This window comes from Dromaius novaehollandiae, chromosome 4 (genome assembly GCF_036370855.1).
Source record: "Dromaius novaehollandiae isolate bDroNov1 chromosome 4, bDroNov1.hap1, whole genome shotgun sequence".
Classification (NCBI taxonomy): Eukaryota; Metazoa; Chordata; class Aves; order Casuariiformes; family Dromaiidae; genus Dromaius; species Dromaius novaehollandiae.
Genome location: NC_088101.1, coordinates 82,049,180 through 82,192,346, shown reverse-complemented (window position 1 = coordinate 82,192,346; position 143,167 = coordinate 82,049,180). Strand labels below are relative to the sequence as shown.

At 43.5% G+C, this 143,167-nt stretch overlaps 4 protein-coding genes and 1 long non-coding RNA gene across 6 annotated transcripts in view; 2 read left to right on the top strand and 3 right to left on the bottom strand.

The window, feature by feature from the left end:
• The window catches only part of SUCLG1 (succinate-CoA ligase GDP/ADP-forming subunit alpha), a 14,157-nt gene extending 3,602 nt beyond the window's left edge, over positions 1 to 10,555 (bottom strand). The window contains exons 1-5 of the mRNA XM_026112683.2: positions 10,389 to 10,555; positions 4,015 to 4,118; positions 2,627 to 2,743; positions 1,849 to 2,061; positions 1,703 to 1,760 (exon numbers count right to left, since the gene is read on the bottom strand). Of these exons, the coding sequence (XP_025968468.1) occupies positions 1,703 to 1,760; positions 1,849 to 2,061; positions 2,627 to 2,743; positions 4,015 to 4,118; positions 10,389 to 10,440 (544 nt within the window). The 5' untranslated portion in view covers positions 10,441 to 10,555. The remainder of the gene's footprint in view (positions 1 to 1,702; positions 1,761 to 1,848; positions 2,062 to 2,626; positions 2,744 to 4,014; positions 4,119 to 10,388) is intronic.
• A 29,022-nt stretch (positions 10,556 to 39,577) lies between these two features.
• Positions 39,578 to 56,755, bottom strand: RPIA (ribose 5-phosphate isomerase A). The gene is made up of 9 exons (XM_026112765.2): positions 56,446 to 56,755; positions 52,529 to 52,589; positions 50,488 to 50,543; positions 47,188 to 47,247; positions 46,274 to 46,338; positions 45,898 to 45,966; positions 45,221 to 45,362; positions 43,648 to 43,747; positions 39,578 to 40,794 (listed from the first exon to the last, which is right to left on the bottom strand). The coding sequence occupies exons 1-9, from the start codon at positions 56,638 to 56,640 to the stop codon at positions 40,697 to 40,699; spliced, it is 846 nt and encodes a 281-aa protein (XP_025968550.2). The 5' UTR covers positions 56,641 to 56,755; the 3' UTR covers positions 39,578 to 40,696.
• Positions 56,756 to 63,590: 6,835 nt separating this feature from the next.
• On the top strand, positions 63,591 to 109,819 carry EIF2AK3 (eukaryotic translation initiation factor 2 alpha kinase 3). The gene is made up of 17 exons (XM_026112686.2): positions 63,591 to 64,042; positions 70,451 to 70,580; positions 86,931 to 87,125; positions 89,102 to 89,232; positions 91,179 to 91,413; positions 91,666 to 91,828; positions 93,703 to 93,840; positions 94,384 to 94,506; positions 95,104 to 95,324; positions 95,652 to 95,764; positions 96,786 to 96,908; positions 98,166 to 98,315; positions 99,226 to 100,000; positions 104,393 to 104,560; positions 105,118 to 105,219; positions 107,423 to 107,485; positions 108,610 to 109,819. Exons 1-17 carry the CDS (start codon positions 63,771 to 63,773, stop codon positions 108,784 to 108,786), a joined length of 3,279 nt encoding a protein of 1,092 aa, XP_025968471.2. The 5' UTR covers positions 63,591 to 63,770; the 3' UTR covers positions 108,787 to 109,819.
• LOC112990752 (octopamine receptor-like) lies at positions 92,343 to 126,451 on the bottom strand. 2 transcript variants are annotated; one of them, XM_026112687.2, is made up of 6 exons: positions 126,331 to 126,451; positions 121,299 to 121,419; positions 120,873 to 121,161; positions 115,437 to 115,613; positions 111,188 to 113,857; positions 92,343 to 93,239 (listed from the first exon to the last, which is right to left on the bottom strand). In XM_026112687.2, exons 2-5 carry the CDS (start codon positions 121,315 to 121,317, stop codon positions 113,185 to 113,187), a joined length of 1,158 nt encoding a protein of 385 aa, XP_025968472.2. In that variant the 5' UTR covers positions 121,318 to 121,419; positions 126,331 to 126,451; the 3' UTR covers positions 92,343 to 93,239; positions 111,188 to 113,184. The 2 variants fall into 2 exon arrangements, with proteins under 2 accessions (XP_025968472.2, XP_025968476.2); XM_026112691.2 differs by lacking the exon at positions 92,343 to 93,239 and having other exon boundaries at positions 112,943 to 113,857; positions 121,326 to 121,419.
• A 3-nt stretch (positions 126,452 to 126,454) lies between these two features.
• On the top strand, positions 126,455 to 126,791 carry LOC112990753 (uncharacterized). Its single transcript, XR_003261145.1, has 2 exons — positions 126,455 to 126,489; positions 126,718 to 126,791. It is a non-coding gene; the product is annotated as an uncharacterized LOC112990753 (long non-coding RNA).
• Positions 126,792 to 143,167: the final 16,376 nt, after the last annotated feature.

Sequence of the window (143,167 nt, the reverse complement as noted above, 5' to 3'; positions counted from 1 at the left end):
CTACTGGAAGGAAGTTTCCTAGAAAAAAGGCGCTTCTACATTTACCTGTTTCAATCCATCTAACATACAATGCAATTAATACATTGCATGAACAGAGGAAAAAAATGCACAAGTGTACTAACAAGTTTAGTTCTATCAAGGCTACGCATCGCTGAATAGCACAGCTGTCTAGTAGCAAATACTTTTTTTTTTTTTGCTACATTTGCAAGGGACTTCCTGTTTCCCATTAACATCAGATTGCCTGACAGAAGCTACAGATAAAGGTCCAAAGACTGTAGCAATTTTAAAGCTTACATCCCAAGATTATCAGATGACGCTTGGATGCCTCACAGCAACAGAAAGCAGAGGAACATATCACCAAAGGTCACAGCCTTAGAGGAAGCTGGGAGGATGGCAAAGTTCATATTTTTACTTCGTGATACTCGGACCATCACTGAAAATGTTTCCAGCAGTAGTGGAGCAAGTGGATTCAGGATTTAAAATATTCTCTTGCACTTCATGTGCCTTGCATTTGGATTCTAATATGTTGCAACTACAAGACATTTCTTCCAGACATTTAGAAAGTCTTCTTAACAGAATTTTGATTCAGAAGGGAGCTCAAGGCAGCACCAGTTGACGCTATCTTTTACAGTCATAGAGCACTGGCTTGATGGTATCTACAAAAGGCATAATTGCAGTCGTGTCTGATTTTTCAATTTCAGGTTTATAGGTACTTTTGAAAGCTGTAAGTGTGATCTGAGTGCTAATGTTTTGTCTAGCATTCAGTAGGTACAGCTTATTCTCAAGTCAGAAGTGGCCAAGTAGCAAAGACCGTTTCTGTTGTTAGAAAAACTGCACTGAATCCCCTTAGTTCTAGTGCACTGAACAGCTTTCTCCACAGCAAATCTGCTTTGCAACATTATCATTTTCTCAGTGAAAAGAGTACTATGTTTAAGTTAAACTGGGCGTGCTGCTGAGAGATACTGGCAGAGTACTCTGTCGACAACAATATTTCTGAAGTGCTATTTATTAAATTACCAAGACACATTTTGGAATCATTTTCTTTACAGTTCCTATACTGCATTATTTTAAAAATAAAGAAGTTGTTCTTTCTACGGTTTAGAACAAATAACCAATAGAAGTCAGGACTCAAGGCTTACATGCAACAGGGTGTGTAATTAACATCTGATCACGGACACATCACTGCCTTTCCGATCTAATTCTCACTCTGTAAGAAGCAGGTGTAAAATTTGTCACTGCCATTCACCGTGGTATAATTGCCTAAGTTCTCACGTTATAAACTTGTCTGTAATCTCTTTTCTTCGTTGTAACACTAAGCTCATCATAGATGTAGGATCCCAGTTCTTAGCAGCCAAGCTGTCAGAAGGATTAGCATTTGGAAACTTAGCGCTCTCAGATCCTAAGATAAAAAGACGTATGCTCAAACAAGAGCGTCAGGGAAACTAAGCCCATCATGTTGACCAAGGAATCCTTTCCAGTACCTGTGCTTTCACCATTAACATTCAGTACCTGCTACAGTAGACTGACAGACTTCGGCCTTCAGGATTGATAATGGCTAAGTTCACTTACGAACCGAACGACAGATAAGCTGTTACACAGCATATTAACCGTCTCCAGGGTAGGATGTGACTAGACTGCTGAGTAAGAACAACAGGGTATGAAACCTGAGTTTTAGATGACGCGTAAGTATTCAACAACTCACCAATTCTTCCCTTCTTGTGAATGTGACCAGGCATGATACCAATTTTACATTCTCCAGGCTAAAGAAAGAGTGGGAGAAGTCAGATGGAACATTGAAACTGTCACTAAGAATGGTTAAGCCTCAGAGAAAATCCAGAAGCTACTTACATTGATGACTCCAGGGCAATTTGGGCCCACTAGTCGAGTCTTATCTTGTCGAAGCAGTCTATGCTTAACCCGAACCATGTCCTGCTGGGGAATACCTTCAGTAATGCATACGACTAATGACATTTCTGCATCGATTGCTTCATTAATCGCAGCAGCAGCAAATGGAGGAGGTACATATATAACTGTGGCAGAAGCACCGGTTTGTTCTTTGGCCTAAAACAGGCAATAACAAAAAGGTATCAAGCACTTAGTGGGCCCAAAGAGAACACGTGACAAGTAGCCACCCAAAATACGTCCATCTATAGCCATAAATGAAGTAAATTGATATGCATTCATTTACTATAAACAAAGCAAGTATTAAGTGTCTGAAGATGGATATACACAGTACAACTAGGGAACTGAGGACCTAACCACTCTCTAGAAGGGATTCTCCCTCTTCGAGACACCTTTAGATAATAATTTGCTAAAAATTCATCATACACACCAGAATCAGTCAGAAGCTAGTTGCATATATAACATAAGGATATTCGGGGCGGGGGAATCATTTTTGTTACTGAGTATCCAGACTCTGCATAGACTCTACAGTGGAAGCGAAGCTCACGCTTAACCATAGTGAATGTTCACTGTATTACAGAGCCTCCATTCTATTTCTTACATAGTGATATTCATATTTTGAATATTTGTTTCTTAAGTGTGAGCAGTGAAAAAAGGAGCCCCTCTGCAGCATTAGTTCTTGCAATAAACTGTGTCTGCCCCTCCAGTCACTGCTGCAAATTACCTCCTTCACAGAATTAAAGACAGGCAGACCCAGATGAGTTTTCCCTCCTTTTCCTGGAGAAGTTCCTCCAACTAGGTTGGTGCCATACTCCAATGCCTGCTGGCTGTGAAAGGTGCCCTGTGAAAGAGGATAAGTAAAAAAGTTAAAAGATGTGCAATAGCAAATAAAGTATATCAAAAGTTTTGATGACATCTATAATTCGGAAGGCAATTTATGGCAGTTAAATTTACAATGAAAAGACATGATTTTACTGTAGATATGCAATCAGCTATTTCACAGAGTAAATCAACAAGTTTTAAATGGATTCAGAATATGCTAGGCCTTTTTCTTTTAAATCAGAGCACTGTGGCTGCACACTAAAGCATGATAGTTTGTTCTGTGTTGCTGATACACCTCCAGATATAGCAGTCATTTTATTTTCCACATCAGTTCTGGCAGATGACAAACATGAAAATGAAGCAGAAGAAATCAGCATTCTCACCCACGACTAGTTGATACTTACAGCAAAAGCAGTCTTATCTCCATGCAAATGGGTAAATGAGTGAGTGTGAGAAAACAGTTAAATGTACTGAAATAAAAACAGAAATTATAAATCTAGATTTTTTTCAAAGGCAATCTGTAACAGCAACACATTATTGCAATGATAGCAGCACTTCAGTGAGCAAAATACTAAAGAAGCTAAAAAGCCTGTTGACAGAATACAAACATGAACTTTACTAGTAAATGGGGGATTCCAAATTGCCACAGAACATTGAAAATACAAAGAATAGGGAATGACTGCAGGTGGCAGCCTCTTCCTTAGAGGACAAAGCTCAAATTAATATTTACATCACTGAACAAAATGAAAATATATTAAACAAAATAGGAATGCTAACCAACAACACCAGTCAAGCACATGAGTCTACAAGGTAGCCTCAGCATCATCCATCTGCTTCAGTAACAAAGGACATTCATTCCTTTTTTATTCAAAGGCATTTGTGAAAAAGGTGCATCTAAAATCGAAAGGTTTTTGTAGTTTTTTTTTTTTAAACGGATCTTCATTTACAAAGAAATGCTTTTAGTCATATATTGTTAAAAAGCTAAAGACCAAAAACAACAAAAACCAGTAATATAATAGAGACAATGCAAAAACAAGTTTTCAGCTGGAGCACAGGGGGAGGGGTGGGAAAGTTACGTGGTTAACTGAATCTAAGGAAAGAAAGAAAAAATCTATTTGGACCAAAGAACAGAAAACCACAGAGCTGAAGCGATCTTCCTGGTTCCAGAGTCCAGTTTCCTATCATCGCAGGCAAGAACAGCCCATAATCTCTTCCACTGGTTATTATATCTTTTGGCTAGTTAACCTTCTACACCAAGAGGGCGATAGAAGAAATAATTCTTATACATACCTGTTTGCCTGTAAAACCCTGACACATAACCTTTGTGTTTTTGTTAATATACAGGTTTTTCCTTGATGCTGAGTAGGAGCAGTGTCGTACTCCATTCTGGTGCACTACAGAGAGAAAGAGACCAAACTATTAGTGCCTTATGAAATAAGCCCACACATATTTACAATTACATCAAAAGATTAACTGAACCAGGATTTCATATTTTCAAAAGCAGCTCTGAAATTTTTAAGTATTTATAACTTGTCATTCTGAGGTATTAAACGTCTTTAGTTCACTTTGTCTATCACTGTGATTATTCAGATTGCTAGGAACCAGACTGTGTACTTCTCATATGGGATACTTAATATCAGAACCATTTTTAAGTGGGTTTTTGGACCAGTTGCAGCTTCATTTGCTGAAGAGCTGTAGTTGAAGATGCTGTCATTCCTAACTGGGATAGAGGAAACTACCTATGAACATTCCTGGTCTATTTTAGCTAGTAAACAGATTAGCTCACAATACAGCCTGAAGCCTTCTGAAAAGGGGTTAAGCTATTTTGTTTCATTCTGCCCAGAAACAAACTTTCTCAGACCATGGTTTATGCTTTACTTCTATTCAAAGAAAGCAAAGAGGAAAATAAAGTTATGCCAGAAGAAGCCTATGGACATCACTGGTGTTCGTAAACCTAAGGTCCTGACAAGGAAAGTGCCAACAGAAACACAGAGCTTCAACTCCCACCACCACCCGCTGTGGTTCTCTAAGGAGCTGTGGTGGCAACTGATGTTCAAACCAACACGCGATAATTCAACTACATTTTAAAATAAGAAATTTACAGAACAGCACACAGTAAACTATAATAAAACTGCTGAAAGGACCTGCATGGTTTTAACTTAGATCACATCTTTATCTATTTGACTGGTATCTACTGAAGTCATATACAACATGCATTATTACAAATACTGTTACAGAACTTGTTAAGCAAAGGGGAAAAAAAGAGCAGTAACGGACAAATTCTAAGATTTAATTAACGCAATTATGAGGCTGCCTGTGGATGGTTAAAGAGACCTAGCACCAGTGATACCTTGCACAGAAGAGCTTAGGGTCTGAACTTTGAGAAGTCCTATATGTTTCAAAAGGCCTGTGATGGGCCTTCAAGAGCAAAGAATAAACAGACTAAATTAAACTAATTCCAATCTAAGTTTCACATATATAGTCTCTGTTCCAGCACTGACCTGCAAAAATACGAGAGCACCATTTGCCAGGCACACAGGTTGCCTATCTCAGAGCTACTCAGTAACTTTATTATTTTGAAAAAGAAGAAAACTTTGACAAATAGTCACTTATATCTCCATATCACAAAAGCAATTCTACAGTCCGAGTTCAGCTGTCCATTCCACATCTATTTTCAGATACTTATAAGCTTTCACAAAAATGTTTTTGAAAGCTTAAGTTTCTCAATTCTCAGTTTTATTGAGAAGAATATATATATTCTTAAAAGAAAAGAGGCTTTTGAGCCTTTTTAAAGCTATCCAAGTACAAAAAAAAAGATTTATTTTTATGCACTGATAACTAAGAAAAAAGACCTTAAATTCCAAGCTTTTTAAGGATTTACTCCTGAAAAACTGCATGTTCTTTTTACACAGCTGAAGAACCCTGGTTCAGAGAAAATGCAGTTGGTTCAAAAAAGCCCATCTGTAGGCTTGAGCACTTTGCTATCTTCATGCAAGCTGCTTGGCACGGGCACGTGTGGAGGGAGCTATACATTTCGGAAGAAATGAAGAAAGTCACCTTGCATTTTCTAAGCTGGATTAGTACAACAGAGATTAAAAAAAAAAAAAAAAAAGACATGATACAGCTCTGTATTTATCTCCAGAGCCTTGTCTGAAGTAGAAAAGTTTGCTCCTGGTTATCAGCAGTCAGAGCAGTAGAGGCATTGGTCAAGACGAGGTTTTGCTACATGTGGCACAAACAGCAAGTCCCCGGTGCAAACAGCCGGCAATTTAAGTAGTAAGACAGATATGAGATGAGAGGGAGACAGGTGGAGGACTGGAACGGCACGCCTAAGTCCACAGCAAGCAGGAGTCAGAAATAGAACCCAAGTTTTGATTTCCAGCTAGGATCTTCATTCACGAGCTCACACTGCTTCAAAGTTAGGGTGTCTGAGTGTAAATGCACGTCCCTGTTGGAAGGCAGGACAATAATTATTTGCCCTTCTTGTTACTAACCTTCAATCACAAGCCAGCAAAGGCCAAACTCGCAGCTGATGTGAATGTGCACCTGTAACTCACAGGCAAAGTTACAAAGGTGCAGGCTCCAGATGAAGCCCTAGAGTAAAAGAACAAGTCTTACCAATTCCAAGTCTTATCAAAAACACAGTGGAAATGCTGTGTTTTGTCAAATCAGAGGTCTAACATAACATTATGGTGTCCAACAAAGGCCTGTAATAAAACTTGAGAAAAGAGTATTAAAAAATAAGACTAAGGACTGGATAGTCTTTTCCAGGAAATCCCTTTTGCTTCTGCCACATCCCTTTTCTGGTTTGCATAGTTTGTGTTTAAAAAAAAAAAAAATTATGCAAATAACAAGATGCATTTATTTTGGCTTGTACTTCAGCTTCGACATAGCTAGAAAGATGCATATTGTGGCAAGAAGCTACGTACAGGACAATGAAGTATGAAAAACACTCAACTACTAAAACCTTGTTGCTGCAGGATAGATTTGAAAAGCGACACCTAAATTTAGCAGAGGGACGTATATAAAACATTAGTCATTTTACAGTAAAGAAACCTGACGAGGAACAGAAACTAAGAGACAGAACTACCTCCAGCATGTTCCCTGCTGGTAGTTACTCTTGGATCTGCAGAACAGGGCCCCAACTGAGCCCCAGAAGTCTCTGCAGTTCAAGTAATAGGAAAGCCCAGCTACATTTCCTAAGAAAAAACAAAAGTTGCAAGAGTAACATCTAGCCTTGAACAGGGCTTTAAGCTCATTTGTTTATTACAAGAGGAGAAAAAAAAAAACTTTCTAGAAAAATTCATTATTGCTTTTCATGAAGTCGAAACTTTAATTTATCTGGTAAAAGTAAAGTTAACTCATTTGGAAGATATTTTAAAGCACATATAAGATGCAGACCATGTTTACACTGAGTTTTCAGGCACTCTTGTAGCATCAACACTTCCATAGCACAAATCTCATTTAAGCTGATACAACCCAAGTTACATTTGCCCGGCTTATTTGGGTTGTAAGAGCCACTGGACAGTACAGATACTAGGACTAAATCTCTTCCATATTCTGATTTTACAGAGTTGAAAACTTGTCATTTTCAGAATTTCTTGCATGATTTCTCATACCTATGGACAGGAATCCAGTCAAAGTGCCTCCCTCTTGCCCGCTTTTATCCTCGACGAATTAAAAAAAAAAGTTTGGAAGCTGAGGTAGCAACTGAAGGCAGTCACTACATAATGAGCACAATACAGAAGAAAGGTAAAATAGCAGCAATTCCTTTCTAGCTGGTTTGAGCAGATACCCACACTGCCAGGAGACTGACAAGTAATAGAATTCTCCTTCTATTACTCCTTGAAACATCCAAACAGCTTGGAGATAAAGGAAGATATTCCTTCTCCTGTCCACTACCTACCTAAGGAAAGAAGGATCTTCAGAAGACACAGGGGCTCCAATACAAAGGATAAGAATGGAGCTCAGTGAAGGGGATAGACAAGGAGGGATTCAGATGCAAAGGCAGTCAAAAATGCTTTAAAAAAAAAAAATTCTTCAGTGCCCTTATTTTCTGTCAGTTATGGGCCTTCAGCTGAGAAGCCCCTTCAATACTTTGTACATGCTGTTTAATTTGCATTTTTAATTACCCAACTTCTTTCCCCTTTCTCTCTCTACAAACGCATGGCCTGCAGAGGACAAAACAGAAACTGTTCTGGACAGCTTCTTACATTACAGAAGAGAACGAACATTTAAAAAAAAAAAAAAAAAAGTATAGCAAAGACCAAAGTGCTGCAGCAAATTTCAAAGTTTACTGACTTAGAGGCTTGACATTACAAGACTATTCAGCATCCAGTTTCTGATCCCATTCCTTTATTATTTGTGGGTCTTAGTTACCAGGTTATACATATACTCACATACACAATAACATTTTGGATAACTCCCTCTTTCCCCCTAAATCTGCCTATAGAATTTACCTTTAAAGATACAATTTGTGCTATTAGAAAGCTGTTCTTATTGACTAAAAAGTTGTCATGCTATTGAGGGATTACTCAAGGTATCTTACTCCTGGTCTTAAAGAGGATTATCTGCTCAGAAAAGGATTTCTAGCTATCAGCCTCCAACCTCTTCTCTCACCCTTCCCTTGCCAAACAAATTCCAGTTAATCACAGAGAGTTCAAGCTATGAACATGGCATAGAGTTCAGGAATTAAGCAAACTAACCAATACGCACAGATGCAACTACTACGCTATGCCTATCACATTAAACAGAACAGGCAAAACAACAACTAGAAAAAATTCAGTTCTTTCGAAACAGATCTCTTTCCTAATCAAAAATCCCCACTCATAGCAATATACATTACTAGCTATATGGGGTCACAGGAGAGACAACGGCATTTGAAAGAAAAGCTTTCTCCCAAGTCCGTTAAGTTTAAACAGCTTTGAGCATTTCGGAGAAATGGCCAGCTCTTGAGGAAATGGGTACATTTTCCTCCACACACACCAGCTATTTCTTCTAGGATAACCAGCTGTTCTCCCCAGGCACCCTCCACACAGCTAAAGGCCTGGAAGCTTTCCTCTCCTCAACACCGTTTGCATAAAAAGAAATAACCAATTGTTCAGTTTGGATTATTATTTGTGTAGCAATTTTTTGGCACAGTTATTCACATAATTTACTGGAATCATTTAACGTAGGAGCTCTCCAAAACCTTCTAGCAAGCCTGAAACACAAGAGTCCTGACCCTGACTCTCTGATCCCTGGTGAGGTGCCTAAAGAGACTCTCTCTTCAAAGTGCAGAGCAGACCTGCATAGCTCTTTCTTGTCTCAGTCCACATGCAGACACTGCTTTGATCTGACCCTTGAGCAAGCACTTACCATTCACTAACGTACTTAGTATTGTTTCACAACTTCCTGAGTGTATTGACTTCGAGTAATGCCCACCCTGCATGCTTCTTTTTGCAATGCACCAACAAAAACAGATCTTGCATCTCTTTTGCAACAGAAACCATTAGAAACTTGTGATTTTGAATCATCACTGGAAGAAGCAGATGTTAACTATCTGTGATTCAGTGTTGTACATACAAAGTTCAAATTTAAGGTCTCTGCAATTGTTTAGCATTCTGCAAAGAGTATTAAACAAGACAAAGAAATTTTTCAGATGAAGGAATATTTTGTCTTGCAAAAGTTTCTCAAAAAGACTTTATACACTGTTGCAAAACAGAGCACCTCTTGAATCACTTAGCTTATCTCTTCCCCCTCCATCCTAAAAGCATCTTCAGCACCCTTGCATCTCTTCTGAATCTCTTACTCATATTTCTAAAGAGAAAAAAAGTGTTTTTTTAATGTGTGAAACTGCACCCAAGATTAGCATTCCTGGTAGTATAGATTAACCTAACCTGGAGATGCCACATTCCCACCTGCTCTCCTCCACCAGACCCAATTCTCAACTGACCAACAGGAGCCAGTTCAAAGGGCTAAACTGGCAAAAACAAACACAACAGTACAAAAGTATAGTTTCCTACTCGTGCTTATAGAGGACAAATAAAGAGGAGGGAATGCATAGCTGGGGGGACGGCAGGACTGTCTCACGAACAGCTTCACCAGCTTAAACTGCTGTGGGGTCCCCCCACGAGGCCCTGAGCTGCAAGGTACCGCTCCGAGGCCCAGGTCTTCGCCTGCACAGAGATCTGGTGAAATCAGCCGGGTTTAAGGCAGTCCGCTCAACGCCACCTGCTCAGCTAACGTGCCGGGAAATGGCCTAGAAATACCCGCACTGATTTCAGCAGCGGATACGGCAAAACAAGCCCGCTGGAGGGAGGAAAAATTAATAAACACTTTATTTTTATTTATCGTGGTCTTCAAAACAACGCATGAAAGACTGCAGGCCGAAGCACTAGCCGCGGATCGCTCGCGGCCTCGCTAATTAAAAGGGGCATCCTTATCCCCGACCTCCCGAGGCACCGGGGCAGCAGGAGGCAGAGCGGGCCGGGGGGGAGCGGGGGGCGGCACCGGGGCACCGCGGCTGGCGGCCCGCCGGGCCCGCGCCCCCCGCCCGGCCCGGGTGACCTTGCTGGGCGCGGGGGGAGCAGGCCGCGGCGGAGCGCCGTTGCCAGGCAGCGCGGAGGGAGGGCCCCGCGGCGGCGGCGGCCGGGCGCAGGCGGCGGCGGCGGCCCGGTACTCACGGCGGAGGAAGCGGCCCAGGAGGCGGGCGGCGGCGCCGCGGCAGTGCGACATCGTCCCCGGCGGCAATGACACGGGCCCGGCGGATCGCGGCAGGCGGGCGGGCGGGCGGCCCTGCGCGGCGCCTGAGCCCTGCCCACTACCGGCGCGGCGACGGGCAGCCCCGCGCGCCGATTGGCCCGCCTGGGAAGCCCCCCAGTGGCGGCAGCCAATCAAAAGCTCCCCCGCGGGGCATGGCCGCGGGGTATTGTGGGAGTTGTAGTGCGCGGCCAGCTGCGGGGCGGGAGGCGGCGTAGGCCGCGCTGTGGCAGCCGCCAACTGCCGCCACCCGCTGTGGGGAAGAGGGTGAAACCCCGCCTCGATAACGCCTAACTTCTGCAAAAATCACGCCACAAATAATATTTTCGATGGCTGCCTGCTGGGAGCAGCTGCGGCCCCCCATTGACCATCATACCCGTAATAGGTTGTCAGGAAAAGTGAAAAAAGGCTTGGCCTAACGAGCCAAAAGGCAGTTTTAAGCAGGGATTGTGCTTTATTTGTTGTGGTTGCAGCTGCGATAGTGTAAAGGTGCAAGAAAAGCAGCATTTTTAGGTGGTATCTTTGAGCAGCTGACGCATAAACCCACATGTGCTTTAGTCGGTTGATCAGAACAAATCAAAACGTTTTATTTCTCTCTCCGTACTTGTTTATTATTAACTTGTAATAATATTATTTAGTAATAGCCCTGTTTCTTATTAATTTTTATTGTAATGTCCCACAGTGCAAAGCGTTGAAAGAGAGGAAAAAAAAAAAAAAAGCTTAATAAACCACAAGAAAGGCTCAGCCCCTGTTTTTTGACAAGGGAATTGAGGCCAGCATTCAAAGGTGACAACATGTCAGGAACAGCGATTACAAGATAGACATGTCCAGAGCAAATAGAGGGTATGTCTACACCCAGGACTTGTAGGCAAGTTAGAAAAATCAGGGAATGCTTTGAGGTCAATTAATTTGTTAAAGAACATGCAGTTCTTGCAGCCAAGAGTAAATTGACCTTCGGTCACAGTCACCAGAAACCAAAGAAATCTCCAACCACTTAACTCTACAATGAGATTTCCCACAGTGGGTGTTAAAGTGCTTTAACTTGCATTAGTTTCATGTATGGGTCGGTTTGGTACGTCATGAGCTGCCCTCAGAAACAATGTGTGCATGTATTTGTGTGTCTGTGGGCATATGCATGTGTGACGGGAGGCATGAAGGGAGAAAACATTCTTTCAGGATAAGAATAAACATATGCAGTTTTACTCTGATTTCACCTTATTTCTTTCACTTCATGTCCATGTAACGGAGGCCAGAATAAGGCCATAAATAATAAATGAAGCAGCCAAATGCTCAAATTCTTATGAAGTATAAATGATGCCCTTAGATCGTACATGCACACTGGTTTTGTAAGAAATCCACTCACTACTAAAAATATTATACCAGGATCCGTTTCCAAATCAATCTATCCTTGACTTGGGGCTTTCACTTAGATTCTTGCAGAGATTATTGATTTTGAGTTAGATGCCATTGTATTATCGTTCTGTATAGAAGAAGCTTTCAATGCTAGCAGTTTCTGTACAAACTATTTCCATGAGAGAGAGAGAAGCTGATCTACTGAATAACACAGTAAGAAAATGTCGTATAGACAAGAGAAATGCATGAGACTGGAGAGCAGAAAAATGAACAGAAAAATGAGAACCCCGACTGTTTCTAAGTTGTCCCCTTCATTTTGGTGCATAGGTAGCTGTCACATTCAGAACTGTCCCACTTCCAAGGGTCAGATAACAGTCCAAGTCCTGGAAACAATGAAATCAGGAGCATTTGACCCCAGCTAAATTATAATAGTGGGTCATTCTTTTTTTCATGTTGAGCTATGTAGTATCAGAAGGAAGTCCACCTGTAGTGTATGAAATGCCTTTTAAATGACACTCAGGCATGAAGTCCAGCAATAAAAATAAGGACAACTGCAATTTTTGAGTGGTTTTAGTGGGAGTATGGAAGACTGGGGTTTGGGTATTTTTTCAAACCACCAGAGCAGAAACTTCTCTTTAGTCATTTGCATTCAAAAGCTGAATGCGTATATAGTCTTTTGAATCACTTAATATTCATGCAAGTTGTTATCAGCCTAAGAGTAAAAGTTTTAGGGTACAGGAACCAGGCTGCATTCAGCTGCACAATATATAACTGGCCACATGTACCTGGAGGTGAGAAAAATAAACCTGTTTTCCTTTGTTTTAACACAGTGGTTTCGCTCCTGTCAGAGAGCACTTTGCCCACCAACATTCATTTAGCTGATTTAATAAACCACCTAAAATAATCCCATTCAGTCTAGGGAGAAACAATACAGCAATTAGGTAGCAATTACAGGGACTTCCTTAGAAAGTTTAGGAGAGACCCAGTTCAATTCAGAGACATGCAACAGGATCATTTGGGAGTGAATAGTCAAAGGATTAAGAAAGACTGTGGGGTTTAATCTGAGAACAATATTTTTCAACCGTTGGGGAAAGCCCAAATGTCAGCTAAGGGATGGGGTCTCTCCTTAATGCATTTTTAAGTAAGGGACTTCATTTTAAACGCAAGGCGGATCTTGGAAAATCACACACCCAGAGACAAGCTGAATCCTACTGCAAATCTTCTTGCTCTCTTACTGATAGTTTGGCTTTAATCTTCTTTGAAAGCAGATCTTCCTGATTCTAAGCACAGGACTTTCTGCCTGGCAGTAGTTGACAGAGAACTTGACCTTCAGATAGCTGAAAGCCCAAAGGAGCCTTATGTTAATGTTTCTGTACTTGGGAACTCCATGGTAGCATAAGGTAAAAGCAGCACTGTCTACTAACATTTTCCCTTTACTAGATCTTTTGATGAAAAGGAGACTCACTGCATGCACCAAATGCAACTCCTTAGATACTTCCTTGAAACTAATGGCAAAATGTTTTTCTTGCCAACTGTTACACACCAGCTGGGCAGTTGAGGGGCCTGGGTGGTGCCTGGCCCTGCTACACACTTCCGCTGAGGCATCAGATAAGTCACTCAATCTCCCACAGCTTTGGTTTCCTCTCTACAAGAGGAGGCAACAATAATGCTGTGTCTCCTTGCATCATGAGCCAAAAGCGTGCAATGCAAGTAAATCACCAGCCCGTTAAACATCTGGATTTACCAGCATTAAGAGTAACAAAAATGTAAAACAATCATTTTTTTCCAGGTATCCTATCTTTGCCCCAGGACCCACGTTTGATCTCATTCCACAGTGCAGCTTCAGTCGCCCTACAACACCCCATCCAGCTTCCAGCTGCCTCTCCAGAAAGCACAGGTTTCCCTGGAGTTGTGTATCCTATTAGCCAGTCCTCTGCAGCTGTCTCAGACACCCCAGGGTATCCCAGCTGACAACTGCATTTAAGCAACCAAAATGAGCCTTTGCTGTCTGAACAACATGCAGCTAAGGGTGAAATTCAGGTCCGGATTCAGTCACCTGAAGACGTCTGTGTGGTAGCTGTGCACGTACGTGTGGGGTGTCTCCATCGTTACCAGTGGAGATCTAGTCAATACATTCAGCAGAGCATAGAAAGTGATTCCTGGGACGTATATAGGTGTCTGCTGTAAGGAGAGAACTGAATTGCACTCTTGCTGCACTGCACTTTTGGGACGATCTCCACTGGTTGAGACAGCAGCTTAGCCACCCGGCCACGTGGAGGGAGGCATCCATGCAGTGGATGGAGCAACTGGAGGGATTCGAAGCTGCACCTGACTCCCACCCGAAAGTATTTCGATGTCAGCGAAAGGGGCACATCTGTGTTGCTAAATAAAGGGAGACAGGGACAGGTGCCACCCCAAGGCTCACATCTGCACTGCTCAGGGCTTAATGCAGTGGTGCGGGAGAGGTTCAGTTCAAAGCTTTTGAAATAATATGAAGGCTCTGTTGCACACCATGCAAAGTGGGTTTTGTAGCATGAAACTTAAAGCATTTATTGCATTTCCCAAAAAAAACTTTAATGCTTTTCGCTAGCCCGCAATAATGACAAATGACTTGGAGCCCTGTAGGCTATTTGCTGTTCACGTTTAAATTTGCACAGAATTTGCACAGAGGTTAAAGGCTGCCACTGGTTTCTTAGGGATATGAGTCTTGCAGCTGACTGACTGCTTCAGTAGATGGTGCTTCCTTAGCTGGCACATCAATGCATTCATGTCTCTGTTGAATGTTATCATATGAGATCAGTAGAAAGCAGGATGCCTTTTTCTTTGCTCTAGCCCAGAAGTTCCTCCTCCCATCTTTTTCTATAATATTGATTTGTAGGGATGTTTGTAAGACCCTGTCAGCCTGTAGCCACTTCCCAGAAAGGAAGCTCAAAAGGGGGACAAGCCTCTTGTACCCAAGTAGTTCAACGTTCACGGCAGCACAGCTCCCTGAGAATATGAAGTGTCAGGATTGTAAACATTCATCTCCAAGCTAAAGAGTATGCTGTCAGGAACTTCTCACTCCTACAGACTCTTCCTTTAACACACCTGCCTGTAAAATCTGGCCCTGAGCTCAGCATAAACCACAGAAGAAGTGAGCGATTTGAAGAGGATAAAGCCCAGAATTAAGAAGAGTTGCTGACCCCTTTGAAAACAGGCTTATTTGTGGGTTTCTGTGTTTTTGCAAGCAAAACACAGACACAACATCTCAGCCCCGCAGGAATCACCAGGAACAGCTGGACCATTCCCCTGTTATCCACAAATAAGACAGAGAAAATCAGAGGTGAAGATTCTTTCTGAAAGGATTAGCCACACTTGTGCTTTAATGGGCTGGATTTTTTTCCCTGCAGGCTGTGATGCTGCAATGACAGAGCTACGGTTGAGAGCATCTGCTAAGGAATTAGCTAGAAATTGATTTACTGTAACTTCTGATGTAACTCCAGATAGCAGAGATAAGAGAGACTAGGACCGTTTGAGGGTTTATACTGAGAGAGGGAGAGGTTGGTAGTGCTAGTGTCATGTCACTCACTCCTTTTCTATGTAATCCACGTGGAGCTCTCAGCAAACTTTGAAACTTACTTTGGTATCCAGTTCTTTGCTTCTGAAACATCTTCCCAGCTTCCCTGGTATTGCTATTAGTATTGTTATTTCAACACTGTTTATTTTTCAATTTAGTAGTGCCAAATGAAAATAAGCGCACAAACGATACCCCCTTCTTTCATAAGTAGTGTCATGGCTTGGTATTTCTACAAAGCCTGACATTTCTTTGGGGGCTTCACAAGCATTGGGTCAGATTTCAGCATGACACAAATCAGAGTCACAGCACTGACATCAGAAGTGCCTTAGGGTGAAGTCCCCAGTTGGGACACCAGGTCCATACCCACAGCTGGCTGATTTTACCTTCTGGCCTACCCAGGACTGGCCCTTTCAGATCTATCGGAGCTTGCTCTTCTCCAGGAAGGCAGATGCTCCTGACAGGCTGTGATCACCAGCTATTTTCCTTCCAGAGATGTTTTTTTTTCCCCCTAGGCTGTGTGACCTGAAGCAAGTCTGGCTCTATCACTTATCGGGGGCTTATCAAAGCTTTCTCGTTTTATTCGGTAAATTTTGCCAGAGATGATTCAGCAACTCAGGCTATAAAGAAAAGCTTGACATTTGATGGGCTTTTGTAGCAGTTCACTGGGCTGCAGCTAGAGCAGCTGTACACATGCCACAGCCTCTCTGCCTCCTGGAGAAGGCTTGGCCGAGCACAGCGATCCAGTTTATTAAAAACACAGGTGTCAGGCCGGGGCTGCCCCCAGCACTGGGAAACGTTTGCTTGCACAGTTTTGGGGACCTGCTCTTCCAGATGATTAAGTTGCCCTGCTGGTGAGAGGGTCACAAGCAGATCTGGAAATGGGGCAGGTTCACGAAAGAAAACAGCAGTTTGGGGCAAATTCTGCCCTGAACGATGCTGCATGGTGTCCTCATGCTGTTAGAGCAGGTCCCCTTTAACCTCCACCTTTTTCTAGGCTGAGGTTTTTATTCCAGGCTTTGACTCACATCAAGATGGCAACACAGCAAGTGAAAGCTTATTCTCAAGCAGGGAAGAGAAATGCGTACACAGAGAAAAGCCTCCCTTCTCGGTTTGTCCACCTCACTTTTGCAGAAGTAGAAGAGTTTAGTCTGACTCTTAGATCTTTGCCCTGCAAAGAGACTGCCACTGAATAATGATCAATCCCTGTATGATAAATCAATGTAGCACTCTTTCCCGGCAGGCCAAGCTGGTTTTTCAGGATGCTGGCATGCAGCTCAGCTTTGGCCAAGCTGAAAGCCAACACAACCCTGATGTCGAAGGGCCAGAGCTGCAGTGGTGGAAAACAGCATAGTCCCTTTGACCTCAGCAGCCCCAAAACACTTTGGTTCCTCTGTCTCTGCGCAATTGGGCATGGAACAATTTTATTTCTTATCTCTCTGGGGTTTTAGAAATCTTACTTCTGAAATTCAGCATTACAAAACAAGGGAGTAGAAAGGAAGGGTAGCAACCTGCCTGCCTACCCAAAAACCACACCAAAGAAGAAGGTCTCAACCTAGTTAAATCTAACTCTGCCTATAAGTATTATAGATTGGGTCCTGCCCTGCTCCCCAGGGATTGCAGTATCCACAGAAAGATCTCCTTCACTGGGCACAGCAGATCCAGGTACTTCGATCTTCTCTTATTCCCAAATCACTTTCATCATCTGCTCTTATAGAGTCCTTGTTATAGAGTCCAGTGAGTCTCAGAAGTGGAAGGGCAGGAGGAAGGGGACAATAGAAGGAGAGACCTGTGTTCACTCCTCAGGTTACTAATCGTTGTCTAAAGAGCATTTTGACTGCTTTCTGTGTGGGGCACTGGAATCATTTTGACTAGCTCCCATCTCCACATGGGCATTTCCACACAGATCTCCAGCCAACAGTAGCTTCACCTGCACAGCCGAGGAGCTCTAGGAGGTTGAAATCCCCCGTGGTCAAGCAAGCTCTTTCCTACATACACACACACACACACACTCATACACACACTGCTCCGTGACTGTGTGCCTGGCTTTCTTCAGATCAACAGGACGTTGCGTGCAGTTGCTAGCACAGAAGGATCACTTGGCTGGGCTGCGTGGTCCTGGCCGCGTGACTTGGCTGGTCTTCCTCTGATTCCTCGCAGAGGAGGTAAACGAGCTCGTTTAGTGTGTTACCTTTGAAATAAATGACGCCACGCTTGGTGGGACCAGAACAAAGCGCCTTGGCGGTGCAAAGCAGCTTGGTGGCAGGGAGTCCAGCACGTGCAGGTGTGGAGGGAGAGCAGAGTCCAGGCGGGCAGCACAGAGCGCACCACTGTCCCCAGCAAGAAGTGAGCTCATGCAGTTCTCCCCAGGCCAAAAATCAAAAGTGAGGCAAGGCTTGCAGCAGGAGCGGGAGCTGGTAGCTTTTGTTGGGACCAGCTGATAAACCTGGAGGGCACCAAACAGCATGTGGACATGCAGACTCTTACACAGACTCTAAAACAGCAGCTGAAGACTGGAGGCACAGAACAGCTTGCTGCATCGTGACAGCGGGGTTTCCACCTTCCCCCTCCGCTCTGCCCTGCCGTGGACGTAGCCTGCGACGGTCGGGGCTCAGCGGCAATGAAAAGCGGCTCTGCAGTGTCTGTGGCTGGGTCCCACACATGCGTGTCAGATGGGGAAAGGAGCAAACAGAGCTTATAATTTGAGAAGAAATATTTTAATTACCATGTGCTGAGAACTGTAGATAGCTGGAACAGCAGTTATTAGTAAGATAACCAATGGGAACTTATTACTGCTCCCCTCTTCTGCTGCCTCCTTGTTACTTTGAAGAGGTCCCTGTCACGCTGCTCTGCTGGTACATTTACATCCTCTTAAAATCCCACAGACACCACTTGAGTGGCCAGAAAATGGCCACGGATATCTTAACAGCACCAAAAAAAGTCTGCTCTGTGTTTGTGTGGCACTCTGCACAACAGGTTTTAGCTGCTGTTTACAGCTGTGATTGTAACCGAGGACCTCAGCTGTAACCATGCTGCAAATCCAAAATACGAGTACGAGGAGAACTGGAAGAAAGGAGTCTGAGCATCCAGTGCAGGCTGATCAGGAACAGACCAAGGAGCCCACAGGCACGGGCCAGAGAGTCCACGTGCAAAGCATTCGCTTGATACCTTAGCCAGACATTTGCCAACGTGGTGTGACAAAGCTCACTGCCTTGACCATGCAAGTCCCTGTGTCCAGTCTGTGGCTTCAGTAGTGATCTGCTGGAACTGGAAAAAAGCCCCAGGAGGCACCTGGGTCCCTGCTGTGACTGCTTTTATCCCAGCTTTAGGTAGTATCTGCTGGTGAAGCAGCCTCGGAGCCTGTTACCCGATTACTTGGGTCTGAGCAGTCCCAAGCTCTCGCCTCTCTCCTGCTTTAGCAGTCCTGGGCTGACCAGGCTTGAAGAACTGGCTTTGGCTAGAAAGCAACCCAGCCTGCACTAAGCTCCCTGGTTTGGTCCACAGCCAAGGATGCTGCATTTCCAGGGACCCAGCAGTGGACAGTTCTCAAAACAGAAACACAGAGGTTTGATGGTCCTACCGCAAGGCTGCCACGCTTTCCAAACTCTGTTTCGCCAGTGAGAAACCTCCAGTCTCAGGGTCCTTTCCCTGAGACGTTTCCAGGTACCCAGGTAACATTTGCTAGAGCTTCAGCTTCTTCAAAAGTTTGTCCAAGCCAAAAGGGCTGAACGAAAAATGTCAAACTCAAGGATTCAGCACTCCCCATCAAAAGGCAAGGAGATTTCCCATCCCTCTGGTGCTAGGCAATGAGGGGCAAGCCACAGAGGAAGAAATTTAGGGGGTTTTTTATGCCTTCTGTATCTTTATCAAACTTCATCTTTTTAATATGACTATTTTCTGGTGCCATCTCTGTGGAAATAACACTGAGATTGCGCAGGGAGAGAACGCAAGCAGCAAATATCCTATGCTGTGTTGAGTGCATTGCTTTCTCTCTGGCAGTCTCATTCTTACTAGTTTCAATTAACTTCACCTGGGGACACACCTTCGTTATGGAAGCACAGAGCGAAACTCAGTTGAAAATCTTATTTAATTCTGAATTTATGTTGAAGCATTAAGAAATGGTGGACTGAAATCAGGAAATTCCACTGCTGGCTACAGCAACCTTGCAAATGCGCCTGTTGAACATCTTTGTGCCAAAGTCACTTTTGTTTTCAGGCGCTGGGCAGTTGATGAAAAGTAGAAGTTCTGTCTACTATTTTTGTGGAGGCCTAACAACCACAGAATAAAACATAAACAGAGATTTGTGCTGTGGGAGAATTTGTCCAGGTTTTGTGTCCTGAAGCCACTTTTGCCTTTGCGAAAATAACTGAGAACATAAGATGTACGCTGCTTGTTTGTAAGGTGAGGGATTTCTTTGAGATTTTTTCTTTTTGCTTTAATATTCCAGACTCAGCGATGTGACTGTGCAGCGCTCTGCACGACTAAGCTGATGTTCCTTTGAAATCCCTGGCTGCAGGATGAGTTCTTCAAATTGAATGTCCACAAAATGTCTCTAAATGAAATACGCAGGGCCTAATCCTCATTTCTCATGCTAACAGTCAAATTCAGAGCACTTGCAGGGAAGCACTGAAGTTTCGGCACTTCAGACCTTGGGGCTTCTCTGAGATTCCCCTGGCTCTATCTCCTTAAAATCCTCAAATTCTCATTTATTATTTGAGACACACACGCACACAAAATCAGATTTCACTAAATGTGCCTATCCCAACATTTTTAACGTTGTTTAATATATGTTTTTCTATTAATTCCTGAAATTGCTTTAGCACTGGTGGTTGTCAGCAAGGCTTATCTGTTTTTTTTCTGGAGTCTAAAACGACTTGCCGTATATAATTTCCTCCGTACTGAAACAGCCACAAGTACCGCTAGATGTCACAGCTGCTTCACTGTTTGCCTTTTCTCCCAGGGCTGTTTTTACTGAGCAGCCTTCATGTGGGGCATTTACCTTTACGGTATTAGCTAGAAAGGAAAGGAAGGATCCTGTAACTAGGCAAAACCAGGTTTCTGTTCTCAGGCTCTATCTGAAAGAGGCTTTAGGATGGATTTTTGTTAGCAAATGATTCATGCACTTCTGAAATCATCCAGCTGAACAGAGCAGGCACAGAAATACTCTGGAGCTTGTTTAATCTGAATCAAGTCCTGCCGGACTTCACTGTTTGAACCTACAGCAGAAAACCAGGGAGGAGAAGGGGTTGGAGAAGGTCCACAAAGAAACACTGATAAAGGAGGAAAAACAACCTAACCACAAGGATTTGCTCTTCTCCTTTATTCTGATTATTTCAGTGTTGGACAAAAGTAACTTTTCTACACTTCTCTAGCGTTAGTTTTTGCTGGCATTTGCTGTGTTTCCGTGGTTATTGATGCTTGCTGGTACTGGAACACAGGACCACCTGCTTCCTCCTGCTAAAATAGCTGAGAAATAACAAAAACATCAGCAGAACATAGCTAGGCCAGACTCAGAGCGTTTTCTGTTGGCTGTGTCTTTCCTCTGTTTTGGTAACTCGTGGCAGAGAGGCAAATGATTGCAACGTGGAGGAGCAAGCGTGATTGCTCAAGGCAGTGTGAACATCAGTGGGATATTCTCTCTGTCCTCAGGATATTCTGATTTATGTCTCATAAAAACACTAGTACTCGTAAACTTCCTTCTGTGCAACCTCCTTTAGAAACCCAGGCCCCAGCTGCTGCGACAATGCCTCCAGGAGAAATGGGCACTATGAGCTGTCGGCTCTGTGGGTGAGGATAGGAATGAGATCAGCTTAAATAAGGACAGATCCCCAAAGTCCTCATTTATAATGGAAACAACCTTTTTTATGGAAGCTCTTGTTGATTTATTGGATTCAGTGTCACTGAATTAAACATTCAACATCAAGTAAATGCTGGAAAGAAAGGGTCAGTTGGTGAGTATCAGGGACTGTGGTTTCACTCTCAGAATTATAACAGGGAATTAAAAAAAAAAAAGCTTCCCATAGACCTTTCAGGTTTGCAGAGAGGACAGCAGTTCCCTTCCCAGCAGTGCAAAAACCCACCAGTCTGCTGCACAGTTCTTAGCAGGAAACCTAGAAAGCTCCTATAGCAGCGTGAGGTAAACTTCAGCTGAGAGCAATACACCCTAAATTTGCGGTTTCATCTTCATATGCCATGAAACTAGTAGCCTTTCAATTGTAAAAGCTTCTAGTTCTGTCCTCTCTGCTAGAAAGTTGCAAAGATTAGGTGGAGATGCTTTTGCATCTCTGCTACCTGCAAACATCCTGATACTGTTGTTTTTGCAGCCTGATGTGGCAGACCCAGGGCTTGCTGAGTCCCAAAACAAAGCAGGGAGGTATTCACACCTTGAGCATCATCAGCCATAGTGTCACATCAACTATGCTACACCAAATCAAATGCCTAAAAAGGCAAAGAGATGAAATCATCACCCAAATTCTCAAGTTTTACTCCTCCTGAGTTTTTTGCCCTGATTTGCCCCATGCAATTCTGAATTCCGCTTATTCAACTGGTATTTCTGGTTCAACAAGGTTTTGCTCACAGGCAATACCAAAGGAATTGCCTAAGAGTAGGTAGAAATTGCTCTGAGACCATTCTTTGGCCTCAGAGCATACACCGAGTCCGTCTAGACATTGGTGTTATGTACGGTTTCCCAGATGTCTATACAAATTGAATATATCTTGTCTAATTGTGTCTCTTATTTCAGATCAAGAAATTCTACAGCTTCATCATCTGGATCAGGAGCTTTGCTATCCTTGATCCTTTTAATTTCATCTTCCTTGAGTCACCCTTTTAGGTGCCGTGTTCTAGTTCCTGGTATACCCTGTTGACCTTCATTTCTCTGTCAGTCGTACCTCTGTCCCAGAGCCCAAATGCAGCACAGGGATGGAGGTGACTTACTCCAGCTCTGAGCAGCATGAAGTGGTCCCCCGCATCGCAAGCTTTGCCTTCAAACTAGGGCAGGCCAAACCAGCTGGCATGGCACCGACCATCAGGGCAGCACGAGTTGCCCAGCACATATATGAGGGAAATGAGGAAGGTCTATTCAACTCTCTGATACATTGCCTACAACTTAACATTGCAGCCCTTCCTATTTTTGCTAGGGATGACATATGATAGCTAGTCAGTTTATAGAAATGAATTTCCAGACTATGGCCAAGAGATGGCAGCACTTAATTAATGACGTTCATAAAATTTTAAAAATCGCATCAGCCTGTCCTTGCTACAGGCAAAGCATTAGTGGAGCAGGATCTTGAGTGGTGGACTCAGCCGATACAAGATTTATTTTGCCAGGCAAAAGTTGAATTTGGCCTCGTACCTTTTGGCCATGGCTGAACTCTGTTCCCAGGAGAACATGATGAGATCTGTAGGGTAATTTCAAAATCATCTTGCCAGGAAGAAAATAAAACATTTAAGATAGAAAGCAAAGCAATAAATGAAGAGTATTGTAGCAAAGTGAAGATCGAAACAGAAAATGGGACACAGCTGTTCTGCAGGTATTGCTACAGCCAGAGTCTCCAGGTGATGTTGTAATATAGAGGATTTTGGCATGCAGATCCGTTGCCAGCTGGAGCCCGTCTCAGCCTGTCCCAGTGTCCCAAGGAGCCAGGTCCTGCCCCTTCCTCATGCTGGCATCAGCGCTCTGAAAGCAGCATGGTGAATCGAGTTGGGAAGCCAATCCATCTGATCTTTAACCCCACCAAAAACACGACGACATCTGAGCTGGATCTGCTTCTTGGTGCATCTGGCTGGCTGGTCACACCGTACTAGAGCTGGCAGATGGGAGAGATCTGGGATCCAATACTGGGACTTTCCTTTTTGGTAGCACCACATAGGAGGATGGAGTTAAGCCTCTCACGAACTTGCAAGATTTTAGAGACGTACAAGATTTTGTGCAAGAGAACATTGTTGCCGGAGAATTTGTTTCTAGGCAACCATATATTCGAAATGAGATATTTGCAACTCAGTTGGCTCTAACTTCAAAGTTAGATCAGGTTGCTCAGGGTCATATCCTGTTTGAAGCTGGATCTGACTTCAAAGACAGCTTTGAGCAAGAGTTTGAACTTGATGACCTGCAGAGGTCCAACCTAATTTATTCAATGATTCTATGTATTAGTTACTAAAACGTTTGCAATGTCCACTGAAGGTATAAAATCAATAACCTAAATAGAATAATAGAATAGAGTTAAAATATTGTTGGCCTTTAAAAATGTGCATCAGTGCATGTATCAAGACGTGTTAAGATATGTTGCTAACCTAGTGGGAAAAGATAAGGATGACGATGGTGCAAATATAGCTTTAAAATCTCTTCTGCTATGCTCAAATTGAATATTTGAGCACAGCTATTTGTATGAGGAAGAAATATTTCCAGGCAGTTTCCAGCAAGTGGTGCTAGTTCTCAATTTTCTTGTTGCCTTTTCCTCATTAAGGATAGTTTCAGGATGGTAGATAGGGTTTAAGTTGGTGGCATCTGCTTTTCAGCGCTTTGTCTCCCTCCAGCCCTGAATGAAACAGACTTTGCGCTTAAGCTTTTTTCTCATTTTGAAGATGTCAAAAGGAAAATTCCTTTAATATTCTTCAGAATATTGTGAATTCATGATATCATTTGATTAAAATACAGAGAAAAACTGCAGGATATAACTCTCTGCCCTGTATCCCACTAAGGCCCTTTCAAGTTTTTTCCTTAATTCATGTTTAGATCTTCAGGTCTTTCAATAAAACCCCTAAATGTTTAACCCTAAAAACCCAGGACAGTAGCACCACTGTTATTATTTAGCCCAGCCAGATAGGAGATCTCTGATCATATATGTTGTAGCTTTGAAAATATTCACAGCATGAACGTGTCACGAGCCCTGTTTATAGAAGAAGAGAGCAGAAATGTGACTGCGACTTACAGAAACCCACTTTTCCATTCGTTTGTAACTGCAGACACACACGAAGGGCATTTAAGAAACTCGTGCACCAGAACGACTTGCAGAAAGGCTTTTTTAGCCGGAGGGGCTGGGACTGTTCCCCATGGATGTGCCCCTCACCCTGCCCTTGTCCCAGCCCCGGCGCAAGCGGGGACATCGCGGGAACTGAGGTGCCAGAAGCCCTGACGGCGTTTCCAGAAGGCACAAGTCCCCCCGACCCTGCACCCTCCACCTGAGATGAAGGTGCCTCATTTTCCCAGAGCTTTCCTTCCCCTTCGGAGAGCCAACAGGTCAACTACTGATACAAATACAGAGGCAAATACAGCGCGTCCCTTGCATGCCTTTCCTGGTGTAGGTGAGAAGGAGGATTACATTTGCCTTTTCTTTCCCAGGACTGTTAAGAAAGTCTCGCTGGTCCTTATTCCGAACAGGGGTGTTTTTCTGCTCAGTGGGGTTTCTGCTTGGTTAAACCGCTTCAGCACATACCACGGAAGATTATTAACTGGCTGCTAAAAGCTCACGCTCCAGCCGTTTACCATCACGCAGAATTATTTGCAAACCGCAGTTCAACTCCAGATCAGTGGGGTTGTTCACAGGCTTCGAACCACACGAGCCCACGTACTCTGCTGAGGAAGATCACAGTGAAGTACTGCTGATTAGATGTAGTGTCTCCAGATGACAAAACATGATTTTGGTCGGATATGCTCATGTGGTAATAAGAAAGCTGTACTTTCTGCGGTGATACCCACAAATCCGCCCCTCGTTGTTAAACACTGAGTTCGCAGTGTGTCACCCGCTGGGGCTGCACGTGCCAAGTGACGAACCGAAACAGCGAGAAGTGCCCCAGCCTGCTCTTTTCATTCTTTTGTGTGTAATTCGTTGTTTCTCTTTGACTGGGCCAGAGTCATTGAGTTGATTTCATGGCTTCTTGGATCTAGCTTTTAATGCTGAGCATCCAAGGTGAGAGGGAAAAAAAGACATAAATAGCTGTTTTCTCAGTTCTGTGCATCATCTTAATGGTTTTTGTGGGACCAAACTAACTAAGGAAGTGTTTTGAAAGAACTAGGGCTGTAATCCAGTCTCAGATAATCATCATCTTAGTAAGTCTTAATTCATCAAAGATGATGAGTAGATTGTAACACGTGAAATGGCACATATGCAGCCACAGAGGAGACCTGAAGGCATCATGTGAGCACATGCGAAATACTGCTGTATGCTTTGGGCTCCCTGCTTGAAATTGCGTAGCAGGTTGGGCTGCCTTCTCACAGAATATACACAGAATCTGCAATGAATTTACTCACTTTTGCAGTCTTTTGGAGGAAAGACTAGATAGTAATAAGACTTCTCTGTGTACTGAAGGATGAAAGACATGAAGAAGTCTTTTTTGCCCTCTTATTGCAAGCAGCTTGCTCTCCGCTCCCTCGTGCCTGTCTGGTTACATACCTTGTTACTCCAAGCTCTTCTAGACACTGTTGTGCAGCATACTGAATCCCGAAAGCTTGTGGCTATGGGAGATGTTGTGTGTCCTCATGGATTGAAGGAATAGCTGCAGAGCTGTCCTGGTTGCCACCGGATGGAGTCAGGTCACTGCATCTTCTCAATGTGTTGCAACCGCTGCAGGAAGGCTAATGTGCCCTGGACCCCAACCACAGGCATTGAGTTGTCCATTCGCTGGGTGTCTGTTCAACGCCTTTGTCAAATACATCCCACATCAGTACACAGAGGCTGTAATCTCTTCGCGAGCCAGTGCTGTGTGATCTGTGCTTTACTGTTAGCCACGCGCTGGTTTGGTTAACCTGCCGAGTCAACAGAAACCCTCAGTGGCCGCCAGCTCACGTCCTATTTCCTGCTTAGTGCAGCCATTAAAAACCTACCTGCATCCTCCTTCTTGCTCTCTTTGAAGATGGGCGTGATATTTGCCTTTTTCCAGCCATCAGGAACCTCCCCCAATTGCCATGACCTTCCAAAGATGAAAACAGCCTCGCGGTGACACGGGGCAGCTCCCTCGGCACCCTCCAGCGCAGCCCATCTGGTCCCATGGACTGGTGCATGTCCAAATGGCTGAAGCGCTCCCTAACTCCTTCTTCCCTCCTGTGGGTCCTGCTGCATTCCCACAGGCTCTCCTTGCTGGATCAAAGACCTGGGAGGCTCAAGGGCAAACCTCCCCAGTGAAAATGGAGGCAAAAAAAGGCACCGAGTAGCTCAGCCTTTTGCATGTCCCCTGTCACTAGGTTCTCTGCACCATCAAGCAAGGGGCCAACATTTTCCATAACCTTCTTTCCCCACCAGTGCACTTACGGAAGTCCTTCTTGTTGTCTTTCATCTCCCTTGCTAGGTCCAGCACCAGCTGGGCTCTGGCTTTCCTACTCCATCCCTGTAAGCTCAGGCAATGTCTCTGTATTCCCCTTGTCTCTGTATTCCCCTTGTCTCTGTATTCCCCTTGGCTCTGTATTCCCTGTTTCCACCTCCTGTGTGCTTCCCCCTTGCGTCTGAGGGCAGCCAGGCCTTTCCTGATCCTCCACACTGGCTTTCTCCCAGGCTGGCTCGATTTCCTGCACATTGAGCAGACCGCTTAGGAGGAGATGAAATCCCACGTCCCCCCAGTGATGCCCTGTAATGGGGACCTGGAGTGACCAGCTCACGCCAAGGTGTCTGAACAGCATCTCTGCTCTCAGTTTGATCAGATGAATCCAACATTATTTGTCTCTATTCATCCAACTTACAGAACTCGCCCGTCACAAGATTATTACAACAGCTTTAGTCAGATTCCTTTTCTGCACTTTAAAGCAATGCTTTTTGGCTGTCTCTGTGTCTGACTTTAAAGTCAGAGGAAGAACAACTGAGGCCAATAGATCTACTCACACTTAGACACTTTGTAAAATGCAAAAGGCTCAGTGGCTCTTTCTTTTGAGGTAATACCAAAGCAGAGCTCACCCAAGCCTGGCGCCAATTGACCTTCACATCCTGGCAGAAAAGAAATTCAGCCCACAATTTACTCTGGGTAGGACATCTGAAAACCAACCATTTTTTTTCTCCAGTCCTCAATATGTAGCGTGTTTTTTCCGAAACTAGTCTAGCAGTTCCTAGATTAAAATGCTAAGAATCCAGTCTCCTGCTCCATGTCAGCCTGTAGAAACACTGTTTGAGATCGGGGCAGGCTTCCTCACCTTCAGCCTACAGCCTGAGCCATGCTCTTGGACCAGCTGGTCCTCAGGGCGTGGAGACGTAGAGCTGTACCAGAGATACCCTAGGTGACTGTTTTCCAGACACCCAAGATGCATTGTATATTTTGCCTCAGTGTCTCCACTGTTTGGCCTCTACATATATTGTCAGGACTAACCTCCCCAAAATATTCGTTCTGAGAATTCTTGCTGGTTTTCAGAAAAACAAGATTGTTTCAAACCATCTGTTTATCAGCAACGTGACAGCTGGTATTGCTGGATGCAAAACCAACGGCCCTCTTGTATTTTGTCTTCTTGGAACTGCATGGCAAAAACCCAACCCCACAGCTCATCAGGTTTGCTCAAAACACAGCCATATTCTTCCGAGCGTAAAAGCAATCTGCCTGCCGGACATATCAGTGCATTCAATCAGCTTCGGCTCAGACCTTCGCGGGCGGCGAAGGCGCCAGCAGGACTGATGGAGCAGCAAGCGCTGAAGGTGATTAGCGAGGGATGGGGTGCCTGGCAAGCAGCCAAGTCCACGCTGCGGCCACATTTCATCATCCGTTTGATCTGGAAGCAGACAGCACGGAGGGGAGGGCTTCGCCCTCCGTCTTACTCAGCAAAAAGAGGCTGTTGCATTTCTGCCGTCCCCTGGACGGTCCCCAGAACGCTCCCCCTCGTTCCCACCCTGCCCTCCGGGGCCCTTCCGCGTGGGATTTTCCCTGTCCTCCCCTTGAGCGTACCTTGGGGTAGAGCGTGCCCAGTAAATGTGTCACGTCAAGGGTTTTTCTGTGAATCATCTAGATTTTTTAAACCACACCTTACGCAAAATTTCCAGGCATGTTCCCCTTCTGTCTTTGGATCCGTTTGCAGCTAACACGAGTTTCCCGTTCGTTAGCGTCGTCCGTCTCCCTGGAGCTGCCCTGATTTGCACTGAGGGAAGAAACTGAGGCTCATTGCCCTCATATCGGTATAAGCCTTTTGCTGGACTGCACTTTCCTAGGAAGCAGGATCAACAACTTGAATTGGCGTGAAGTACTCTGCACAGTTTCTGCAGTAGATCTGAAAAGTCCATCTGCGTCCTTCACTGAATATTCTGAATTTGGGAAAAATTTATACCTATTCTCTTGACTTTGACCCATCTCTAATAAAATTGATTTTTATGCTTTCACGGTAATACCGTACATTGCTAAAGTATTACTATGTTTCTATGATGCTGAGAGCCTGGGCAGCAGGAAGGGATGTGGGCTGCATCGAGCTGATCTATTGTCTTTCTGTCTATTGTGTATATAAAGCTAATGAAACTGATGTCACTGGGCACAGTATTGAATTCTCCATTCTGCACACTTTAAAAAAAAGCATCCGTGTAAGGAAACAAACCTCAGCGAGCTGAACAAGCAGCCTTGCCTCTGCTGCTGTCAGTCTGTTCTTACAGCAAGGTGATCAAAACTGTGATGGACCAAGTGGTTGGTAAACGGACCAAGATAGAAATCCAAGGTAAACATATTGTAAATCCTCCGTTTTCACTGTTGTCTTTGACTTTCAGTCCATACTGACTAATTCTGTACATTTTTTAAGCAAGTGTCAGCAGGCGTTGGAGATGTCATGTAAAAAAAGCACTCGAAATGATGCCAAATGCAATAGAAAAGCAATGAATTGGAAAACAGGATGTTGTTTTCTTCTCCAGGCAAGTAACATTCAGTAAATGCTTCCCTGCTACCTACGTGGTAGGTTTCTGAAAGGTTATGGCCAAACTTTCAGCTGGTCTAAGTCAGCATAATTACCTCTGAAGTCACCGTGTTGATTCCCACGGGGTAAAATCCGCTTTTGCGCTGTCTGAGGCTCAGGCTGCCAATCCCCGCCATACGCTGTGCTTCGCGAACTGGTAATGGTCTAAACTGGAAGGAAGGGAGGTTTTTGTAGGGGTGACAGTGGAGCACGACGGTGTGGTTTCAGACAGGTGACCCAGCTGGAGAGCAACTGTAAGCGCATGCATTTTTTTGTCATCGTTCTGTTATGCTGTCAAATTAGTCCATTTTTGTGGGGTTTGTGTGCTTTTAGGGTAGTAAGACAGTTATCACCAGGGATGGCCAGGAGAGTAAAAGGTATAAAATAAACCTGTCTCCAAGGTTAGAAATTGCCTGCATATCCTTAGAAAAATTTTTAACTAAATTGATTAGTTAAAAACCAATACGGGCTCGCAGAGCAGGGCAGCTTTGCCACTTGTGCTTCCAAAAAGGAACAAAAAATGGAATTGAATCAATCTGGCACGAGTGCAGTATAAAGTGCCTTGTTATCGGGAAACCACAGTGAGGAGCACCCATGTGATATGAAGGATAAAGTGCTATTTAAAAGCATTAAAAGCTGCGCTTGAGTGCTTTTCAGCCCGCCGCTCAGGCTCTACGGCTCGGGGAGCGCGGACTGCGGCGTCGGAGCACGGTCGCGGGAGCGGAGACCTTGCTGCTCTTGCTGCCGCGGGGAACGGCTCCATCCGTGGCTCTGCTCACTTTGTAAAGGCCTGAAATCTGCTATAAATGCAGATATCTTGGTTTCTCAATGCCCATTCAAGAACATACAGGACGGATCTTCCTGCAGGCAGTGAACCTCTGACTCCACGGGAAATTTAAGATGATCCATTTGTAAAATGAATGCACATTTTTCATTTTTTTTTGCCTTGACCTTTCTATAGCTGTGTTTTCTCACCTGAAAAACGGAAGTTATAAAACCTTCCGAAATAATGCAATCCTTAACAAACTGTGGGCAGATTCTGGCTGCACCAGCACCAGCACCAGGATTTTACCACATACCAAGATTGGAGTGTCACTGTTGTGAGAGATCTGTTTTATACTTAAAGAAAACCAATTAAAAATAAGCTCTCAATGCCATAAAAAAGGCAAACAATGTCCTCTGGTCTTCAGGGGGTCAGCCTCGCTGGCACAGAGAATTGTTCACTGCTAAAAAATAGCAATGGACTAAAGCAAACCCTATTAAAAGACCTAAGAAACGGTTGCTGGAAATGGTTTGGGCTGGAATATTTGGGCTGGGATCGGTGGCAGCTGTTATGTACAAGCAGTTGCATGTTAACGGAAGATGTCTTCCCGATGGAAAGGAGGAGACTAAAACCCCAGACTCCTGCCTGGCTCTGCCCTTGGCTCCCTCTGTGTCTTTGGACAATTCCCATCATAATTTAGTTTAAAAGGAGGTACCACTGCAAACAGCAAATATTTCCTATGAGGGAAGAAAAAGTCAATACTATTTCAATATATTTTCTGGAAGTTCTCTTCTTTTTGAATAAAAAACTTGTTTTTCCAAATGTTGTCTTTAAAAATGAAACACATTTAAATGGAACTTTTCACATTTTGCAGGATGGTATTTTTATACCAAAAGTTTTATTGGTCCTAATATCAACCCAAAAAAGGGGTGAGTGGTCAACCTGCAGATTCTTTAAAAGAGTTTAACACTAGTGTAGATGCATCACACTGTGGGAAGAAGTAGAAAATCTGCAAAGCCCTCTGAATTGATTTGATCAAGCTAAAAGGAAAAAAATAGATTTTTTGGGGGGGGAAATTATGACACGACAACATTGCCCTCTTCCGTATTTCCCAAGGAGCCCATGGCAATTCATCAGCAGAAGGAATTACAGGTCTTCAAATACCTGCTTTCACGGTTGCAGCCCCTTTAAGCCTATTTACTCATCCTACCGAAGTTCATGAGAAGGATGCTGCTGAGTGCCAAGCAAGAGCGGGCTGTCAGGCCTTATCAGTGTTACTAGCAGAAAAGAACAGTCCTGCCTAGCCGGCACACCACGCCGCAGCGGTGACAGTCACCTCCCGCCAGCACAGCCCAAGCAGTCAAACGCTGCAGCTGGAAAAGCGTGAAATGAGAACTGACCCTCACCCCAAATACTGGCTGCGTGCCATCCCCAGGTGGGATGCTCTCACAGCCTGTTTCCTTCCCCTCTCTTCCAGTTTTGGGGCCACTGGAGCCTTATTATTGTGCACCCCATGTCCTCTCTCCCAGCTTACTAAAATTAATTTTCCCATTGAACCCTCCTCGATGTTTCACAGCCCACCAAAGTTACAGAAACCTCGTGCACGGCCACTCCAGCTCCCTAGCCAGTCCTGCCCACAGTACTGCCATGACACGGAGGAGGACTATGCAGAAATTTCGTGGGCAAGCACATTTCACAGTCAGAAGAGCCAGAACTGAGATTAAAAAAAAAAACAGTTCAGAAGCCATCTGTATTATTTAATGCACTGCACCTATCGTGTTGGGTTTTGGGGTCTTCTAATCAAGTCATCAGCTCTAACAAGATCAAGACTGAACATCCTTTACTCTCTTGATCCTATAGGGAAAATTATAGGGTCCACGTTAATTAAATCTGCCTAAACAGTAGTTAATTAAATTAACTCCACATTAATTTAATCTGCCTAAACAGTGGTTACAAATTCGCAGCTTTTTAACATCTAACAGACATGAGCGTTACAAGTGCATGTCCTGGCAGGTGCCTGGGGGACAAGCTCCAGTGGGAGCTCTACAGCCTGGCAAAGTCCAAAGCCAAATGAAATGCCAAGACTGTTGTTAGCTTTGTACAGCTCTCCACAGGTAGAGCATAAGCAGAGGGTTTCTTTTCTGATCTGGCTTTTTTCCCAATTATGTTTTTCCAAAAGAAATGTGTGTCACCGACTCCAAAACCCAAGCATCTCCACCAACCCCTTCGAACAGCAGTGAGAGCGTAAGCTTTGAAGATCTCCTTCCTCTTGAGAAGCAATATAACAAGGGCTGCAATTAGGTTCAGCTACTTTTAGCCCTCTAAAAGCTGGGTATCTAGTCTAAGCCAAACCTCCGGGCTCTGGGAGTGAGGCAGGCGCTGCCAGGAGAGGATCAGTCCTGCCTAAAATAGATGGAATGAATCACTTTGGGTTTTTCCATGGGGATCCAAGTTTACTCACACTAACTGTTCATGTAGCTTTTGGATGGCAAGCTACATGAAACAAATCCTGTTACTAATGCAGCAAGACTAGGAATAAGTTGCTCCTAGTCCTGCTGTATCTGTTTGGTCAACGAAATGGATGCAGAGATCGACTGACAGACAGATAAATGTATTACAGCAGACAGTATTTGCCCATGCTCAGCCAGCTGCCTGGCTAGAGAGCAACATTGATCCCGTAAATAATGACACCCTTAAAATAACTAACATTCCTCAAGCAGTAAGTACAGGCCTAGGAACATGATTTTTTCCAGCTGAATTCACTTCTTCTCGGGAAAGGCAGCTGTTTGCCACAGTAACTGAATGATGGCGACTTTCTTGCTCACGGGTTATGTCTTATTTATTTCTCTGGAATCAGTCAAATGGAGACTGGAAAGGTATCGTGTTTCTTTTCCCCCCCTTATTGAACATTCATTTTGGAACTTTAAATATCATTTAATCCAAAAATATTCAAGTTCTCCGAGCGGTCATTGACTGCACAAGGCTTTGTGCCTTTATAACCAAAATGATGCAAATCTGGATGATTGAAATAAGATCTTACATTATGCACTCAGCTAGAAAATACTTGTCGTACCTAATTGATACACCCACGACAGTTCCACCAAAGTTAAGGAAGACTTTGGGTGCCTAAATATAGATTTGGCACCTTCTTCCAAATCCCTCTTTCTGCAAATCTCAGCTTCCAGGATCCCCTGCTTCTCTTGGAAGCTGGTTCTGATGAAAATGTGATAAAGCTTTTCCTAACGTCCCCTTGGAGTCTCTTCTCTCGTTTCCTCACACCGTCACCCAAACATGCTTTCAGATACTCTTTCTTATATTACACTTCAGTAAAAGCCTCTGTAAACTGCAAAGGAATCCATAAATATTTGTATTGCAGGAAGAGAAGAGCGATTTTAAGAAGGCAGGTACCAGAGCTGTTGTGCTAAAACAGAAAACATACCTGGGACCTGCGTGTGATTCCCAGAGTGAAACAGCAGCCTGCTGCCTGCCTGGGCCTTAAAAAATGTCCATCTGACTTCCAAGAGGGGAATGATATGTCTCTTTTTTTCTTTCCTTCTTTTTTACAGGACTCAAAATTAGTATAGTTAAATAACACTAAGCAGAAGAAATTACCTTAGCAGGACAAACAAAAAATATCAAGCCTGTGAATAGTATTTAAAATGATTTCAATTGAAATACAGGGCAAAATGTTGCTGCCACCTACAATCCTGAGAGTCGAGATTTTTCTGATGACACTTTTGTAGCTGATGGTGTTCTCTGTTGTTAAGAGGTTCATGCTGACTTGCTATAAAAGCTATAAAAAGCTCAGGGACGGCCACCTCGTCCTGCCGAGCTGCAGCCCAGGCAGCAGCGTCAGTCTGTGCCGGGCATTTGAGCACCTGCAGATGAAGCCGGAGGGGCACCAGCCCCCGCAACAACAAACCTGCGAGGTCAGAGCCAGGTTTTTTGAGGTCTGCAGCAATTTTTTACATCCTGGAAGGAAAGGGGTACGGAGAGGAGGTGGAGGAGGGAGGAAACACGTCCAGTGGTCCCACTTCTGTAGTCGCAGGATGCACATTCGCCAAGTCCTGCTGGAAGGGCTCCACCGCAGCCGAAGCCCAGGGAGCATGAATCAGGCAGCGATGGCTGTCACGGAGGAAGGCACAAAAAGTGAGGGGGACCTAGAGCATCCAAAACACCCATTTGTGTTGGAGTTGAAAAACAAACCTTGTTGGAAAATAACCATCTCTTCATCCGTGTGTGAAACGGTCTCACACCCTTCCACTTCTAATAGATACCCAAGTGATACGCCTAAATTAAGAAAGGATTAATCAGTTTTAGAACACCACGTTCAAAACCAAGTAAGTTTGCACCAAGTGTACTGCTCTGCTCTAACAGCTAACACAAGTGACTGAATGCCACCTTGAGTTGCAAATGTTTTAATAAAGTAAAACTCAGAGGAGGCTCTGCAGATATCCACCAGCGTCCCTGAAACAAAACTCTGGCTCTCCTTCCTCATTAAATGTATTGCCAGATCAATTAGCTAATAACTACAGAGACGTTGTGAGACAGTCTCTATTTTCCCAGTACTAGGAGCAATTATTATTCACCAATTTATTTTCCAGTGTAACCTTTTCTTTATTTAAAACCCATCTAGAAAGATCACTGCTGGTGAGATATTAGTACCTCTGAAGGGGCTTGGAGCTGCTGTTTGCTTCCTTTAATCCATCATTTATACTCTGACAAGAACATGCGCCGTCCCCAGCAGAATGACCAATGCCTTCTTCCAAACTTAGCACGCAGGGACAGACCTCTGTGGCATCCAGATGTCTACAAACAACGCAGCCAAAATCAAGTTACTTTGGGCAGAAGCAGAGGTCAAAAATCCACACGGATGCAAACCCAGAGGAACGCCAGTGTTTCAGCTGAATTGCTGTGGAGTCACATTGGCCGAGGGTCCGTTCTCACCCCAGTGCTATGGCGAGGCTGCAGGACAACATCCAGCCCTGCTTCTGCACTGACAGCCGCAGTGTCCTGGTTCAGGATGATGGTTTTGCTGAAGACCCTGCTCTGTGCTCCCAGGATGTGACCCCGGAGCAAACAAGGATATGACTGACTGTAGGCTCAGTTGGCCACAGCCACCCTCGCCTACCTCTATGAACTGCAGATAGTCACTCCATCGAAGGCCTGGTGAACTGGGTTGCAGAATAGCAACGCAGATACAAATTCAGCATCCTTGGGGGCCACGGACTGTTTATGGGGAAAATTGTGCCATTTTGACTTTGCTAGTATGTGCAGAGAAACAGTACTAACTCTGGGCTATAAAAAAGAAACCTCTGGGGAGGCTTATGCCACCAGTTCCCTGGTGGACATTTCTGCAGATCATTGCAGGAGAGCAGAGAAAAGGGGCGGCAGTTCAGGGGTGAAGTCTTCCAGCCCAGATATCCCTCTCAAACCTGAGTGCATCCCCAGGAGACACACACCTCTGTGCAGTAGCATCTCGTGGCTCCCAGCAGACAACCTTCCAAAGACATGGAGGTGTCTCTAGTCCAACCTCCTGCTCAAAGCTGGGTCTGCTGCAAGGTTGGACCAGGTTGCTCAGGGAGCACCAAATGGTGCCAGTATTATTGGGTGAACTTTGAAGGGCCCATTCTGGTGCTGGAAGCAGTGTGGTCATGTTCATGTCGAGCTCTGAGCTCTCACTCGAAAGCCCAGGGAATGAGCTGGGAACAGTAAGTTGACCAAGTGAGCGCTTAGCGACTTGAGTGATGGCATGGTTTAAAAGGGTGACGATAACCAGGGTTAGCCACACCAGTAAATGCCCAGGAAAAGCGTAGTGCCTCGACAAAAACGGGCAGCGTGGACCTCGAAACCCCGGCCAGATTAAACACGTGTCACCCAAGTTCTTGAACAAGGACAGGAGAAACATCTTCATTAACGTCACGCCACCACCGCAAGGGCCATGCTGCACACAGCTGCCTGGCCAAGAAAACCCCAAGGAACGTGTCGGAAAAAGCGGAGGTGACATTTTGCAGCCTGTGCTGTGTACAGAGCCAGACAAGGTGATTTTCCGCCTGCAGAAACCTTGTAACACTGAGGCGTCCCGCAGTGTCACCAAGCACAGGATCTGGCCTGGTAGCTCTCCAGTCCACACAGTGAACGGCATATGAACCATGGCCATGCCACATCGCCAGGCATTACCACCAAGAAATTTAGGGTCAAATACAAGAGGTAATGAAAGTTTCATTGGAAAAATGGAAGTATTCTCGTTGCTTGCACATCACACGTTCGATTAAGTGTCAACACTACGCTACGGGGATGCCGTTGTCCGAGACTGATGGGTCACTGCCAGGAATGAGCTTCAGAAATCTGAATTTCATTTTGTCAGTGTGATGCTTTCAAATGAATGTAAAACTAAAGGCAGTCCTAAATGCCCACTTATAGTTCAGTAAGGATAAACCAGGCAGATTTTTAGTCTCTTGTATTAAAAACCTGTTTATTAGGGAGCCAGTAGTGGCCTAAAAACCTTGGCTGCCTTTCAGTCATTTTCACAGCTATGAGACAGACTTTAGATTTGTGACAATTGGGGGATTTGGACCTGGTATAAAAATAGTATGTCTGAACATCCATCCTTTCAATGCACTTTTTTTCCAAAATGTATCTAAATACATTGAAATCCCACAGTTGAATTGAGCAGGGAACAATTTTAGCCAGATCTTAACAGATATTATTTTATTGTTGCGAGAAAAGGTTGCTTTTAACTGCTAGCATTAAGGTATAGTTTAAAAAAGCTTCAACTGAAGAACTTAAAAAGCTCTTCAGCTTTATAGCGTTTTTCTTTTTTTTTTTTTTTAACTGCCATACAACCAGAAACAGAACAGAAAATTGAGAAGAGGGTCTTCAGAAGAGAACTGGGAGGTTTTATGAGCAACTTCTACAAAAAGTGACAACGAAATATTTCTATCTAATCAGAGCTGCCTGTTCAGGTCTGGGTATGAAATGGAAGTGCATCGTACGTGCTACCATCCAGCACCCAAAGCAGAGAGAAACGTTAAACAGTGCTCTTCGGTTAAACAAGATTTTGGTGTACTAGCAACATGCGGTGGGACTTGGACGCTTCACTGATCTGATCCAGTCCTCACTAAATTATACCTAGAAGTGAAGAAGAAAATGATAGTATCCTCCCTGAAAAAAAGATAGGTAAGGATTAGAGGAAGGCAAGACTGTCTTTTTTATAGTGAGGAATTAAGATTGTAAAAAAGTGTCACAGTTTGCTGTCTAGATTTACAGCAGGGATTTTCAATTTAATTTGTCATTGGCAAATACATTACACTGGGATTAAACTGTGCAGGTTATTAAACACTGATTACAAGGCGACACTGTACTGTGGAAAGCAAATCACTTACGAGTTACTAAAATTTAGACTTTGAAAATGTTTTAAGGGAATTAGTGTTTAGTTAATGATTTTGACCTGTTAAAGTTACCAGAAGGGGAAATGAATAATCTTCAATAGCTTTAGGTATAAAAAATTGCATCAAATAGTTCTTTAAGTTCATTTTTAAGCTGAAATACACCATATTTTTGCTACTGCACTGGGTAAAACAAAACTGCAAAGAAATTTTGGAGGATTCATGATGCTCAATAAAGAAAACTTGAAAAATCACTTTGAAAAAGAGAACTTAATTCCTTTTGCTCATTTTTTTTTTGGTGCAGCAATAACAAAGCCAAAATAATTACGTGATCTTTGGTTTAGCCACCTAAATTAAAAGTCCTTCCAGACTTAACTTTATCGGTTAAGGGAATGGGAAGGTTTTCCCTGGTTACAAGATGGATCTGGCTTTATGTTTAAAAGATATTAGTACTCATTAGTTTCTCACTAGTTGCAGTGTTCTGATTTTCTCCGCATCACTTTGGTTATAATCCTTTGCTTTAATACCTGGAGCACACATGCCCTGTACTGCCTGCTTAGTTATTTTCATCTCTTTTTACATCAAGTTCCTCTGAACAATAATTATGTCAGATCATAAAACTGGTCCTACAACGACAGTAATAAAAACCTGGTAGACAGTAACACTTGCATGGAACAAGGTGATATATTTTAACTAAACAATTTATTTTCATTTAGTCCAATTAATTTTCATTTAGTGCAATTAATTCAGCTTAATTATTTAACCTATTAACCAAAGATTAATGGCATTGCATCTGAAGCACTCCATTATTATATTTATATTGCTTTTTTTTTTTTGAAACAAGACTAGTATTTTATTACCTATCTTGCTCATTAATTTTTGTGCTGTTGTCGATCTTTCTTGAAATGTTTTTTTTCTCCAGTGTAAAGTTAATCCATAATTCAGTGCTAATGGTACATTAGCCGTGCATTACCTGCCATGCACAGTGCCAAGAGCGATCGAGAGTGTCAAGAGCGATCAGTGCCAAGGTTTATGTGCAGGAGACGCATTACACCATCTCACGGTGCTAAGAGGAACCGCTGTGTGCACGGCGGTAGCACACCCTGAACAGTCACAACTGCTCTGCCTTGCGCTTTAAACTTACACCTCCTGCCCTCTGTTTTTGGTTTTGTGCAATGCCACCTTCTAAATACGTGCCCATGCTACGGCTCCCAAGCTGCAAGAGAGCAGGGCAGGATAGAGATGGCAGCTCCATCTCTTAAGGCTCCTTTGACAAGATCCTTCAAAAATGAAAGACAAAAGTTCCTCTTGCTGGTCCCTCTCCGTCCCTACACTGCAAGTTTGGGAGCCCAACGCTGACGTCCACAGCAGCTCCGCTTTGCACCACAGGGCCAGCTTAGGTCCAGCAGAGTACACGGGGAAGCTCAAGAGTTAGACCTGCGACTTTCAGGCTTAGATTTAACAAGCCCTTGCTAAGCACAAAGCTGAATGAGATCACACCTGGGCCAGGGCCAGCAAGTAATGGTGCAGTAATGGATTTATTGGATTTTTGAGAAGGAGCTGTTTGATTTTAGAGAGTCGGAGTCAACGGCAACGTCCTCTCCTGCTAATCTCATTTTCAGAAACCCGCTGTGAAAGAAGATGCCTCGTCACAAAGCTTTGCTTGATTGCTCTGTGTATCCGGGATTACATTAGGAGCCCGAGAAGTATCTGAAAACAGCCCAGGGCAATCTAGACTGAACTGTTATATTGTGAATTATTTCTGCAGTATCAAATTTGCGGGAAGAGATATTCCTGTCCTTCCAGCAAGTTGTTGACTTGATGGCAGGCAGTTTTCTCAATACAAGCGCTTCAGAACTAACAGAATAGGCATGGAGGAAAGGGAAGATTTAAAGTTGTAAAAATAGCTTTTTTTACAAAAATGAACTATATTTTAAACAGGCAGTTTTGAGACATGCAAATGCAAGACATTTCTATGGCAAGCACTGCAGTTAAGTGCTGATTAGATTATTTTAAATGAATGAGAGTATCTAAAATACCTATCTTAAGCAAAAAGAAACCAGATGCAAAATGGCGAATTTGGCCTGGGTGAAGTTTGCCTTCATAAGGGGAACGCAAAAAGCAGCTCTTAATTGAATTACAACATAACTTGTTCCAACAAGGATCTGCCCTGTTGTCCAGGGAACAGTTACTTTAAGAATCAAACTACCACCAAATCTGGTATAACAGGTCTTTATTTCAGTGTCTATAACATGAAGTAAGGGCTTGCATTTTGACACCGGAACCATGCAAAGCACCTATACGCAAAGAACAACACACTGAACAATACATCTCTCTCCTGCTACATGTGGTAAGTTTAGGCAGGAAGACTCAGTTTTCCTGTGCATTCTGCTCTATCCTTCCACAAATCAACCAGCTGCGAGAGGTGCTAAATAACCTTCATTCCAAACAAAATAATTTGCCACTGAACAGTATTTCACGTTGTGCTAAGTTGCTCAAATATGCTTCTGTAAACTTCATCGAGGACCCAGTTCTGCTCTTGTTTTACAGGGATGAAGTCCAGAACATCTCCATATATTGGAAAGGACTTTAATCAGAGGTCCTGGATCAACACAGTTGTACGAGAGCAGAATTTGGCTCAAAGGATGAACGCCTCCTCCATGCAGAGGCCCAGAGAAAGGCCCTTATAACGCTTACGTCCCAGACAAGAGGGATGTAGAGATCACAATACCCCTAGGCTCAGAGATTTGTCACATGCACAGAGGATAACTAGACACCCTGAACTATTACAAACAGTGGTGTAGAAAAATAAAAGGCATAAAATTCAGAACCCAAAAGGTTCCAAATAAGGCATCAGCAGGTCCCAACTGGATATGCTCCCGTTACATACGTCACCCTCCCAGCCAAGTGATTAATGCATTAGGATTGTATTTCTGACCTCAACCACTAAACACCAAGAGCAACCAGAAGAGTTCAAGTTCTGTTTAAAAAACAAAAACACAAAAAACAAACAAAAACAAAAACCCAAAATAAGAAGTGTCTTTTTTGGTAAATATTTCTTAGAAAATAAAAGTGTTAAAGCAATTTGTTTAAATGATTCTTTAAAAAAAAGACAACATTCCCATAAAGTAAAAATATATATATAGATAGAAATAGAATATAATCTTTTTGTTTTTAAAAAAAGACATTCAGCATCACGTCAGCGGAGTCTGATCAACTCTTCATCTGTCTTCTGCAATAACCGCTGCTCATTAAGGCAAAACGTCAGGTTGGCACCGTTACGACAGCTGAATCAAACCGGCCGAAGGCAAAGCAGAGCAGGCAGCTCGCCCGGGTCAGCGAGGCTGCTTCTCCCGCACGCTGACCGAGCCGTCCTCCATGCCAAAGTAAACCACCTCTGCCATGTCGATGAAGAGGCCTGTCTCCACCACACCTGCAAAACGAGGTTTCACACACCAATTAACACCAGAGCCACCCCACCGCTCAGGCGTTAAGACGCACTGGATTTGATGCTATTTATGCAACTGGTAGCCTGCTTGCAAATGTACTTCTTGTTCCGTTTAATTATCCGGTGACGGTGTGCTCCTTACTCCACGGCAGTCATTAGCTGTGTGCTCCTTCTTTGCACGTGACCGACTCCTGCTGCCTTTATCACAGCATCCCACCAGGCAGCCCTAAGCCACAGCAAGGGCCCACAAACACCCAGGCCAGCAGTTTCCGAACATGAGCCAGACCTGTGGATTCAAACTGAGTCTCCAGGCCTTCTTCTCATCCAGCAACAGATTTCTCTGGGAATCTGAAAATGCAACTTCCCCTGGGAGATGGAAGAAAGCCATTTTCTCATATGGATGATGGTCTTTGAAACCACAGAGATCAGGACCACAGAAAAGCCTAGGAGAAAGTTAACTGCCCTGTCTTCAGAGGACTTAAGGGCAAGATGGGTTTGAGGACAAAGATCAAGGGCTGGGGAGGAAGCATCAAACTGTTGCTCAGTCAGTCATTCCTTAGACAAAAGGCCTGGGACACTGTTAGCTCTATTTTGAGAGGTACGAAATTCTCAAGCAACTTGAATGTTGGCAGTTTGCAGCAATGAGGGGCCCAGCTCTGCACCCCGACGTGCCCTTTCAACACGGTCGCTCGCTGAACACACACAGCACGTGGCTGACCAAGGCCCTGGCCTCACCACGGACCCAGAGGAGGAGGTCACCAAAGCTCAGAGCCCAGCTCCAGCCCTGGGACTGCCATGCCACGGAAGTTTAACTGCGCTGTTTGCGGCAGTGCAGGGATTTCAACAAGAAGTCCCGCTGCAATCCACGACCTCCATGCCCTCATACTGAGCGCTTGCACAGCCAAGCCCCAAAAATCAAATGCTACCAGATGATCACTACGCAAGGAGGTGGAAGGAAAGGGAGGACAAGGGCTACTGCAAGCACAAGGTGGCCAGATCCCAGTTACCACCACATCCAGTCTTTGACTGCTCTTACACTTCTGCCCTTAGCAGGCCCATTTCTGAGCAGCAAATGAAGTAGACCATCTCTGCATCAACATGATGGAGTTATGTCTCATCACGTGCCCTTTCTTTCTCCTCCAGACCAGCAGAAGTTGTTGGGTTTTTTTTAGATCTGCTCCTGCCTAAAGTTCAAACCTGCCATCTACTGTTGGCTGCAAGCAAGTGCCAGGTGATTATTCAGACTAAGCAAACACCAGGACAAGCCAAGGTAGAGGTAACATCTTAGCAGTTCGCTCCTAGAGCAGGGAAAAAGAAAACAGGTAATTTTTCAGCAAATGGACTTTATAATAAACATTGAGGGAAGCAAAGCCACTGCACAGAAACAGCTGGAAGTTACTGGTGACTCTTCACCTAGCCTATCCCCATGCCCTGTGCTTGGTCTCAAGTTTTAATCATGGTGTAAGGACAACGTTTTGCCCCTTTGTGCAAACGCTGAGGTCTGTGCAACAGAATTCCTACCCGTTCCTTGGCAGAATGACAATGCACAAGCAGTGGGCAAAGTTAAACACAGTTGTCCTGTAGACTTCAGGGCAGGTAGGTATCAGGGACAAGCAGGGAGTCTCCAAGGAACAAGGGAAAAAAGACTGAACAGTCAAGAAAGCTACATCTGGGAGCAGCCAAGAAAGGCAGGATTGAAGGGAAGATTTTGAGAAGTCAAATTTCCTTCCAAGATTAACAGTATAATTAAAAACAGAACAAAGAAAAGAGATTGTTCCACAATGAGAATGGGCTGTGCCGCAAGGTATCAGGTCTGCTTCAAGAGCTCTAGGAGAACTTTGCCCTGGTTTTCTGTAAGAAAGATGCAGATTTGTGGGGTTTACAGCAGAGCAGCTAAAATCGACGTGATAGTGGTGGTGGAGAGAGACTTCAGCAACAGGAGGATTATTCAGTGTCATCACACGACCCTCCAAGATCAAGGCCAAGAGATCAAGCAGAGACTGAGACTGATGCACACCCATAAAAAGAAAGAAGAAGAAAAAAAAGATTTATGGTTTTCACTTCCTCATGGTTAAGCCTTCAAGGTCAGCATTTGAGAGCTTGTCTCTGCAGCAGAACATGCTTACAGGGCACTTTAACAGTACTGGCACAACCAGGTCCAGGGACTCAGTATCAAATATTTTATTTGGATGACATGAGACACTGATGCACTCTGCCAGGGAATTAGAAACTGCAGTTATCACTCAGTGCAATTCAACTCACAGAGCTGTTAAGGACAGAGATGTGCATATCTCACGCCTTTAAAAGCAGCAGCCCCTTAATCTGGGCTTCCTTTGTGCTACGGAACAAAAGAGGCTGCGTTTTGTTTAGAAACAGTTAATGTAACCAGCTGCTGTTTCTCTCTTGCATAGAAATAGCTACAACAATGTAGTCGTTTATACAAGGCAGCAACCACATTAAGACACGCTGCACCCCCACAGCAAGGTGAGCCTGTAGACTACATGACAGTAATGTGACACAGAGCTGCAAGCAGTCTCTAGAAAATAACCCAGAGCAACCACTCCCTCCATGGTCCACAAGTGTTTCCATTAAATGCCCCTCTCTAAATGGGCACAAGGACAGTAAGGAAGAGTGCAGGAGTGGCATGCCTAGTGAAGGGAAAGTTGTGGGTCCCCTGGGATCACCCCAGGCTGTCACCACCATATGAAAATCCTGCTTGTGTACAGTTGTAGTAATTCAGCTCATCCCTTCCTTTCAGAGAAAGGCTCACATAGCCAGGGGTTTCTAGCACAGACCAAGCCTTAGCCAACTCTCAGTTTTTAAGACTGGAGAAATTACCTGGTATCATTTTTATAGCCGTGTTCACTTCACTCCATTTGTGAACCTTGTCAAACTTCCAGTCCAGGATGAAGTTCCCATTGTCCGTCACCACGGGGCCCTGGGAAGCAAACCCATTTATCAGCACCGCAAGCTCCTGCTCTACCCAGCAAAGCGAGAGACTGTCACAGCTTCTCCCTGGGCACCACCATCCCTGTCCCTGATGGAACAGTTTAAAGAGTCATCATTCAAGTACATCAGGACAGGCCACTGCTCCGCACAAACAATAAGCCTGTGAACAAAAATGAGATCCTCATTGTCCTGTGGAACAGTTCACAGATAACCACATGGACGCTGGAAATAACAACTCTTAGTAAGGGTTCAATTTCATCATTGCAGTAGGGGACCCTTTTCACATGAGCAAAGCCACATGAATATCCTAGAAAGGCTACTATGAGCAACTGAAGCCGAAATAAGATTCCCCCCACACCACCACCAGCAGTGGTAAGTGTCCTGTGTTCTGCTGGATGCCCTCAGGAAGTTTTGGCCTCATTAGTGCCCCAAATGTGCCCAGCACTTTCTCAAGCCCAACAGAAGGAGCAATCGGGTTCTTTTAATACAGCAGAGACAAATGGGGCTGAGAACAACACATTTCAGTGGCACTGAGCAGGGTTTGCAACCACACATGCCAGGAGAGACCTGCGTGCGAGACCACGGCACGAGACCGCATCCTCTGAGGACCCAGCTCATGCTGGAGCGGCACAGACATGCATTCCCGGAGCGAGGCTCGTCTCAAGTTCACGGAGAACGGCTGGCTTGCTCTTCTCAGAGCCTAAATGTAGCCTGTGCAGGCTCTTGGGCCAGGGGCTTTTAATGCATTAAAAACAAGTATTATTTAGCTTTCAGGCATTAAGTCTAGTTGTTACTGCAGACACCCCTCTTCCCATGTGACACGGACTAGCTAAGCCTGGCTGCCCAACTCAGGATAAGACTGTGACAGCAGAGACAAATCAGTTTCAATCTTAATTTAGTCCAGCTCTAGCTGCACATGGTGCAGGGAAGCCTGGGATGGAGCCTGAGCTGCCCACCTAACTCAGGGCAGTCTTTGGCAGCACGGACCACCCTCCAACCTCTAAATGGCACTGCAGAGCAGCAGGTCAAGGATTTGTAAGTGAACAGATGGAGGCCCAGGGAGAGTAAAGATCATTCTCACACATGCAGAGACCGTCACTCTCCATGACAGATTGCACACGGCTGAGGAGAGGAATGGAACAACCTTCAGACACAGACTGGATGGATGCAGCAGGTCCCAGGGCACTGCCCAGGCAATCCCTCCTCCCCCCTGTCCAGGGGCTGTTTGCTTTAGGAGACGTACAGCAAGAGATGTACAGGCTTTCTATGAGCAGCCTCAACATGTAAACACACAGTTCAATAACCATATATAATTAGTATAATTAGGGAGAATTACACAAGGGGGCCACTTGCAGAAATAAGAGGCCAAATTTGATTAGATGAAAGACCAGGCCTCTGGTCCTTTGCATGGCCAGGTTCACACCACTCCTTTGGGGAACTGGGTCAGATCAAGGACACTTACTGCTTTGCTAACAGCCATCCGCAGCTCAGCAGCACCTCCAAAGTTTTTGGTCAGGGTTCGAGTGACAGGGACGTAAGCCATGGGGATGACTTCAATAGGAATTCCCCTCTTCCACTGCTCCCCAAGGCTCTCTGATTTTTTCCTGAGGACATGGTTTGAGGTGGGATTAACATCAGATATGACATCGCTAACAACATTAACGTAACATACATATATTTTCTCTTGCAAACCCCTTAGGCATAAAGGCCCTGGAGGGCACAGTGGCTATTCACTTGTGCGCGTGTGTAGGAAGAACAAGTTCAATGTGTGAAGCTCAATTCACTCACGAGCCCCGTTTTGACTTGTTTTGGATGAGCGACAGAAGTTAGCTTTTCTACAGCCCCATGGCTGTCTGCACAAAAGGGGAAATTTATTCAGTGCTGACAACTACTGAGCTCAGAAAGAGCAATACAGCCACTTCCCCCCCCCACTCCTAGAACCACAAACTCTGCTGAGTCCTAAACAGGTCTGCCGAGTTGAAAATTAAAATAGAAAAGCTAAATTGCCGGAGCACTGGGAGTTGGGCTCATTTCTACCCATTCTTGCTCCCTCTGACCAACTGGAAGGAGAATAACACTGTAACACAGGGGCATCCAAATTCTCCCCTGTGGAGAGTCAAATAGGATAGGATATTTTACCTGTAATCAGCAATAACGATGAAGCATTTTGCATATCCTGCGACTATCTTCTCCTGTGTCAAGCAGCCACTGCAAGAGAGGGGAGGATAAAAAATAAATATATCAGACTGCAGTTCAGTGTGCCCGGTGGCCCCGAAAGCCAGTCGCCTCTGTCCTGCACCAGTGCTCTTCCTCCCCATCATTTTATCCACCTCATCCCTTACTATTACACACATTTCATCCAGAAGTCATCTCCCACTGCAATTTTACACATGGCTCTGCACAAGATCACGTAAGAGCTCCGCACTACCCTGAGGGACGTCTGCAGCTAGAAAAGAGAGCTCAGAAGCCACCTGACACCAGCACCCCACACAGACACACAGACAGCAAGGCTCACCCGCCACCTTTGATAAGGTTGAGGTCACAGTCCACTTCGTCCGCTCCGTCGATGGCAACGTCAAGCTATAGGAGGAGGAAAAGCTTGGCTTGGAAAGACCTCCCATGCAGTGCCAAGAAGCACTGCTCTCTGTGCAGCTCAGGAGAGCATCAGCCCTGCACAGGGCGCTTGCAGGGAGGCAGTCAGGCCTTTTCTAGATAGAAAGGTGCCAAGCAGCAGCCAGAGACGTCACTAGCGCTGGGATCACCTCGACACCAGCCTGGCTAGAGACGAATGCCTGTGGAACAGCCCAAGGATACGAGCCCCAGCTAAACCACAAGTTTTCTCCACAAGTGGAGGAAAACGACCGCTGGCCGGCAATGCACACCACTTCAGCCACTAATCTTGTGTGCTGACCCTAGGCTGACAAGCAGGAGGGTCCTGGGGAAAAGCTCAGTGACAACACTTCAGCAACGCAATACTCCCCTGCCTCAGGCCAGCAAGTCTCAAACTGGAAGAGGTGCCAAACATCTGGAGGAAACACAACCCAATATCCTACTGAGCATCCAAAGGGACCACTCTTCTCTTTCACTTTGCGCTGTTAGCATCTAGGATCTGGGGCGCATTTGGCCCTTGAGAAGAGAGGAGCCCAGTTCCCCAGACAGGGCCAGTTTCCTGCCTCTGCAACCCCTGCTCTACGCTAGCCTGGGTCCCACAAGCCAGCCCTCAGTCCTAAGTCAAAACCTGTCAGTCAGACCACCACTTTGGGCAAATTAATTATTTTTCCCCCCTCCACCTTAAGCTTGTTTTCACTTCTGTTCTGCAGCGTGGCTGCCTAAACCGTTGTCCTCAGAGAAGGCAAGCGAGCCTGATGCTTTAGTAAGGAGCGGGTTCAGGAAGGGCAGGTGAGGTTTCATTCTCACGGTTCCACTTACCTCTGGATTTCGGTCCAAGTCACTTAGTGTTAAGCCGTTCTGCAGGATCAGCTGACGAGCCTGTACACCAAGAACACAACAAATACTGTTCACCAGCAGCAGAAAGCAAACTTGCTGCGTTATTCCCCTAATTCCAACAAGGATGGAGTCTCCCTGGAAGAGCTAGACCTCTCCGTCCTGAGCAGCAAAGCTGCATCCAGCAGCAGAAACACCTAACAAGGAGAAAATGCTGCATCCAGACTGGATGATTGAATTAAAATGGTCAGATGGTACATCAGCACTCCTGGGTCCAGGTCTCTACATGCTAAATAACCAGAGGCCCTATGAACTCTGGAGGGAATTACTTGCATCCAAGTATAAGGGCAGATACAAGATTTTTGAGTTCTATATTGTCTGTTTCAGGCTGGACATCATTGCCTTTCGCACCCATCTGCACCCTCTGCTTTCCTTTGGCTGAAAACCGGGAGCAAGAAAGCAAAGTATTTAAAATCACAGAAATATGGGACTAAAGTGAAAATATTTTTCATTGGGGGGGGGGTGCGAAAAAGAACACAATTTGTATCAAAAAAGTGTGGGAAACTTCCCGAAACAGCTTTGTGGATCTGATCCACTTTTACTGAAGTAGCTGTGTATTTCCCTCTAGTGGCAAGACAGCACAGAGCACCCAGAATTACTCTCCACCTGGCTCATCAGCTTAGAAGGAAGTTTGCACTTACCGAACCTTAAATTGGTTCAATTTTCAGCGTTACAAACAGTCACATGAGTGAGATTCCCTACTTGCACTAACTGCTCGAGTCTAAACTTCCTACCACACTTTAGCTGTTCCAGGAAGCTCCAGTGCGACAGCCTGGATCAATTTATGCCCCTGAATTTAACGCACTGAATACTAACACGGTCCATCATTCATATGTATTGTATCTGAGAAACATTAAGAAGAATTAGCAGATTATACTAAAGGTAATGAGATATGATTTGAATATTCTGCATTACCGTGGCATTTCACAGCATGCAGTTTTGACACCCATGGGCTGTGGGCTCTTGATCACACTGTGCACTACGACTGCCCTAATAAGGGCTCACTAAATAAAAAAATAGACTCCCATCAGCGGGTTTACATTCATTACATGGCGCCCATGTAAGGAGCTTTCAGGGATCTGGGAATTGAAAGCATTGAAAAAAACCACAGTGCTGTACATGCAGGCCAGATCCTGAGCAGGCTTTGGGTCAGCAGCATGGAAACGAGGCAGCTCTCTCGGCTGAAGATCAGGCTCTCCGTTTGCAAGGCGACGAGAACAGACTGGCAGAAGTCAAAAGCAGAGCTCCCGCAGCTCGGGGGAAAGCAGTGGTAACTGCGCAGCACTTGCATAACAGTAAATGGCCGGGTGAAGCCCTTTTCCTCGCTAGCCCCGGGTGCGAGCCGCCCGGCACCTGGAATCCAACATGCAGCCTGGCCCATGGCGTTAGCTGGGTGGAAAGACGGATCCTTTCAGTATTAGATGAGTGGCAGGTCATTGCCAAGGAATGGTCTCGCTCTGTGCTCTCGGCACACATCCGGGTGAAAAGAAGAAACAATGCAAAAGCCAAGGGACCGATACTTACCCCAAGCACTAGCTTTACTGATGGTGGTGAAACAAGCCAAACTTACAACAGGGAAGGGAGGAGAATAAAAGCCCACTGAAACCAATTCTTCCTTGCCAGTGACCTCAGGCAGCCATTTACACCTGTACATAGCGAAAATAAGATGCTGTTTTGCTGACCTGGGAATGCTTCATTTAGAATTGGTCGAGGGTCAAGAGACTGCAAAAGATATGAAGCAGCCCCTTGTCTGGAGGATATTAGATCACACACCTGCACGGGCCCTCTCTTCCCTTTAACAGCAGTCTTTTTGCATTATTGGTAAGAAATGCTCTACTGTTATATGAACTATCTCAACGGTTCATGACAGGGCGTTCTCCATTCCACATTCAGCACGAGAGCTTAAGCCACTTGTTTTCACTATTATCTGTAAGACCTAGTAACAGAGCTCAGAGTAGTTTTCCCCAGGTTTAAAAGGTACATGATATGTTGGGATGGAGATCACTTTAGACAGATCAAAGATACAGTGTCACTATGATGTATGTATGCAACAGAAATACTGAGACAGGTGAATAAAAGTTTTTTTCTGGGTTTCACTTTTTGCCCTTTGCAGGAGTTTGTGTTATATCCAGTTGTTTACCACCAGTTGTTTGCAAAAACTGGATAAAGAGGGAAAAAGCTCTGCCCCTCTGTACTTACACTTAAAGAACATTTGCGGGGCAGGAAGATGTTATGTTTTCATAGGCTTTCAGGATAATTCAGGACGTCCCTAGTCCAACATCTTGCTCAAAGCAGGGTCAGCTATGAGATCAGACCAAGTTGCTCAGGTTGATTACACTCGCGGCAAAAAACTTTTGACAAAGCTACAATCCCAAGGTCCACAGCAGGACCCAGGAAAGCACGTGTCCAATTCCCAGAGCTGGACATTGCCATCCAGCTTCGCAAACCCTGCCGTGACATCACCTCTCCCTGCCCTAAGGGGGACAAGATGCACAGCTGCTCTTCTGCAGCAGGTTCCCGTCTCAGGGGACAGGGACAGAGAGAGCAAAGCCATTTGCCCGAAGGCACGGAAGCAGCCCGAAGGCTTCCTGAGCAGCCCTGCGTTTTACCAGCAAGCCCACAGTCTCCCTGCAAACTTCTCGGCAGCTAGACTGGTATGAACCAGTCCCTGCAAAAGTTGCACAGCAAAGGAAAGATTAAGCTGATTTCTCTGCAAGAGTTTCACATACAAGCCAGTTGTCACATTCTGTCCTGAAGCTTCCTCCTGAAAACACAAGAGCCTGCTATTACTGCTCGCACTGTGATTTTCACAGCTTTCAGGGCCTGATCCCAGATCAAAGGAAATCAGTCTAAGCATCTCCGATGAGTTTTGCATTACAAGTCTGGCTGATCACGGTTAAAAGCATTTTTGTGCACTACAGCAGGATCCAGAGCAAGCCACGCACCAACACTGGGATGACCGGTGTTACTGCACGTTCAGTACAAGCCTCCTGGCACCACAGGATCCACGCGCCTCGGGGCAGGGAAACACAGCACCAACGCTGCCAGCTTCGTTAAGTCAGTCTGCACACTGCATCACGGCTACTTCCACTGGTGCTTTCAGTTAACCCACACAGCGGTGAGCCAGCGCGGGCAGCATCATGGTTATCTCCCGCAGCCAAACAAAAGATAACCGGCACGACTGACAGCATGGACTAGCAGAAAGCAAAGGAGGAAAGTGCTTACCTGAAAAGATGTAGGGATGCAGACAATTGTGAGGTTCTCTTGTTTAACCCGCTCAGCTGCAGGGGGGAAAAAAAAAGAAGCAGAAGCCTTGCTTTGTTCATTGCAGAGACAAAACACAGCAACTTTCACTTTAAGAAAGCTCAGTTCATGCAGCCCCTTTGAATCATGGCAATTACTTGCTCAGCTTGCAAATAACTCAGTCAGGCACAAAATGCAAACAGGTGCCACCCTGCACAGGCTCAGGCTCCCAGGTCTGACCGTCCCAGCGCAGCCCAAGGCACCACGGGCCATTAACCTTTGCATCTCCAGTAGCAGAGGAGCAAATTAGTCCCTCTCCTTTCTCTCCCTCCATTAGACAGGTTTTGCTGTGGTTCTCGTAAACAGAGAGCTACAGCAGCTGTCTGAAAGGTTTTCTGGCTTGTTGCCTTGGGGACATCACATCCATTTGTTTTAAAACATTTAAATATATGGCAGGGAAAGGACTAATAAAATAAACTACAGTATTCCATTAAATGGAAGGAAATATTTCCTCCCTCAGGTTAACCTCAAATGACTAAAATCTATTACTAAGATATCATTATGGACAAAATGTTATTTAAGTACAGCATTGGGCATAAGTCAACAACCCAAGGGTGTCAGCAACAGCCAGCTCCGGAGAACGAGCGTGCGGGCTACACGCTCCAAGGCAACGCTGCCAGTTGCAAGAGTTGAAGATGCCGCACACGGGTTGTGTGTTGTTACAGCCCGTATCACAGCCAGGGCTAATGCATTCAGTAGACATGAAAAGTCATACTTTGCAGCCTGGAACAGGCTTTAAATGCGATAGACATTTATTTAGAAATTGAATCTCTGTTAAAGTCAGGAGCAGCTGTAATATTGAGTCAAACCCAGAAAGCTGAAACCCAACTCCTGAACTGCCTTGAACAAATATGTGTGCAAACACAATCTGGGATGAAATAGCAGAACAGGCAGGCCGCACAGCGATCTCTCCCGGCGTCACTCAAAGCACTGCACGGTGCTCAAATCACACCCCTGCCAGCCCAACGCTCTCCCAGGGCTGCAGCCAGCTCAAGGGAGCTCTGCCCGCAGAGCTGCAAGACCCAAGGGGACTCTCCAGGCGCGCAGAGAGCAGCCCAGCTGCGACACACTGCACTTTGCTTCCAAACAAGAGTCCTCTCACGCTTCTGATCGAAACCCTCAGGAAGTACAGGCTGATCCAGCAACCCCGACCCGCCGCAGCAGGCTGCTCCATACAGCACTCAAGCAGAGCGCGGCGGCTCAAGCCGCACAAGGACTAGGTACAGTACCTTGACAAGCAAATTTGCCCTAAAGCTGAAAGTGCCCTTTAGAAGCCTGCGAAGGAGAAGTTTATCCGTATGCCTCATTAGAGAGAGCACAGAGGTTTAATTAGCCTCACAGTCACTCTCCAAAAACGCATCTGTCTTGCTTTAATATTTTGCAAGAGGGAGAAACTTTCTGAATTACACCTTGAGCAAAACTTACATCCAGGGCACACAGATCAACCTAGCCACAGGGCATAACAAAATTGCAGTGGGATTCAATCCTCATTTCCATTATACCTCAGCAGGACCCTTGATATGAATAATATGGATGTGAGCAAGCAGCATCAGCTGCATACAAATGGGTTAACGGAAGCAGAGCAGCTGCATGGCCTGAAGCCACAGAGCAAGTCAGGACGGGGCAGAGCTGGAACTAGACGGAGGGTTTTCAGCTCCAGTTTGTGGTGGATGCCAGTAAATTGCATTGCCTAGTTGTATGGGGAGAACAGGTGGCAAAGCACAGCCCTGTTGAACAAAGTGAAGGAAATATTAACTCCTCAGGACTCTCCACGCAATAAAATTGGAGCATAAGTCCCAGTTTTAACCTTCAGCTTCAAGCATGACACAGCAGTCAGTGAATGCACCGGATGCATAAGTGTCAAGTCCACATCTTGACGATTTAGGCCTGGTTTTCACTTAGTTGGGGTGGCTGGACAAGAGGATTTTCTGCTGTGGGCATGACACGAAGGGGAGCATCCTACCTAATCGCTGCACTGCATGGACAATTGTGGAACCACTTCCGATGCCGAGGACTTGATTGTTCTGCAAATCAAAGAGAGACAGGAGAGTGCTGTTAGTGGGGGCTCGGTACAAGGTCTCTTCTGCTTTTCCCAATAGACTCTATGAAACATTTGCAAGAGGAACCTTGCCCAGATGTACCCTGAAACCCAAAGTATTAGCACACCAGATAAGAAATATGCTGCTTCAGCAATGGCAGAACTCCTTTCTGGTCTTAGCTGGGCTTGAGAAGGGATTTGAAGTAACTCGCCCACTCCTTAAAGCACATGTGCTTATTAAATACCACTGTGGTCTGAACTCTCCACAGGGAGTTCAACGCACACTTGCTGCTTGTCACCAACATAAGAAGTCGGAATTCCAATTAATCCTTGAAAAATGAGGAAGTTCATGAAAAGTTCAGCTCAAAAGACATATTTTCCTCCCCCACAAGGGCCTAACGCAGAGGAAGAAGGAAGCCTGAGAAACACTTCCCACATCGCCAGGCTTGCACAGGCAGGACCTCAGAGCTCAGCCTGCGGACACTTCTTCACGGCAACATCCCCCTCGGGCACAAGCAGCCCAGTTTGCAAGCCCAGTCCCGGCATGGGCCACGGCTTTTCCTTCTGGAAGCAGGAGAGGACTGCCAGCTCCTGCTGCAGCATCCTGCACAGCCTCTCGCACAGAAAAGCTGGAAGCTGCAGACCATACCGCAGAGGAGGAAGTGGAAACGGCCTCACGATAACATCTCCCAAGGAAGCCACAAGGTAAAAGCACCCGTTTGCTGCCAACGGTATTGTTAGTGAACGGCGCTGTGGCATCAGCCACCAAAGCAAAGCACGCAGGAGCAGTTCCTAGAGTATAGCAAAAGCTGCCTCCAAACAGAGTGTATAACTGCCTACACGAGAGTCTAGTAACACCCTGGAAAGCTGGGGAAGCAGCACATGCCGAAGAGGATCACATCTTAACCGTGGCTCAGCCCTGGACTTTCTCTGCCTCTGGTCCGGCTGAAGAGTGGATCACTAGTTTCATCCACAGTGCAGAAGGACCTCAAAAACTTGCTGCAGGATGAAGGCGGATGGCATAAGTGTGTTAAGCTCCAAAATGCAGATCCCCTTAGCCTGTGCTTATTGCTGTCTCAACGTCCAACCCACTGAGAGCTACCTGCAGCCTCTCTCATGCTTCTCATTTGCAGTGTACTTGGCCCTTCTTTACACGGGATCCAAAGCCTAAATTGACATAAGGAAGCACAATACCACTAAAGAGAATTTGGATGTGAAAGACTTCAACCCAGCCAGAGATTCAGTATATTCATTAGACAAGTCAGGAGCTCTCTCCATGCCCAGCAAATCCAGAGTTTGGCAGCCGCGCACAAAGCCACATCCAGAGGGTCTTACTGGGTTACAAGCCTGCCTGGAAAGGGGGAGCTCACAGCAGGTCACTCTGCCCTAGGGCTAGTGATTTCCTTCGCTTCTGCAGGTCAAAAGTTTAAAAAGAAAAAAGTTCAAAATCCAGTAAGAAACCAGAGACTTGTGGTATCTTCCAGCCCTCACTAACTGCTGGGAGTCTGCTGCTTTCCCCTCCTTTTGCAGATCACAGCTGTGCATTTGCAACGCTGCCAGCAGCGCTACAACACAGGGGAAACCCAAGCGCTCTCAAGTTTCCTTGGCTTCCTTTCCCTGAGCCCAGCTCAGGCACCAGAGCAGCTGCAGGGGACGAGCGAGGCTGCGCGGAGGCTGCCGGGCTTGGAAACACCACCACCACCACCCATATTGTGCCAAGAGACTTGTTCTGACCTTGGAAGAGGCAGTTTCATCTCTTTGCCCTCATTTTGACTGTGTGGGACAGCTTCTTGGAGCAGCTTGATGCCCTAAAGGGATGGTGAAAGCCTCAGCAATCAGCGGCTCCATTATAATGAAGTGGGAGCAGCTCATAAAGCCACCAGCCCATCCACAGCAATAAACTTGAAGACATCTATCACTGCTGAGGGACAAAACGCCTCTCCCTTAGGCGGTGGCAAGACCTTGGGATAAGCTGGTTTCCCAAAACAACAGGTTAAGCCAGTCTAAACCAGTGCTATCACAACCGCAGCCTCTCCTTCCCCAACTACAACCTCCCCCTTGGCAGCTCCCCCCTCTACCCAAAGCAGGGCTAGAACCGGCCAAAACCCACCTACTTTCAAAAATAGGTGAAAGATGAGCATTGGTGAGAAGGAGAGAACAGGGTTGGCGTGCGAGAGGCAGGTCCAGCTTACACCACCGAGTAGCAACGTCCAGCGCGAAGAATGACATTCCAGGTAGCTCAGTGAAACCCCGGCAAACAAAACGGAGGCATTTAGCCACGATACAGCTTGGCACGACGCTTGCAGAGGACAAGTAGAGCCAAGAGCAACCAGAGCGTTTTCTCCGAGCTCACCCAGGAGGCGAGAGACAGTAAATAAGTTACAGAGCAGTTAACGGGACCTGCGGCAGAGCCCTGCCTTGAGAGGTGGTGTATAAAAGCAAAGCCAGCTCGTCCCCAAGCAGCTTATGGCTCTAAAGCCCTGACCCTTGAGCTCTCCGTGCTCCTACGAGTGTTTGCACTGAACAGGAGCACAGCCCTTGACTTAAGAGCTCGTTCACCGCCGGCGTCCGCTCAAAATACTCCTGCTCCCTACTACAGGGCTCTGGTCCCACAGCCGCGCTGGGACAAGCGCTGTGGATGAAAACACCGACCTGGCTTTAACTAAACATAATAATAAAAAGCTCTTCTCTCCCCATCCCCTCACCCATCCCAAAGTTTTAAATAAGCTGCAGGCTGTACAAGGAACTGTGGTACCAGTGCAGCTAGGGACGGTGCGAAAGAGGATGGCCAGGAGCAGCAGCAGTTTGCTTTAGTACCGGTACCAACCCCGCAGTGCCATGAACTGACAGCAAAGGTAAGCGGGGCTGTTTTCTGCTGTCGGGACCAGGAAGGCTGTAAACCCTGCAGGGGCAGGACATTTCCTGGAAGGTTTGTCCAGCACAACTTAACCCCGACTCAGTAGGGTCTCCCACGTGTCCCTGCAACGCAGCTGTGTTTTAGGAGATTTTACCACTCTTTTCGTTAACAGTGATAGCTTTAACGGCCAAACATGTAACTAACCTTTACAAAGAGCAACTGTGCTCTCCTGAGGTGAGTGGAAGCTGAAACAGGAGATTTTCTGTAATAGCTGAGACCATCTAACTCCTTTGCAGTGACTCTAAATGTTTCTCCACAACTGTTTCAAACCAACATTACCCCACCGCTGCCTATTTTGCTCAATCAGCATTATTAGCCAGGCCTCGAACTTTAATCAGCTGGAACAAGGCCAGAAACACTATCGTAAGTTTGCTTCAGCACAAAACAGCTCAAAGGGCAACCTTTTCACAAGAAAAAGTCCAAAATTAAGAACCACGTTTTGCCCAAGACCAGCCGACCACCCAGACCACGACAACCCGCAGCAGCAGTCGTGCCTCGGCTCCGCAGATCGCTCCACGCCTTGCGACACGAGTCCTTCCTCTTGCAAACTGCCAGCGGGCGACTTTTGGGCTGGGTTTCCCTAGGAAAGGAGGTTTATGCAACGGCCATTCAGTCCCTTGGGTTATCTCCCATCCCACATAAAACTTTGGGGCGCGTTGGAGATACGGGACTCTCAGAGGTAGCGTGTGGCTACGTGGTGCAGAAACGCGCATCCAGGTGTGGACCTCTCGCTGTCACGCTCAAGAAGGAGAGGCTGCAAAGCACTTGCGGGACACCGGGAACCAGGCAGGGGGGGTGGGAAGGAAAGGGGATTTTCTTCCCTAAGTGCAAACACCGGACTCCGTAGCAGGGAGTTGCAGCACCGCCGCTGCAGAAGGGCTCCCACAGCAAACACCGCCACACCAAGCGAGCGCGGGGCTCTCACCTGGACGTGCTTGTCCACGGCCGCCCAGGCCGCCCGCCGCTTGGCCTCCTCTGCCATGGTGCCGCCGAGCCGCCCGCGGGCCACGCCGCGCCTGCCCCCCGCTGCCGCCGCCGCCGCCGCCGCCCGGTCCCGGTGCCGCCGCGGCGCCGCCAGCGCCGTGCTGCGGAGCGGGCCGGGCCGGCCGGGGAGCCGCATGCCGCCGCGGCCCGCCCCCGGGGGGCTCTCCCGCGCGGGCTGCAGGCCGGGGCCGGGCCGGCTCCCTGCCTCCGCCGCCGCCGCCTCCTCCGGCTGCTCCTCCTCCTCCCCGGGGCGGCTGGGACTTGTAGTGCCGCCCGCCGCGAACTACAGCTCCCACAGTGCTCCAGCCGCCCCCGCCGCCGGGCTCGGCTCGGCTCGGTCCGACTTGACCGAGCTCCGCTCGGCTTGGCCCAACTCGGCCCAACTCAGGCCAGCCCAGCCCAACTTGGCTTGGCTCGGCTCGGCCCCACTTGGCCCAGCTCCACTCCGCTCGGCCCGACTTGGCCCAGCTCCGCTCGGCCCAGACCAGCCCAACTCAGCCCGGCTTAGCCCAACCCAACTTGGCTTGGCTTAGCTCGGCTTGGCCCAGCCCAACTCAGCCCAGCTCAGCCCAGCCCAACTTGGCTTGGCTCAGCTTGGCCCAAGTTGGCCCAGTTCAGCTCAGCTCAGCTCGCCTCGGCCCAGCCCGGCCCAGCTTGGCCCAATTTGGCCCAATTCGGCTCAGCTCAGCTCGACCCAACTTGGCCCAACTCGGCTCAGCCCGGCACAACTCAGCTTGGCCCAACTCGGCTCAGCCTGGCCTGGCCCGGCTTGGCCCAACTCAGCTAAGCTTGATTTGGCTTGGCTCGGCTCAGCCCAGCTTAGCTCAGCTCAGCCCAGCTCGGCTGGGATCGGTTCAGCAGGGCTCAGCTTGCCTCAGCTTGGCCCAGCTTGGTTCATCTTGGCTCAGCTTGGCCCAGCTCCATTCGGTTTGGTTCAGTCCAGCTCAGTTCGGCCCAGCTCGGTTTGTCCCAGCTCGGTTCAGCCCAGCTCAGTTTGTCTTGGCTCAGTTTAGCCCAGTTCAGTTCACATGGGCTTAGTTCGGCCCGACTCAGCTCCACTCAGCTTGGCTCAGTTCAGCCCAGCTCAGCTCAGCCCAGCCCAGCCCAACTTGGTTCAGCTTAGCCTGATTCAGCTTGGCCAGACTCGGCTCAGCTCAGCTCAGCCCAACTTGGTTTGGCTTGGCCTGACTCGGCTCAACTCAGCTCCTTTCGGTCCTACTCAGGGCCTAGAGGGCCACCACCCCAGCACTGAGGCTTTGGGAGTTGAGTTTTGGGAGATGAAGCCCTGAAATGATATATTCCTGTACGGAAGGGCAGGCCAGGCCAGGTCCCTGGTCCCCCAAAGACGTTGGCCCTCAGACCACAGAGTTATCAACTACCGCTCACTGGGGCTTATCCTGGCCTGCAGGAGGGCCGGTGTAAAACCTAACAGAGGTTTTCAGTCGGGGAGCACATAAACCCTTTTTTCCTTTTTTTTTTCTTTTTTTTTTTTTTCTTGTATCCTGCATTGGAAGCCGTTGAGATTGCTCCTGAGAAAGTAACAGAGAGACCAGGTCAGCCTTCAAGTCCTTCCACACCACCATGTTCCCTCCTGGGAGTCTAGTTAAGACCATGCTTTGGCGTCTCAGACTGGTGCAGCCCCACTGAGATGCATGAGAATTGCAGGTATTTACCACTTACTACTCACTCAAGGTCACAGTGAGTTGAGAAGGATCTTTTTTTATATTTATTTGCACAACAGAAGAGTTGCTGTCGCTTTTTTTTTTTTTTTAGTTCTGTGCCTGACTTGTTTTGTTGTCACCCTCTGCAGTTCTGCTGTAATTTTTAAGGGCTAGAAATGATCTTTTCTGTTTTCCCTGGGTAAGCAAACCAGTCTTTGAACAATGGGGTGTTACTTAAACAAAGACTCTATTATCACTGCCCAGGCGTATCGAGCAAATTAAGGCCTCACCTTTCTGTATGGAGCAGGTGACTTGCTGTTAAAAGCATGTGATGGCTATACTGAATAGTTTTCTATTAGCTGGCAACGATCTTTCCTGCAAATTACACACTTTAAAGTGCAAACGCACGTTTAGTGAAATTTATATTTCAGAAAGACTCAGCCGTAAGTACTGTGTTCTTCCAAAATGCATTTTCACCAGAGCTGAAGGAGAAGGTGACTGGGTTTTGGGGTTACTCCTTTCATTACCCTAATGTTTGACTGCTGCCTGAAATGGAAACACATGCTAAACAGTCGTGGGCATTTTGCATTGATCAGCAAGCCCATCCATACATGTGCACATCTCTCAAATCCCACCGGAGCGGGGAGGGCTAGCACTAAAGTTAAATACGGGTTGAGAAACCTGTTTGTATTCTCACAGCCATTACTGGTAGCTTTGGCTTAAAACTCTTACAGTGCACGTGCCTGGAGGAACGCAAACATTTCCACTTACAGATAATGCTGTTTTCTGTTAGCATTTTATCTGAATTTGCTGGCCAATTACAGTTTCAGTGAAGGCAGGAAAATCTTCCGTAGAGTGTTTAATTTATGGTGTGCTGAGAACTGCCTGTGCACAAAAGGAGGGCACCAGACTTTGAGAAATGAATTTTCCTCAAGTTTCAGTGACAGCCAGCTCTATTTGCCAACAGGTCAAAGTCCTTTCATACAAGCCTGTGTTTGCCCCTTGCCAAAGCCCTGCTAGGAGCCAACTCTTCAGTACAGAGGGAGGTGTTTGAACCTGCTTTGTTTGGATAGATATTTTCCTTGTCAAGCAGGGTGGGAACTGCTGGATGTTAACCCTAACAAAATGTCAGGCTGGTGAGCAGAGCGGCTTGGACCACGAGACTTGTCAGAGTGGCTGTATGATGCCGGCTGCTGAATCCTGCATCTAAGGCTGAAATTACATGTTAGGAAATTACACAGTAGCTGAGATAACAGCTTGGTGCTGTCAAAAAACGGAAGATCCCGTTCCTTACTCTCTTCAGCCACCTTCCACTCTGGTCTTGGGTATAGTTTATGCTGGCTCTGGCATTCCTCTGACCCTCTGCTGAGCTGATTCACCTTGCCACACAGGCAAAGAGAGCATTTTCTTCTTTCAGGATGAGTGAGTTGAACTGGCTCAGACAAACTTCACACATCTCTCTGAAGCAGAGTTGCATACCTGGCTTAAGCTGCTCTCGTGCAAGACAGCAAACGCCCCAAAAAGGAGCATTCTCACACTGGTCCATCCTCTGCCAAGTTTTCCTGTTACTTTCATGTGATGACAGGGGGCTGATTTTTCTGAAAGGTAAAGCAACTGAAAAAATCAAGGTGAATATTCCTGACCTTGTGCAAGTATGAGGAAAGCGGCAAGAATAATCAGTTCGGAATGGGAAGGCTGTAGGACAGTCTTCTGCAGCAGGCTTAGCCTATCTTAAACGTGTTGTGAAAGTGCACACTAACCTGAGTGAAATCCTAGTGAAGACACAGCAGTCCCTGGCTGTCGGACCTGTTTATCTGAAATTTATTTGAAAGTACTTCTAACTCATTTTTCCAGATAAACTCTTTTTCTAGTTGGCAGTAACTCTCCAAGCCTCTTCTTCCAATCACGTCTCAGCAGATACATTCTTGCTACCTCATTTTTTATCCTGCAAACTCCAGTTCAGTGACATTTCTGCTGGATAACACCTACTTCACTTCTTGTCTCTGTTGCGATCCTGTTGGATGAGGAACTGCTTGGTTTCATTCTGCTTATGAGAAGAAATCAGCAGGGGTGCTGGTATATCGGTTACGATGTGTGCAACTTTCTGACAGTCTGAATTTTCCTGGGGGAAAAGGCAGGCTCTAAATGATCGTCTTGCAGGGGACCACTAATGGCCTTTGGTAGAGGGCAGCCACAAGGTGGCATGCTGGGCTTTCATTCCCGTGCCTTGCTGCTCCGGGAGCAAGTTCTTCAAGAAAAGCTGGCAGTTCATATGCAGAGTTACGTAAAACACCATTCATATTAACAGCCAGCATCCTGCAGTACAGGCTTTGATTTCCAGATAAATGGCTGGTCGGATTTTATGTTATTGTCATATGACTGAAATAGATCTCTTGTGTCAGTCTAAACAGAATGGAGAATGTGAGTCATGCTTTGCAACAAAAAGGAAATTTGGGGTTGTTGGCACAAGCTTTTAATACAGAGAGGAAATCATGCTACTGTATTCCAGTGCTTGGTTTATGGACTTGTGAGTAATATCATCCATGTCTTAAAGAACTAAGTTTCCAAACAGAAGAGTGGTAGCTTTTAGATCACGATGATTGTTACTCCTTTTGCTATAGTGCTAAGGAACATAGATGAGGAGCAGCCTAGAAGAATATATGGACTCTCCTGAAAGCTGTTAACAGCCCCCATAAAATAAAAGGCAACATTTGGCAGACTGCTGACCTGGGGCAGGCGAGTGGGAGGAAATACAAGGAAGTATGAGTATTAACTCATGAGTGTGGTAAGGACACTTGCACAAGGCACTTCGTGTTTTGCCTTAAGTGTAATAAACCATTATGAACCAGGACAAATGCAGAAGCGTTGGTCTACTTGTGAGGTATTCAGATACTCTAAAACTTGCTGTGGTCTGTGGTTATTGAGTATTTGTCTCTAAGCCCCTTGAATAACTAGCAGGGAAAGACAGCAATTACTGCAAAAAGCATGGCACAGTACTAGATTTGCTGCACAATCTCTAAATATAATGGAGTTTTAAATTTAAATACATTGGCGCTACCCTTCGACATGACTGTTCACAGCACTGCTATGCAAGAAAGATTAATTTAAATGGGAACAGGTGCAGGGGAGGGCTAGTGAGACGAACAGGGGAACAGAGAGCCAAAAGTGTAAGGAAAGAATAAAAGCCTTTGGCTTGGTTTGCCTAGCAAAACAGAAGGAACGTGATTACCCCTTATAAACATATGCAGGGGCAGACACTCGAGAGAGAGGAGTTATCTAAATAAAGAAAATATTAGCACAAGACCATATGGATATAATAAAAAATGTCATTTAAGTTACTAAAAATGACAATTTTCTAACACGAGCCACTTGGCATGTGGCACAAGGTAAACTCTTTTGGACTTCATTTTAATGAATGAAGCCAAAAAAATCTCTGGATTGCAAGTCAGTGGTTGTCTGGGGACCAGCGTTCGTGACCTGACTTTGCATACATCTGGAGCTGTTTTTTCCAACTGATCAGAAAATAGAGTGTGAGCAGGAAGAAAAATTTAGGTAGAAGTCTACAAATGACAATGCAAAGCTCTTCAAAAAGAGTTCACTGAGTGATCAGAGAGCCACATTTCCAAAATCATGAAAGAGAATACTTTGGCTATTCCTGTTTTAATGGCAGGCTGGAGACGGTGATTAAAAATAAAGAATAAATAGCCAAAATGTGGAAAAGGGGAACGAAATAGCTGCTGGTATAAATAAGAAGTTATGAGAAGCAGAGTAAAGTTATTCGAAGTGAAGCACATCAAAGGAAATCCATAACTGGCAAGGCTGTGCCCAGCAAAACTGCCTGGAAACTCTTGTAACGGTAGAGGCCCATTACTAGATGGACATGATTAAAATGTCAATAACAATGCAGAGTGTTCACTGAACATTTATGATCTCTGTTTGTAAAGAAGCAGGAAGATATGTGCGTGGATTACTGAACAGTGATGTGATAAATTCCAGTCTATCAGAAACCAAGGAAGCTCTGGTCTTCTAGGGAAAATTGTTGCCCGCTAGCTGTGAAATCGGAAGATCCCTTGCCTGGTAGACATCCATCTTTAGTAAACCTTAAAATACCAGAGCAATTCTAGAAACGTGCCAGGATGGTACCTGTCCTCAGACAGGGCTGTTGTATGCTATGCAGTAAATGTAGATGAAAGAAGAGTTCCTGGCTAAATACCGGAAAAGATGATGCTTTGTGATTCAATTATTGAAATTAATAATGATTCAGTATGTGATTCAATCATTAAAATTAATAATGCCAGTCAGAGATCTAATAGAAACCTCATTTCAGGCTTGAAGAAGACAAGCCCTCTTGAAAAAAGAAGAAAGTAAGTCCTCTTGAAATTAACTTTTTAGGTGTAATAAACTTTCTTTTTTTAGGGATTTTCCTTAAAACTGCCCAGTATTTTAATGAAAGCGCAGCATAACACAGCATCAGTTAAGCATACATTGTACACTGGCCACATAGGTGTTTTTTAGGACTGGCTGTAAATCACTACTGAACAAGGCTGCATCTAACGGGAGCCCTGCAGGATCAGTACTATCCGGGGATGTAATCGTTATTTTCATCAGTCATTCGGAAGTAAATATAAAATCACTCCTAACACAATTTGCATCCAGCATCTGCACTGGCAGGGTGGTGAACCAGGAGGACACAGGCTGCTGCTCAAAATATGGGAAAATGGGTCCAAGTAAGCAGAAAACGTCGTAAGATGGTCGAACATGACACCGTGGGGCTGTGAAGGGCACAGGGGCGCTACCAGCCCAGTGGAGGGGCACAGAGCTGGACCGACTGCGCAGGGTTTGGGCCCAGCACACCTGCTCCCGGGCCTGCCCCAGCAGCGCTCCCTCACGCAGCCCCTCGCCGCCTGTCATGGCGGCGGCGGCCCCCGCCTGTGTGGGGGTGAGGGAGGGGCGCACCCCCTCCTTCCCCCCCGGCGAGTCCATTCCGTCCCGGAGGGGCCCTTTAAGGCCCCCCCCCGCCAGGGCGCTTGGTGCGCGCCGCTGAGCCCGCCCCTCCCGACACGGAGAAACAGCCACGTCTCCAGCCCGGCCGAGGGCCTGTCAGGAAGGGGAGGGGCCGCGCCCAGCGGCGCGCCAGTCAGCAGCACGTGTGGCGCGCCGGCTCCGCCAATCCGCGAGCGGGCCGGTGAATCATGCGCTTTTGATTGGTCGCGGCGGCCGTGGTTGGGGGAGAGGAGAGGAAGCGGCGTGACTCCAATTGGGCCGGCGGCTCTGTTGACAAACACCGTCGCCGCGTTCTTTCCCGCCCCGCCCCGCAGCCGCGCCAATCAAGCGGAAGCGGCGGCCGGAGCGACGCGTCTCTCGCCCAATGGGCTGCGTCCCCGCCGGAGGGGGCGGGGCGAGCGCCGGGCGCCGGTACGTGGCGGCGGGGCGGGGCGGGGCGCGGGGCGGGGCGCGGCGGCGCGGGTGGGTGTCGGCGCGCGGCGGGCGCCCATTCTGTGGCGGCGGCGGCGGCTGGCGTTCGCGTTCGCGTTCTAACGGCGGCGGCGGCGGTTGGCGTTCATGTCCTAACGGCCGGCGGCGGCGGGCGAGGCGGGGCCCCTCCATGCGGGGGCCGCGGTGCCGCAGCGCTCTGGCCGCCTTCACGGTGCTCGTGCTGCTGGGGGCGGCGGCGGGCGGCCCGGAGCCGCCGCCGCCTCTGCGGGCCGATGCCGCGGCTGCCGAGGCCGCTTTCGGGCTGGGGGCGGCCGCTGCCCCCGCCGCGCTCCCCGCCGGCCCCGCTGACGTGACGGTGGAGGACGATGAGGCCGGCGTGGCCGCCGCGGCGCCTGGCGAGCAGGAGCCGGAGGAGAGCGGAGAGGCCCGGAGCGGCGGCAGGTGCGCGGGGGTCGGTGCCCGGGGCGGGGGTCAGGGCGTGGGGAGGAGAGTCAGTGTCTGGAGGGGGGAACCGGTGCATAGGGCTTGAGGGGTCGGTGCATGAGGTGGGGGTCAGTGCATAGGATGCACGGGGTGGGGGGTCGGTGCACGGGGTGGGGGGTCGGTGCAGGGGGTGAGGGTCGGTGCATGCTGTAGGGGCTCCATGCATGGGAGTGCCGGGGTGGGGGTCAGTGCAAAGGGACGCTGGGAGTGGGGCTATTGTCAAGGGGGTGTCAATGCGCGGGGGTGCAGGGGATGGGGGTCAGCGTATAGGGGCGCCGAGAAGTGTCGGGGTCGGTGTCTTGGGGCGCAGCGCTGCAGTGCAGCGGGAAGGAGCTGGGCGGTACGGGAGGGGTGGAGGTGGTGTGATGGGAGAGGCCGGGCAGAAGCGGTTGCGGAGGGCGTGCAATGGGGGAAAGGGCTTTATAAGGTCAGGGGGGCAGAGCAGGAACGGCTTGGAGGAGGGATGTGGGAGAGTTGGACGGGGTCAGTGGAGGGAGCAGCGCACTGGGAAGGGGGGTTGTGGCAAAACAGGAGTTGGGGTACTGTGACCTAGTGCACAGGGACTGAATGTAGGCAGAAAGTTCATGGTACTTCAGGAGCTGTCACCGAGGTGGTGGTGGTCCTCTGTCATAAAGAGGGAGGAAGGATGCCCTGATTTTTCCTATGTGGCTAAGTTGCTAGATGTCATCCCACTGAACATCTGGTCTGTCTGGTTGTTACCGTGATAATACTGAGTCTGATTCCTTCCTTGACTTGTTACCGAGTGACAGTGCTGTGCCTGCCGTGAGGAAATCCAAAAGCCAAGGCACTAGTCCTCAGTATCTGTCGTCTGAATTTTTTCCAGCACTTGCACCTTGGGGTTGTTCAGAGTATTGTGTTCCTTTCTGTCATCTTTCTTTTTCTTTTAAACAAAATGCAATTTTCTTGTTTACTTAATTGATTATTAAACACAAGTACTATCCTATGCATGAAGGGAAGAAAAACATGTAAGCCAAATTGCCAAGCAAGTTTCAGAATACAACGAGGAGAAATAAAATACTTGAGAAGTACATGGGACACAAAGCTCTAGCAAAAGGAAGAATCTAATGAATGACTCAAATGCAAAAATGTTACTGAGCTGTTTCCAGTCTGTTTCTGAATTGGCTGAGAAAAGATGAGGTGATAAGCCACAGCTAGAGTTTAAGGGAGGAAAGGCATGACTAAATGCTCTATTTGAGAATGTGTTCTAAAAATGAAAAGCTGGAGCTTTCTGTCAGTTTACCCAAGCATTCATTTAGAGGAAGAAACTGACTGACAACTCTGCATCCTGTTTACTTTAAGGAAAATATAGTCACGTATTAACAACAGTCAATCTTTTGTGTATTGGGTCATCAAAATCCTAGCTAGTTTATTACAGTTCTACTGTAGTGGATGTGGGGAGAAGAGTGTGTTCAATTTTTAGTAAGATCTTCATTTATTTACCCTTGAAAATTATTTAAAAGTGAATATTCTGTTTGATTACTGGAGTTAAATAAAAGACAATGAAGATGTTCAATGTAATAATTTAAAGCCTAAGATTAAATGTAGCTGTTCTCTAATTGATTAGTGCATTGGAATAGATTTGCTGTCATGAAATGAAAACAGAATTGCTGTATGGTCAGAATTGCTGTGTGGTCATAGTATTCTCCTTCGTTCTTTTCTTTAATTTTTAGCCTCGATATTTGTGAGTTGTATGCTCACCTCGGCAAATTGTTCTTCAGCAATAAAATATCCATTTAGTAAAACAGGATGTCATTGTAATCTGAAAAAAAATCTGTTTTTCTTGTTGGCAAATGAATGTAATCCTCTGGTTGCTGAGAAATTTTTCTTTCCTAGGAGAAAATAAATGTGATGGTTAGTGAATTACTGTGTTCGTTACATACAGGCATGCAGGTTTTGAAATTACAGTAGCTGTTTAGAGTACAAGCTTGACAAATAGCCACATTACAGTATTTGTAACTTGTAATGCCCCAAACAGCTTGAGTCCAGTATTAGCATTTTTTTTTCCTGAAGCAGAATAGGGGAAAATGTACATAAATGATGATGTTAAGCTCTTCTTTGTTTTGTTAATGAAAACAGCTCCTTTGAATAGATGTAAATATTTTGCTGAGTGAAAGGGTGTAGACAAGCTCAGTAAGTGTTCCTCTTCTGTCCTGTTTATATCTTCCCTTTGATGGATTTTTCCCTTGCAATCTTAGCTGTTTTCTTCTGTTTGTAGGTAAATCAGATACCTTCACTTCTGTAAAGTAAACAGAGCTGTGTTCAAGCCGTCTGGTGTGAAGGAGTGTGCTATGTTCATAACAGGATATAGACAGTGTCTTTAGGTCCTAGGATTCGTCTTTTATAAATGTATGTGAAAGTCTGTAGTTGATTTTTTTTCCTATAGTTTAAAGAGAGAAAGCTATAACTGCTTCAATAGCAAGCTCATGTCTGCGAGTGAAAGAGAACAGGAAATGGTAAGAAAACAGATTTTCATTTAACTATAGAGGCTATTTATAGTTGCTGGGTGAAAAAAAGGCTATGTCTAGATGTTTTTTCATATTGACAAATTGACTATTGAAATATTGACTATTGACAAAGTGCAAATAAAATCTGACTATATAGTATTAGCACAGCCTCTGTCAGCTGCTGCTATTACAGATATCTTTGTACACACTACATTGTACTGATCCCATGCTTTAGTCCTTCTGTTGGCCATCTGAGAGGACCCAGAAGAGATTCTGTTCTCCACCATTTAGTCCATAATACGTTCTGGAGCACTAGCTAGAGACAGTAAAGGTGTGTAATTGCCTTCATTTTACTGATTTTGATTTTCAGGATTCTGACTGATATATCTTGTTCATAAGCTTGGAGTTAGGAGTGATTCATTCATTGTGTGTGTGTGTGTGTGTGTGTGTGTGTGTGTGTGTATACATACACACACACACATCATGTATATATCATGTACACGCACATTTTTTCTTGTGGTCCAGGCTTGTGGATACAATTGTACAGATCTAGAATTGCAGTTTTGGTTTTGTTTTGTTTTGTTTTTGCCTTCCCTAGTAGTATGTGATGTGATTCACTCTCTAGTACAGTCTGTGATTTATTTTCAACAAATGTAAGCAAAAGGCTCGCAAAGAGATGGCTGAAACATTCTTTTTATTCTTAAATAACTTCTCACTTCCTTGACCGTACTCTACTGGTGAGTGTTTTGGCGTAAGAATTTGGCATAGTATGCCACAGTAAACTTGTGATAGCAGTGTAGGAAGACAAAAAGCAAGACACCTCCCCATTTCTAAGCTCTCTTGAATGAAATAGTTCCTTGGAGTAGTATTAACTTAAATTGCTTTTATCAGAATGTATTAATCTAGTGCTTCAAATAACAGCTCAATTAGAATACCTGAAAGATAGGAAAATCTTTTTTTTTTCTTCTTGTCAGCACTCTCTATTCTCGGCACTCAAATTTACAAGCAAAGGAATCTCACAGAGAAAGGAGGGAAGCTTGAAAAAAGGAAAACTTAATAGTGAGAACTAGCAAGGGTCCCAGGACACATGTACACAATTGCAGATCCTAAACCAGTGAAAGTGCAAGCAACAGGATTTTAACCCATTGGAGTTGGTCAGACATGGGGGTAGTAGGTGTTAAGATTTTGATTTACGGAAAAATTAATAATTAGAGGAAGTAACTGTGGATTATAGTACATGAATTAGGATTCTTTTTAGCAGTTCATTTTTTATGACATGCAGGAATCTGGTTTAAGAGTAAGCTAAAGATTGGACCAGAAACATGACATATAACATCTTTGTTTAAAATGAATCGCTCATTTAAAAAAAGCTGAAAGAAATAAATGCTTTTCTTGCACCTAGTTCCAGGTCTAAATGTAGCTAGGTGCCAGTTTAGACTTGGTAGAGCTGAGCTGATCCTGTTCCTGTGTCTCAGAGTGTTTGCTCACTGGGTGGAATATGTGAAACAAGGTCCATTATACAGCTGCTGGCAGGAGGGACTAACGAAGAATGCCATTGCACCCAAGGGAGGAGACGATTTGTAGGGTATTCTTAGTGGTTGGTTAAACCACTTCTTAGACAAGTGTGTGGTGTTGGTACAGAAGTTTGCTCTCATGGCATGAATTCTTCCCCGCCATAATCAGTTAAATTTAAAACTTAAGCGAGGTTACACCATGATTTGATTGACCTGAGACTGTGGCACAGGTACATGTTCACGAATTACCATGTTGGGTAGTGGGAAAGGCTTCCGTAATGAGAACTTCTGGGGAAGGTGGAGGTTTGTGCCTGGTGAGGAAAGATAGTATGGAAAGGTATAATACAAAGGCATAAAGCAAGAATTAGATTAAGGAAAGCAATGTGAGTAGATACGAAGGAAATATTTTACAGTGTGATTTTTAGAGTTTTCTTCTCTACAATATTATTGCCGAGATTCTTTCCATTCTGGCTTTCCATTTCTCATTTCTACCTTTTTTTTTTTTTAAACCTAGTTGTCAGCTGAATCAAGATATAATTAGCATAGATCCTCTTTGAATAAATAATTTTTTATGCAATACTGGAGGGTTTCAAATAAATTGTTTTACAGCAATGCGTAACCAGACTCTGTTAAATGTGTGTCCAAGGCCTTTGGTGTGCACTTGTTTACAGTGCTTGAGAAGAGATGCGGTCTCCTTCAGTTTAGTTTATTATTAACCTGATCTTGGTTTCTTACAGTTGCAATAATTATATGTACTCAGCTTATAAAACTCATGTAGTCTACTGTTCAAATATTTGCACAATTGGTACTTTTCTAACAGTTTCTTAAACGAAGAAGCTTAAGTTTTCATGGAGGAATGTGATGTTTGGCTACCTTCAGAAATAGGGACTACTGCAATATTTTTGGCTCAGGTTAAAGATGTATTTAACTTTCTATAAGCTATTAATAGTATAGTGCAATATAGAATAAGATCTTATAAAAATGTGTGGGTTACACTTGCATGTAAAACTGCAGTGTTTCACATGACTTTTGTTATGGGTGATGTAATAAGCCACTGTCCTTGAGCATGTTTTTAAGATCATGCTTTTTATTTTCCTCCCTGAAGAAAAACAAGTGCCCCCATCATTTCCTCTCTAAACATCAGCTTACTGCATTGGTAATTTTGGATCAGTTAATTTATTTGGCTTCAGTTTTACACAATTTTGTGACTCTTACTGGTTGAAATGGTTATTCATGTACATATCTGTGTGTGCAATAGCCTTTTTGCCCGCTCTTCCTTCCCTCAGACCAGAAAATAGTTAATCAGCCCTTCAGGCTTATTTACACAATTCTTTAGTCTCATTGAAACGTATGTCTATAAAGGGTCCTTCTGGGTCACTAAATCAGCCCCCCTCAGTGCAAGCAGTTTGTAAAGTGATCCAGTTACCCATTTTCAAAGGGCTGTGGGAGTGTGAGCTTGCTACAAGCCAGGACTGCCCACAGATTCCAGCTGTTTCATGTCAGGGTGAAACAAGTTTCAAGGAAGAAAAGACCCTTCAAAATGCCTTGTCAGTATTTTGTCTCTGGCCATTGCCTGTGTGGGGGGTTTTGGTTTTCTTTTTGTGCTTGAGTTCTAGCCCAGTCAGAAATACTCATTTCAGTTGTGTAAGAAACAAGATTTTTTTTTTAAATTGATGTATTTCAGGCTGTGTAGAAATCAACAGCTAGCCTGCTATAACCATGTGTATATACATAGTCAGATAGGCTACCTAAAGCATAAGTGGCATAAGACAATTTGCTTTGTTGTCTGCAGACATTTGAAGGTTGTTTTGGGTGTTCTGTGTCTGTTTTGGGCAAGACTACTTTTATTATAAGAAGTTGTTAAATCTCCTCCAGGGTTTCCATGCTTTATCCTCAGATGCTGAAAATTTAGTTGGTTACAATTTAGTATTTCTTAAGCACTGATTTGCTGGGTTAATTGTACTTGCAGTTTGGAGGTTTTTTGTTTCTCTTTTGAAAAATATCATATTAAAGATCCTTGGGGAAGGGGCTGGAGAAAATAGTATTTATACTTTTCACATAAATATCTGGAAATAGAGGAAGATCTCATTCAGCAGTAACACTTATATTTGGGAGCAAAAAAGTCAGTTACCTCCCTATGAAACTGAACTCTGAATGAGTGTTATGTTATATAGAATTAGTTTATGGCATCCATTCATACACTTCAAATTTTCTACTATCTCTTGTTTGTCTAGGTAGAGCTATGAAGTGCCGTTTTGAAGAATATATTGACTTAAGTTTATTTAAAAGAATATAACTTCAGAAGATAGCCAATAGTATGTATCTTCAGAAGGGGAGAAACTACAGATTGCTTTTGTTTTGACTATGGACTATGTCTTGACTTTCAGGTCTCTAGTAATTATTAGCACTTTGGATGGACGAATTGCTGCACTGGATCCAGAAAACAGTGGGAGAAAACAGTGGGACCTGGATGTGGGATCAGGTTCTCTTGTGTCATCTAGTCTCAGTAAACCAGAGGTAAGACTTATCCCTTTCCTGGCTAAATCTTTGACGATAATAGACTTTTCTATAACAAACTGAGTGCACTTGCATCCACTGGGATAAATGCCAAATAATGCAGCAAACTTAGTGTGGACAAAGTTTCGTGGCCAATCTCAAACTTCTCTGGAGTGCTTACATCATGTTGCCATTTCAAACTAGTGTGTGTCACCATTTTAGTTGAGATTGATGTATGCGACAACTATCAAGCTAGATGATGTAACTGAGTTTAGGGATTGTATGCAATTACTGGTTGGAAACACGTTCCTTGTATTTTGAAGCAACCTAAAGATCATGTGCTTTGTATTACTATGGTATGTTTTGGCAGTCTTTTATCCCCCCTCAGCCCCCCGCAAGAGAAGCAAAAGTCCTTGTGACTTAAAAGACATGATCTTTTGTTCATTCGTTATACTAGATAAGCAGGCTGCCCATGAAATAGTATGTGTTAGCAACAAAATAGAGCATTGAAGGTCACCCTGAAGTACTGAGTGAGAAAGGGTTGCATCATTTCTTGCTGATGAGCTGGAAGAAGGAAATCTAAAGAGTTAAATGTCTTTTTTTTTTGGGGGGGGGGGGCTATTTCAGCCATCAGTTTGAGTAAACTTAGGCTAGAAAATAGAAGAAAGCTGGTTTGCTCTTATTTTCACGTTGAAGAAGCGAGCCATGAGTCATCCTCTCCTAGAACTAAGAGGAATAAATACGCCAATGAGGAGGTAGTTTGTGGTGCTAACCTTTGCTGTTGCGGATGATTGGACTTGATGACCGATCCTGTGTTTCCTGGATACATGTTCGTGCTTTGGCACGATGAGCATCACAGAAGGAAAGTTGAATTTGGGAGTATACGGACTGTATGAGCATCTTGTATGTGATTACTTGTATTTCAGTGCAAAGAAGTCTAATGAAAGATTTGAGTTTTTTTGCTGCTGTAGTGTAACTGTGAGAGGTAGTAAAAATATCTCAGACTGATTGCAAAAATAAAGTGAATGTCAGCTCGTGTTCCTTTGTTTCTAAGAGAATTTCATCTAGGACTGCAACTTTTTCAGGCTTGTTCTTTTAAGATAGGATACTTTGGGGTTTAAGAAAAAACACTGTGGGAGAGAAGAACTTTCATAAAAACATTTTCCAGAGCAGAAATGAAAAGAATGTGAAAACTGTAAAGAGCAAAGTGTCCATTATATTCGTGAAGGACCACAGTTTATTTTCAATACTAGAAACCTAAAGTACTAGTCTGTAATTTGCTGTGCAGGATAGCTGTTCATGACCACAGTGAAAATAGAACAACTGTTTATAAAACAAATGTTTGAAATGGATGCAAATGTAAATTTCATTATTCACTATAAATTAAAAGACTTGGGTCCAGGCTGCTCAGGTTTCAAGAATGCAGGTGCTTAGTATCACAGAAGCCTTTTACAAGTCTGAATTTTTGTCACTTAACTGGTTTATCCTGAGTTTTGAGATTTCTTGCAGTGTGGTGTGACTGTAGAAACAAGGTCGGTGCTTGAAAGACAAAAATCCTAGTTCTTCGGTGCAATATTTAATTCCTTTCTGTGGCTATAAGTTAGTAGGCTTTTGGAAACATCAAAATACAGTTTTAAAGAATGTTTGTTATGCGCATACTATGTTTTCAGTTGGGATTTCAAATTGTTGCATTTCTACAACTGTGGCCAACGGCAATCATGGATTTTGCTGAAAATATCTAGATTTTGACAGTTACGATGCAGAATGTCCGAAATTAGTTCTCTTGTAAGCAGAGAACTTCATTCTGGCCTTTTAGAAGCCTTTGGGAATTATGCATATAGGCCTTTTTTGGACCTACTTTCAGGTAAACAAATGCTGTTAAGGTAAGACATAGACTTCTTCAAGAAATAGGAGTGATGAATGCTCCAAGTAAGCTACACTAAAATGTTTAAACACATCACAACTTTTAAAATCTAATCTGTTGTCAGGATCAGCTGGAAGATTTCTTAAAATGGATATAGAGACTGTTTAAGTGAATGCTTAGTTGCACTAAAGTTGCTGTGGACAATTTTTTTTCTGGGTCCAAATGTTAGATTCATTAAAGCATCAGAGTCTGTCCTCTCCTTACTCCTGCACTGTTTCCTCTCTGATTTGGTACAAGGCATGTTAAGTTTTACTCTCTCAAACTAATTATTGAAGCTTTTTTCTTCACGTTCCAGCTTTTTTGAGATAGCAATGCTGTCTGTGCTTGCAACCACATACTATCTTCTGTTTAAAACAATATCATTAAGTAAGATGTAAAACTAGAACTTCTTGCAATAAACGGCAGGTTAGAAACTCCTCTTGCATTATCTTTGTAGTGTTAAAGACTTGTGGTTTTGCAGAATGAGGAACTGCTAAGCCTTAATTGTTTTGTTTTTTGTTTTGTTTTTACCCTCTTGGTTGACAGTGTGATGAGCTCTAGTTCCAGGGCCTGGTGCAAAAGTATCAAATTAATTTTTAAATGCCTCCTTTCAAGAATAGGCATTAGGACTTTAAACATACAGTGTTTAAAAGAACTATAGTTACTTCCTAAATTTAGCTTCACCTCTGCCTAGCTGTAAAATGTCAGCTAGGCTGTCTTGAGCTCATGTGTTAATTAGGAAAGTGAGGTAGTAAAATTTCAAATGTTCCAGCAGCTCTGTCAAACACTTCAGATCTTGAAACTACTGCTGAAGACACTGACAAGTGAGATGTTCATCATTTGTCATATGAACAGATCAATTAAAAAGGAAACTATGTTAAACTACTAATTGTTTGTCTGGGTAACTGAGATGGTAAAATTCACTCTTTGGCTCCAAGCTCCAACCTTTACAGCCGTGGTCAGGGTGCCACTGCCGAAAACCTACAACTCTGCGTTTCAGTCTTGTGCATCAAGAACTTTGGTTCCCCCTCTCCTATGTGTTAAGACAAAAAGCCGTTCTCTTCAATAAGTTTTATGTTACAGCTCCAAGATTCATCATTAGCAAGTAATCTTTATGTGCAAAGGAGTAAAGTTCAGCGTAAAGTAATTGAATCTCAAATTTTCCAAAAGGCAGATTAATTTTAACAAAACCACTTCCATTTACTCCTTAAAATCTAACTTTGTAATGAATACACCATCTGTACTTAGATGAGGATACATTTGTGGGAGTCAGCCTGTTGGAATAATGACTGTTAATCATGTGGAAATAGAGAACTGTCTCTGAGCACTGGAAAAGGTTTGTAAGACATCATTACACGACTGTTTACTAACAAAAGCAATGCATTCTCTTAGCTGGATAGCTTTATACTAAAATACTTAATGTGTTTCTGTCTGTCTTTCATGAGGCATCTATTATATCAGAGACATGAAAGTGTGAAATTACCTCTAAATTAAAATGACTGGTCAGTAGAGGCTAGCGTGACTGATGGGACAGTGGGGGACTGGAGAAGAGTAGTAGATGATAAGAAAGAAAAAGACCTACTACAGGATGAGTGAACTGTAAGGATACTGCCGTGAAAAAGCTGGTAGCTGAGGCGTGATGAGAAATGGGAAAACAAGTGGAATACTTGATGGTGGTGATGTGAGAGTAACAGCTTGAAAATACATTTGTGACTGTGACACGATATTTTGAGCTGTCAGGAACAGTGCAGGGAGTCGAGCCTCACGGATAAGGATGGCTCAAATCGTAGTTTTGGTAGTCTGGACAGAGACATCTTGAATGTACTGGATAACGGTAACAGCATTTGCTCTCAATTTGAGTGTTACAGAGTAATCCCTAAGTAAGAATCCAGTTTCTTTATTTGAGAGATTGGGGATCATGTGACAAAACGAGTTTGAATCCACGGGGCTGAGATCTGTAGCAGTCACAGTAAACATACCATTGTAACTGCGAAAAATGAAATAATTGGGTTATGTGATGTTACAAAATCTGTTAATCAGCATCCTTATTTCCCTAAAGGCTCTTAGTACCTTCAGACTGTGCTTTGCATTAAATATTGTATTCTTGCCATTTTTTAGCATTATAGCCACACAAAATAAATCTTTTTCTACAAAGTTAGACACTTGCCTGTTTGTTGTTGTTTTGGGTTGGGGGGGTTGTTTGTTTGTTTTTGGACTTAAAAACTGGCAGGTTTTTGTGAGACAGCCTAGGATTATTATTTTTTCCTGCAGAGGAATGTGGAGATGCAAAGAAGTTGTATATATTGAGGCAAGCTGAAAACTGATTGCATTGTAGGCAAACTGGACCAGTAGGTATCTTTGGTTTATTCCTGTTTTGCCCTTTGGAGAGGACAGGCTGATGCTTATAGTCCGTAAGTTGGCAAGGGATTTGGAAGTCTGCAAATTGCCACCATGACAGGGTTTAGTAAACAATATAGATTTCTTTTTCTTGCTTTGCACCGCAAACATTTTTAAATTCTCAACCCTTTGATTCCCCAAAAGAAAAGAAATGTTAAGTTCTGCTGTGAAGTGTCCAGCTACCTTGCAACAGCTGTAAGATGCTAATTGCCCAGGCATAGTCCTGAAGGCTGGCTGTACTTTGGAGAAAGCAGTTTCTGTACCCAGTCAAGGGCAGAGAAGGGCCGAAAGCCGTCCTGGGTTGCTTTGGAGACAGGCGAAGAAATTCAGCAACTCTTATCCTCTGGCCTCTTGCTCTTCAGTGCAGAAGAAATTACAAAACCTACGCTGAAACAGGTCGCAGCAAGACAAGAGGTCAAAACGCCCTCTAGGGATTTGGACTTGTGATTTCTAGTTTTTCTCTTTTACGTGCCCTGCCTGAGGTTAGGGGAGGGTAAATAGTTTAGTTCTCTCTTTGACAAGAGAAATCTTCTGACATCAGTTTTAAGAAGATCATACCCACCACTTAGGGGACCTTTGCAGAGGGAATTTATTAATTAGCCTGAATAAAATGATGTTTCTGTTTAGTCCATTGTATTCTACTTAAGGATTTCCCCCCCTCCCCCCCCCCCCCCCCCAAGTCACTGTCTGAAAACACCATTCAACTGTAAGGTGGATACGTTTGTTTGGGAGGTTATTTAAGACTTGGTCATACTTTTTGGAGCGCACTCGCTTCAAGGGTGGTTGTAGCAACTGTTAAATACAGCGAGGAATATTATGGATTTCTGTCAAACTTGTATAAATCTCTTCTGACTCTTTGAAAAGAACAGAAGTAGACTCACTTCAAACTACACAAATATTCTGAGAAAATGGCTTTTGCTGCACTGGATTTTTGTTCAAAAAAAAAAAAAAGAATGGATCTATCTAGCTCACTGAGATTAACTTTAACTTTTAATGTATTTGTGCATCTTAAACATCTGGCATGGGATGCATCAGCACCAGAAGTAGTCTTTTCTGCCTAGCGCTCAGAAGAGTCTTTGGGTACCCCTGTGGGCTTCATGCAGGAGCAAATGCTGTGCAGTGGGGTCGGACTTCCATATACAGAGACTCAGAAGTTGGTTCTCTGAAGTCTTAGAGTGTATACACATCTATGTGAAGCACAGTCTTACTCCAAAAGTGAAGAATAAAAAAAATTAAAACTTCTATTAATGTTGTAAAAATTATTTTCCAACTGGAATGTGGTGTAATCGGCCAGAAATTGTCCTTCTCTGTTCAAGTAAGCAGAGCAAATTAATTAGTGGACTTCCTGTTGAGGTGACTAATCAGGGTAAAATCTGTTTCCTTTCAGATTAAAGTGGTATAACTTTTGCTAACTGGAAGAGTATACTGATCGTTCCTTGTGTCCGGTAGCTAATTGTTATCTTTGCTTACTACTAAGACAAATGTTGGAACATCAGGTGCTCTGATAGCTGGAGGTCCTCTTGCTGTAGAGGAACGCTGGAGCATCATCTGGCTTTCAAGATCATACAAATTTTTTGTAATAGAAATGGGCGTTAAATTTAACTGAATGACATACAAGATCTGGGGATTGATAACAGCACTTCTGCTGAAGGTTGGAGGTGATCGGTTTAAAATGGAGAATAAAGACTTCTCTGTACTAGGAGATGCTGTGGCAGGTTATCTGCTGCCATCTCCATTCCTGTGCAGTGGCGGGGAAAGGGGGATGTGATCCTGTGCTGCCTGAGGGGAGAGATAGATTAGTGTCTTAAATGGTCCTGGAAAAGCTCATAATGAATGAGAAGTGAGTGTCCAGAACTGTACTTCAAAGAGAGATAAATTCTAATTGCAATTGAAGCAGAGTAGGCTTATTAGGGCTATCAAAGGGAGCAGAGCCTGTGTTTTACAGGAAGAGAATAGATGTGACTGCTCTTTAACTACATAGATATGCTGTGGTTCCTGGTGGCACAATGGGTTCTTTTTGTTTCTGTTACTGGAACCACGCAAGGTATACACGCCAGTACTCTGCAAACCCAGGTACTCAGAAATCCACAGGTCTCCATGTTATCTTCCCTCTTTTCCTGGTAAAACTAAAAGAAACCACTTGTAGTTCTCCTGAAAATTGAACTTCTAATAGCTTAGTGGACAAAAAATCATTGTCCAAGGAACAATTATTTTAAAATATTTGGATAGCTAGAAGTTCTGCTTCAGTAGAAAATCCTGATAAACTTCTTAAATGTGGAGTGGTAAATCTGTGGAGAAGGGCATGTGCTGACAGTCACTTGAGTTAGGAGTTAATGTGATACAGTACCGTGTTTTCTGTTGGGAGTGACAAGTAGGGCTGTTCTTTTGACAAGCGGTCTTCAGTATTTATTAAAACTGCACATCTTCAAAGGCAGTCTGTTTAATGGCTTGTTCAATTACAAAAAAAAAAAAAAAAGACTTCCTATAACTGCAGCTTGGTGGCTTTCTTACTGACACTTGATGTGGTTAGCAGTGATAAAGCTCTGATAACATGCTGACATGTGTCCTCTAGCTCACACCGTAATAACATTCGGGGGGGGATAGACAACTTCCGTTACTAAGGCATGTGGGAAGCTAAATTAGCTAAGCGTTGTGGCTTGAATGATATCAGAGCTCTCAACGCTAATCCTCACAAGTGATACTTTTCTCCAAACAAAGCCAGAAAAGTTTCTAAATCGGAGTCATTCTGGGCTAATGTTTATGGCCAACTTTTGACTGTGGTGCTCACAGACATTGTCAAAATATACTGCAGCAAATCTGGGAAAGGATGTTTATCATCAGCTTGCTGTCTCCAGGCCTCCTCTGTTGTTTAGTTATTTTTATAGTAGCTTGTAATTTAATTGGATATGGTAGACTGTGTTTTTATTGGTCGTTAAGCAGTTTTAGTGTGTATAGATATTAAAATGGATCAGCTCAAGTAATGCCTAGACAAACACCTCATCCAGAACGGAGGATAGATATTTGGAGCTCAGCTGCCCAGAACACAACAGAAAACTGGTTTCTTCTGCCCTAGTGACTTTTTTCAACCTTCAACACATTTTATATATAGATGCATGGTATGTATGTGTATACATGCGTGTGTACACACACACACACATGTATGAAAGTGCCTGTTCCAAGCTCTAAGCATTTCAGACAGTTTAGCAAATCATTCCCCTCGCAGTACAACCGCTGACATTTCATTTCCGAATTTCTTGTGAACTCTGTGCTCTAAGTGCATTAATCTTTGTCAGACTTGCAATGCATTTTCTGCACTCTGTCACCAAACCTACTCTTTTTTTAAAATCCTTGAAAGAGGGGAGACTTTGCTTTTGCTGTGTCCTGTTCTCCTCCTGTATTAGGCTCCCTTTTCCCATGAGAGTGGCTCTGTGGCCCAGAGTATTTTTTAAGACACAGGGACTCTGTGTCCTTATCTAAAAAGCACCCTGTCCTGGCAGGGCTGGTGAAAAAAGTTCACAAGGCCTGGCAGAGATCAACATAAATCTTGGGCCTCTAAAGTGACAGGGTTTCTGCTATTGCTTTCCCCCCAGCCCCTTCCTACCCCCTCCTTTAAGAGAAGCGCACCTTGCTTCTCTCCCTAGTGGTGCTGTCCACCCCTGTAGTCCTGCAAGAGACTTTCAAGCGGAAATAAGTTAAAACATCAACTTAAAACATCTCAGTACTGGTACAATACCAATTTTGCCATGGTGGCTCAAGAGTTCTGACAGGGCCTGTTTCTGTAGAAGTGAGGTTTGGGGTAATTTTCATTTTCTTCACTAATCTTTTTCTGTATGTGCTGTTACTTTCAAGGAGTTGAGTGATGGGCTTAGTAGTTGCAGCTCCTGTTTGTCTCGGGAAGGACTGCTCTTAAGTTCTAGAAGACTGTTGCGGTTTTTTCTTTATTAATAAAACTTGCTACATTAAAAAGGAGGATGGAATAATGTCAAAATAAAGTCTTTTTTAAAGAACTGTGCTGTTTTTTATTATTAAGGGGAACAGTTTTTAAAAGTCTGTTACCATGGCAGCAAAGCAGGCTGGCATCTTTGTAGTCAAAACCCCAAGTCTTGTTTGACTATGATTAAAGTAACAGCAGCGTTTTAGTTCGTTAGCCTTCAGAAGAAGGGTCTCTTTGATTGCACGACAAACAATATTAGGGAACTGTTCTCTTCTGAAGCTGGGACAAGGTCTAGTTAACTCACTGTGGTTCTTCCATCCGTTTCACTGCATGGCTGCTCAAGGAGGGGCAGGGGACCCTGCAAGACTGCTGCTTTTAATGACAAACTCAAGCCAACCAAGATACTGTGCCCTCGACACTTGTAGTGAGAACATTTTCTCCAGCTCTCTCTGCTATCGTCTGCTGCTTTTTGCATTTCTTTGTGTAAAAGACAGTTTTGTCAGGACCCTTGTTTCTACTAGGTCAGGTTTTAAGTGTAGAATCATGACAGTGATATCAACTGTAGTCATTTAATAAAGTTGTGGGAAGGATGTTGCCGGTGGTGTTTCCAAAAGACAAAAAAAAGAATATTTGTTTTTTTTTTTTTTTTGTCTTTTGGGAAGTGTGTGTGTGGGGGGGTGTTGAGCAGTTTGAGGACTAAACAACTTCTCTAGTCCCTGTACTCACCCAGGTGCAAGGCTGGGGTGCAGTATCCCTTGTGTGCTGCAGCTGTACTATGTGCTTGGTGTACGTGAAATATTCGACCACCAAAGTTTGACTTGGCCCAGTCTTCCCTAACCAAGGAAGAATGAAGTAGAAACTACCAGGCAGTGGAGTATGGGAGGTGGTGGAGGGAGAAGAAGGGCCTTATTAAGTATAAACTAATATTACACAGCTCCTAATGTGGCCACTGGCAGAAGATTTAGTGACTTGACGAATCCCTTGAACTCCTGTCTCTAGGTAAGCTGTACAGCTTGATGGTAAAAATCACTGTTAGGTTTTAGAGGCATGTACCATCACTACCCCCATGCGAAGGTGGTGTGACTTTTCCCTGTATCACACACCTGCTCAAATAATACTTACTTCTTTGGCTTCTCTGATGTGCCAGTCTGGCGTCGGCTGTCTTTTACCTCATCGGAGAAGGAAGACTGCATGATCCTGCCTCCATAAACTGCAGTGGCAAAATACTGAATCATCAGAAGTTTAAGTACAACCTTTCTCCTGGTTCTGGTGTTGAAGATGGTCTCAGCATGTTTGCTAGGGACAGGATGTAGTTAACAACAGGCACGTGTACATATTTTGGAAACAGTTACAGTGCTAAAATCAAATGTATTAGTATTTACAAGAAATGAAGTTGTTCTAGACAAAACAACTATCTATAGGTGTTTCCTGCTTCGGTTTCCTCATTGCCCTTGAGAACGTCTCAGAAGGTCGTTTTACATATGATTGATGTGAATCATGGACTCGCCTTTGCAGTTAATTTTTTTTCTTCCTTGGCTGGTTATGGACTGTATGCGATGAAGATTATTTGTTCTTTTACATGCGCTTTAGGCAGTGGAGTAACTTAACTCTACAGACTCTGTTTTTTAGAAGATTGTACTGGTGTCTGGTTCTTTGTTCTCTTCTTAAGGAAGCGTCAGTGTTGTGGACCTAGCAAAAAGTCTGATGAGAAAGATACGTCCTTGGACTCTCTCTGTTCCCCTCATCCCAGTATATTTCTGTTTGAATAGGATTTGCCTAAGCTAATAATACTACATTGTCATCCTTGTACCCTATGCTTGAATTTCTGCACGTAGGTGAAGGGAAAACAGATGGCTCAACCATGCTTAAATCCAAACTGAAGAGGAAGAATAACCTCTTATGTTAGAAGAAAGTCATAAACCAGAGCCTCTGCGCAGATACCTCGGGTGTGCATATCAAAAACAGTAGGCAATAAATGGATCCTGGGCAAACCTGAACCAGCTACATCTCAAGGCCTTGCACAGAACCTGGTAGGGCTCAATCTGTCAAAGAAGTAGCTGCCTGTATATAGGACTTGAAAATCTACAAAAGTTCATAGGAATATTTGTATACTGTATGCCAGTGATTAAAAACAAAAGTGGAACATGTAATGGTTGCTTTCTCTTTCCTACGTGTGTTCTGTGGACTCTTGTTTGCACCCTTTATAGTAAAGCTATATGGTACATGGCTTTTAATATGTAGCCTAGATTAATTTTAAAGGGGCTTAAAAGACAGTTTTCACTTGGAAGTAGCTTTTTTGAAAGCATACCTGATGTTAGCAACGATCCTATTGTACAGGTAATCGTAGCAAAAAGATTGGTACCCTTACCACGTAAGGGTATACCGATTAACGAAGACTAACCACATGGGTTAGTCTTGGTTAATCAGTAGTAACCAGAAGGAACCTCTCACAGAAGTGGTAGTTTATCGTATGAGTAAGGCTTGAAATCCACAAGCTTAAGTACTAGAAAAACATAGAGACCTAAGACTTCTAAGGGAAGTATTTTACCTCAGTTTAGTTATTCCCGTGGAGTTATTAGAAAGTTCAATACAGCTGATAGTGACTATTTTGGCACCGGATTTGTCTCAGCTCTGTCTGCACGTGAGCATGCTTGATTTTTGCTTCATCTGCTAAAGATTTTTAGTTATGGGAAACGGATGTTACACTTACTGTTAAACAGCTTGTGGAAGCTTTAGTACTTCAGCTTGTTTTTTCTCTCTGTTTACATGGCTTTTTTTTCTAAAATAAATCAGTAGCTTTCTTCCTGCAGCGCTTTCAACCTGTCGTGGAATCTCTCGTGTGGTGCCCTCCTTTCCAGTAAAGAGTCTAGACAGCAAATTCCCTGGTAGCGTATGCCATTTCGGATCGTTATGCCTTTTTGCTTTTTGTTAGGGCTTTTTAGAAACTGCATTACCTCACCCGTCGGCCTGGTGATTGAGCAGCTCCCGCCGCTGATAGGCCTGCAGCCCCCTACCCGCAGCCAATGGAGAACTTCAGCCTCCAACTCTTAATGAGCAAAAGCGCAGCGGCTCGTTCAGGGCTCGGGAGTTAATGTGGCTTTGGGGTTTTTTTGTTTTTCTGTTGTTTTTTTTTCAAGTGTTACTTCTGAAAGACAAGCCACTTAACAATTATGTGCCATATTGCTGACCAGTGAAGCTGAACAAATAGCTATTTACATTGACAGATCAGAGGAATGTGTAAGTGCATCGTGGTAACCTACATTTTCCGTGCCAAGAGATTTGCAGCTGACTGCCTGGGTGACTCACTCCTTGGATTAGGAGATGAGGTAATGCTTTGGAGATACAGGGTGATGTCATTCCTTTACCTGAGCTGCATGCCGATGCTGGTTGCTTGTACTTTCAAGGAAAGTCCCTTTGCTGCTTCTGATATCCTAGAGAACAGGCTGCATAACTCTGATAGGAATTAGTGTTATTTGCTGTGTTTTAAAGCCTCTGTGTCTAAAACCACCCTTAAAAACAAAATGTCAGCACATATGCTGACAAATGCCTTTTGTTGTACGCATGTATTTACCTGCAAGTGTGCAAATTTGCATACCTGCCCCAATCTTCAAATACAGCCATTTTGGTATTAGAGGACCTTTGGGGTAATCGAGTGCAGTCCCTTGTCAGTGCCATGTGATACAATCCCATTTATAGGTAGATTCCTCTTACAAGAAGATGAATTGTTTTGCTCCTGCTATTCCGGTTGGAGGCTGTTGTGAAATACCACATTTGTGATGGTCAGTAACTGAAATGTCTAGCTTACACTTACTCACGGTCAGTTAACCCCATCTGTTCTTATACTGGTGTTGTCCCTTGGTGTAATAGCTCTTTCCCCTGCCGCTGCTTCCTTCTCCGGTGGGTTCACAGACAGTGGTGATATCTTTTCTCAGCCTTTCTTTTCCTGTGTCATCTGGGATGTGCTGCTCCCTTAGGCTCCTCTTAAGATCAGGAGCACAGACAGGTGATCAGCAGAGCTAACAAGAGCTGCCTTGGCTTTCATCCGCAATTTATAAGGATCGAAGTCTTAAGAGATGAGCAGTTTACTGCCCTGCTGTCAGAAACGTTTTCAATTCATGCAAGGCATGGCCTGATTTGACTCTTATCTTGGGAGTATATAAGTGTATGTTGCAAAGCAAACTTGCTTACTGGGAATTTGGGTGTGGTGTTCCCAGAAATGAGCAACGTTTTGCCTGTCTTGTTTAATAGTGGAAAATTTCCCAAGAGTTACTGATCAGGCCCTGGAGAACTTCAGGATGAGTGAAACAGAGTGCTGTGTGTCACATTATTGCCAGAGCTCTGAAAGTTAACCACCAAGACTCTCCCTTGTTCAGCAGTAGATGCTGAGCAGCTTGCAACCTCCAGTTACTTGCTGACCGGTTTAGTCTTCCCAAATTGATGGCAAGGACTGCAGCCCTCAGAGCATGCCGAGGTAGAGCCCTTGCTGTTGTGGTTTCAGGGAGTGTATCCAACCATGTGTACCTACACGTAGCTGTCTAGGTACTGCCGCCGCGTGTGTGATGTGACCGTGCTACATGAATTTAGCTGCCTAATGGCCTGGTACAATTTCTTCAGGATCCAACCTGAAGTCAGCCTCTGATTCTTGCTGGGATTTGACATGTCTGTGAAAGCTGAGGTGGGGACATAAGTGACTGCTTGGCAAGAGGCAGAGGAATAGCAGAATGTGGCTGGTCTGGCAGTCAGGTTGTGAGGACCTGTGACCCCAGAGCACAACTAGATGAACAGATTGCAGTTACCTGGTTCAAAAAAATGGTTACTCAACTAACTAATGCATAAATTGCTATAGGCAAGTGATGCAGAAAAGTGTGAGACTTATGCTCGTGTGGCTTTTATCAAAGCAGGTAAGTGGTTACTACAACTCAAGGGAAAAGCTATTTAGTGTCACATTGCGTAGGAAGGTGTGTGGCCATAGCCTTTTCTTCCCTCCCCTTTGTGTGGATTTGTAAGGGAGAGTGAGCAGGTAACCCTACCCTTGGGCTGACTTCGGGTTTCTGTTGACGTTTAGAGCATATATTAGATGACCATAACATTTCTGAGCCAGCTTGGTTTTGAATGCCTTCCTGATATATGCCTTTAGGCTCCTGTCTTAAGGGCTGGGTCTCCATCTTCCCAGTTGTCCTTGCATTACTTTTTGTTTCCTAATGTCCTCATTCCTAGTAGTGCTTCTCCTACATCCTGAAAGCTCCTGACCCTGTCTGACCTTGAGCTTCAGAGCTACATCCAAACCTGGCGCCACTAGGATCTCTCCAGTGCCTCCTTGGAGTTGTCCTAGTCAAAGCCCTTTCTCTTTGAGCTACGTCATTTCTTATTGCTTTACCCACTCCCCCACTGTTGCTGCATAACCTGTTCCCTGCTGGCTCTGGTAGCAGTGAGCTGGCACTGAATGCCCTGCAAGGCTGTCTTCGTTATGAAGAGACCCCGTGGATACCGTCTCATTTGTTTATGAAGGACGAACGTTCTGTTTTACTCAAAAATGTTTTACCCATCTCAGCCCCTCAGTTATCAGTGCTTCCTACCTTTCCCTTCTTTTCATTTCTTTTTCCTGAATGACACCCATCTGATTGATACGTTGGTGCCAGGCGCGATTCAGTCCCCTTTCTACTCAGTTCCACGAAGCAGGAACCTTCCAAAACACAAAGTTTTTGATCCTTTCTCTTATAATCTTAGTTTGCATCTGTTCCAAAGCTCAGAGTTGAAAACATCGTCTGCAAACAGCTGTGGCTCACAGATTTCCATGTGATATATTGATGGCATAACAGGATTTACCCGGCTTGGTCTCTGTATGCTGAAACAATAGTACAGGAGCTGGTTTAGCTATTGTTTCTTTGGAAAGCTGATTATAAAAAGAACCTTGTCTGTTGTTCATTTCTTACTCCATAGAATATCTCATATTGCTATAGATAAGCACGGGCCCCAAATTACTCGCAGGTGTTTGGACCACTGGCAGACAAAATGCCTGACAGAGGATTTATTAACGTAAACTCGTGGCTGCACAAGCTAAAAGTTTTCGTCAAAATTATTCTGGATTTGTGAAAGAATGTATTGCAAAAAAGATTTCATGACATTACTCTTCTGTGTAAAGCAAACATTTTAACAAAGCAGTCAAACTTGGTTAAGGCCACAGCATTGGCACTGGGATCTTTTGTTTTCAAGAAAACATTTTCCAAAATCTGGAATTTTTTGTTTCTAAAGTTCGTAAGGCTGTTCGTACGCATCTACGTAAGCCTTATTTGTTTGCTTATTTTCCTATTGATCTTATGATTTCTACAAATTCCTCCTCGTACAAACTTTTACTTTCATTATTGTTTTCTTTCTATAAGTGTGTGCGTATGTGCATCTCCCCCCCACCAACGATAGGCCATAAAGCAGCGTTCCTTGTGCATCGCAGCTCACTCATACCTGATCCTGCCTTTTTTGTTGCGAGGTGAATATCTGGGCGGAAAAAAACTTACCTCATTTTGCTTTGTAAAGAACTTTGCAACTAATCAGGGGTCTATTTTTATCACCTCTTCAATTACACACTGTGTTCCTACGAGGATTTTTTATTTAATTGTCAATCACCGTGAGGCTTTTCTGTGCTGGAGAGCGTTGGTGCTGGATCCTTCAGGGATCTTAGATGCAGTCACCAGCATTGTGAGGTAATTCACCCTAAATGTGCTCTTCGAGCGAGGCTATCAGATAGTGTAAAAAGAGATACTAGTCATGATATGCACGAATCTACAAGATCTATCTTTCCCTCCCTATTTGTATGAATCCCAACTCTGCTTAATGCCGTATGCTCTTCTGTGACCCAGTTAGAGGAATAAAAAGTCTCCTGGTAGAGAGAATTTCAATCATGCAAAAGATGTGGTTTCAGATCCTCTCAGTAGTTCCAGAAATAATAACCAGAAACCTTGTGGATCTTTTGTAATATAAACCTCTGTCTTGGAGTCTAAGCCGGAATATTTTGTTTGGAGTGACTAAGACACATGTACCAGAAGCCATCTTTAAATTATAAAGTGTAAGGTATCTGAACTTAATGTGAGTATGTTGTAGGGTACTACCCAAATGGACAGAGGTTCTGAAAAAGCATTAAAATCTTCTATATTAATCCATATCCTGAAAAGCTTAAGATTATGCGGATTACGGTTTCCCACTGCTCTTGACAGCCACAGCCGCTGTGGCTCCACAGTATTAGTTATGGTCTATCATGCTGATAATGAGTTTCTTAATAAGTCCCTTAGTACCCATTGACAATGACTCATATTTCCGAACTAGGATCTCCTTGAAAATCTCAATGTAATGGATGGAGTTCTGTGTCCTGGAGAAGATATGTTGACCTGTTGGGTGCTTAAGAAAAAGCCAGATAGGGTTTAAAGGAATTATATTCTTAAATATAAGAAATTTTGGGGAGGAGAAGCTAGACTTAAATGTCTAAAAAGGCAGAAATAAAATATGAGCTCTGATTTAAATGATAATTGCTCTGTCTGCTTTGAAGGATAATGCATTTTCTGGAGTAGTCATTAATTGCAAAATTGCTCACATACAGTTTCAGCTTTTCTTTTAAAACAGAATTCAATCATCTAATCTAGAGAGAATGGTAAATTCTGCGTTTAGTAGTAAACCAGCTCTGGAAAAAAACCAACAAAGTAGAATTTCACTTGCAATGCCCCTGTCTTGAAACTATTGTAAATAACCTGTCATAGTTTTACTTTAACCAGTGAGTATTTAGTCTCCTCAACAATGTCTCTGTTACTGCCCTTATCAGATTTTCTGCAGGTTGGATGAATGCTAATCTATCAACTGGGCTGAGCTTTAAAATGGTTTTGTTTAAAGTGGAAGAAGTGTCATATACTGGGATGGTTTTTAAGGGAGTGTTAAAAACAGTGAAATAGGGATTTAATTTTAATACTCAAACTTTTTGTCTCTTCAGTATGACTTAAAAAAAAGACTCTGGGATAGAAAACTTTAAAAAATTAAACCATGGGGATATAAAGCACTACATTTGATCATACGGTGTTTCTATTTGCACTCTGTGTGTGTTTTGCTAAAATTGTGTTTGTGGTGTCTAACGGTCAATTCAATGCAATTCTTCTAGGTATTTGGAAATAAGATGATAATTCCTTCCTTGGATGGGGACCTTTTCCAGTGGGATCGGGATCGAGAGAGCATGGAAGCAGTTCCTTTCACGGTTGAATCTCTTCTTGAGTCATCCTACAAATTTGGCGAGGACGTTGTTTTAGTTGGGGGAAAGTCTTTAACCACCTACGGGCTGAGCTCATATTCGGGGAAGGTAAAAGCCTGAAAAGTTACCTTGCAATTGCGTGTTCCTAGGACTGCCTTGTAAATAGATTGCTCTTGAGATTTTAAAGCACAATACAATTCTAATATAAAATCATGTGGCACAGAAGAGCAGAATCTGAACTTCTTGGGCAAATCCAGCAGGCTGGACTAAGGGTAAGCAGGGGTGCCGTTGGCTGGTGTGGCTGTGCCAGCCGAGTGCCCCGCTGCAGTCCCTCCCGCCGCATCCCTTGCGCTAGCTTTAACACTAGTCTCGCCCTTCGCTGAGCTGACTTATCTTGCTAACCCAACAGAAGACTGTTCACTTTTTATTGGATTAGTTTTGTGCTGGGTTAGCAAATTTAGTCAGCTCAGCAAGGGGTGGGGTGAATACCAGAGCGGGGGCAGGGGTTTTGTGAGCAGAGGTGAGTGAGGAGGAAATGCGAAATCACCTCTTTTCTGCAAGCTGTAAGAAGAATTCAGCTGCATCATGTAGCTGTAACTGAAGGAGACTTTGCTCTGCAGCTTACTGAATATTGAAGAAAGCTTTAGGTGATGCACAGATTTCAGGTTTGATTTTAGCAACTAATAAGCAATAGCTGGTGGAAAACGAGAAAAGCATTCAGCATATACAAATGTTTGAGACTTGTATTTGTTGCCAGCATATTTACTGTCTCTTAGAAGTGTTCCTTACATTTGAAAACTAACTGCTGTCTGACTAGGTTAGAAGGCATTTTTCTTCTGAAATACATTGGTTGAAAGTTGTGTATTTTTAAAAACACAAAAGGAAAAAAGGCTTAAAAGGAAAAGGAATTGATTGCATTGTTCAGAGTTCTAGATTTTCATGACTCCTCTTCCCATTTTTATGTCAGATATCATTAAAATGATAATAGATACTTCATGTAGTGAAGAACAGACTAAATCATAAATATTGATGCATTTAAAAAAAGACAAGGAGAAAAACAAAATAGATAATGGTAAAAAAAAAAAAACTTTTAAAAAATTTGAAACTTCAAATGTTTGTTTTCCACAAAATCAATTTTTCTATTTCAACCAGACAGTTTAACAGAAACTTCTGTGGTGATCTGTCATGATAAAGAATATAGACCCAAAACTGAGTTTGAAATCACTTTGATTTTTCTCATCGATAGCAGAGGACATTGTACACTAGTAGAGGGCTCCTCCCCCCCACTCAGGAAGTGGAAATTTCAGTTTCTGCTTTGATTCCTGGCTTATGCGTCAAGCAGCAGAGGTGCATCTTACAGGAAGCAGTGCCTGACTCTTCCTTGTTAAGAGGTTCGGCAATCTGTTGTTTTTGGCAGCATGACGTTAATTCAGACTTCCGACAAGTGCGTTCAGCTCACTTTCCTAAATACAATTGCCTGTATAATCCAAATTCTGTTTTCTAATCCAAGCCGTCATCTTTGAAATTGGGAACATTGCAAAGTCTGCGCGACTGGGAGAGTTAAATAACGTACTCTTCTCCTTTGACAGCAGAGAAGACAAAGGGGGATAGCTCTGCCGTATTTTATATAAATCAATAGTACGTCATTTGAAGTTAATAGAGTTATGCTGAGGCAAATATGGCATGAAAAAGAATTATCCTCTGGGCCTCATGTAGGAAGGATTTTTCTATGTCCATAGAGGTAGGATGGGAAGAGGGAGCTGAGATTCCTCCCTGTTAGAAGCAGAAAAGCATGCAAAAAATAGTTAAAAGATAGTCAAAGAAGGTCCAAACTGAATAATGGCTTCCTAGCCGTAGACTTCTTAGCACTTTTTGAAAGTTATAGTCTGAGAAGCACTCATCGTCTTTTAAACCAGGCTTTTCAAGATCCCCTCAAGTTGAGCATCTGAAATAATGGAGCTCTAAATCACTTGTGAGCCAAAAATGTATTGTAAGAATTGTTAGTTTTGAACGTTGCTGTTGGTTGAGTTTTTGTCTTGAAGTTCTGAAGCTTTCTAATTGGAGTCCCTTGCCTTTTCCCTTAGGTGAAGTACATCTGCTCAGCTATGGGCTGCCGCCGGTGGGATGATGAAGAATCAGAACAGGAAGACACTCTTCTATTGCACCGAACCCAGAAAACAGTGCGTGCGGTTGGTCCGCGCAGTGGCAATGAGAAGTAAGTGTACGAGTGATTCAAAAATAGTCAGACAGAGATTAGTTCTTAATGTGTAATGTTTTAAGGATTTGACCTGCTTTTTACCCTTGTTAAATTAGGAATTGCGTGAGGGAGCTTAGATTGTTAACCAAAAGGAATGCAGCAGACTGCTGTTTAGATTCTAACTCCCTTGCTCTTTAATGCATTTGAAGAATCGGTTAAACTTCAGTTTTATAGATGATTAGACAGAAAATGTATTTGCACATATCGACTCTCCCTAAATCAAATGAAAACAACTTTTCTTGTCCTTGGATATCTCCAAAGAGTTTGTCAACAGCTACTGCACAAGGGAAATGTCACAAATGTATTTGTTCCAACTGTTGATTTTGTACATCAGGAAACAGTTTGTCGTCTTATGACTTACTGACTTACTGATTTTTGAAGTTCTTTACATACTGATGGTAACTGTCACTGGAATATTTTGTACTTGATGTCTTCAGCTATCATTTTAAGTTGTTTTAAAATGTTTTTGGTCTATGTTTTAGGTCTCATTCTTAAACCAACTTTGTTCTTTTCATAATGTGTCTGTACTTTAAAAGTTGTGGTTCAGTGGTGACTGGTTCAATCTGTGACTGCTATTGTTGTCATGATGAAGTTTTAACACATCAAGAGTTTTACAAAAATAGAGACACACATTCCACAGGTAAAAAGTATACTGCATAAAAAACAGGTTTAAAAGGCTGGTTACTGCACATACGTCCAATAATTGCCCAGCAATTTAGCAAAGAACTAGTCTTTCCCTGTTCCCCCTGCTCCCTCTTCTGTTTGCAGCAGGATTTGACAGATTGTGCAACTGTAGTCTGTCAGAGATAGCCCAATTATAACTTGAATAGATTAGCAGATCAGAAGTCTCAAAAGAGAAATCTTGGATTTTGTGGTTCATGGAGAATGATACTGGCAGGGAGAGGTATGTCACAAAAACATAGCAATATGTGTGCTCTTTCCTTCGTACATCTCTTTTTTTCAAAACTGTACTATGACATCTTGTGTATCTGAATGTTCCTATCTTTGCGGTCAGAAAGAGAGATGCTATCCTGTTGACACAGTAGTTCTGCTGTGTTTTAATCCAGAGAAAGAACAGCCTTTAAACAACAAATTCAACTGAAAATATAAAATATGCACAAATTTTATCATATGAGTTTAAATATTTTAAGGGGGCAGTCTATGGTTCTTCATTGGTGCCAGAGTGTTTCCAGCAAACTTTGGGTACCCAAACATTATTTATGAAGGTATTTTTCAGTTTCTGCCTTCATTTGTTGGTTTACAAAATTTAAGGAGCTTTGACCACACAAGACGTCTCTGTGTTCCTGATATAGTCATCTTTTTTCAGAGCATGTTAACCTGTGAGCAGTCCTGGTTTCATTGCAGTAGCTGCCAAAGAGATCCTGTATTAAAATACCTGTGGGATTAAAGCAAAAATAAAGAATAATTTCTCCCCCAGCTTGAAAATTTTGTTTCACATAAAATCTGCTCTGTCAATAGAGAAATATCTTGTGTATAGAATGCTGCTTCCAAAACACTATACACTTGTAGCTTTTATCAGATGCATAATGTTTTTCTACCTAAACAGGCCCAACTGTGTTGCTTTATTTTTAATTGCCCTCCCCATATACTAAACTTAATGTCATTGCCCCTCCTTCACTAGCTGTTTTACTTTACCTTCTCAACTCATGCATCATGTTGTGCTACAAGTTTTTTAAGCTTGTTGTTTGACTTGTATCCTGGAAGTAGCCTAGTTAGAGGATTAGCATCCCCTTTCCTGGTACAATTGGCTTCACTTACAATCCTACTGCAAAATATGGGTCAAATATACATAATTCACTTTAAGAATCTTTTGGATGGAGGGCTTAGGAGTTCCCTTGTAATATCTAAGTTGTTTCTACAAAGTTTTTGTTTTTCTTTTTAAGGTGGAATTTCAGCGTTGGTCACTTTGAACTGCGCTATGTCCCAGATATTGAAACTAGAGCGGGATATATTGAGAGCAATTTTAAAGCGAATATGAACAAAGAAGAAACTAAAATAATTTCAGATGTGGAGGAGCAGGAAGCTGTGATGAAAGATACAGTGATAAAGGTCTCAGTAGCTGACTGGAAGGTTATGGCTTTTAATAAACAAGGAGGACATCTGGAATGGGAATACCAGGTACTGGAAAAGACAAAGTATTAAATGTTATCGAAGTAGAAGTTTTACAGCATTATAGAAAATTCCATTTATCGTGAATTTTCTTAGTAGAAAAAGCAACACATCTGCTTGTAACCTTTTCTTTTATTGAAGTTTTATCTTTGAGCTGCTACATCTGTTGCAAAAACTAAAAGGAATTTAAGCATGTCATTTAGCATTATTCTTGCATAACTTCTATAACATTAATTTTGCATTTACCTCTCTGTTCTTCAGTTCTGCACTCCAATTGCTTCTGCATGGCTGGTTAAAGATGGGAAGGTAATTCCAATCAGTCTGTTTGATGACACAAGTTACACCACAAACAATGAAGTATTAGAAGATGAAGAGGATCTTGTGGAAGCTGCCAGAGGGGCCACAGAATCCAGTGTCTATTTGGGTGAGACACCTATTGTAGCATTTTCTGCAGTGAGCATTCTCTGCTGAGGTTTTAGTAAAGGAGATCTTTTCGTACTGGTGGATTAAGGCCAAGAGGAGCAGTTACACGTCCAGTCTGATATTCTGTATAATGTAGACCAGTAAATTTGAACCACGTTGTTTTATAAAGCCCATAAGTTAAGGTTTCAGTAACACACATCTCAGAAGGGCACCTACTCTTGATTTAAAGATTTATAACAGGTAGAGCTGTGTTTTCATCCCTTCCAGCCTGCTCTGGCCATCTCTGCTGCTGTCATTCTAAGACAGACTTCTGTGTATCCATCTTAGAAATTCTAACAAATATAGGAGGTACAGACAAAAAGGTATGGCTTTGGCTCCGGCAGAATTAATTTGTCTGATGTTTTGGGACTAAATTGGTAGTAAAAAGACTGTTTTTTCTTTCCTTGTCAAAAATAAAATATGGTAAAACCATAAATCTTTGACTCTAAAATGTTCACTGCTTTGTAGTTTCAATACTTTTGAGATGATTCCAAGTCTCGAAACTTTTGAAGATAGGTTTATACCTAACAAGGCAGTCTTATTGCTTGGTAAGCAATAAGCAATATTTCCTTCCAGCCCACTGATTTGTCACCTTCTTTTTTGTTTCTACACAGATTACAGTAACTTACCATGAAGAAGTTTCAGCTAAGGTTTTGTGTGACTGAACTCAGCTGTCAAAATTTATTTAATTTTATTTAATGTGGTTTGTGACAATTTGAAATAGTGTCCCCACGTCCTCCCTCCTCTCAGCTATCTCTCTGGGAAGTAAATGTGCTTTGGCTTTCTAAGACATTTTTTGCCTTAGCCTTTTTCACTTGAGTCTTTACACTCACATTTACACTCAGCTTTCCTGATAGTGGTTAAACAGATGAATCTTGAAAATAATACTATGAAGAAGCTGGTTTGTCACAGCTTTCCTGTTAATGGCTGTTGAAGAGTAATTTGTACCAGCATCAATAAGCAAGTTTAAAGGAAGTCTTACCTATGCAAAGCCCAAGTTGCTTTATAGCTCTTTAAAATTGCTGGCATTTTTCTGAAACTTCGATTCCACAACAGTTTAAACAAGCTATTCTGATCTCTTGCTTTTTTTAGAATGAAGGGAACATATTATTTGAATACATCCAGACCTAGTAATCAGAATACAGAGAAATATTTTCCAAAATGCTTTCTTCAAACTAGCACAAACTGCAAAGGTTATAATAACGAAAGCTTACAAACATATGGATTTTGCTTTTCTTCAGCTAAGCAGTTTGAGTCACAGATACCAAAACTGCTCCTTGAACTTCTTGGATAAGTAGATGTAGAGTTGCACAGTGCCTCCTGAGTTGAGATGAGCTGTCTAACAACTTCTGGTCAAGCTGCTGTGCTGATCACTGTGAAAGACAGAAAATAGAGGAAGCAGAGATCCTTCTTTAACACTGTTTTACGATGAAGAGAAACTGGCACTTAACTAATTTATGTTGGTTAATGCCTGGTGATGATTTGACTTCCCTACTACAATAATAAATATATTTTTCGCAGTGTTCATTAGACCTACCTGGAATTAAAAATGAGATACTTGTTCCTCCTTTGGGTGGGTATTCTCTGAAATGCTGCTTAAGAGAAACCCCACTGGAAAGGGGGTTCAGTGCCCAGCCTTTGCTGTCCTGCAAGTAAGACATCAAGTGTGGCTAGCAGTCTTTCCTGTTCCTTACAGCAGCAATTGGTTGTGCAATAAATAAAAGGTTAAAAACTGAACGCTTTGAAGTGCTAGGAATTTTTAACCACATTCATAACTAGGCAATTTTATGCTAGTCTAAATCTTAACACAAATATCATCGCTGATTTATTACTTAGGTATGTACAGGGGCCAGCTGTATCTTCAGTCATCAGTCAGAATTTCTGAAAAATTCCCAACCAACCCAAAGGCTCTGGAATCCAGAAATGATAATGCAATTATTCCTCTTCCCAAAATCAAGTGGAAACCTTTAATCCGTAAGTACCAATCCAGGGTTTTGTTTATTGTTTTAGCACTGAAAAGACAGCACATCTTTCTGACTTTCATTATGCATCAGACTAGTCTAATGTTTCCAGCTGTAAACTAGTTCAGGAACAATCTCTGTGCTTTATTAATTGTTTAATTTTTTAATTAAATGTTTAATGTCTAAATGCCTCTGTTTTCTTTTACTATGAATTTGACAGTATCTTATTTATTGATGAAATGCTCATCTTCCAAATCAAATTTTTCTGCAAAAAGGATGAAATGTTTGCAGTGATGTGAATATCAGTTAATGGACTTGTCCAAAAAAAGAGTATTTTGGCTGGAGAGGGGATTTGTTAAGTGATAGTTACCTTAAAATACCCTTTTTAATGTTTCCTTGCATGAATTTTGATTCATGGTTTGGTTCACCGATTTTACATTTTCTAAAATTATGCAATTGGAATTCTCATAGAATTCATACAAGAACAGAATGTGTGAAAGTGTGGAATTTTTATAACAGCCTAGCTCAGAAAGTTAAGTTTCCTTTCTATGCTTAGATTCTCCTTCCAGAACTCCAGTGTTGGTGGGCTCTGATGAATTTGATAAGTGTCTCAGTAATGACAAGTATTCTCATGAAGAGTACAGTAATGGAGCACTTTCAGTTCTGCAGTATCCGTATGGTAGGTGGAAGTCCTAAATTCTGAAGTGTTTCAAAGAGCCATGTTTACCTGTGTGTTATCTGTGAAATTCAGTAAATGCCCATGTGTTTGATCTTAAATATACATCTTTTTTAACACTTAATGAACCAGGAAATTATTGCCCAAACTAGGATTTCCAAATTGTGTTGTATGTACTATTAGTGCTACACAGACCACTTCGGATTGCCAGAAGTTGCCACTGCAGAGGTTTTGTATGTACTGCCATTACCAGTAATAGTTGTATGCAATGAAAAAAGTTTGCAAATTATTTTTTTCAGAATTTGCTAACATTGATAGAGGCTCAGCCTTGCTGTATAAATTTTCTGTATGGAAGACTTCCTGTACTGAAGTCTTTCAGCAGTCAGGCCATCTGTGGCAGTAAAGTTTGACTGGAGACCTAGCTTGGCATAGAGTCCACAACTCTGAATAACTGAATTCGGCTATAGGTCATTTAAAATCATAGGACATGCAAACAAGAATACCGTGTGTCTGTTGAGAAAACCTATTAATGAGAAGACAGAATTTCTTGGTTGTTACCCACAAGTAAATCTATCCCCTCTTTGTGTCTTTTATGCACAGATAATGGTTATTATTTACCTTACTACAAGAGAGAAAGAAATAAACGTAGCACCCAGATCACTGTTAGGTTTTTTGAAGATATGAATTACAAGAATATTCGCAAAAAAGATCCTGTTCTTCTGCTTCACTGGTGGAAAGAAATAGTTGGCACTATTATATTCTGCATCGTGGCCACAACTTTTATCGTACGCAAACTTTTCCATCCCCATCCTCACAGCAGAGTAAGTACTTTTTCTCAATCCTAAATACAGAAAGTAATATTCTAGATTTTCCTTTGGTTTTCAGTAAGTAATGTTAATAAGTTAATAACTGATAAGACAGCAAAATCAAAAGCCTAAATTTATTATTTAATCTATTTGTGAAGGCTGTCAGCTGCTGTGTACAAGTTGCTTAACTACTTCAGCAAGCAAATAAATTGCTTCAACCTTATCCGAAGTCTTTGGAAATATTTACACAGAAATGATTTAATGCCATATCTAAGGGTACAAATTGATCTCAGGTATTAAGGACTTGGGTTTTTTTGTTCTTGTTTTGGTAACCCTTGCTAGCTGCGGAAGGAATCTGAAACACAGTGTCAGACCGATAGTAAATATGAGTCCACTTGTGGAGATGTTAAAGAGACCAGCTGGAGTGATGTGAAGAACTCTGGATATGTGTCAAGGTGAGCTCAAGTAACCACAATTCAACAGAACTCATAAAGGATTTTAGTCAGTGTGAGAACTAACCTTGTCTGGAGAAAGGAGTTTGTACTCGCTGATTCTTACCTACCCTCGTTCTCAGACTCCGTAGGATAATTGTCAACTGCAACACAGAACCCTATCGCCATGTTATCAGTGGGAGATTGCAATTATGATAAGTCTGAGCAATCACTGAGAGGCTACAGGATACCTGTGTTTGGGAATGTTGTTCTTGTATTTCTCAGTGGTATGTGAAAATGGAAAATTGACCCTTGAGGTCCTCAGTCAGTGTTTACCCTTCTGTTTCTGTGTTTGCGGGTTAAGGAATTGGAGATGGAAACATCTGATATTTTATGAGCAAAATGAGCAGAGTATATTTAAAACAAACCTTTGCTACTATTTTTAAGGAGATTGGTTAAGACAGAAGAGCTTATAGGCATATGTCACCAGTACTTTGGAGAAAATGTGACCGTGAGGTGTACACTTGCAACTTGCTGAAGCTATGAACTGGAGAAATTAAAATGAGGAAGAATAAGAAGGGTTATGAGGTATAAAAACAGTGATGTTTTGGAAGAGACACTTAGAAGAACTAGTACCAAAAATGCTTGAGAGGGGACTCTTTTTTTTAAAGGCAATTTGTGATTTATATACTTAGCTGTCACAATCTAGTATGGGGATAGGAACTTAGGCTAAATACCTCTCATTTTGATAGTAAGCCCACAACCTAATATTCTTAAAAGCTTCTTCAATTTATCATGTGCAACAGTAAGGAGTCTTGCTGGGAACGTGATAGACACCGCATAAATGCATAATCAGCAACTGTCCATTTCATAAACAACTAACCATCTGATTACATCAGTGGGTGTGCACGGGAAAAAGACAAGAGAAATGCTGGAAGTCATTCAGCGTGTTTTGCCTGTAGAGAAATATTTCACCCTTAGAAAAATAAAATCACTTACAAGTATCCTTACTAATGCATTTTTCTCCACTGTCCTCTTCCTCCAGATATCTGACAGATTTTGAACCAATTCAGTGCCTGGGTCGTGGAGGTTTTGGAGTTGTTTTTGAAGCCAAAAATAAAGTAGATGACTGCAACTATGCTATCAAAAGGATCCGTTTACCTAACAGGTAATGAATGAGTTTGAGATACAGAAAAAGTAATGAGTTGTGGAATCCTGTCCTACACTGAACCATCTGTTCCTGAATTAATTTCCAGATATTAGTACATTAGGATGAATAACATACTTTTTACCGGGGGGCTGATTGAGTTTTGGCATTGAGAATTTGGCATATGTAATCACAGCAGAAGGGTGACCTGCTTGGCTAAAATACTTACATAGCAGGACCCGTGAAAGGATGCTATGGCTACATGGGATCTCCTTTGATTGACTAGATGAATAAAGCCTTTGATAACAGGACCAGTGATTTGTAGCACTGTTAATTTGCTTCTCTCCTTCCTCTCCTTACCTCTCCTACTCCACCCTTTCTTTCTTTTCTCCCTCCCTCTTCAGCTTTTCTGATTCCATTTGTCCATTTGTTTCATTTTCTGGTCCCACAACCCTTACCTTTTCTTTCAGTCATAGGTGGTCAAGCCATGCTGCTGAATTACCCTACACAGAGCTTGCAGCACTTCCTTTTAGTGGGAGATGGGAGACACTGCTTCTGGAAATCTCGAGTTAGAACAGCAACAGGCAGGCCAGTAGAGGGAGGGGGTAAAGCTATGAAATTTAGAATTACTATTTTTTAAATGTGTTAAATAAGCTTGATTATTTAAGATAAAGGTTTTGTTCAGAAAACTAAGGTAGCCTGAATTTTTCTTTTCCAAGCCTATAACATTAAAATCCATTAAATAAAACTGTTTTGACTTCATTTGGTCCAGTTACAGTCTCATGAAGAGAGATTCTTGTAAGATACCAGGCTACCTGTTTTTTCCTATCTGTAGAATGGAGATAGTCTTTATGCAGTCTCCTAAAGTTCTGCCAATTAAAGAAAATACTAAGGTATAATGGTCTGTCGTCTTTTGTGTCAGTGTCTTCTACATCCCTGTAGAATATTGCCATTTAGTGGACCTTTTTCCTATCCTTGTAAACAGCTGAGAGCAAGATGAAGTTTTTCTTCTAAGTTTTGCTGCCTGTAATTATTTGAAAAGAGATGAATAAATAATTAGCCATTATGAGCATATGCTGCTCCCCCACACTTCTAACCTGAAGGAGTTATTCTGGGGAATTTAAGGCAGATCTGTCTCTTGGTGTGAAGAGCAATGCTACTAGCCTGGTTTATACTGGGCTAGCTTTGGTTAAATTCCTTTGCAGAAATTTCTGTGCTATGCTGTTGCTTTATGTGACCTTGTCCTTTTATTTTCCTCCTACTCACCCAAAACCCTAGGGAGCTGGCTCGTGAAAAGGTGATGCGAGAAGTTAAGGCATTAGCTAAACTTGAACACCCAGGTATTGTTCGATATTTCAATGCATGGCTGGAAGCTCCACCTGAGAGATGGCAGGAGAAGATGGATGAACAGTGGTTAAAAGATGAAAGGTAACTCATTTATGACGAGATGAAATTTTTGTAACAATTGAATGTGAAGTTATTCATCAACAGAATGAGAGAACTGGTAGACTATCCAGGAAGATGGAGAGACCAGTCAGGAAAGAGAGAATTGATTATTAAGGACCTGTTAAGGTCCTTCTTTAGGGTGGGGAATGTCCTATAGTTCTTCATTTAACTTTTCTGTTTGAATCTTTAGGTGGGTAGAAGACTGGGACATTGTTACTGAGATTTGGTATTTCTGTCTTCTTTGTTCCTTGTTACTGCTGTCCTCCCCCTGTTTGTTGTCTTGGTTTAGGTCGGTGATTTACAAAGCTTGGTAGAACTAGGTTAAAAATGGAAAATGAGGTAAAGGAGAAGATTAAGAGGGTGGTAAAAGTAAGGAAAAAGTGTATATATGTTAGCAGCAGTTAAAGGTGTCAAGGAAGGAATGAGGCCTAGTATGAGACTATTCAGTGGTCTCATAATAACATCTTAAAATGCCTAAGAATTTTTAGAATACATTGACCTTTATATTTCAGGCACCAAATTAACATTTCACAGCTCTAACTCTTCCAACATTGCAATAAATGTTCTGAAGAAGTGAATGTTTTTGAGCTGATTGCACATAGGGAGGCAGGCAGTAGAGCTTGCTAAATTTTCCTTTATTATTCATGAGATACTTAGCACAACCCATTTATCTCAATGAGAAAACATAATCCTCACTGAGAAAAATGGATGTTGAATCCTGATTATTAGTGATTCCCACACTCAAAGTTATTTGCTATTATGATGGGATACTTTCTGTTCTCAAAGGAAGCAGTTGTTAAAACCTAGTCTTCTGAAAACTCATTTATGATGGGGTGAAGTTCTGTAGTATTCATCTCTAGTTTTCTTCTTTTCTTTTCTTTTCTTTTCTTAGCACTGATTGGCCACTCAGTTCTCCTAGTCCAATGGATGTTCCATCATTTAAGATTAGAACAGAGCCATTCCCTACAAAAGAACACATTAAAGTTATTGCCACTTCATCGGAAAGGGTAAGATCCTTCTCCATGGGGATATCCTGTGGCCAGTCTGATTCATCAGGAAGCCAGTTTTCTCCTCTGGAATTTTCTGCCACGGACAACAGGGACTTGCACCAGTCAGAAGACCCACTGTTAAACCTTCAGGACAGTGTTCTTACTGGCTGTGATGTGGAAGACAGTACTATCAACAATACCAAGTTGGGTCACTCCTTTGAAATTTGCCCTCCAGCTATTCCTGTTTTACACCTGAGGGAAGGGACCTCTTCTTCAATTGTGTTTGAGGATTCTGGGTGCGGAAATGCTTCCAGTAAGGAAGATAAAATTGATGTTTCACATGATGAAAGTGTTTCTGAGGATAAGCCAACAAGTACGAAAGAGTCCAGTAACAGGAAATCTGCTTCAGGAAGTCCCCTCTCAATTTCTCCACCAAGGCCAACAAGTTTAAGCCTGGATCTTTCTAAAAATACTGCAGAAAAAGTCAAACCCACCTCTCCAAAAGTGTATCTTTACATCCAGATGCAGCTCTGCAGGAAAGAGAACCTTAAAGACTGGATGAGCAGAAGATGCATGATAGAGGAGAGGGAAAGGACAGAGTGTCTGCAGATATTTCTGCAGATAGCTGAAGCGGTTGACTTTCTGCATAGCAAAGGATTAATGCACAGGGATCTCAAGGTTTGTATTGATAGCGTATTGCAGGAAATGTTCTCTCTGTTGGCATGATCATCACTGAATGCCTGAACTTTCCAAATTCTAGTTGTAACTGTAATCATTAGCTGCGTCCTTTTGATAAATATTTTCTAGTTTACTGCTGTGAGATTGTCTTCGGAGCTATGGTAACTTGAATTATCTGTGCCCAAATTATCACACACAAGTCTCTGGTACTGTAAAATTCCTGAAGTGCGTGGACTGATTCAAATGGCAGCACAGAGTAGCTGGCCCTGTAGTGCATTACTATGTTGAGGGTCAGCAACGGCACATTTGACTGCCCCTCAGCTCAATTTTAGGTTACAGGTAACCTTTTTTTTTAATATGTGGGGCTAATATGGCATTGGAGACAAACCCTGCTGAGATAGTTGACAGTATCAGTTACCTCAGAATGGGTGTTACAAAAGCTAAGTTAATGTTTTTACAATAATTTGGAAGCACAGTGCTCCAGGAAATAAACATTAATCATTTATTATTACAATTAAAGTCTTTCTACATCAAGACTACTTGTACATGGCACAGGTCTGCTGCATTTGTTATGGTATTTTTAATTCTGGTTTATACTTTTACAGATTTGTTCATTGCTAAGCTGTAGGGCAAAGAAAGCCTCTAGTATGAAACCTCTTCTGCTGTTTGGTGTGAACCAGATAATTCTGTTATTTTTCTCCTTCCTCTTTCTGTAGTAATAGTGCCTAAGAGTAGCAGTGTTAGTCACGCTTACAGAAATTAAAAGTAAAGTATTAGTACTCTAGGATTGAAATGTAAACTGTTCCACAGTTGAATTCCTGAGTCAGTGCTGACTATCATAATGCAGCTGTTCTGAAGGATGCATAATCTTTTTAATGTGTGATAACGTGCAGCATGTTAAGACTGGTAACGAGTGCTGTACAGCATGGGAAAGTTGTTTGTTCTTAGCTCTGGCATTTGAGATAACTGAAATAGGAGTAACTTACTGTTTTTATACCTTTTGTTCCATTTGCTTCCAATCCTATGTTAGTGCCTAATCTTACTGAAACTTAGCACTGGAAGTGTCACTGTTACCAAGTACCAAAATTTAGATAGAGTCACGATGAAGTTAGTCTTATGATAACAATCTGTGAGAATTGGAGTCCTTTACTTTTACCAAATGGTAGAGAGGCAGTTCCTGTTTCTGTTTGCTTATTCGGGGAGGCATTAATATCTACCTCAGTGGAGTAAATACTGAAATGTTAATAACTGTTGTTGGAGCTCCTCAGATGGTAATCATTTGGTGTCAGTAGAGAAAAAAGATAAAAATACCATCTCAGACATGCCTGTTAAAAGGGAAATAAGAGTTTGAGTTCAATAACACTAAAAGAATATGCCAAAGTTAGAAAAACTTATCACATATCCAAGTATTTTCTTTTCTCATCAGCATTAAGCAATTATCTTGAGCCAGCTATCTGAAAATCTTTAGTGCTTGAGAAACCTACCAGACAAGTAATTTAACCCATATATTAATATGTTACTAGACATGTTAATTAATAACATTTCTTAACAATACAGTCACTTGTAACTCTGCAGAGTCTTCACTGGGGTCACTGTTTGGCAAAGCTTTGTAGATCTTGGCTTAAAGCTACATTGGTGTCAGTCAGCAGTTACGTAGAGTTTTGCTGGAATGTCTTAAAAGTTCAGTGTTGGCAGGAAGATGAACAAGATGTTTTTTTGTTTACTTATTATAAACAATTTGGAAAGGATCTCTCTGAATGAACAACTTCCATGCTTCAGAAAACTTCATATGCATGTATAGACATTATTCTTGGATCCTAGAGGTTTATTTGTCTATTATTTGTTAATTTGGTCAAAACAACAGCTAGTGGATTTAATTTTTTCTGTTTTCAGAAGCTCCTTGGAAAAGATCCCATTTAATTTTGTGTCAGCACTAATAAGCAAACAATCTGTGAATCTGGTTTTCCTCTGCTAACAGCTAGCTAGCTCTACTGTAGCAGTTCTTGTTCTCACTGGCACTAGTGAGAACTGGTTGGACCTATTTGAAAATAGGTTTGCATGTGTACATATTGAAAGGTTCAAAGATCCTTTAAAATGGATTATTAAATTATCAGTGCACATTGAGATATATTCATTAGGCTCCCACTAATCAGAGGTACCTTAATGACAAGATGGTAGGAATTCAGGCAAGCAGGTAAGCAAGTGAATAGGTTGCACTTCCAATTCTTTGAAAAAGAGTGAAACAATTATGTCTATCAAGTCGATTGGCTGTTATTCCCAGGATAAGCTGTCAGCCGTGCTTTGACAGCTCAAAAGAAATGATGGGTCCTATCAAATGAGATATCAAAGGATCGAAAAAACAGTCTTTAGTTAGGTTTTGCAGCATTAATTGAATTGAACAGCAGTCTTCCAGATGTGTCAGTGACATCCTTCATTTATGTGAAAAACTGGGAATTTTTACTCTGATCAAAGAATCTGAAGTTTCTTTGTGCACAAGACAAGATAACTAAACTAGAAGTTGGTTGTACTCTTCTGATTTAAATCACAATTGTGTGCATCTACCTTAGTCTTACCCTTTCAGAGTGTGTTCTTGCTGGCTGTTTTTTGCTGAGGGTTTGCAAGGGTGGGGAGTTCCACTCTCCTAATCTGTAGAAACTATAGGCAAGGCTAGGCCAGTCAGAGACAATCTCTGTTCTGTTTTCAGCCAGACAGGTAAGTGAAATAAAACTTTCTGTTAAGGCCTGGAAGAGTTTGTTTTCTCTGTGAAGCAAGATGCATCTTCTTGATTTCTGTGTTTGCTGGAGGAGGAGTGGAATGGAGATGAAGGCTGTAGCCTCTAAATCCCTCCTGGGGAAGTTTGTCTTGAGCATTACAATTCTGCGTTAAAAGATTTTTGATAACCGCTCCAAGAAGAGTGTGCATGCAGTCAGAGGGTGGGTGGCATATACATGCTTCAGAGATAACCTGAAGCTGCTGTGGGTTTACAGGGTAGCAGCTTTTGTGCACTAAATGAGCTGTGACTCCAAATGCTATGACATTCATTACAGGAAAATACTGTAGGAGATAAGAGCTGGTGCAGAAGGCCTGTGCTTTAGAGACAGGATGTGGGTGCTGAGAGCCAGCGAGTTGTATCTAACTATTTCTACAGTGCTTATCTCAGAGCTGTCTGGGCATTTTACTTGCTTAAAGAATAACAAGCCTTTTTTCTGCCTTGTTTCTCTCTCACACAGCAGGTTTGTCTTTAACTGGGAAAGTTAGATGGACTTTGGAAGAGGTCATCCTTGTAGTCCTTTAATCTTGTTCAAAAATACTGCCCTGTATCTGCCTTCTCCTATTGCGGGCTTTATGTCAACAAAGCGTGTATCACGTTCTCCCAGCCTTGAATGTCGAGGAGCTCAGAGAGGACTTCACTTGCCCCATGCTGGCTGTGTCTTTATCGCTCCTACGCCCTTTCCCCACACGTAATCCTGCTGCTTCTCTCCTGCGGAAGCAGTCTGTTCGTCCCCCAGAACTGTGCCTGTATCTTTATTTGTAACAGAAGTGGAGCAGTCATAGTTCAAAGAAATAATCATTCATTTTTGCACGTGGTAGTAGGTCAGCCAGAATGCAACACAGACATCTCCGTGAGCAGCAAACGGATACCTATCACTAGCAAGGGGGCACCCCTGAACACTTCTTTATGAGCTTCCTTCAATTTCAGTCTCCATTATCAATAGTTCAAAGCAAAGACGGTGGTATCTGGCAAGCAAGCTACAGCAGAGTTAAGCTTAAAGCAGAGTTAAGCCAGAGCATCACTGTTGCTGCTCTTGTGAATTGCAAAGTTAATAAACTTTTAATTCTGTTGGGTAGAGACACTATTCCCAGTTAAACTTAAGCAGTACCAGTCGAAAAGCAGACCTCGTTCCCAGACTTCCAGTATAGCTGTAATTTAACGTTAAGATGGTGAGCTTTGTGCCACTTAAAAATTTTGTGGATACATTTAGCACTCAGAGATCAGAATAAAAGGCTAAGAGTCAGAACTCCAGCATCAGATGTGAATTTTTCATATATTTGATGGAGAGTTGGGTAACTTGTCTGTGCTGCTATTTCCCACAGCTGTTTCCTTTTGCATATGTTCCTTAGCAGACATCCGTAGTGTCAGTAAACCTCTGCTGGACGGCAAGAGAATGAGCAGTCTGGGATTCAAGAAGGGAGACTAGTTAATGCGGAATAATTCTCTTTTCCTGCATAGCTGAGGTTCTTAGCCTGTTCTGCTAATCTGATCTTTAATTAGCAATTTTTAGCCTTGACAGCATGGCTTATCTGAATTAGAACAAAATGCTGTACCTATTGAGACACAGACTTGTTTGTTACTTACAGGGTTTTTTTTTTTTCACCTGATTGTTTTTTCAGCCTTCCAATATATTTTTCACAATGGATGACATAGTGAAGGTTGGGGATTTTGGACTGGTAACTGCTATGGACCAAGATGAGGAGGAGGAATCAGTACTTACGCCGATGCCAGCTTACGCCAGACATACAGGACAAGTAGGGACAAAACTCTACATGAGCCCGGAACAGGTTAGTGTTCTCTGTTCTGGCAGGGCACAGATGTGTGAATTTCCAGGAGCTCAAAGATCAGGCACTCTTTCTGGATAGTAACTTGTTGCAGTCACGTTACTTAAATTCTTTTATTGTAACCATCAAGGTAAAGTTCTGACCTAAATTGAATTCCAACATTATTTTTAATATATATATTTATCACAGCAAAAAGTGTTTGGCTAATGATTTCTACTTAGATGCATTAATTAATCTTTCTCTTAATGTTATGAGAAAAATAATGAGTTCAAGTTAAATAAGAAAGGACGCACTGTGGTACATGAGATTTAAGCTGAAACACTTTACCTGGCAGTTGGATCTGCAAAGGGGAGCTGATGATCAGGAGCTTAATTGGTTCATGTTCCCTTGGTGAGGTTGGACCATGTGCCCAGAGGCTGACAGAGCACCTGCCCTGTAGTTTTTAGCTCTGCACAGAACTAATCACTTCCGTGGGTTGACTGATTGGGGTTTGATTGCATTGTGTGTCATTCCATGCAGTAAGGAGTTTGATTGACCTAACCCTAATTTTGGATTTTCAGATCTATGGGAACACCTATTCGCACAAAGTGGATATCTTTTCTTTGGGACTGATTCTCTTTGAGCTGCTTTACCCGTTCAGCACACAGATGGAGAGGGTCAGGGTAGGTATGGTGTTGCACCACAGATTATCTGCGGTTTGATCATTTGTTTAAAATACCTGTTCACTTGGTAAAGCATTTGCAAGAGGTTCTTCTTGGCTTTAGTTTTGAAATTAGAAGCACAGCTTCTTTATCAGCTTTGTACAGACCTCCCAAATCACAGGAATGAATTGCAGTCTTGCTAATGTGTGCAATCGAATTGAGGCCCTAATTTCATTACAAATCTCCTCTGTTGTCAAGCCAAGTAATAGAAACTATTGAACTACAATATCCAAGATCTCAAGCAACAAATACACTTGTGACTTCAAGCCTATCAGTTTGTTTTTCATTCAAGAGTTGGACCCATCCTGTGCATTTTTGCCATTCCTTCCTCCTTTTGCATCTCCAGTGCTTTGTCACTCAAAACACTTACTGGAAGTTGCTGTCGTCTTTCCTATAGTGAGTCTTGGCTGTGAGTCTTGCTCATCTTAAAGCACCATCTTCCCAGTAACAAAATGACCTCTCATTGCATCAGCTGTGAATTTGGGGGGGGGGGGGGGTTGATGGTGCATTATTATTCCTCCCTCCTTCAAAATACATGTGAGATCCATCTTTCCCATCAGAAACAAGTACATACAGAAGAACAAGGGCTACAGCCAGTTTTTCTTCTTGTACATGGTGATCAGTGACCTATGCATGAAAGAGGAGAGAATTGCTATAACTTGTATTTGTCACTAGGATATGTTTGGTGTGTTTAAATTCTCATGTGAGGACAGATTGTTTTTAGCAGAGATGTAAAAGCAGCTTGAACAAAACCATGAAATCGGCCCAACCAAGTGCTTCACCTTGGCTGGTGTTGCATTCTTCTGCTGAAAACCTTCTAGCTTTTTATGACACAAAGGAGCATATTCTAGAGAAAGACTGACAGTTGCTTAACTTGAAATTTCCCTAAATAAAAATAATTTTCCTGGGATGCATACCCCATGAAGAGCTTTCCTTGATCATCAAGATCTTATGCAGCAGTGACTACAAGAGCTTTACCCTTCCAATTTCTGTCCTGAATAAGGAAGCAAAGCAAGTAATCAAGAAAATGAATCCTAAATTTGTTTAGCTCAAACTCCCAAGAATTTTTCTTTCATAAGGAAGAAAAATGCTCTGCCTGACCAGGTAGCCCAGCAAATCCTAGGAGTCTGTGATGAAGAGCAGAAAAATTCCCAGAGGAGAAATGCAAGAGGCCTGCCTCTGTCTCAGGCTGTTAGTGGTTAGTCTGTGGCACTGCAGATTATTTTCAAATCAGATGTTTGAAAACAGATCAGAATGCGGACTAAATTGGTTAAAAAAAAAAAAAAAAAAGAGAGAGAGACCAGGTTTTTTTGAAGCCGTTCATTGACACAAAGCTCAATTTCATCTTGCTCAGAAGCGTGACTGTTAGTTAGTCATCACTGCAATGATAGGTTTACGCTCTCAGTGGAGTAATAGTGGATTGACTTTGTTTTAACTTCAGAATTCTTATATTTCATGCTCAATTTTTTGCAAAAGGGGATACTTCTTAAAGGAAGCAAAGTGCTAAATAATGTCTTTCTGTGCCAGAAGCATGCCAAAGTGGGTCATGGGTTGCTGGAAATTACAGAATTGAAATTCATAAGGTAGCCTGCTGCAAATTGTGTAGCTGAACATGGGAAATACTGTCACTAGATGGAGCCAATGGGCTTGTTATGAAATGAACAGTGACAAATGGAGAGCAGTTACATTGTATGGACGCACAAATAGGCCATTTGAACTGCTTTCAAAACTGCTAATAGATCTGTTCATCAGTCCATAAACATCAGATAAAGATTGGTGCTTACATTGTTAGGACAGAGCCAGTCATTTTGTCTGTCTTAATACTGGTATAGAAGATCTTGGGGATTACAGGTGGTATGCAGCTCTGTTGACCTTATTGAGCCAAAGTGGAAAAGTGCAAGTTTGTGTATCTGGATGGTTTAAAATTGCAGAATCAGAGCTCTTGTAACATGATTTCTAGTGCAGACTGTATACATAGGGAAACAGCAATTTGTACATTTAAGTATGTTGTGATTTGAACCACCAAAGTGATAATTAAAAACAAGCCTTTCCTTCATCAGGCTGATTTGTTTGCATAGTTTCCGTATTTTTAAAAAATAATAAAATAATACTGTTGGAGAATGGTATTTTGGAAGAGTTAAGTGTTTTTCTTAATATTTTACAGACCTTAAGTGATGTCAGAAATTTGAAGTTTCCATCATTGTTCACTCAGAAATATGCACAAGAGGTAAGCATATCTGATGCTAATAATTCTAGCTTTTTTTCTGATTTACTTTCCAATTGTTTTGCAAGTAAAAATGCAAAAGTTTTAGCTTTCATGTTTTTAAGATGCATTTCTCTGTCCAGGTATTTTACTATGCTTCAAAATTACGGTGTTATAATGTGGGATTGGACCAGATGATGTCCAGAGGTCCCTTCCAACCTCAACCATTCTGTGATTCTGTGCATGCTGATATTTTTGTCACACAGTTTAACTGCAGTAACTGTGCAGTATTATCTGGCTTTCCTTTGTCATTTGATGTCATTCACTTCACGTAGATCCTGACATGATTTCTTGCAACAAGCCCATATTCACAAAGTGCAGAGAGTTCTAGACAGGCAAAGTGGAGACTGTAGGCAGCATCGTGGCTGTATGGGGTCTAGCTCCAGAAACTGGATTTTGCAAGTGGAAAAAATACTCGTATTAGTCAGATCTTTAAAGTGATACAACTTCAGATAAAGAGGAGGTGATGTACAAAACCGCTCTGAGGAAAAGCTGAGATGCTTCCAGGTTTTCGTGGTGGTTTCAACCCAGGAGTTCAGAGACCAGCCTTTGTTGCTTTACAGCTGCAGGCTGACTGAGGGAATGTGCTGTGCTCTGCTGTGGCAGGACACTCTATTTCTCACTCCAGGAGATGTTTTGAAAAGTGCTTTTGGTGATAAAATTTGACGCAAATCTTCAAACTACCTATATATTTCAAGGAAGACTCCTAACTCACCCTACAAAACTAGTACATGTGGTGGCTTAAACCTGATGCTAAAAATTACCCATAAGTTAAATTTCACATAAGATTTTTAAATTCTTATGATTGCAAATAATGTAAAGGTTTTATAACTCCATTGAACTTTGGGTCAGATTTGATCTGCCAAGTAGAGTGTAGTCCTTGATAATAAAGATAGTTTAGTGGATGCACAATGTTCAAGCGTTTAATACGCTTCTAAATGTTGTGCTAAAGCACTAATACCCAAATTATTAAGAAAGCACTTGGGGACATTTTCCAGTTGTTCATAAGGCAACAGTTAAAGTCAGAACACTAAAGAAGAAGGAATTTATGAATTGGTTCATGTAGCACATCTCATCTTTTCTTTTAGTACACCATGGTAAAGGACATGCTCTCTCCAAGTCCCACTGAAAGACCAGAGGCTGCAGTGATCATAGAAAATCCTGTATTTGAAGACCTGGAACTCCCAGCAAAACCAGTGCTTAGACAGAGATCACGGACAATGAGTTTATCAGGAAATAAGCATTCAAGACAACCAAGCAAATAATTATCCTCAGGATCACTTCTTCCACTCGACAGGCTTTAAAGGGATTGTTCAGCAGAAGGATCCTGTGTTGCAGAATGTCTATCTTGGAAATAGTTTACTTAAACTTTTTTTTCCACGTTTAATGTATAAGATGTGTTGGACAGATTTTGGTTTACTTTGACAGCCAACAGAAGGCAGTAACTACACTTTTCACATTCCATTTTTCTTACCTTAACTCTTCTAGGTGGATGGGTCCAGCTACTGTGCTTACCAATTTTGTGCTCCATTATCTTTTGTTTGGGTTTATTGGTTTTTTTTTTTTTTTTTTTTTTTGAAGCTTGTAAATGTCAGCTTGCTGGGTGAGTGAGAGATCTGTAACATGTAAATAGAATTAAAATACTGTATTTTTATAGTGCAAATTACAGTCTCTAAGCCTAGTGAGTATATATCCAGATCACTTGCTCTTTGGTGAAATGAAGATGATTTTGAGAGAAACTATGACTCCATTTTTGTCCCTGGTGGGTAAACTGGAAATCTGCACTATTTTTAAAGCAAAAAAGTACCACACCTGTACATACAGTCACTCTCCATAGTCAGTCATTAGAGGAAATTGTTTCGTATTTCCGCACTATAGTAGATCTTAGGGAATGCATTTTATACTGATAAACCTGTAGAAAAGGAAAAGGAACTTTTTGCCATGAAAAAGGGTTTATAGACAATGGTTGGAAGAGCCATAGTAAAAAATATGTATGAAAATGTTGTGATTCTGACAATTTAAACCTAATGAAGTCATACGTGTCCTATGTAATCTTGTAGATTTGTACTTTTAAAAAAAATCAACCGGTAGGCATTTGTTGTAATCTGCTAATTTAACTGCCTAATACCATGCTTTTATTTCTTATTGTAAATATGTTAATTTTTATTTATAAAATACAGAATCAATCCATTTGGGTTGGTGGTGTACAGAATGCACTTGCTATAATTGTTGGGTGCATTAATTATTGTGACTTCTTTCAAGTCTAAATGATTTAATAAACTTTTTTATTAAAAAATATAGAGTAGTTGCTTCTGTTCAAAACCTGCATCGGTGCATGCTGCAGATGGCAGCCTTGTGCAGTCAGAACAGAACAGAAAAGAGAATTTCTCTAACATGCTTTGCCTTCCTATCTCAGACTTGCCGTAGTGCATATGATATGTAAAGATGAATATATATGCCACTTCAAAGCAAGATACTATCTGAAGAAGGGGAGAACTGAGCTCTCAAAAGCTTAGGTGTGGATTTTGAAGGCTTGGACGTAATCTCAAGTGTTAACAGAAGGGGAAGAAGGGATAATTTTTACACTGTTAAAACTGTTGCATAAATGCATTTTTCTGTTCTACAGTAATTTACGAGCTTAAATTTTTGGAGTTGTAATCTTTGAAATCAGTTCCTTAAAAGGAAGCCAGAGTCGGGTCCTTTAGGGGATGACTGCACTGTGGTATGACACTACAACTGGCAATTCAACAAGCTGGCACTCTGCAGCTTCATGATAAGGCAAAAGTGGATTACACTTTTGGGAAAGGATGCTTCTCTGTGATATGGAACACCCACCCGGCTTAGAAACCCAGAGCTGTCATTCCATCAGCTCCAGGACTGTTTTACTAGCTCTTCAGAACCAGGCTACCTGCACTGGAGCACCTACCACAACCTTTTCCTTGTCTGAGTCAGATTATTACTATTCTGTACCCCCTCATTCCTTCCCTATCTCTCTGCAGGAGCTCTTCTTCCCAGCTATGGTCAACTCAGATGATTGAAGACCCCAAGGCATTTGTCTAATGTGTGTCCTCTCTGTTAACATGCTGGACTGGAAAGCAGTGAAGGGCAGGTTTTCCTCAGGATAACTACATATGTACAATAGCTGCAATGGTCTGTGCTACCTCTGTGCTTGAGGTCCCACTATTTACATAGGCCAGTTTACAGCCCTGTTGGCAGGAACATCTGATGTTTCATTCACCAGTTAGTTAATTTATGAGCAGCTGTGGGAAATTTAGAAAACAACTGCCAGGCTGCCTCAGGTCTCTTGGCTTCCTGTGGCCATGGAAAATCAGTGTCTGCCTTTCTGCCAACTTCTTTTTTGCCAAGGGATGCCCAAACACAGACTACCACAGCTGCCAGCCTGCAGCCCTGCAAAAGGGAGTTCTGGTCTCGGGCTCTTCTACACCATGTAGTCCTGAACCGTTGCAATGCAGAGTACGGTGCCTGTACCTCTGCCCCCTCCACCTGACAGCCCAGATGGCTCTTGGGGCTAGAACCCAATTCCTTGTCCTGTTTATGAAAATGAATTGGCTGTCAGGAGCAAGGATCCTGCCTAGTCCACCCTTGGGCCCATTTAGTCTAGATGCTCCCCAACCCGAATCAGGATCACGAGGTTATTCTCCTTACACCTTCCAGGTATTTATTGGTGTTGAAGGAGCTAGGAGAGCCGACACTCCATGAAGAGGCATCTGCCAGGAGTTCTAGTGCTGGAACAACCATGCATCAGGGCTGTTTCCTCTCCTGAAGACCCAGGTTCTCAAGGAGCAAGGACTTTGGCCTCTTTGTGTCTGTCTTCAGTCGCTGAGGTACTTCAGGCAGTGGCTTCTTGCTTCCTGCTACACCTTTTTAGGTTCTGTCCTAGCCTCCATGTAACCATTGTGCTGAAAGTGGGAAGGACTCAGGCCTTTGACTAACTTGTTCCTCTTTTCTTAATAAAGTGACATTCTTCACCCTTCCAAGTGCCTCACTCCAGGGTTTTAGCATTACATGTTAGCCAGGGTATCGTTCTGCTGTGTGCTTTGCTGCCCAGGCTGCAGCAGCCTTGCCTGGCCTGCGTCAGCAAGCTAGCACTCAGAACACATTGACCAGAAAAAGCTGTTCTAGAAACCATCCTTGAAGTGTTTCATGTCCTCAGAAGAGCGATGCAAGAGGAGGCTCTCAGTGCAGTGACTCTCACATGTAAACCAGCCTCAGCCTGCACTGAAATGTGCAGTGGGGGCAGCGATGGCTGTGATCTGAGCACTCGCATGACTCTGCTACAGAAAAATCTGTGTTCCTGAAGTTTTCTGAGCTACTTCTGGCAGTTCAGCTCCTGCTTTTGCCCTGTGTCAGATACCTGCAGCGATGCTCAGGTGCAGTCCTGCCTTTCCAGTGTCATCCTGTGGTTGCTCCACAGCCCTCCTCCAGGGAACCAGTGCTGTAGAGCTGCTGTTTAAAGTCCAGTGAAGCACTTGGGAATGATAAGAATAATCATGTTCCTGTATTAGTTTGAAACAGGCTGACCAGATACGTACATTCATGACTTGTCCTTCTACACTTTCTGCTTGAAGTCCATACACTGTTGCTGGGATTTTAATGGAAGGATATTTATCATCCTTTTTTATGGCTGTATGGTCCAGCAATATTCTTTATGGTTACACTCAGAGCATCAATGTATAGACACCACAGTACAAAAAAATACGCTTAAGAAGTAACACTTCTTCACATCTGCTGTTTGGCTAGTGTCAGTCACCTGTAACCCCCTATTGAGCTCCTTGGGCAGCTGGTACTCTGGAGAAATGTTCCAGCAAGCCTTGCTCATCTCCGGTGGTCTAAGACATAAGGTTCCTTAACAGAATAAATAAGGACTAAGGAGACTTGTCATAGATAATTCACAGAAAACACCACTGAAGCAATGGTCTTAGATTTTACAAAGGCATCCATGCACATAGAGTATTTCTCCTGCTCATTCCTGCCTGATGCTGAACTAATCTTGTATGTCAAACACCAAGTCTGAAACTTGAAAGCACTAAGTCCCCATATATTTCAGAAGCAAGCACGTTAGTTAAACCCTGTGCAGACAGCCCAGACTGCTGACAGCACAAGCTCTCAGCACATACTGACTTTATATAGGAGTTAACTCTGGTCTTTGACCACATCCCGCCAATGCCCAGTCACAGACTAACACAAGTGGATCTATTAAAATTCGTCAAACTTGTGGTGTAAGTTACAAGATGAGAGCTACAGTGACCTCATAAGAAAAAATACTGTCCCAGCTTCCGTTGTAGGAGATCACCAGGCTATGAACAGAGTGACAAGTTCACATTATCAAACTGATTTTTTTTTTTTTTTCCAGCATGAAGTTTGAATTCATCTTAGGAAATAGTCATTTAAAAAAAAAAAAAATCAGTAGCAACACAGTAATTAGCTTCATTAGTTATAATAAATTGCACCAAAATAGCAAAGTTCCTCATTCATAAAACCATGGAAGATGAAGAAATATCTTGTAGTATGCCCCCAGCTGTAATAAACATTCCAGCCCTATTCCAGCCTCTCCTTCTCCTATTTTCCTACCCATTACTCTTCCATTCGAATGTGCTCCTGCACTGTACACACCACAACCTCCAGCAACTGATTCTGAATCCCTATTGCTTGGGTTTGCCCTTCAGAGTGCTGCTAGGCACCGGCACACTATATTCCAAGTCTGGAGCAGTCTTGGAAAACGTGGCAATTGAAACCATGTCTTCTCCAATGTCCACCTGAGACCTGTGCCTGCAAATGAGCAGCTTCTTCAGGGCCCGCTGGAAGTCCCGGTTCAGGAAAGCATAGAGCATTGGGTTGATAGTGGAGTTGCAATAACCTAACCAAGTGATGATCTTGAAGGTGTCAACCAAGACCGTGCTAGTGGAATCAGCACCTTTGGCAGCTAGCCAAACATTCAGGACAAAGTACGGCAGCCAGCACAGCACAAAGACAGAAATGATAATGCTAATGGTCCGCGTGGCTTTGTTCTCCAGCTGCAGGTGGTTCTGCCGCTTGCTGTTGGGGTGGTAGTGAATCTCCAGAGTCTGGGACATGATCCGCGTGGCCTTGAGCCGTGAAGCTCGGTAGATGAAGAAATACATGCTGCACATGACCATAAAGGGGACAAAAAATGCAAGGGCAGAAGCTACAATGGCGAAAATCCAGTTGGTGACAAAGATGCATTCTCTGCCTGCATCGAAATCTACCCCAGGAATCTCGTTCCAGCCTTGCATGACGGGAAGGAAGGAAATGAGAGAAGAGTATACCCAAACCATGCAGGTCATTACAATGCATCTGCAAGAGAAAAGAGATCGGGGAGGGGAGAGAGGGTCTGAGTTATTCTGAGATGAAAACCTCCAGTACAATTCAATCCCCATGGTAACCCTTGTGGGATATCACTCAACAACAGTCCCAGAGGGTTTTGAGAAGTGGCAGAGCAGAGAGAAAGCTGAGATACAGCAAGTCCATATGTGAATGTCCCTAATGACTTGGTACTTTGGATCTGTGGTTACAGAATGGCCCAGATCAGAATAAGGGATGCTCAGAGCTGGCTGGAAAAACAGGAAGAATAATGGTTTTACAGAGGGTTTTTGTTAATATTCAAAACCATAACACGTAGACTTTTCTAATCAGTTCCAGCATTAATGTCTGATTACTATGTCATCCTCTAAGGATCCTACCCGCAAGAGGGGTGGAGCTGATGGATGCTGTAGATGCTCAGCATCACGGCAGCATTTGCTCTGCGTCGTGTGTGCTGCACAGCCCCCTCCCCATTTTGTGTGCGCTCTGCAAATCGTACACTGCAGGAGCTGCAGCTGGGAAAAAAGACAGTCCTGAAAGAGCCTGAACCCACCTTGCGAGTTACCGATGGCAGTGTAGCCATGGCAGCAAAGACACTGGAGCTGCAGCGTCCTCTCTGCCCACCCTTCGACAGCTGCACTCGTTCAAAGCTAGATTGGGGGTGCTGTAACATCCAGCAGCCTTGACAGCAGAAAGGCACTCAGATACCCAAACGCAGAGATACCATGCTTTGCCCTAGGACTGCTCTCTGAACACCCTTCTGCATTTAAATCCTACAGTTTAAAAGGGGATCCACCAAACCCACTGGTGGCTGGGACCATATTCTGGTGAGAAAGCCCAGTAGCAAATGGACTGTAAAGGGATGATACAGGAAATCTGGCAAGAAACCAATTTGGAGAACCATCCACCCTGCAGTCCTTGTTTGAACATTACATGTGAAACCCTGACAGAAGCATAAAAACTCATTCTGCTTTCTCCACATTCCCAACATTAATATCACTTTGTAAGTACAAAGAATTTAAGAGGGGGAAGACAATTGCTAGAGGAATTCTTCTGGGTGTCATTTCTCCTCCTCCTTGGAGGAAAACGCCCCCTGAAATGCCTACCAAGGGAGACATTGTAGGCACAAGTCAGCCCACATCACTGGTTGCTACCCCATTCTGGAAACCAACCTTAACTCAAAAGGTGCTTTCCCAGAAGCACTGTCAAATCAGGCCAGCTGCATTTCCCCAGCTGCAAAGTTTTAAATGGTGCTAAGATTTTTTTATCACATTATTCTGGTTTTGGACAGTCAATAGCTCATTTAGAACTGCCATGGCCTGTACAGAATAGGGACAGAGTGGAAATCTGCAGATAAAATAACCACGTGGACATGTAATACCAGTGTTTGTCCTCAATGACTCTGCGAAATGGAGAACTGTCTTTCTCACATAGAAAATCCGTGGCAGAATAGGAGCAAGAGCCTTAGAGCTTTGCAGGGAGAATGAAATATCTGAGTGAGCACTGTAGCTTTCTCCTCTCCCTGCCACCCTTGTGGCTGCCCGCCAACTTCTTGAGGAGCAAATACACTCACCTGCCACGGGACATCCTTTTTGAATAGTGGTAAGGGGTCACCACGGAGCAGTATCTGTCCAGGCTAATAAAGCACAAAGTAACGATGGATGCAGTGCAGAACATGACGTCGAAGGAGATCCACACCTTGCAAAACAGCTTCCCAAACAGCCACATCCCCGTCACCTCGTAAATGATACTGGGAGGGGAAATGGGTAGAAACCAAAGTTAGAAACTGAGACTGATTTAATGCTAGGAATCACAGAGCTTTATGAATTCTCCCTAATTCTTGGGATGTGGAAGATGCTCCCTATGCCAAGAAACTCAGCTTTTATCTGGGCTCAGGCTTCAAAACTGAAGGATTTCAACTCCTGGGTAAAAAAATAAGAAAATCCCAGGAGGATGCTTGGGGGGCTTCTACATTATATCACTCACAAATGCCTCAGTGAGGAAAACACCCATCAAAAAGGAGGTACTATGCCAAAATTACCCTAGCAAAGTCAGGGAGGGCCTGCAAGAAGTGAGCAGCCAGGGAAGGAACATATGGCAACTCTATGAAGGCTGATGCATGTTTCTATAGCATTCAATTAAATGCAATTTGCTTCCTCTTTCTTTTACCAGCTTTATGTAACTACTGGGGTGCTGCTCAAATAATCCCTGTGGTTGAATTTTATGCGAAAGGGTGAGTAACTACCTACCCCTGCAAAGCTTTAATTATCCCATACCTTCACAGCTTTGTGGTTAAATGTAGCGTACCTACGGCAGTGGCACTGCAGTGCACTTAGGTCAGCTCTGCCATCTAGCAAGGGCAAAAATAACTAATTTGATGTAACAGGAGTTAGAAAACAATGCCTGGTTTGCATCTAATTAGCAACAATTCATTAAAACTACTTGTAAAGGTTGTTTCACAGCCCAACAATTGCTGCAAGTGCATCAAAAGGTTACTGTGCTGCTGAAGGGCCCCAGCCCTAGGCACCCTTTCATTATGCAAAATGCTATGCAAAAATTCAAGCAAACATTAAGTCTACAGCAGAACTTGTTTGCAGACCCTGGTGGTCTCCATTTTTTGCAGAATGGAGGGCATGAAAACTACTAACCTTTGCACACAGCGAAAAGGGGTTTACAGATAGGGAAATGAGATGTAATAAGTTAAAGCACAGGTCCAACAGCAAACTCGGTGCCTTGGTGTCTCTCCTCAGAAGCCCTCTTTAATCCAGAGATGCCACAAGGCCAAGTGGCACCTGTGGGGCAAGCACCGGGGCACCTGGAGGCTGATCCTCTGCTTTCATCAGTGTCCCTGCACACTGCAGGGTTCGCAGCTGAGCACATGTCTAACCCTGCTGACACACACAGGGCAGGGGAACATTTACCCTTTTCGTGGGATACATCTGACTTAGCAGGTGCTCTCACAGCACAACACAGTAGATAAGAGTAAAGATGCATCTGCTGAATAAAGTCGCTGCAGGCCTTGAAGTGATGCAGGTTTAAAAGGAATAATAAAAGCACTAAGAAATGCACAGTATGAGCAGAAGTGAGGTCACCTAAGGGTTTCACTTATGCTTGGAAAAGAAAAGAATAGGCTAGAAGCATTCAGGCTGGAAACTGCTGGGCTGACTGGAGTACCTAGACAACAAGCTAAGCACAACTGAACCGCTCCATCGAACATGCCAGACCAAGAACAAAACAGCAGTCTTGCTCTTATGAAATTAAGGCACTGGGTTACAATCGTTTCTTTTCTTTCTATTGCAAAGCCTCCTTTCCAGAGTCAAAACTGCTCCTAGGGGTTTTTCTTCCTTCTTTTTGGCATGTGCTAACACTCAAGCCAAGGAGCTAACAGCTAGATACAAAGCTGAGAACATGGGAAAGGCGTGACCCCAAAGCCACCCCATCAGGGGGTGCAGCAGCACACGCTTGAGCTGGCAGAGCCAGTTCCTCACCAAACAGCCCACATAGAGTTTGCAAGGCTTCACTCCAGACAGCCATAAATAAAGCGTGGCCCTTCCTCAGATGGCAGCTTGCAGAAGAGCCCAACAGGATACGAAATCTCGTTAGTTAGGCTGCCCATTTCTGCCTTCACGTTTATGTCTGAAGGTCAAGACCCTCCTTGCTCAAGTAATTCTCAGCTAGGATGTTTTTTGAGCTACAAGGTTATGCCAGTGCCAGTTTCCCACTCACAGCTATTTTCTCAAGCACTTAGTTTTCAACTCTGGATGATCCACTTCATTATGAGGATCACAAAGTTGGCAAGAGCACGCTAAGATCACACAGTTCCCAGCTCATCTAAGCACTACCCTACCACAACGAGCAGCCAGGGGAGGAACAGATAAAGTTTACTCGGGCCACGCATTAAGGCTGCCTTGAATCTGCCTGTGGATCCAGGTGTTGCAGGGCAGGCAGATGTGCAGCCAGGTACAACTGAACCAACAGTCAGACAGAAAGCAGAGACAGAGAGGCTGAGAGACTGGCCAAATACCACCCAGCTGGGGTGGCAGAGCACCCTTTAGCACTACAGCATGGGAAGCTCTCTGCTATAATCCTTGCCCTGAAAGCTGCTCTTAGCCCCATGGTTCTTCAGCTCCTCCAGCAGGAACCATGATGTTAGGGCATTCAAGAACCTGTAAAAAAAGGAACAGAATTACTGGCTGTCAAATAGCAGCCTTGATCCCACCAGTGGCCATGACGGTTCTCAGAAGTATTTGCTGTTCCTTGTTTGCTCTCTCCTCATTCCATTTGGAGGCCTTGTGCAGACCTATTCGGCACGACATACGAGACCCTCTAACAGCAGCCTTGACATAAGACCTTTGCTATTTCCAACAGCTCAGCAGGGGCTCTGAAACAGCCTTGGGGCCTGCAGGTCCCGTGCCTGGTACTGACAGGCTTAATGCCTGCTGTTGCTTGCAGTGTCGGGACATTCCCAGCTTTCCACCTTCCTCTGAAGATGCTATTGCTGTGCTTTTCCAACCAGCCTTTGCTGTACCAGCATTGGTGCTCTGCTCTTCATTCCCCTCCACAATTTTTCTTATTAAATAAGGCATCATATTAAGCTATCATCTCACTAACTGCATAGCAGTTTTCATGGTAATCCTTCCTCACTCATAATGCTCTCTATTATCTTTCCCTTCCAAATTTTGCCCCTCTTTTGCGGCATATGAAGCCATAGACAGATTCCCAATGAACATTTCTTCAGCTTCTTCTGCTTGTTACTTCCATGCTTTCCTGGGAGCCTTGAAGTTGGCATCGTCCAATTCCCTCCCCTCTAAATTCCTAATCAGAGCAAAACATGCTGCCAAACTCCCTCTTTCCCCTTGCCATGGAGGAGGTGGTACTCCAACCATGGGGGATGCCTTCGGTCTTACAGGGGGAAATCACAGCTGCTGAGATACCTACCTGCCTTTGCCCTTCGCTCCTGCTACTTCTTGTTGCCCAGATCGCAAATACCGTGTCACTAGGTCAGAGGCAGAAGTCGTGAGGATGCTGTGTCCAAACTCGATTTGGACGAAAAAGAAGAAATCAAGGACAGGTGCCCCTAGCAGGCAGCTATGCTGGGAAACGTCCTCAAGCGCAATGGAAGTGAGGGAGCAGGTGATGCCATTCTCTCCCAGATTTTCAAATTTCAAATTTCAGATTTTAAAGACACCTGGCTGACTGGAAGACTGGAATGAGAAACCCTCAAGAAAGAAAGATTGCCAATCCTCAGGCTACAGGGCCCAGATCAACCAACCTGGAGATTCTTTCCACTCATGGCTTGCAAATAGGCCCTTCAACAATCCCATCTTTCTTCTACATATAGCAAAAAATCTCACTGTCAGTAATACAAATCTTCTGCTCCATCTCCTGGCTAAGTCACTACCTGAATTCCCAGTGCATTTAATAGGATGGGAGCAGGTTAGATCATCACACAACTAAGCTGGAATCTAGGCCCCCAGAGCAGGTATTTGCAGCACCAGGTGAAGGGAAGGGACAGGTAAATACAGATGGATGACTTCAGAAAAATTAACTAAACTAAACTAAACTTAACTAAAACTAAATTTAAATATTCAGAGCGCTTAGAATTGAAATTGGAAGTAATACTGTTTAAAAGGCATCATTAAATATTTTTTCACCTGACAATCAAAATTTACAACTCAGTTTATAATTTTTTGTTGGGAAAATATCTTTCAGTGCCAAATTCAGAAGCGTAGGCAGCCCTATGAGAATTGAGGCACAACACGTGAAAACAGGCTTTGGCTTCTTTACGTTGCTCTAAGAATGCTAAACACAGTGCAGTCACTCACTCACTTTAAACAAACTTATGGCCATTTTGCAGCACAAGACAGCCAGAGCCTACTGCCTAGCGTCTCTGGGTTTGTTTTACTTAATTTTACCCAAGCAGTGAAGCTCCCTTAGATACTGACCTCAGGCAGGGTGAACTGCCCTCCAGAAATGCCTCTTCCTTCATTAAAAATACCCTACTTATTTATTACCTCCTTAATAACTCACCCTACTTACACTAAAATAAAATCCTCACTTTTACAAAATCAGAGAGAGAGGAGATGGCTTCTGTGCCCATGTCAACTCTGACAGTTATCTGACAGCATCGCAAATTGATAATACAGACAAAACCATTCCTCCAAATGAAATGAATGACATTTGCTACCCCATTGCAGACTGCAACTTTTCTGCTCTGTTTAGGTAAAAGATTTATTTTACAAGTTCACCAACCTTTCCCACAAACTCCACTGGTATTTTCACTGAACTGGAAGGAATAATAAAGTTCTGTGTTGCAACAAAACTATGAGCAAAAATAACTCTGCAATAACCTTTCAAGTTCAGGAATCTGAAATCACTCATTTTCTTTGGCTAGTAAGGGTCTTTCTTATTCCTCCCTCCCACCACCAGAAAATAAGAGATAAGGTTAAAGCAGTATAAAATCAAAGGCGCAGAATCTAACTCCACTTGTTTTGATAGTCATTCTATCAAAGATGAGGGAACAATATAGTCTGATTTCTCCTACCTTTGAAATGTTAGCAGAATCAGCGTAGCCATTATGCTTAATACTGACACTAATGACAGTCATCATCTTGCATTCCCCAAACAGAGCACGCAAAAACATTTAGCAACCAGGCTGGACCTGGAAAACGGGACTCATCACACTGTAGCCAACTGAAAAGCTGGATACCTAGTTTAGATGAGCTGCCAGGGCCCCTCTGTAGCCATCAGGGGAAAAGGCCCCCAGGAAGTCTCTTTCTCTCTATTCATTATAAAGGGAACCTAATCAACAGGCTTGGGTGGGGAAACTGAGGCACAAAAGCATACATATTCACTGACCCACAGACACAAAGCTAAGCTCGTAGGAGCTCAGCCCTAAGCATAACACGCGAACCGCTAGACTCCCCCGCTCTCAGCGGCTGCTGAGCTAGAAGAAATGATACTGCGCACACAGGCTGCAGGCAGCTCTTACCTTACAAGCACTTCTTACCTGAACGGCATGACGAGACACGCTACAAGGAAGTCTGCCGTGGCTAAAGACATGATAAACATGTAGGTGACAGTGCGCAGCCTCTTTTCCACCACAGGGCAGATGAAGACTACCGTGTTTCCCAGGAGCGTGATCAAGTCAATAAGGCTTAGTATCAGTCCGATGACCACCTCCTGGAGGCCAATCCCTGCCCAGTTTCCACCTCCTTTCACGAAGGGCGAAGCAGCAGAGGAGAAATTAGAAAGCCAAGATGCATTTTCATCCCTCAGCATCTTCCCACTGTTAAAATCTGAAAGAGAGAAGAAGAAAGAAAGAAAAAAAATTGATGCCTTTAACACAAATGAATTTAAAACCTATGAAAGGACAGATGGAAACCGTCTTTATGCTACATTCACTTCAAGGAAAAGAAAAAAACCACACACACACCCTGCTGTGTCTGTGCCATCACTGTACCATTATCAGTCTGTTAGAAGTATCTGCAGTCCTGAGGGTGAGACCATAAGTGTGCAGCACTGGCTGAAATTCTTCATGACAATTAAAAGCTCTCCTGTGAATGAAAAGTAGATCATTAGGTGAAGCATGATACAGAAAAAAAAAAAAAAGAAAAGCACTGAGAGCACAGAAGACAAGTAAATTAAATCCAAAATCAAAGAAGCTCTGCTAAATCCCATTTAACAGCAGCATGTCATCATAGTCATAAAATATATTTGCATTATCATCTTTATCATCCACAGACTGGGTCAGACTGCTTGCCCAGGCTAGCTGTATTTGTAAACCATAATTCAGTACATGCTTTGGCCAGGATTGTCCTGTTACTTTTTTAGGCAGGTACCTGTGACTTGCAGCTAGTCAAAAGGTTGGACTGACACCCTGCAAGAAATTCCAGCATTTCAAAATACATTAGTGTGGCCAACGGGAACAAAAAGTCAAAACTCACATGGAAAATTATAAAAGTGATTTTGAAACATCAGACTATCACATTTCAACAACTCCACTTTCCCTATGACTTGACTCTGCTCCCACAGTACCTTCACGTCCTTCCCACATCCCCAGTGCATCACTACCGAGTGCAATGTAAGAATGAGTCAGGATAAATATCCACGCAGTCCAGTATACCTTATCTCACAGTGGCAAAAAACATTGCCTTGGAAGGATTGTAAGAGCAAGGCAAGCACATAGCAAAATTTCCCCAGTGTATGTTTTGCCTTCCAACAGTTTGTGATCCAGGTACTTTCTCTAAAGATGTTTTCTATGTGTTAAAGAACCCCCAAAGGACTTCTGTGTCAGAACTTGCCTTGCCTCTCCTTTAGCCCACTTTTATCTTTTAGCATCCACAGCATCCTGTAGCAAGGATTTCCACAGCTCAGCTACACGCTGTGCAAAGAAGCACCTCTTTTTGTTTTGAGCCTGCCACCAGCTAGTTTCACGGGATGGCCTCTAGTCCCCGTACTGGAAGGGAGAGCAAATGATCAGTCCCCATCCACCCCCTCAACGCCGCTGAGGGTCTCTTCTCCAGCCCCCTCCTCATCTCTTAGCCTAGACACTCATTCCTCTTCGTACAGATGCGACTGAAGGCCCTTGGCCATCTCTGCTGCTCTTCTGAGCCTCTGGATGGACCAAAATTGCAAACAGTTTTCAAGATGTAAATGCACTGTGGACTTCTATAATGGCATAATGATGCTCTATGTTTTGTCCTTGATTCCTTTCATAATAATTCCTAATGTGGTTTGCTTTTTTTTGATTGGCCCTTAGCACTGAGCTGACCTTTGCATGGAACTACCTATCTTAATGCAAAGATCTTTCTGAGTGATAATGGTCAGCTCAGAGCCCACTGTTTTAGATATGAAACTAGGATGGTTCCCTCTCTTTCTCCTTCCCCAAAGTTCATCATATCAAAAATTTATTCTTCCACTTTAATGATCAGTCACTGAGTCTCATAAAGGCTTTCCTGCAATTCTTTAAGTTAGGTTTTGTCTTCAGTACCCTGATTAAACCTTGTAACGTCTGCAAATACCACCACTTCATTCTTTACCAATTTTTCCAGTTTGTTCGAAATGTATTGAACACCACATGTCCCAGCACCAATCCCTGCAGGAAGCATTGCTGATCTCTCTCTCCTACATGATGACTCACCATCCACTTCTCCCTTTCATTTTATCTTTTAGCTAATTATTTATCCATGCAAGGAACTCAGGATTCTCAACTCAGGACTATCAAGTTTTCTTAAAAGCCCTGCATGAGGGACCATATTGAAAACCTTCCAGAAGTCCAAGCAGACTACACCAGCTAGATCTCTCTCACCCACATATTTGCTGACTTTTTCAAAAACTTCTTGTAAGTTTGTGAGGCCAGGTTGCCTTTTATAAAAGCAATATTAACTTTTCCCCAGGATATATTTATCTGCCTATTACATGTCACTTACTCACTTATTCTTCAATGTCCTCAGCTCCTTCCCATGCCTTCTACCTTTGCTGGATCTAGTGTTTTCATTTCTTTCAAGTTAAAAAAAAATCTGGAAGTATCAAAAACTCTCCAGAAAAATTAGGAAAAATCCTCCTCTGTCCCCTCCTCACCTGAGCTGGGGTTTGCTGATTGGGAACTGAAGCTCTCCTGCCCCTCCAGGTCTAAGAACAAGCAGATTTGTTGGACATCAAGCTCTGTGGCAGGCCCCTGAGTAGGTAAAGGGCATGGCTTTTCAGGTAAATCAATCCTAATGAAAACGTTCCTGGACAACATTTCATGTTTTGATAACACAAGAGAAAAATATCCATTAGGGAAAAAAAAGAAATCTGTCTCCAGTTTTCTTGACACAAACTGAGAGAATTTAACGCATTTAATCTAACACTCCCACTGCAGATGTCATCAAAATAAATGAGCTCCTGAAAAACATCTGATTTCAATGCAACCACATTTTCTAGCAGAAAAATTGTTCAACCTGTTCTCCTCACTACATGGTCCGCACAGACAGTGCAGTGACTGAGCCAACAAAGCAGCAGGACCTAGTCAGAGCCCAGGTGACAACTCGTGGCTGCACCAGCCACCTAGGTTACCAAATCCACTCCTCTGAAAGTCCATTACATGGCGATCATCTCCATCTTCCAGCTCATTTGGTCGTTTGCCATCTCCCACACCTGACAGGAGATGCTAGCATCCTCAAACCTCCATAGCACCTGGGGGTCTAAAAACAGTCCTCTGATATCAACCTTAAGTTGATCCCTAACCAGTTTAAATAGACAAACACAACCCAGCCAGCCCTATGTCCTCCCAGGAGCATGCAGCATTAAGACAGGATCCCGAGACACTGATGGCAATCAAGTTTACTCAATTTCTTTTTTTCCCCCCTTGATATTGGCCTGTGGCCTTGAATAATTATAGATGAGAATGTAGAATCGGACTGTCTGGAGTTTTGTAGATGTATTACAAAACCAAAAGAGTTTAAAACTCACATCCTCCTCCTGCAAACAATGACTGTGCTCAAATGGTTGTACAGTATGTATGAATGTTAGTATAGATACAATTAAAGTAGATCATTGAACACACCACTGCTCTGGCACTGATCTACGGACACTGCAGCCATAAATTCTAAGTACAGGTAGGACACAGCTATCAGAGTTCATCTTTCCAAACTCTCTATGAGTAATTGCCCATATAGCCTGGGTTAGATCTTCTCAAGTGAAAACTAACAGCAAGTTGCTTAATGTAGAATACATCCAGGCGTGTGACACAGTAATACACAGACAGAGGTGACTAAAGTGTCCATACTCACAAAACATCAGAGAAACACTGTCCTGTATCATAGTATCATATTTTTTGGATATGGCACCAGGACAGACAGAAGTGGGGGAAAGGAGACTCCATCCTCCTCTGACATCCTAAGTGAGTTCTCCGACAACAAATATTCAGCAAAAAGAAGAATCTCTTCTTGCGTGAAACTTCAGTTTTGGATTCAAGGTTCAGGCAGCAGGGTCCTGCTGCTCCTGGCTCCTTTTCAAGGATCCTCAATAGAGGACACCTGGAGAATTATTAATTAATACAGGAAACCAGGGGATGATACAATCTTAAAATCTCCGTCCCTCCAAGGGATGTACTTTCACTCATGAAACAAGTGTTGGAGCTATTAAACACTCAAACAAGCTGCACCAGCCCATGGGGACATTGTTGTTATGCCACTGATACAGCACAGTGAGGACTCTCTAATACCAGTCTTTCAACCCTTCCTCTAAGGAGCCTTCTTAAGTGAATGGGATAAATGTCCTGCTGCACCACAATGTGGGATCACCCCAGGTTTCCTGCCAGCCTCAGATGTCTTAGGATTTGCATTCTTCTTGTTTGGACATAATGGTTTTGCTTCCCTTTAAAAATTCCTGGGCTACATTCTCTTCTTATTCTGCTTGACAGAAGTCTAGAGCAACTCCACTACTTCAGCCATTTTCCTTTAGCATACAGAAAGTAGGACCTAATTTATTCAGCAAACAAATCCCAAGGAAAAGGTTAATTTCATCACTAAATGGATATCTTTCAATAGGAGGGGGAAAAAAAGCCCTCTGCAATCTCAAAGCTGACTGCACTTTAAAACCTTAATTAGGAAAGTTGGAAATATATTTGCTGCCAGACTCAGCTTCTCTGCTGCTTGCCCAACCAAGTAAGAATCTGCATACCACCACATGCAACTGTACCTACTCCAGGACCTCAAAATACGTTTCAATCCTCACCACTGCCATGAGCCAAGACTGCAGCTGCTCTGTAGTTTGTTAGAAAGCAGGGCATTACTATGCAAGCCTGGTGTGTGGTGATAAAGGAGCAGAAACATCCCCGGGGATGCTTCCACCAGTAAAATATGTATTTGAGGAGGCCATGCTAGCAAGCAAGCCTCTGCAGCAACTTTCCTCCGCTCTCTCTTTTTCCCTCTCTCCCCCCAAACCGACTTCTGCCTGCTTTCACCATGTGAAGGGTAGCACTTCTTGGGGCACAGATGTTTTTTATTTTGCGGCTGTGCAGTGCCTAATGAAAATGAGGTCTGTGATTTGTCAGGGAGGAGGAGGTCAACAGCATACATGGACACAGCCACTCTTGCAAAGGGTGCAAAAGGGGTCCTGAAAGGAGAGGAACCAGAAACCATCTGCCACGGTGCAGTCCCGATCGAGCTGACAGGGCAGCAGCATGCTGCGAAGCTGAGGATGCATTCGCGGGGCCGTCTATCCGCAGCACCGCTGAGCAGAAGTCCGCCCCAGCCGCCCAGGAAAGGTCAGCCCAGAAGGAGCGCGTGCTGGGGGAATGCCACTGGACATAGAGCCACTTCCCAAATAACAAGGCTCATCCTCAAATTGTCTGTGTACTGAACACCATCCTCGCTGCCCAACCCCAGACCATCACAGAGCAGCTCCTGCAGCCTCCCCCTCTCCAGCAGCTAAGCAGACGCCACGTCTGGCAGCCAGCGCAAGCAAACCCCCGTCCTTACCTCCAAAACTGACCATTCATTTCAGCCCATCAGCCTGAAGCATCTCAACAGCATCACTCGGCTGGGTGCTCGCTGCTTTTCCCAACAGCAGGAGACGACTGACTCACGCCAGCCTGCAGCCTCCCAGGTCCCTTCCCACGGAGCTCCTCCTCAGCCTGGGTATGTGCAGCTGCTTTTTGCTGCCCCAGCACGGCACGCCGAACCTGTAGCTATTAAATAGCACAGAGATTTTCAGTTTGAGGCTTATCCCCAGCAGAAGCGTGTGCTCTCCTGTAGTAGAGGCAAGCGTATTGAACAGCAATGTGCTTTCCCGGGGCGTCTCTCAGACCCTGGGAGGCTGAGGCTCGCACAGGGAAAACCTTGCACAGCAGCCTGGTTTTCTCCCAGGCTCGTTTGGACCCCGGGCGCTGCCCTCGCAGGGGCTCCCCGGGCAAAGACTGTGCTCCGGGAACTGCTTCTCCGAGGCGTGGGCAAAGGCACTGGCACCATCGCAGCGCTAAAACTCGAGCTGGAGTCAAACCTGCACGGCAAAGCCGGGGCTGCCCGCCGGCCTCCGCGGCGCCCCTCATGCGAGGGGGGCGGCCGAGCTGGGCTGCAAAAAGCCCAAATCACCTTCCCCTGGGAGAAACCACCCCTCAGGGCTGGATCCACCGCCGCCCATGGGTGCACTGAGCTCCCACCCCTCAGCTGCCGGGGGGGGCTGTTTGGGGGTGGTCTTTTTTGGGGGTGGCAGGAGAGCTCTGCCTACGCGGGGGACGGGGATAGCCCTGCTCAGGGCGGGGTGAGCTCTGCCTGGGGAGGGATGGGGGGTGATGGGGGGATGGGATGGCCCTGCTGGTGGGCTGGGGGAGCTCTGCCTGGGGGGGGTGCGGGGGGGGTCTGTGGAGGGATGGGATAGCCCAGCTGGGGGGTGCATGGAGCTCAGCCTGGGCATGCTGGGGGGGGGGGGGGACAGGGGGTCTATGGGGAGGATGGGATGGCTGTGCTGGGGCAGGGGGGGAGCTCTGCCTAGGGGTGCTGGGGGGAGACAGGTGGTCTATGGGGGGGCAGGACAGCCCTGCTGGGGGGGGGGGCTGGGGGTTTGGGGGTCTGTGGGGGGATGGGACAGGCCTGCTGGGGGGGGCTGGGGGCTTGGGGGTCTATAGGGTGACGGGATAGCCCTGCTGGGGGGGAGATGGGGGGGTCTATAGGGTGACGGGATAGCCCTGCTGGGGGGGAGATGGGGGAGTCTCTGGGGGGACGTGACAGCCCTGCTGGGGGACCGGGTGACATGCCCGGGGGGGTCTTTTGGGAGGAAGGTCGCGGTGCCCCCGGGCGGGCGGGGGCTCGGGGAAAGGCTGCTGGAGGGGGAGCGCTGCGCGGGCCGGGGGCAGCGGCGGGCGGCGGCACTTACCTGCCCCACTTACCTTACCCCGCCCGCGGCCCGGCCCGGAGCGGCGCAGCAGGGCGAGGGCGGGGGCGGCCTCGTCCCGCCCGCCCTGAGGGCCCGGCCCGGCCCCGCCGCGCGGCCGTTAACGGCAAAACGCGCGCGCGCGTGTGTGTGGTGAGGGGGCATCGCCTTCAAACTGACCCTCAGCTTCGGAGGGGGCCGGGAAGCCGGGAGCGGGAAATGCGGCAGCGAATCCGGGCGGGCAGCCCGGCCGCTCGCTGGCCCGTCCCGTGTTACCGCCCAAGTCACCGTGAGCGGGCGGGTTGGGGAAGTCTTCTTTCAGAAGAGCAGGCTGCCTTTAAAAAGCACAAGATCTGCCTTAAAGCTGCTTCTGGTGCTTTGTCGCTCCGCGAATGAACCAAAACAGAGGAAAAAAATCACGGGGAAGTGGTGCCGGTCGTGTCCCAGCACAGCCCCGGTTCCTCCAGCGAGGCTGGACAAGGTGTTTTGTGTAAAACTTCTCCTTGGAGACATAAGCTGCACGTGGATCTGAATATTTGATGGGTCTGGATTCATTTCATTGCTTTAGCCCACATAATCTCCTGCGCCACAGTCAGTTTTGGCAACTTCTATGCAAAATACTTCAACATTGCTTTAAATTGTCTTTTAATCTGCACTGAACTAAATTTGCATTAGTTTATGTTAGTTTACATTAAACTGAAAGTATTTCTAAAACTTGAAAACTCAGCAAAACATTTATTTGTACCAGTATGTCAAAGGGGAACACCTGACCAGAAAAGATAAGCGTGGTGTAAGAAGTTATAATTCAAACTTAAGAACTGAGTTTTTCTTTAAGAAAAAGCTTTTTTCTTTTATTTCTCCCGCACTGACAACCATCAACAAATTAAATGAAGCAAAAAGATACATACGTAATACAGAAGTAACAAAAATTTTGACATGCATTTTAAATAATGGCTCGTCTGTCTTATCTGGCTGGCAGCACCTTCCTCATGCACATTTTTTCTCCTCTATTTCATTTGAATCTACAGTGCAAGAATAGTTAAAAAACCTAGCATCTATCAATAAGCGATAGGTAATAGATCATTGCCGTAGGTCTGATTTAAGTGCACAGCTCTTTGGTCGTAGCAGAGCGTTGAAGGCGCCGACTTGGCTCGGCTCCGTGGTGACGCCGGTTACTGTCCATGGTAGCGCCGATCCATGGAGCCCGTTTCAGCACGGAGAGCGGGTCTCGGCTTCGTTTCAGCCACCACTGTGACTTTCTTTATCTCCAAGTAGTTCAGGAAGACCCTCAGGCTCAAATAATAGAGTTTTTACAGGGTAGAGGATAATAATAAAGGCCGGCAGGTCTTCAACCATTTGATAGTAGCACGGATCCCCAAAATTGACAAAAAAGGTAGATGACAGTAAGGAGGATAAGAAAGCGGTTTGGACAAAGTGCTCCAGTGCTGTGTCAGTCTCTTGCATTATGTCATCTGTAATCTGGATTACCTGTTGGAATGTCACAAACCACCGTAAATGCTACAGAATTTAATATTTCTCTATTGGAATCTCTAGGATATTGTAAAGCAAGGTAAGGGTCACATGGGTTGCTAGGGGGCTTGTTTTTACATTATATGGCATGCTCCCCAGAAAGGGAGGAGGCAGGAATAGAATAGATTAGAATTTAATTGCCTTTCTGATCTTGGCAAGAATAGAAATGTACGTTTCAGAGAGTCTTTTCCATATCACAAGCAGCTTGACCTCAGAAAACCTGAACAGCAGTTGCAGTCATACCTATGCTGAGGTGCTGCCAAAGGTAGAACATAACACATCTCCTTAAATTAGAGCTAAGAGGATGTGGGATGGGGAATACCCAGGAATGCTTTGCAGCTTCATTTGCCATTGGTACCAACCTGGAAAGCATTGGTGAAACCCCTGAGGGGAGGAAGCACCTCTCGAACAACTGTGGCAAGCACAGAGCGCGTTGTTTCTGCCTGGAATAATTCCCAAAGAGTTCTGTGTACCTGTACGGCGCTCACAACAAGGCCTCTTGTACACCAGAGCATAAGAGACTTTGGGGATTAGGTTGTCAAGTAGCAGCCTATAAAAAGACATTTTCCTTGGTGGGTTTTAGACATCAAGGCACAGGCAATGGGGATCCACCATGGCATATGGTAACCACATCGCACAGGGAGATCCAAAGTCATAGAGAATAACAAATAATAAAAAAGCATGTAAATCAGATGGGATTGGGTAAATGAGACCATAAGAGTTGCAAATTTATTTCCCTGTTTTCTCTTCCTTTCTTGTGAAGGGGAGCCTGGCCTGATGCTACTACCCCTTATGCAGCACCATTCCTAGGGAAGCTACATGAAAGGCAGAGAAGAAGAAAGGAGCATTTGCTTTCCTGTCTATCTTGATTTAGTCAGGTGTGAAGCTGCATAAACAGACATCTTTACTCTAAAATAACTTTTTTATAATGCTGTTGATTGACAGGGATTACAAACAGAAGCCACCAAAGACACTCGCTAACCATTGTTTTTCTAGCTGCGCTACAGATTGGATGCAGCTGTCTCAGATGTGCTTTCTGTCAGGTTACATTGGTGTGCTTCCCCTGATTTCTCCATAAGCAGTAGTATTGATCAGTTCAAAGAATGAAGTTCCTTTGAAACATGACACCCGCTGTGCTCCCTGATTGTGCTTTTTTAATACCTTACATGCTGTTGTATCTGATGCATTTCTAGTACTTGATGAATTCTGTCTGACAATTTTCCTTTCAACTTTCATTCATCAGACTCCATATATTTTTGTTTTCTCTTTCAGATGGGTTTCACCAGGATTTAGTCTTCACATGTTCACCCCTAAGATGAACAGTGAGGGGTTATTCCTATTTTTTACTTCAGATATTCAAATCAGATTCAAGTCTGAGTTGCTTTCACTTGCCCCTCTGCCTCCAAAAGTGGTCTTAGTTTTCTCCAATGGCTGTATATGGGAAATAGGACTATTTTTTCCTGTTTAAACTGCATCTAATTTACATTCTTAAAGTAAATAGCTTGGTTCCCCTCTAGCCATCCAGATTTGGGTGTCAATAATGTTTCTGGTGATGCAGTTCTAACCCTGCAGATACCTGGGCCTGGTTTTGCTTGCTCTAGCAGAACTGTAGCCAGTGTCATGCTGTTTAAAAAATAAATAAATAAATAAAATAATCAGGGTCCTCCTGGTTTTCAAGGGAGCTAGAAATCCCACAAACATTCCTAGTAGAAATCCACAGGAATTACTGGAGCCTGAGATAGTATCAGATGTTTTTTTTAATCACAGGCAGCTATTATTTCAAGGCAGGATGAAGGATATATAGTTCTGGAATTATAGAAAGACTAAAGAGAAGAAAACCCACCCATCAAAACTTGAATTAGATCAGCACAGCAGGTTTTTTATAAGCATCAGGAGGTTTTTATGGAAGTGGTCAACATCTTTGGTTTTATGGGGCAGTTCTAGATGGTTAGATCTATCCCACTAGGAGAGGAGGGGAAGCAATTGATATTTCAAAACTATCAAAACCAAACTCTAATGTGATAGAGGTCTCCCATCTAAGGGATGTACCCCAGTCTTGGTGTTGATGATGTGAAAGTAGTCTCTGACACAGAACAGGAGCAGACAGTTGTAAGAAGCTGTAATAGGGGTCAGGGCAAACAAGAGGGCAGTTGTGCAGGGGAACTTCTAACAAGTCCGGGCTGTCTCACTTACATCAGGAAGGCAGCACACCCTAGGTAGCTTGTTATTCATGAAAATGAGTTTTAAATCCTTATTCTTGTATGTTACATGGGTTTCTCATGGTTACATATGGTGTGTGCTTTCCAGAAGGACCTGTGGTCACTCTCACAACCTCTGCTCACAGCCCCTCAACAGCCTTACTTACAACCCCTTACTGAACCTAGTTAATTATCATATGGAGTTATGGATCCAAATTCTGGTCTAATTATGGTTTTCCCTTGAGCTACAGAAGAATTTGAGGCTTGTAAGCTGCAAAAGCATATTCAGAAACAGAAATGGCATAGCACTGCATATGACTAGTAATGGTGACAGATCCTGAATGTTATTCTGCTTTAGTGTTTGAATTGTTCATTGTCTCTCCATTGCAGCTCAGCAACACTGATGTTACTCCATATGTCTGTGATCAGCTACAGTTGAATGTTCATCTGACACCTTGATCAGACTTTGGGCATTTTATCCTGTAGGGGAAGATCTAATGCTGTCCAATCAGTCCTTTCACATTGACTGATAATCCAAGAGCCATAGTTATGCCTGAGATATAGTATAATTCAAGAGATATTTAATGGTGGCAGGAAAATATCCCTAGGTTTAGGCAAAAACAATCACGATTTTTACAGTACAGCTAGCTGTTATGTATCAGGAGACTTTCTGGGAACTTTAGTTAGCTTGCAATGAAGCATGAATGGTGTGTACTATATATACTAATGAAATTGTTCATGTCTCTGAAGTGGCTTGTTTATCTTTGTGTAGCTGCTGGGCAGATGCCTTGTACTTGTGTGGGAGACTTCTCTAGAATTTTGATAGTATTTCTTAGCAAAATGTCTTTTGCCTGTAAAAGGGCATGTCCTACTTATCAGATGGTCAGGTTTTCAACAAGGCCACACATCTTTTCCTTGTTTACACCACTGAACTTTCACCTGAGGATCATTGTTTTGCAAACAGAAGCCCATTGCCAAGAAGGAGCCTTGGTATTTTTACCCTTAGGTTAATGAGGAATAAACTGAGGCCTAATGAGTAAGACCGACATTTCCCAAAGCGCTAATTACAGTTATAGGGCATCTCCATTGTGAGTGTCCAGGCTGGGATACCTAGGCTGGGTTTCCAGAAGGGTTGTATAACTTACTCCGGTGTGTGTACTCCAGGGTTCTCACAGCTTCTGTGGAAAATTCAAACCCAAGAGGTATTAAGGCACTCAAACTGAGTCATCAAAAGTGAGTGAACATTTTATAAGCATCCATGGTTTGCCAAAACCTGCATAATGAGACAGTGCCAGGGTCTGGAGAAAAAAATCCAAGTTCTGTGTGTTAACCATTAGCCCATGTCTAACGCAAGCAAGGGAGAAAAATTTAGACAGAAATCCTACTGAGTAGACACCAGAGATCTGCTGCAGAGACCACCAAGGGGAAGTGAAAAGGCTTTCCTTGACCTTGGAAGAGGACACCAATGGGCAGAGCAATACACAAAACAGTATCCTGAGCAGTAGGAGAGCACTGAATGCCCACAGACAAAACCACTGGAGGAAGAGAAGACAGGATATCCTACACATTAAATAGATACTGCATCCTGATACAAATAGCTAGTGTATTTTTCACTTGATTCCAACAATTCTATTTCATGGCTCTATTGTGTATTTCTAGCAACAGCAGTGAAATTATTCTATAAGTCTCTTTAAAAAATGTCACCTAAGAAATATCATGGAAACTAGTTGTCAGGCTCAAATAAGTTGCTAAAGAAATTTCTTTCTGTTTAAAAAAAAAACTGTGACAAGCTGGACAAGGGCTGTTTTCTCTTGTGCTGCAAAACCTAATTATATACATACGTAAAAAAATAGAAAGCACTAACCATTTGTCTAGCATTACTCATCACTGTCTTTCCAAATGTCATAAATGCTAGCAAGCAAGCTACAACCACGAAACACATTGGTGTCTCACAAGGCTGCTTGGCTTGATTACAGGCTGACAAGGATTAGATTGAGTAATTTGGAGGAGATAGGAGGAAGATTTCACTGGACATCTGGGATTATTGAATGCTAGAAACATTGCAGAAGGTAAACCACTGAAGAACAGTCTAGTGCAGTCAACAGCAACCCCCATAGCAGGGTGTTAGTTTCTACAGACCAGAAGATATGAGGGTAAGAAAAGAGCATTTTTTCAAGTGGAAGAGGAAGTGGAAGAAGAGACACCCACATATGGCAATACTATAAATAACAACCTCTCCCACACAGCCATTCCTGGGAATGGTTTTCTTCTCACGCACTGCTGCACACCCTGCAACTGCAGCAGCCACATCAACCAGAGCATGGACATATTCCTGCTAAGCCTCTGCTGTTCGTAGCTTGAACTTCTAGCCCCAGACAGGCCTCAGGAAGCTGCTGAGCAGGAACACAAGTACTACATGTATTATAAACACAAGCTGGGAGCTTCTCCAGGGCTGGCCTACCTTAATCAGGCTGTACAGTCCTACCCAAGGAAGCCAAATTTATCCTTACATCTAAAATAACTTTGTCCTCCTGCTTAGAATAACCCCTCTCTGGATTACACATTCAGACCCTCCTTCTATCCAAGAACAACATCAATGCCTGAAAATCCTGCTTTAGACCAGATGGTGGGGAGAAGGGTTTCCTGATACACCACAGTGAGACACCAGACATCCTCAGTGGGACACACGTTATCATGTGGCTGTGGAGGTGTTGCCCAGTGAATGCACTGTACTTCCTCGTGGCCCCACTGGAAAATCAGGGTCCCTCTAGAAAGCACAGCACAGCTGCCACAGTTTCTTCCCTGCCCTGGGACTATACATGTTGGGCAGCCCCCAAGCCAGAGGAGCCCATAGGGTTGAGGGCCAAAAGAGCAAGTCTCAGGCTCAAAGCATCAAGCCTGATGAACCTGCTGTAGTCAACTTTTGCCAAACAAACAAGTAGTCACAGGTACACGTGAAAGCACTAGAGGACTCTGAAGGAGTCCACAGCAAGGCAGGAAGGGTACATTTCTGAAACAGTGCATGCTGTTCCTCAACTTTTATGGCACTGACTTGCTGAAATAGATCTTGGTGCCAGGGCCTGTCTGTTCCAACAAGAGCCATTGTCATTCACATTTTATGATCCTGTTTCAAATTGCATCGCCTTGCCGTTTAAATTCTCATCCGCAGAGCGCAGCAGTCCATCTCATTCGCATGCACAGCATTTCCAGTCTGGTTCAAGCCAAGACTGGCTGCTGAGCTGTGAAATAGGCATTTCCACTGTACTAGCTCTTTCCTGTGTGCCTGGAGCAAAGACTATCTCAGTTGGTGACATCACGACAGTAATGCCCGATCTTTGGAGAAATTTCACAGTAAAAGATTACAAATCCAAGAGAATTATTCAGATAGGTAAGGAAATGGTGGAAAGAAAAGAGCTAGACAGGTTGCTTTGTTGGTACTAGACAATTTAGATCTCAGACCTTACAACGCTACACAGAAACATCACTGTCTCCTCTGCAAATAGCTGAATTATATTTGCCAAATGACAAAAATGTAACTAGGATTTATTTTTAGCTTTAATTGAATATCTCCTTTCAAATCTTATCACTGCCCACTCAGATCAAGTGGATTAGATGCAAATACAGACATGATGTAGACTACATTGTGCTGAAGAACAGAGCAACAGCAAAATAATAACCTTTTCCAAGGCATTTCATCTAGAATCCAGGAGAGACCAGGGACTAGTTTATTGATGTGATTCATAGCTGAAGAATAAAGAGTTGTCTGGTAAGGTTACTAGTTTACAGTTTAATAAGTATTTTCACCTGAGGATCTTAAAATATTTTATGAACTTTGAAGCCTGATCTACACTTAGTCTTTTGCAGCAAATTTTTATTAAGAACATGTTTTCCCCCTCCGTACATCTTAATAAAATCACAATTACAGACTTACAAAAATACTTTAGCACTGTATAACTTAATTACCTTTCCAGCTGAATTTCCAATACAGAAACAAATCTTACTAGCTTCAATAACTTTATAATGTTACATCCATACACATTTGTGTGAAAAATATACCATTGCTTGTCTTAAGCTTAACTAATGCTGTAATATGCCTTGCAGCTCCATGGGTAGAAAATTGAATAGAATAGTTGAAGCATTGCTGTTCTACCAGAAAATGTGGTATAATTGCCCACAGTTGTGCTGAGAATACACACCTGATACAAATATCTATGAAAGTTGTTTGTAAAACTGAGGATGTGTTTAAACTAGCAGAATGAGAAACATGCTGCTTCACTTAAATAGGAAATCAAACTCTGGCAGTGGTATTTTGCTCCAAATATAAGTAAGACTTGTGAAGATGTGCTGGAAATCAGATATTATACTCCAAAGTTTTTTTAATGTGTGAATCTTCCCTGATCATAAAATCTGGTCACTGAGAGAAGGTCTAGGATATAAATGCAAAGTCAGTGAAGGAACAAAACAAAAACCCCACCAACTTCCTGGGAACCACAAAGAATCACTGCAAATGTTGACAATAACTTGCCATGGGCATGTGAGCAGTGTGCCAGCAGCTCCTGGCACTCTGCCGGGAATGCCACTCAGGGCCTTTTGCCACTGCAGCATTATAGCAGCTAGATCTCAAAAGAAGCAGGCAATAGGGAAGCTTCATTTGATAGGTTATACTATAAAAGAAGCTGAATAATGCATAAGACATCTCAGAATGTGATCTTGTAAGATGCTGATTTATTGTGAACTGGAATATGCAACCTTTTAGGAACAAGACAAGAATTCATCTCTTCAAAACCTTATCCTTTCCAGAAAGGAAAATGTAAAGAAAGTGGTGAAGGGAGTGAAGAACTTGCAACATCAATGATGGTGATATGGAAATGGTGGGGGAACTTTTCCCTGCCAGAGTACTGTGTCTGAGCAGCAGATCTCTGTCAGCTCTTTGCTTTCTCATATTTGGTCTTTCTTTTCCTGACCTTCTAGCTCTGTAACTCTCTCCTAGGTGCCAGCAAAAAGCAGTGCTCCAGGTGGTCTCTCTGTGGATCTATAATAAGAATTACATTTTTTCACTTTGTTCATAAGTTAGTGGCTAGATAAAGTATTTCTGTTCACTTCTCTATCAGATTGGGTCTTAAACATCCCAGACCTCCTTTCATAAAAGTAATTTACCTGCTTTCCACTGCCTGATCTGGAATACTAAAAGAAATAATTTTACCTGTTTTATTGTATTTTTCATCACTGGTTCCAGCTGTGGCATTCTGACCTTAGAGTTTGGGAAGGTTTAATTCTGCTGACTTACTTTGTCTTCTCAATGAGAAGAGATGTGCTCCCATTTCCATACAAAGTACTTCTGCCATTAGAGGTTTTATCACAGACATGTCTAAGACTGAGTATAAATATATATATGTCAAGAAAACTCCATCTGTACTTAACAGTTGGGTGGCTACATTATATTTTTCCGTCAGAGAGGGTCTGAGTGGCTGCTTTCAGGGGAAAAAAAAAAAATCAGAGTTCAATGTTATAGAGCCTGAGTTACAATTTCTATATTAAAAGTAGTAAAATTTCTCCTCTTCTGCTCTCTTCCATGAATTTTACTCCCATCCCCAGAGCTGAGTGCTAGAGTTAAAGTCTGTATGATTTAGTATTTGTATTTGGTCTATAAGTTGCTGCTACACTCAAATCCGATTGCCCACACACAAAAGGCTTCCCTTGAACTGAAAACATGTAAGACAAGCTGAAAAACAGCTTAGGTAATTCCCAGTACATCATAAGAAGGCACCCAGGTCTGGGAGTGGTCCTCACAGTGCTGTTTTAGGCATCTTTAGGCAGATGCTTTGCTATACTGACTCAAACAGTCACTGGAAGTAAAAACACAATCCAGGTCCCAACCACCTGCAGTGTTTCTGGGTTTTGTCCCGTGATTATTTACTGCAAAATGGACAAATGCTAAAGTACCAGTCCCTAGGGTTTTCCCCATTTAACAACCAAGTTCCTTAGCCACTTAGCTACAATAGCAAGCTCCTCATTGCTTCATTTCTTTCTGGTTCTGCAAAATTTGTCATCTTGGTTGCACCGTGGTCCGGGTCAACAGGAGACCAGTGAGTCCTGTGAATCTATAGTCTGGAAACTGCAACACCTTCCCAAGGAGTGAGAGAGAAGGATTTTCACCAGAAGACTGGTTCTCCTGGGAACATCATTTCCCAAAAGACAGCTGCTCCCTCCTCTTCTCTATGTCCTAACCACACTCTGTGCCACTTTTAAAGGTTTTAAGCACGGACTGGCTTTATTTGTGAGTTCCCAGGCAGACTCAGCCTAGAGATGAGAAGCTAGGTGTTTATGCACAGCCAAGATATGAGCTTGTGTAGGCACATTCAGAAGGATTTTAGGTTTCTCAGCAAGTTTTCCTGGTAGAAATTCCCTGGGACAGGTGTCTGTGGTCCTCTTTATTTCCTTTGAAGTTAACAAAAAACCTTACTCTTTGACTTTTAAGTATTTACACTTAAATTCTGCTAAAGCTGCATTTTGACTCTTAGTCAATGGATCTGCTCTGATATCCAGTGAAACTGCTAGATCAGGTTCCAAATAAAGCCTCTTTTATTTTTCAAAGGAGGTATTTGCCTAAAGGCTTTGCCCATATTCACAGCAGTGGCAGTTTGCCCTGAGGAAGCGATGCCCGTGCAGCTGGGCTGATACAGGATCAGTGCCCTGAGTTTCCCATCACTGCCTCCCTTGCTCATTTGCCAGAGAACTGCCTGTGTGCACACACTGATACTTATTTTAGGTCTGTATCTAGCAGGCTCATTTTGACTATCAGCTACATTTAAGCTGACCTGTATCATTTTGACTAAAGTGCCTAGAAAGCACTCGCATAAATAGCTCACTTGGAAGGAGGGGGAAGAGAAACCACTGGCAGAGGAGGGGTGCTGCATAGCCAGTGAGAAGAAATCCCTCTTGTATCAGCAAAGGTGATTACAGAATTTACATCTGCCTATACTCTAGAGGCCTCCTAATTCAACTAGACCAATGCGAAACACAGGGATGGTATTCTTACTTAAATACTATGTTGATTTATGTACACTGATTTATGCTTGGTAAGTATAGGACAGATTCAAAGAATTGGTATCAAGATGATCTATTTAAACAGTTTTACTGAATTGGTTTTAATGAAGTTAGATAAAGTAAAATCTGAATATAGAACCCAAATATAGACAAGAACACAGGTTAAGATGTTCTGCACTTTTTCCTCCAGAGCTACCTTTTCTGATTACTGTGATGAAGTCATCATTCACCCTTTAGTTCTGAAATGATGCCATTCATAGCCACAAGGCCTGCATTTCCCAAGCTGAAATCCTGCCTCTCTGTATTGCACAAGTCAGTCCAGACATAAAGGTTTTGGAAGACCCTCAACTACCTTGAATACGTTTCAAGATCCCTACAAGGTGTTATAATCCCTTCCCATGCACATCTCATGCCTTCAGCATGTTTTTGTGCTAAGGAAATGTCTGTTTCTGAACAGGACAGTTTATAACCATCAGCAACAGACTGCATATTGCCCACCTTGCAACATGATTATCCCTTTGCTAAAACCAGCTTAGCAAAAGAAAACCACCAGCAAGGAGCATTTGGGCTTCAACCATTATGTCCTCCCAGAGATTTAACTAAAATTAGTATTTACAAGAATGAATATTGGCAGAAAGAGTAACTAAGGTGGCTGTTCAGTGCTGGTGAGGGAAAGGAGCATGGTGCCTGTAAGGTGCATAGCCACAAGGGAGGTGGCACAGCTCTGACAGTCTGGTTCTTGTGGAGAACAGCCAAGTGCCTCCACCCTCAGCAAGACAAGCTCAACAGGAGGCAGCCAGGTCTAAGACAACTTCAGCCAGACTCTCTACTCTGTTGCTATTTGAGAATGAGTTAAACAGGACTTTTGTCTCCTTTATCCTGATACAATACAGACTCAATGTACTCTTCAAAGCCCTAACCACCTCAGACCAAAGACTTAAATTCTGGAGATTGTGTCCAAATGTCATGATAGGAAGTTTGCTTAGTTCCATCTCAAAATTAATGGAAAAAACAGCCTCCTTATGGGTGAATGAAAGCTTGACAACAACAGACAATACTGCACACTCTCCTCAGATTTTCTGACTACATGGTTGAGTAAGGAGACATGTGTATACACAGGGACATGTGCTAATGTAATCAGATTTCCTTTGAATCTGTGTCATCTGCATCACTGGTGGAATGTCAGTTCATCCACAGCAGGAATCTATTCTTATTTATCAAGATAAGACTATTTATCTTGAGGCGTGTTTTGCTAAACATCCTTTGAAGATCAGTGGCTAACTCAAGAGCTGTAGGTATGCTGGAAAACACCTGAGGAAAAAGTAATGCTTTCCCACTTTGTCCTTTTAGCCAGGAGTGAGAGCTGGCTGGCTGGGCAGGTGGAGGAGCATGCTGGTGCAAAGACTAAGGAGATCTCCCTGTCTAGCAGGGGAGCAGCTGTGCCATTTGCCTGGCACTGCTGGCAGAGCATGTGCTGGAGCCTTTGAGAAGTCTGGCACAAATGCAATGGAACTGGCTAGTTTTGCAGAAACTCATGATCAATAATTAGTGCTCATCTATTAAAACTCAGCAAATGAAGCAGGATTGTTTGGCTCTGAAGCTGGAATCCCACACTCCACCAGAAATAAAAGCTAGGAAAATAATCTGAGCAGAAGTAGTCATCACCACAGACAGCTAAGGCTTCCAGAAGCCACATAACCAGAAGTGGGAGATGGCCAGCTTCCACTCAGATGTCTCCACAAGATCCACAAAATAGCACAGAGAGGAACTGAACACTACTCAGTTCAGAGAACTGGTTTTAAGGTAGAGTGATAAGTACCTTCCTGAGGCTCAGTGGTAAGTCCACTGAGATAGACTAGGCAACACATGGCTTGTGTTTCTCAGGCACTAAAATCAGACACTCCATGAGGCATGTCTCCAGCTTTCTGGCTCTGCATGGTTATCAGGCAAGGTCTCTGTCCCCTTCTGGCATGCCCCCCTTCCCAGAAGGGGCAGTCCCTGCAATCTGGCCTCTGTTGTAAACTGAAGCAGGGAGAGTCAGCAGAGATTTAGTTAGAAATCAAGTCCCCAGATAGAGAATTCTGCAATTCCCAAAGCTTCATATCAGGAAATGCTCCTTTTGACAGATCAGTGTTAGGCTATCAGAACATTTTTAAAAATCAGATTGTTTCAGAAGACTAAGAAGGATATCCAGATGGCTTTTCTGATTTTTTTTTAAAGCCCTGTTACACAGAACAATTAATAAAGGCTACTGTGTTCTGTTCATTTTTAATTAAAACACAAGATGCTGCTTGTAAAAGGCTGCTGTAATTAGACTGGTTCAAGCACTTCTCAGAGAGATGACTGCTTGGAAATGCTACTCCATTAAAAAGAAAAAAGATATTGCAGAAATATAGGCAGAAAAAATTCAATGGTGACTAGAAACTGTTGTTGTTCCTATACAACAACAGCTGGAATAGTCAGCAGACCTGAGGTCTCCACACTCTGCACAGTTCAGACTTGGTTTTCCCACTAACTGGCCTTTTGGCTGTTCAGCAGGTCTTGGTTTTGTTTTGTGCCATGTCAAAGCCTTTATTTTTCCATAAGACAATCATTTTTCTGGCTAGCATTTGTTACAATGGCCCCAAGGGAGTTTTAAATGTTCCATTACTGTACTGGAGAGTTTAGAAATATGTAGGTCAAGCCAATTAAACTATGAATTAAACATGCTTGGTAGGAGAATCTAAAAAATATGAAGTTCCACATGCAAGAGGCATCAGTAAAGTATAGCAGCCACTGCTTTACAGTTAGGTAATGCCCAAGAACACTTGAAACATTAGCTTGTGAATTGCATGACTCACAAAACTGAAGATTTTGGAGCAGAAACCTGCAACTCTATTTCTTTCTCCCCAGTGTGTTGATTTATTTATTGATCATATTCCCCAGGATCCTCTGAAAGCAAGGCTGTCATTTAAAAAGTAATCAGTGTTTCATTTGCAGGCACCATGCTTCTGCGAACTGTAGAGCCAATATATGCATGGGGACAGGCAATTCTGCAGCTATGCTCTTAAAGCAAGGGCATATTGAGTAATTGATCTACAGCATCCTCCATCACTTGAACAATAATGGATGTGTTAAACAGATTGGTCTTAAAGTTTAGAGTGAGCCTAGGGGGGGAAAAAAAAGCCTAAAATGATCCAAAAAAAAGAAGGGGTAAAATGTGATATAGAAGCTCATCTGTGAGATGTCTAAATACATCCCTAAGACATTTGGTGTCCAGAAGAGGTGGCTGATGAGGTTGATTAAAAAAAGACTTCAGTCTACATATTGTTTTGTGCTTACCCAGAACACATGAAATGCCTTACCTATCCTGTGGAACCAGTTTCTCCCAGTACTCCTGGTCTCATACTGGAATAACAGGGATAAGCTTTGAATCAGTGGTATCAGGTTGCCGAAAAGCAGGGTAAGTATGAAACCTAGTCTTTCATGCTTGCTAGAAGGGAAAGGGAAACTTGTTTATGAAGATTCATAAACTTGAGTGCATGTGGACTGCTAATGGCAAAAACTCAATATGCAGAACATTTTTTTTTACATTTAGTTATAAAGAGAAAAATCCCATTAAAATGCAAAGGTCTTTGTTTAGTGGAAGAGTAAATCACATACAGTGAAAAACAGTTGTAAAGTCAAATATTTTATAGGGATAAGTTAATTTCAGATGAAACTGCTTTTCTGTCAGACTGACTCTATATGAAAGCAATAAAGGGAAAATTCAGTGCTCACAACTTGTCAGAGAAGAATATCAGTCTCTGAAGATTTTCTAAACTACTTAGACAAGTGGAGTGCTACACAGCAGCACCTCTTATTGGATTATGTTGTAGCAAGATGTAATGAAAATACAGTGTTATCACAGATACATGAAAATCCATTGCAAAGACAGAAGTAGGTCAGAGATAGGGAATTAGCAGCAGAGGCAATGCTCACCCAAAATACACTTGCAAAGCACCCAAGAGGGCCTATGAAATTACATCAGTGCAAGCTAGAAATATATTGATTAGCTTCTACTATAATATTAAAGAAGACACAATTTTCTGTGTCTAATTTATAGGTTACTCATGACAACATTGCACTTGGAGGTTTTTCCCGAGATGGCAGTCCTTCTCCTGTGATTCACCTTCACGTGGGAGGAATCTGCCAAAGCCTGCAGGGCTCTTATACTCACTGAAAACACACCACACCTCCATGCCAGGACTGACCTACACATTTCTGAGTGCCCACAGAGGAATTCCTGCTTGTTCCTCCTCAGCACTGCCTGAGACATATATTAAAGCCATATTTAACACATTAGAGCATTAGTCTTACAAGCTATTGTCAAGGCACTCAGAGCTTGGAGTTACTTAGAGGAAGACAGGTCCTGAGTCCCTTGACAAGCAAGAGTAACTAAAATTGTGCTGTTTCTATTCAAGTCTCAGGCTGAAAGCTACACTGATGTTCAAATTAAAGCCACACTGTTCTCCTGGTCTCCAAGGAGGATTAAGAGACATTTGGGGCTCCCATGAACACATCTTAATCTGTGTCTTTTGCAGTGTTCCACTGCTGTGAACTAGCCAAGAGCTGGAAGAGCAGTGTGGTAGCACTGCGTAAATGGGCACCCTGCACATGCTTTGCTTCTTGTAAGTGAGCAAAAGAAGCTCTC

Coding starts and splice junctions, on each gene's coding strand:
- RPIA (XM_026112765.2), bottom strand. CDS start 56,640: ATGCGGCTCCCCGGCCGGCCCGGCCCGCTCCGCAGCACGGCGCTGGCG. Junction 50,544..52,528: donor CCATGCAGTGCAGCGATTAG/GTAGGATGCTCC, acceptor TCCCCCCTGCAG/CTGAGCGGGTTAAACAAGAG. Junction 47,248..50,487: donor GCATCCCTACATCTTTTCAG/GTAAGCACTTTC, acceptor CTTGGTGTACAG/GCTCGTCAGCTGATCCTGCA.
- EIF2AK3 (XM_026112686.2), top strand. CDS start 63,771: ATGCGGGGGCCGCGGTGCCGCAGCGCTCTGGCCGCCTTCACGGTGCTC. Junction 89,233..91,178: donor CCGCGCAGTGGCAATGAGAA/GTAAGTGTACGA, acceptor TTTCTTTTTAAG/GTGGAATTTCAGCGTTGGTC. Junction 98,316..99,225: donor CAGTGGTTAAAAGATGAAAG/GTAACTCATTTA, acceptor TTCTTTTCTTAG/CACTGATTGGCCACTCAGTT.
- LOC112990752 (XM_026112687.2), bottom strand. Junction 115,614..120,872: donor TGTCTCGTCATGCCGTTCAG/GTAAGAAGTGCT, acceptor TTCCCCTCCCAG/TATCATTTACGAGGTGACGG. Junction 113,858..115,436: donor AAAAGGATGTCCCGTGGCAG/GTGAGTGTATTT, acceptor TTTCTCTTGCAG/ATGCATTGTAATGACCTGCA.